At 37.1% G+C, this 144,179-nt stretch overlaps 7 protein-coding genes across 15 annotated transcripts in view; 5 read left to right on the top strand and 2 right to left on the bottom strand.

Annotated features, from left to right (window-relative positions):
* Positions 1-972: 972 nt before the first annotated feature.
* On the bottom strand, positions 973-4,481 carry LOC103029272 (aurora kinase A and ninein-interacting protein). The gene is made up of 3 exons (XM_007245748.4): positions 4,020-4,481; positions 2,624-2,789; positions 973-2,520 (listed from the first exon to the last, which is right to left on the bottom strand). Exons 1-3 carry the CDS (start codon positions 4,119-4,121, stop codon positions 1,508-1,510), a joined length of 1,281 nt encoding a protein of 426 aa, XP_007245810.3. The 5' UTR covers positions 4,122-4,481; the 3' UTR covers positions 973-1,507.
* A 718-nt stretch (positions 4,482-5,199) lies between these two features.
* Positions 5,200-13,039, top strand: vps28 (VPS28 subunit of ESCRT-I). Of its 2 annotated transcripts, none has more exons than XM_007245747.4 (10): positions 5,200-5,354; positions 7,262-7,330; positions 7,445-7,473; positions 7,567-7,604; positions 7,730-7,819; positions 7,899-8,004; positions 8,291-8,392; positions 10,472-10,525; positions 10,627-10,718; positions 11,363-13,039. In XM_007245747.4, the coding sequence occupies exons 2-10, from the start codon at positions 7,291-7,293 to the stop codon at positions 11,481-11,483; spliced, it is 672 nt and encodes a 223-aa protein (XP_007245809.1). In that variant the 5' UTR covers positions 5,200-5,354; positions 7,262-7,290; the 3' UTR covers positions 11,484-13,039. The 2 variants fall into 2 exon arrangements, with proteins under 2 accessions (XP_007245809.1, XP_049331433.1); XM_049475476.1 differs by having other exon boundaries at positions 5,213-5,238.
* A 1,368-nt stretch (positions 13,040-14,407) lies between these two features.
* mapk15 (mitogen-activated protein kinase 15) lies at positions 14,408-26,986 on the top strand. 2 transcript variants are annotated; one of them, XM_007245746.4, is made up of 14 exons: positions 14,408-14,893; positions 17,223-17,321; positions 17,419-17,448; positions 18,315-18,405; positions 18,929-19,059; positions 19,156-19,319; positions 19,394-19,533; positions 20,469-20,526; positions 21,220-21,357; positions 21,554-21,659; positions 23,420-23,753; positions 24,360-24,493; positions 24,923-25,075; positions 26,534-26,986. In XM_007245746.4, exons 1-14 carry the CDS (start codon positions 14,825-14,827, stop codon positions 26,723-26,725), a joined length of 1,839 nt encoding a protein of 612 aa, XP_007245808.2. In that variant the 5' UTR covers positions 14,408-14,824; the 3' UTR covers positions 26,726-26,986. The 2 variants fall into 2 exon arrangements, with proteins under 2 accessions (XP_007245808.2, XP_022539048.1); XM_022683327.2 differs by lacking the exon at positions 24,923-25,075.
* Positions 26,987-28,785: 1,799 nt separating this feature from the next.
* On the top strand, positions 28,786-62,044 carry grinaa (glutamate receptor, ionotropic, N-methyl D-aspartate-associated protein 1a (glutamate binding)). Of its 2 annotated transcripts, none has more exons than XM_007245745.3 (7): positions 28,786-28,934; positions 52,477-52,820; positions 54,341-54,459; positions 55,455-55,655; positions 56,656-56,784; positions 57,021-57,164; positions 59,180-62,044. In XM_007245745.3, exons 2-7 carry the CDS (start codon positions 52,502-52,504, stop codon positions 59,327-59,329), a joined length of 1,062 nt encoding a protein of 353 aa, XP_007245807.3. In that variant the 5' UTR covers positions 28,786-28,934; positions 52,477-52,501; the 3' UTR covers positions 59,330-62,044. The 2 variants fall into 2 exon arrangements, with proteins under 2 accessions (XP_007245807.3, XP_007245806.3); XM_007245744.3 differs by having other exon boundaries at positions 28,787-28,934; positions 52,480-52,820.
* Positions 62,045-65,546: 3,502 nt separating this feature from the next.
* On the top strand, positions 65,547-94,247 carry slc30a8 (solute carrier family 30 member 8). Of its 3 annotated transcripts, XM_049475475.1 has the most exons (14): positions 65,547-65,855; positions 72,911-73,040; positions 73,163-73,269; positions 73,773-73,867; positions 73,969-74,095; positions 74,791-74,966; positions 78,114-78,264; positions 86,038-86,193; positions 86,332-86,478; positions 88,622-88,775; positions 89,124-89,400; positions 89,512-89,617; positions 91,027-91,161; positions 93,021-94,247. In XM_049475475.1, the coding sequence occupies exons 1-14, from the start codon at positions 65,705-65,707 to the stop codon at positions 93,164-93,166; spliced, it is 2,058 nt and encodes a 685-aa protein (XP_049331432.1). In that variant the 5' UTR covers positions 65,547-65,704; the 3' UTR covers positions 93,167-94,247. The 3 variants fall into 3 exon arrangements, with proteins under 3 accessions (XP_049331432.1, XP_049331431.1, XP_049331430.1); XM_049475473.1 differs by lacking the exons at positions 65,547-65,855; positions 72,911-73,040; positions 73,163-73,269; ... (2 more) ...; positions 74,791-74,966; positions 78,114-78,264 and adding an exon at positions 82,538-83,132 and having other exon boundaries at positions 86,039-86,193; XM_049475474.1 differs by lacking the exons at positions 78,114-78,264; positions 86,038-86,193; positions 86,332-86,478; ... (3 more) ...; positions 91,027-91,161; positions 93,021-94,247 and adding an exon at positions 75,914-76,024.
* A 4,852-nt stretch (positions 94,248-99,099) lies between these two features.
* med30 (mediator complex subunit 30) lies at positions 99,100-134,966 on the top strand. Of its 4 annotated transcripts, none has more exons than XM_007245754.3 (5): positions 99,100-99,194; positions 101,467-101,695; positions 102,054-102,212; positions 111,576-111,683; positions 134,243-134,966. In XM_007245754.3, the coding sequence occupies exons 2-5, from the start codon at positions 101,543-101,545 to the stop codon at positions 134,336-134,338; spliced, it is 516 nt and encodes a 171-aa protein (XP_007245816.1). In that variant the 5' UTR covers positions 99,100-99,194; positions 101,467-101,542; the 3' UTR covers positions 134,339-134,966. The 4 variants fall into 4 exon arrangements, with proteins under 4 accessions (XP_007245816.1, XP_007245815.1, XP_049331434.1 ...); XM_007245753.4 differs by having other exon boundaries at positions 99,100-99,188; XM_049475477.1 differs by lacking the exon at positions 134,243-134,966 and adding an exon at positions 130,317-131,255 and having other exon boundaries at positions 99,100-99,188.
* Positions 134,967-136,926: 1,960 nt separating this feature from the next.
* Positions 136,927-144,179, bottom strand: part of ext1b (exostosin glycosyltransferase 1b) — a 133,214-nt gene continuing 125,961 nt past the window's right edge. The window contains exons 9-11 of the mRNA XM_022683328.2: positions 143,258-143,418; positions 142,383-142,554; positions 136,927-140,916 (exon numbers count right to left, since the gene is read on the bottom strand). Coding sequence (XP_022539049.2) covers positions 140,731-140,916; positions 142,383-142,554; positions 143,258-143,418 — 519 coding nt within the window. The 3' untranslated portion in view covers positions 136,927-140,730. The remainder of the gene's footprint in view (positions 140,917-142,382; positions 142,555-143,257; positions 143,419-144,179) is intronic.

Genomic DNA, 144,179 nt, shown 5'->3' on the forward strand with positions numbered 1-144,179 from the left:
AAAATATATAATAAATATAAAATAGGTCATTCCAATTCAAATGACGTTGGAAAAACTCTGATATGTGCACTGGGGTAATTAGTTAATAAGAGAAAAATTCTACTTTACAACCATAATCAATAATCAGAAGCCTGTCATGGTGAGAATGTGACAAAACTAAATTTAGTTGCAGCTTTTTGTAAACATAGATCTTACCATATACTGCAGTTCAATTGTATACATGTACTAAGAAATCCGATTACTGGGTCCATCTGTCCAGCTCTCTTTTTCAGAATTCTTAATTGTATTCCTAGGTCTTAATCTGGTCTAACAAATTAGAACCTGATGTTTGTTTACACAAGCATCTAAATAGACAGGTGACTGGATGTAAACACACACTTAGGTACCTAAGAGTACAAACATAGTGCTGAATGTTTCTTTAAAAAAATAATTAATTATTATATAGGTCATTTCACCAAATGAGTGCAATTTTCTTCTTGTAAATCTTTCAAATTAAACCTTTTTTTTAACTTAAGGTTTTTAAGCCATAAATGGTTACAAAACTCATGTGACATTCAAAAAGCATGTTTAAAAGCAAGTCCACTAATTCATTAGATTTTCTCCCAAGACAGTACTTAATTTATCTTCCTGTTGTAGACGTGACTGTTGTAGAATGTTCCATGTTTTTAAAGATGGAAAAATGTTTTACAGTAACAGGAATGAGTGTAACCCAGGGACACAACTAAAATGTGTATTTTATTTTAAATATTATCGATTTATTATGATAAAAATATAGATGGGATTTGGAGTCACATAATGCAAAAAATTGTATTAATAAAGGATTTTAATAATTATATTTTATGGTAAAGTTTAGTTATAGAGTGGGGACAGGTAACAAATGCTATTTTTGTCACTGTTCAAAGTAGTTTTTATTAATGTTTTTCATTGCATATCTCACTTTTGCAATAAGATCAATGCACAAGACACTTAAAATTTTTCTTTACAACTTTTTTATTGGATTTAAATGCTTTTGGACATGGCGCCATCTGGTGGTTTGTAAAGCAGGTCTAACACTTTGATTTATCCCCGGCAGAGTTTCTGAGCTACTACAATCAAAGAAGTATAGAATTGAAGTAATGCACAGACATAGACAATTACAAATACTGTGCATTTCATTTAAAAACAGAAACATAAGTGTTGTCTTGTGTATGTATAAATTTGATTCATTAGATCTCAGTACTAGAAATTGGTCAGCAGTTTAATAAAAACAGAATCTTTTCTTTACAGAAATTAAGAAATTATTGTAAGGTTTAATATTTCTGTTTCATTACCTTAGAGAATTTGTTTTGAGATTTCTGTTTATTTAGATGTCTTTGCTCTTCTTGAAGTTAAAGTAAAATAAAATAAAGCAGCTTTTTAGTACTTTTTTTTTTTTTTTTTTTTTTTACTAAAAATGAACAAATTTATTATTTTATTTTCATAATACACTTGCCCACATTACTCCAGTCCAGTCCAACATTTACAATCTTTAGTGCTTGATGACCATGTTTCCCTGAGAGTCCTGAGTAAAGAGCATCTCTGGCTCTGAATCTGAGTCCTCGGTTTCCAGAGACTTTCCAGACGGCAGGTTCCAGTTCTCTCTGTTTTCAGTTGAGTTGGTTCGGTCCTTCAGTGGGCACCTAGTCTGTTTACTGCGGTTGGCAATCACTCGAAAACCTTCCGAGTCTTGAGTGAACAACATGGCAATCGAGTCTTGCTCACTCTCTAATGACTCCTTGATTGACTTCTTAGGAGACTGATTACGCCTCGCCTTCTGAAAAATGCTCTTGGCTGGGCTGGAAGTTGTTAGAATCTTAAGAGGTGAACATGCAGTGGTGTGTTTGGGGGAAGTGGGCCTGCAATTTTCTTTATCTTTTCTCTTTACAGGTGACCACTGGGTATGATGATGATGATTATGATGCTGATGTTTCTGCTTGGGAAGCTCGAGTGCTTTATGAGGATGTTTCACTATGTATTCTCCAAAGTTATCCGTCACTGATCTTGTGGTCAAAACAGGCTTTTGACTAGAAATGTTCTTGTCCTTTATTTGTTGTTGGGCCCTTATGCTGTTCTTATAATCCTCATGAGAATCTATATGAACCTGTTCTGAATGAAGTTCTGAGTGAAGTAAAGTCTCAGGGATGTCCTGAATCCCATGAAATACGGCTTTCTTGCGTGTTTGCATTTCTGCTTCACTTTCAGTATAATCATCTTCAGTGGGCCTCCTCTTCTCAGCTGGCTCAAGCTCCTCAGACTCATATCCCCAAATTAAATGGAAAAAGTCCTGCTCTTTTGTCTGGTCTGTGACGTTTTCATCTGACTCGCTTTGTAAATCTTCCTCGCAGTCCTGTGGGCGTACCTGAGAGGTGTGACTGGTTTCCTTATTATCTGGTTCCAAAGGTGATTCTGTGATCACCACACGCTTACGTTTATTCCCCATATGCACCTCAGGATATAGAATAGAAGAACTCTCTGAAGGATAAGGACTACACTCTTCTGTGTCTGTGAGAAAGAAAGAGCTCATTAAAAAACAAGAAACAAATTAAAATTAATAAAATTGCTGAAATAAAATGTACCATAAGAGAAAACCACAGAACTATCTTACCTTTAGTCATTTTACTACGAGGTTGAAAGAATGCTGATATGGTGCTCTGTTTTGTAGCAGGCATTTCCATCTTGGTCTGGGTAAAGTTCAGCGCTACTGCCATACTGTAACCACCTGACCGGGCCAGCGGATTCAGCAGCTTGGATATTGGTTTAGACAAACGTTTCTGTGATTTGAGAAATTATTTTAAATAATTAGACCTACATGACATCTTTTAGACACTTAAAAGAAAACATAATAATAGATGCCTGATTCATATACCACCAACTTATTTTTACTTAAATATTAGGGTTGATTTTAGCGGTGTAAGAAAATATTAGTATTGATATTGTATTGTATTGTAATATATATTTTTTTTGCAATACTGTATCGATTTTCCAAAACACTATTTTTTTTATTATTTTTTTTTTATTATTTGTTTAGATGCAAAGATAGTCATTGGCCCATTTAGTATTTAATCCCTGCCCACTAGATAGCAGCATTGTACTTTGTCGTTAGATCTCACTGATCTGATTGCATAAACGAAAATTCCCTTTTACTCAGACTTTTTAAAAATATGAGTGTTTAATACTATGACAGATGATGTCAAATTAACTGAACAAAACATATAGCAATAATAACCTAATAAATTAAGTAAGAATTGAATAGTTACTAGGGCTTGGCAAAAATCTATGTCACAGTATATTTCTTAATTTATGTTGATACGATACAATTAGAGCTGGGAGACATTGGTAAAATATTATAAAACTATATTTAAAAATCATATTTTGATCTGCAGACAAAATGCATCAGCAGTGGTAGATTTTGCTATTCACATGCTCCTTCATTTATAGTACAGTGATTCTTAATCAATATGTTTTGCACATCATCCACTTAAACTGGATTTTATACACTCTGGGTTAGAACATTACTCAAATAGGGCTATTCACTATATACAAACTCTGCCTCTTCACAACTTTACAACTGATGCTCTCAAACACATTAAGAGGACAAGAAATTCAAGTAATTAACTCTTAACGTGACACAGCTGTTAACTGAAAGCCATTCCAGGTGACTCTACCTCATAAAGCTGACTGAAAAAAATGCCAGATTGTGCAAAGAGGTGCTACTTTGAAGAATTTAACACTTTTTTGTTTACTAAATAATTAAATATGCTTTTCTTCAGAGTTTGGATGACTAGTAATAATTTACAATAAAATTATACATACATATATATGTAGTACCAGTTAAAGTATGGACACTTTGGAAACTAAGTGAAAAATGTGCTATAAGTGAAGGTGTTATTCACAATACAGGAGCTAATAAACAGTAACAACAAGTGATTTAACCTTCAAGTCTTCTTCAAGTTGTCATAAACATGAAAAAGATAGCATGTATTTTCACCAGTGAAACTCACCTTCTGCTTCTTTGTCCTTAATTCAGCTGCATCCAGCCACACTCCACACTCCTCCTCTGGAGCTGCTGCTGCAGGGAATTTACCAGCCTTACTGCCTTTCATTTTTACAGCCAAACAAACAGATTTAACCTCTCAGCTTTAACTAGATAACCTCTATTACAGCATTTAAACCAGCAGAGCTACCTTTACCAAACCTGCTACAGCGACTGCACTACAGTACAGTACAGTACACTGGACTACACTAAACTACACCAGAGCAGCGTCATATACCCGAGCCTGGACCAAAGAGCTGATTCTCTAATATCTAATAGATGATATTGAGGTTAAAGAATGTGTAGAAGAGCAGATGAGCTGTAAATTAGTGTCTTGTTCAGATGTAATGTAATGTAGCTGCTCCTCTCCAGCACTGTTTGTTTTCCCGCGCAGGGTTTTGTTTCTTGGTCCTCAGGTTGCCAAGTATTGCAGAACACCCTACCATGCAGACGTCAGTAATCTGTAGAGCTGCACAAAATAAAAGTACTGATTCAAGATTATTTGAATTCAAGATAATTGTTTGTATATAAAAAAAAAATATTAAAATCATATTGAATGACTATGTGTACACATTATAAGCATTAAATGTACATTATTTTCAAATTATATGAATTCCTTTCCAAAAATATTTTTAAAATATTTATTTTTGATACTTGGCTTTGGTGCCAACCCAGAATCTGAAACCTCTCTACTCTTTTAAAATACACAGAAAGAATAATTTACATGTATATTTATCCAAAGTTTTGTCATTTTTGGAACAATATTTTGATCCTTAGTATCACAATTACAAACAATTAGGTTTAGGTCAGGGGATTGTGGAGGGCACTTTTGTTAACTGTTTACTACATAATTACAAATGTGTCCCTTAATTGTTTGGATGCCTTTCATATTAACTTACAATGTAGAAAAATAATTAAATAAGAAAAACAAAGAATCACTGAATGAGAGTGTGTGTTCAACATTTTGACTAGTACTATTAATATTTTTATTATTGGTAGAAAATATTAATAGGATTTAGTTGAAAGGCTGTCCTGAGTCCATTCCCTCAATAAATTAAGATAAATAAGGTAAATGTAGGTAAATGTGTAAGTATTGAGGAAAAGACATGGCAACCAAAGAGCCCGCTCCTCCCCTGTGGTGGGTGATGAAACACTGTGCGACGGGCACTGACGTAAACACGGCCGGGGTGAGGAGGAGCTCCGGGTTCGGGCTTTTATTCGCTTTTCTCTCTGTTTATATAATATTTTCTGCTCCGACACCCGGATTATTCTTCTCTACAGCTGATTAAACAGCGGGATAACCGTGAGTGATGGGTTTTAGGGTGTTTTCTGGTTGGTAAGCTGAGTTAGAGTTGGTGAATCGACTGAAAGCTAACCGCTAAACTAACTTAGCTAACATTAGCTAAACAAAGCTAGCGCTTTCAGTTTAATATAGATTAATTAAACCAGATGAAACCCCCCAGATAAGTTAGACGAGTTAGAAATCTGGCTGAAGCTACACAATCATTTTTTTGTTTGTTTGGTTTCCTGTTAATCAGCTCAGCACGGTGTATCTGCCTCACAAACAATGTATTTCCGTAATCCAGAGTCTGTGGGTGATGTATATACACCACTTAAAAACCACAAGTTTCTCTGATTTAACTATTTATATATATATATATATATATATATATATATATATATATATATATATATATATATATATATAATTTCACTAAAATGAACATTGTGGTTTTATTCTATAAACCACTGACAACTTTTCTCCCAAATTACAAATACATATATTGTCAATTAGAGCATTTATTTGCAGAAAATATGAAATGGTCACAATAATGAAAAATGTACAGTGCTTTCAAACCTTAAATATGTTGAAGTGGTCTCTTAATTTTTTCCAGAGCTGTATACAGTGTGTGTACTGTAGCTAATATTAAGTTTACTGATTTCCAGGCCTGTCCTAACATTATTTACACATTCACTTTATTTATCTACACATATTACATATAGATAGATAGATAGATAGATAGATAGATAGATAGATAGATAGATAGATAGATAGATATTAATCCCTGACTGAGATTTGACAGTTGCAGTAGCCCAATATATTAAAAATAGCATAGTTATTAGAGTCCAGACCTTAACCTCATTGAGAATCTTTGGGATGTGCTGGAGAAGGCTTTGTGCAGAGGTCAGACTCTACCATCATCAATGCTGCTGCAAGATCTTGGTGAAAAATTAATGCAACACTGGATTGAAATAAATCTTGTGACATTGCAGATGTTTATTGAAACAATGCCACAGTTAATGTGTGCCACAATCAAAAATAAAGATGGTCCAACTAAATTTTAGTGTTTATTTGTGGGCCAGCCAGTGTACGTGTATGTATGTATTTTTATTAGTATGTCAAAATATAAGTCGTAAAATCAGATGTACCAAATGTACCAAAATAACAGAACTAATCCGAGTGACACACAATATTGCCATATTCATGGTTTGTACAGTCATGAAAAATCTGGGAAAGTAATGGAATATAAACATAGCCATTTCCAGGCCTGGATAAGTTTTGGAAAAATAAAAATACCCAGAAAGTTTTGTTAATGTCATGGAAAATGTGGTCTATAAATGTGTGTTTCCATTTATTGACTGAGAAAAGTTGTTTTGATCTAACATATATATCAGCTCAGAATTTGTTCAGTAATGTAGCCCTAAACAAAAGAGCTCTCAGGATCTGACACGCATTTTATTATTGAAGACTGTGTCAACATTGCTTAAAGGAAAGTTTTGTTATAATTATAGTTTTAGTTGATTTTTGGTTTCATTGTTCACATCTGCATTGGTTTTTAAAGATTGTATGGTCATAAAAAATAGCCTTAAAGACATGGAAAAGTTATGAAAAAGTAATGGCAATTTATTGGTAAAAAAAGTATATGAACCCTGCTATTGACAAGCTCTAGAATCTTTCTTCCTTACACATTTTGAGCAATCTGTGAAGACTACTGTCCAATTGGAAGGACACTCTCATAACAGTAAACTAGCTAATTCATAAAATGATCACATGAAGACTTTATTATAATTAATAGTTAATTCATATAATTAATAATATAATATAATAAAATATATAATAATATAATAATTTATATATAATTAATAATGGATATAGGAAACAGGTGTGTGTGTGTGGCGTTTCCTGAACCAACCTCTTGTTGTTTCTAGGGTTGGATAATTAACTTGGGGTTGGCACGATGTTCCACGGAATACCAGCGTCTGGAGGGATGGGAGGAGGTAAGTGGAAAGGCCAGACAAAGTTCAGATATGTGAAAGTTCTTGTCTGACTCTTATCGTGCTCATCATTTTGTTGATTTTTGTTTATCTCCTCCTTCTTATTAAAATGTCCAGCTCCTGCCAATAAGCCAGAATTATATGAGGTAAGGATGAATCTATAAAATATGTTTGATTGATTTATTTGATAACAGACCCTTAGGATTTCCTTTAACTTGCCTTTGTGTGCTACATTGTAGGAGGTGAAGCTGTATAAAAATGCAAGAGAAAGAGAAAAGTGAGTAGCTTTTTTTTTATATATGTATATTTTAGATCATATAACAAAGTTTATTCTTGGATTCCATTAATTAAAAGCTGCTGCAGATTTTGCTAATAATTCTCTCCTGTTGGCTGTTCTGAAAGGTACGACAACATGGCAGAACTGTTTGCTGTGGTAAAGACACTCCAAGCCTTAGAGAAAGCGTACATCAAGGACTGTGTTACCCCTAATGAGTAAGTACTGTCTACCATTTGATGTTCAATCACATTAAGTTGGCAAAATCATCCAAATTGATATCTCATTTTTTTCCAGATACACAGGTGCCTGCTCAAGATTGCTTGTCCAGTATAAAGCAGCTTTCAAGCAGGTCCAAGGGTCAGACGTTGGTTCCATTGATGACTTCTGTAGGAAATACAGGGTAACGATTGAAACAATATAGTAGAAAACTGACTTTATTTGCACTGTTGTGTGAAAACATTTTTACATGTAATAATTAAAATGGGATATCCACCTTACATTAATTTTATCACAACTTAATATTAATATGACTCGTATGCCAATAGCAATCTGGTTACTATTATGTCAAACTACCGGTATGTAGAAAAAGTACATCAGTCCAAAAGGTTATGATTAAAATGATATATAATCTTTAATATTCATGTGAACAAAGCTTCCTCTAACTATAATTCTTCCTCATTTTACAGCTCGACTGTCCCCTGGCAATGGAGAGAATCAAAGAAGACCGGCCAATTACTATAAAGGATGACAAAGGCAACCTGAATCGCTGCATTGCGGATATCGTATCTGTAGGTATCTTTAACTTAATATGGCTTAGGCTTATATCCAGCACTCGATGGTTCTGCTTGGATAAATGCCATAGAGTGAATGCTGTCCAGCAGTTCCATTAAGGATTTTTTTTTACTCTAAATGTTTGCTTCTTTTATTGCCCAAAGTATAATTTATCAGTGGTCCCTGTTTCTAGACGATGCACCGTGTTAAGCCCAGCACATATTAGGCTTTGCTAAAGTGTAGCTGACCATCAGAGACAGTATTAACAATGTTATAGATTTATAATCTTTCTTTTTTTTCTGCATACAGGTGCTGGTCAACGAATTAGAATAATTTGAAATAGTGCAATCATGAAATTCTTTGAATGCATTTTTTGTGCAGAAAGCAAATCAGGTGTTCACCGCACCTGTCCTACTCGTTAGACTAATCACAGAACTCGTTACCTGGAAAAAATTTGCTCAGCTGAGCTTTCCAAAAGGCCCATTTAGGCCATTTAACTGTGACACTGTTGTTTTATTGAATTAGAATAATGGAGAAACCGTTTCATTGAATTAGAATAAATGCACGATTTTTTGTTTTCTGTGAAGAGTTTTCACTGTGCAGTATAAAGTCAGGGTTGAGTAGAATTTCTAAGTTGTAAAATCAATCATGGGTAAGCAGCGCGACCTCTCAACCGGAATAGTGGCTCAAATTCAAGCCCTTCGCCAACAAGGCTTGACCCAAACTAAAATTGCTGAGCAGCTCGGCATCAGCCAGTCTTCCGTCTGCAAAGCTCTCAAGAAAAACTGCAGCAAGCGCACCAACTGTTCCGGCGTCCGAAAAACTTCTGCTCGCGACAACAAGCAGCTGAGAAAGATCGCAGTCAGCAACCGGTTCAAGTCCACTTCCGAGCTCACCGACTTGTGGAACAAACAGACCGGCGCTGACGTCTCCAGATCAACCACTTACCATCGTCTGCGCGAACTCGGCTTCAAATCTCACGTTCCAGCAGTAAAACCGATGCTGAACAAGAAACAAATGGAGAAACGGCTGAAGTGGGCCAAAGAACACGGCGAGTGGACTGCTGAAGACTGGCAGAAAGTGGTCTTCAGTGACGAATCACGCTTCTGCATCTCCTTCGGTGACCAAGGTCCTCGTGTCTGGCGTCGTGGTGGCGAAACCTACAACCACGAGTGCGTGAAAAGATCCGTCAAGTTTCCCCAGAGCGTTATGGTCTGGGGATGCATGTCCGCTCGAGGTGTAGGGAAACTCTGCTTCCTCAAGAAGACTATCAATTCTGCCGTATATCAAGATGTTCTGGAAACGTTCCTGATTCCGACTGTAGAGGAACAGTTCGGCGAAGAAGACTTCATATTTCAACAGGATCTTGCACCGGCTCATGTGGCAAAGTCGACCAAAGATTGGTTCACTAAAAAACAGCTTGAAGTTTTGGCATGGCCGGCCAACTCGCCTGACCTCAATGTCATTGAAAACCTTTGGGCCATCGTGAAGCGGAAAATTCGCGACAGAAAGCCTACTATGCTGGACCAACTGAAGCAGAACATCGCCACTGCCTGGGAAGCTGTGAGTGCGGAAACTTGCGACAAGCTGGTCAAATCGATGCCGCGGAGACTTCAGGCAGTCATACAAGCCAAGGGGGCAGCCACAAAATACTGAGAAAGTGATGATTGTAATTATAATAAAAATTATTCTAATTCAATGAAACGGTTTCTCCATTATTCTAATTCAATAAAACAACAGTGTCACAGTTAAATGGCCTAAATGGGCCTTTTGGAAAGCTCAGCTGAGCAAATTTTTTTCCAGGTAACGAGTTCTGTGATTAGTCTAACGAGTAGGACAGGTGCGGTGAACACCTGATTTGCTTTCTGCACAAAAAATGCATTCAAAGAATTTCATGATTGCACTATTTCAAATTATTCTAATTCGTTGACCAGCACCTGTACTGTCTGCTCTCAAAATCCTTTTTTTTATATTAAATTATACCATGTATGTTGTGCATTTCTACTTTTATAAAAGTATTTTATTCAGGATTAAATGTTTAAATCAATGTTAATACCGTATTTTTATTTTGCCCTTCTGCTTTCTTTCTATTCTAGCTCTTCATCACAGTGATGGACAAACTGAGACTGGAGATTCGAGCCATGGATGAGGTATTTACAGTTTTGCTATTTATGAATTTAGACTTAAGTTAAAAAGAAATGCATTGAAATAGTTTGATGTGAGTTTGATTATTGATGTGCCTCTACCTCAGATCCAGCCAGACCTTAGGGAGCTGATGGAGACCATGAACAGGATGAGCAACATGCCACCAGATTCAGAGGCTAAGGACAAAGTCAATCTCTGGTAAGGAGGGAATGTGGTTGTTTTTATTTAATTTAGCTTTTTTCGTTCTAAACAAATAAATCACTGTTACTCAAATGTTTACATTTTCCACAGAGTTTTACGTTTTAGGTTTGTCTAATAAAAAAAAAAAAAAAACTTTTTTTATTTTTTACATCTAAGAATCAATGTTTTTTGTTACATTGCTTGCGTTTTGGTTAATTTTGGTTCTGACCAAAATGTCTAAGGTTTAGGACGAAACAAGGTGAAAAGCATTGTGTCTTTACATTATTAGGCTGACATGCCCCAAATCTTGACTCATTTGGCCACCAAGTTTTCAGCACCACCATACAGTTATTTTTCTACCATATATATTTGATGAAGAAATTGCTGTTTTCAGCAAATTTTAAATTGCTGATAAAACAAAAAGGGACCTTTACCTCAATCACTTTAACCTGCCTCAACCAAGCTGATTGTCTCTTTTTGTTAAAGGGTGGGACTTTATCTTTAAACAGATACCATGTTAAATGCTATGAACAGTCACATTTTAAGCAGTGTCTGGTTTCCTCTGTTGTAGCATCTTTGTGGTGGGGACATGCCTATTCTGACTTAATATCTTTATACTTAATTCCCCTCTTGTTGCTTTCTCTGTCGGTCTCCACCCTCAGGTTGACCACTCTGAGCAGCATGTCTGCCTCTGACGAGCTGGATGACTCCCAAGTGCGTCAGATGCTGTTTGATCTGGAGTCTGCCTACAACGCCTTCAACCGGTTCTTGCACTCCTCCTAAACTATGGACCATGAGAACTGTTCTACTCCACTCTGGCCAGCTTTCTCCCTCTGTCACCCAGTTCCTGATCCCCGTGCTCTCAGCGGGAAGCCTCGTCTTCAATACAGAACTCTAATGTTTGGGAATCTGATGTAGACACTTTAAGATCCAGCTGGGCTTTAGTGTGGAGTATCTCTGTCTATTAACCTTTAACCTTTGTCACCTACATAGCATTGCTAACTATAATTTCAGATATTTGTTATACTGTGACTTTGCTTAAATCTGTTTGAAACTGCTGCAGAGAGAAACCTTGTGCGTTTTTTTCCCCCAGAAGGAACAGTGCTTGCTTAGGCCATAGAATCAAATCAGCAGACAGTGGATGGTTTTAAGTCTCACTAAAATTATTTGGTTACATTTTTGGATTTGTCATTATTGAATGATGTCAGATTAAGAATTAGATTTTAAAGAACACATCAAAATTGATATGGTATCAATCCTGTTTTTTTTCTGCCTACATGTAAAATGTTTTAGATATATATTTTTAAAAGGGGATTACAATACATATGTATGATTTAGATCATTACATGAAGAAAAAAAGATGTGAATGAGTTGTTTCGAGTGATTTGGTGTGAAATGTTACTGGAGATAAGCCTACTGCCACGGATTTGTTTACAGCGGTGGTGATTTCAAAATAAAAATAAATATTTTGCCTTAACACACTACATGTACTGTGTGAAATGCATTTTAGGCCACAAACATTTCCTTCTTACTGTTAAACAATGTCTCTGGCATAATTTAGATGCATGACATTAGCCTACTGTTCTTATTGAGAGTGACATACATTTGAATCATGTCACAAGTAGCAGTCTCGCCCGATATATAAACACTTTAATGGGTGAAGTGTATTGGGCTTGCCTGACCAGGAAATCAAACCCTGGTCCACCACTGGAAAGTTACCAACCTCTGCTTCAGGCATCATGTATATGTAACATTAATCACACCAAATCACTGCATCAACTGTTTTACATCTTTTAATTCTTTAATTATGCAAAACATTCAAGAAATCGGTGCATTTTCCCTTTAATCAACATGATTCTCAAACGCCTGCACACTTGCTATGCAGGCGTATTTAGAAAAGCCGCAAATACGCACTCCATATTTTTGGTTTGCCTGAATCTTGCATTATCTGTAGCAATTTCAGGTGCTCTTTAAATATTAGCCATGTTTATACTTAAGTTTTAGCACCCAAATTTTAACTGGCTCTTTGCAGAGAAGGGGGAAAAATCATAGGGAGGGATTTTATTTTATTTTTTTTAAGAAATGTTGGTGAAATTTGATTTTACTATGATTTATCTTTTCTTAGTTCTGGAAATCAGTTTATTAGCTAGATTACATTTGTTATTATCATTATACTTTAATCTTACTGCTTATTGTTCGGGGAAATTGTTTCACTTTATTGTCAGAGAATTCATATTTATTACAGGACCACTGTTGAAACAATAATTTGAAGTAAAGCATGTAAATCTTTTAGAAATAATAAAAGTCATTAAAAAAAAATTAAACTTGTGTTTACTTTACCATTTAAAGCAAAGTGTATTATTTTGATTGTTTAGGGACAGTTCTTATTGAAGACAGTCCAAAAGTATGAAGATCAGGTAAATTGGATACTCTAACAAAACATTTAATAATCTAAATTGATCTGTATGTAAAGTGTGTGGTATGTATTCAGGTTTGTGTATGTGTAAATGTGTGTATGAATTTGCCCTAGTATTAACTGGCATTCTGTCCTGGGTGCTGTAGTGCCCGATGTAATCCTCCAGGTGGACGGTTATTTCCGGTTGAGAGTACGCTGTGCACTATTGGCTGCCACTTCTCACAGGTGTGCGGATGAGAGCTGAGTATAAATGGTTGTGTGTAAAACGTGTAAATTGTAAAGCGTCCTTAGGTTTCTAGAAAGGCGCTATATAGGTTGAACTTAATACAATCCAGAAGATTGTAAAATTAAATTAAGAAATAAAGAAAAGCACTAAATAAAAACAATATCTCCGCATGACAAGTGTGAACTTTAAGGATTCAAGGATTCATGGAGACTTTATTGTGATTCGCATCACATGTGGTACATGAGGTGGAAAGAAATTGTAATCTCATGATCCAGTTTACACCCAAGTGCTGTTGTTAAAATAGACAATATAGATAAAATAAGATAAACAAACTAAAAGAACACATTTAAAATAGAATATAACAAAATAGATAAAGATAAATGCACAAAAAAATAAATAGGGAGAGTAGGCAGGTAATAAAATAATAATAATATAATAATAATTGTTTGAAGAAAATACTTTTATTTGATTGAAGTCATTGTTTGCCACAATTGTTTAACATTGTTTATCACAATTATCACTGTGGTGCTTGCCCATAAGAGGCGTGGACCTGTTTTTCTCTGTAATGCTGCTCTGTGACAAATTTTGTAGTAAAAACTATATAAATAAAATAGAATTGAATTGTATTCATATTTATATCTTAGGCTATATTCGGTTATATCTACCTTATATCTACCTTGTAATGTCGTATGTCTATAGTGTGAGTTATTGTGTATATTGTTAAAGTTTATTTGATATTTTCTATTTTATTTTACTTATTCTTCTCTGTTGTACTTAAATATTGTTTTCTGCATACTAGTGGGAACTTGCACCCAGGTTTTTCACTCACCTGTACACTTGCACACCTGCGCACCTTTACACGCAGCTGTAATTTGTGATGTGACAATAAATCTGATTTGATTTGATTTATAATTTGTTGACAAAGAAAAGGAAAAAGGTAAGAGTCTGTAAAAATACAGCATTAAATAAATGTAATAAATGTAATAAACTATTAATAAATGATAATGGTGGCGGCTCCTTTAAGCAGCGCGAGCCGGCTGGGTCTCCAATGGCAACCGTTACAAAACGAAGCGGTGCTCGACTTTGCACCGGGCTGCCATTAGCGGGGAGCGAGTCAACAGGCGGCGGAATAAACCTGTATTCTGGCGTTAATCTGCGCCTGTATGTCGCTGTAAAGACTGGGATACTGGTCAGGAGGTTCGGTAATAGCGGTCAGATACAATAACACAGTAATAACCTACAGAACCGCCGCGGAAACCCGCTATACCAGCAGCAGGAGAGCTAACAGGCTAACTAGCCTAACAGGCTAACGGCTACACAACACAACACAACACAGCGGCGGTATCAGGGTTAAAGCTGCGTTCACTGCACTGTGATTTACCCTCAGCTAATGTTCATCAGACTCTCCGCTTTAAATGATCTCAGGAAGACTGTTCTACAGATTAAACTGAAAAAAAAAACTGAACTAAGGAGAGCGCAGAGATGAACCTGACGGAGCTGGAGGAGCACATCACCCTGAAATATGAGATCAAGAGGAGACTGGGGAAAGGGGTGAGTTCACTACCACTGACTGCACTCTCTGCTTTATTAATTAATTAGGTTAACTACATTTAATAGAGGGGGCAAGTTTTCACCAGTCACTCCATGTTCAAGCACTTATAGTAAACATAAGTATACAGTTAAATCTATGGAGTTCATTTTGTGCCAAAAGTGTTTGTTGCAAATTCAAACCAGAAATAATACATCAACTATACGAGTGCATCTCAAAAACTTAGAATATCATTGAAATGTTACTTCTCAGTATCTCAGTAATTCAGTTCAAAATTTGAAACTCATATTATATAGAGGTATTACACACAGAGTGATCTATTTGGAGTGTTTATTTATCCTGTTGTTTGTGATTGTGGCTTACAGCCAATTAAAAAAAAAATCAGTGTCGCAAAAAAATTTAATATTATATGAGACAAATTGCTACTCTTGGCAGTGTGCCAAGTCCTGCTGGAAAATGAAATCCACCTATCCATAAAAGTTGTCAACAGAGGGAAGCATGAAGTGCTGTAAGATTTTGTGAGAAAACACTGCACTGACTTTGGACTTGATAAAACACAGTGGATCAACACCAGCAGATGACATGGTTCTTCAAACCATCACTGACTATCAGTAAATTTTGCATTTCATGTGGAAATCAAGGGACCAGAGTCAGCAGAAAGATTGGAGAGCCATGTCATATGCTGGTGTATTAAGGACAGACAATAGTTAATGACATTTATTTACAATTAATTGATCCCTTCCAGTGAATAACCATATATCAACCATTTCTCCCTTTTAAAGACATGTACATATATTTTAATTATTACTTTAAAAATGTAAATAAAACTAAAATAAAATAACATACAATAGTAGAAAACAATATTTCTTCAGAAAGAAAGAAATGGTTCCTATATGTTTATTTATTGGAAGACCTTAGTTGTTATTATATTGTTACATTAATTACAGTACAGTTTGTTCTACAATTTGTTCAAAATACCCTGAAATATTGTAATCTTATTATAGGGACATATTGCCCATTCTTAGTCAATACTGTGTACTGTGAACTCCTGTAACAAAGAACAAGTTCCTTGTATATGCAAGCAAACTTGGGCAATGAAGCTTGATTCTGATTCTGATTAATATTTGTTTTCCTTTTTAATGTATACATTAAAATTCATGGTTCACTTACTTTAATATCTACAATAAATTGTTATGAACAATATTTATGGCTGTTTTTGATTTCAGATAATGATTTACTCTCTAAATAGATAGACATAAAATTGACTGTATTTTTAACATAATCAACCCATATTATATCTCAAGCCCATGTGTTTATAAATAACTAGCAGGACAGTTTGAACTCTAGCTTTAGTGTACCAGGTGGCAACCTGTACCTGTTGAGTACTGTACACAGAGACCAGCTCTTGACTGTACCCTGGGGACCAGGAGGGGCCACAGCTCCTGTGTCACATGGTCTCAGTGTAAAGGATGGAGAGGAGAACACTCGCTAATTAAATACTAAGCAAATATCAGAAGAGCACACGTGACTGAACCGTTTCCTCCCATGGCTCTTCACTGTTTTGTGAGTGGCCATGTGATTAGGACAGAGTGTTGTGAATACAAACATGGATTTAAACATGAAAACTAAATTGCTGCTGTTCTAAACAGGGTTGCCTAGTTGAATAATAGGAGACTGGTACGTGGAAGTGTTTTCCTACTTCACTGAAAATAAAGTCAAGCAGAACCAAAACAGAGCTGTAAAACGGGTCAATTACAAAGCCCCAAAATGTTTACATCACCAGTTATAACTCATTATATATATACTCCCCAAAAATGTGCATACACCCAGGGTTGAGTGTTATATCAACATTTTTAACATCCTTATAATACACAATATTTATTGCAATAATTTGACATGCAGACAAAATGCATCAGCAATGCCATTTTTTAAAACTACTATTTAAGTGCTCTTTCATGCATAGTACAGTGATTTCCAACATTTGGCAAGTTGGCAACAGGCTTAGTACTTAGCTACTTCTGGGATGAGATTTGCAGATGAGCTGGAGTGGTAATCATCATCAACATCTTCACCTCACTAGTGTTTGTTGTCGCTGAAATCAATCAAATCTTCTCAGAAATGCTCCAAAATCTAGGAGAAAGCATTTTCTGTACAGTGGAGACAGTGGAGAATCCCTCCTAACAAAAGCAGGATAAACTCTTTTAAAACCCCTACTATGTGGAAGAAACAATAAATTAACAGGTGTCCCAATACGTTTGTCTATATGATGTATCGTGTAGCTTATTGTGTAAAACTAATCACTGCAGTATTTTTGTCTCCTTCATTTAACAGGCATATGGAATTGTGTGGAAGGCTGTGGACAGGAAGACTGGAGAGACGGTGGCTGTGAAAAAAATATTTGATGCTTTCAGAAACCGGACTGATGCTCAAGTAAGAAAAAGTGTCAATTTCTAATATTTCATGCCACTTTTGTATTTATTATCTATTTTTTATTGACTGTTCATTTTGTTTTCTTTTTTTTATTTAGAGAACGTTCAGAGAAATCATGTTTCTCCAGGTAAGAAACTCTAAACACAGACAGGCTGTAAAACTGAGCACACACTCTACTCCAGCATGCATCTACAGTAGCAGTGAGAGTTACTCGATATTCTCAGTGTGTCTACGTGATATATTACACACACCAGATGGTTCTCCTTCCCCTGGAAACATTATGGATGCATCCATTTGGTCACAGCAGGCTTTTATCTTGGGTTTGGTTCAGATGTGATACTGCACTCTACACAGTATTTTGTGTTCTGCTAATGCTCTTCTCCTCAAATAATTTGATTCCCAGCTTACAATTATAACACTTAAAGCATTCCTAAATGTTTTGTCTTTTAAATTGTAAAGCGATAGTATTCCCAATTTAGGAAGGGTAAAAATATCCTAATGAACAGTATCAGTGTCCTGACATACCAGTGCTTGCAATGTCTGAGATATTCATTCTAAAAACAGTGGCCTGGTAGGTTTGTTGGATTTAATAACAAATTAATATATTTAAAAACACAGTATATCATATCACAATGTTTATAAATGTCCTGCATTAAACATACTCTTCAACATGCTCTGTGCAATTACAAATTCTTACCAGAGAGATCACTAAATCACAATTACTCCTAGGGCTGCATGACATTAATATTAACTTTTTTTTCTGTGATATATATTACATATACAATATACAGTATGTTCTGCAGTGTACCTGTTGTGCATGTTCATGTTTGGATGGCCACGGTATATATAGAATGTCAGAAATGCTATGCCTTTAAAGTATTTATTCCTGACAATGTTATCATGATCACTTATTTATTTATTTATTTATTTTAAAGGATTACTTTAGAATGCCCAATTGTCTAATCTTTGATTGCTTTGATTCTTTTCCTTCAGGAATTTGGAGATCATGCCAATATCATCAAATTGCTGAACGTCATCCGTGCCCAGAATGACAAAGATATTTACTTAGTGTTCGAGTACATGGGTAATATTATGACTTCTTTCTTTTTAAGGAGCATCTACTTCCCTTTTTTCTTGTTCACCATCATATTCTTCTGTGTTTTTGTCTCTTTGTTTTATCACATTAACAGTATTTGGTTTCTCTGAGCTGATATAAAAGATCCATTTAGATAATTTAGAGGATATAAGATTCAGTAGAAATATGCTCACCAGCACATAGTGATAAATGTATACATTTTATAATGTAATGCTATATATTAGTTATTTGCACAATTGTTGTTGATTAGTCCACCTTAACAATTAGTCGTCAACACGGGTCACAATTCAATACATCACAATGTATTGTGATAACAAATTAAAATCGATGTTGTGATTTTGAAAATCGATACAGTATTGCAAAACAAAATATCTCAATATTTCAATATATATATCGATTACACTGTTAGTGCTGGTAGATTTAGAATGTGCTAATCACTGCTGTTTTTTGAGTACAACTGAAATTACTTTTGTTTCTATATTTTTGGTTTATTGAATGTTTGTATCTTCAGATACTGACCTGCATGCAGTAATAAAGAAAGGCAACCTTCTGAAGGACATTCATAAGCAATACATCATGTACCAGCTGCTCAAAGCTACCAAATACCTACACTCAGGAAATGTTATCCACAGAGACCAGAAGGTATGTTCTTATCTATAAATTGTTTAAAGTCTTATTTTTCTGAGTCTACAAACAGTAGATAAAAGCCTTCCATGTTTCCTTATTTCTCCCATGCAGCCTTCCAATATACTGCTCGATGCAGACTGCTTTATAAAACTGTGTGACTTTGGCCTGGCACGCTCCCTCTACCAGATGCAGGAAGATGTTGCGAACCCTGCCCTGACAGAATATGTAGCAACACGGTGGTACCGTGCCCCTGAAATTCTTCTTGGCTCCACAAGGTAACATTCACTGTTTTTATCATTCTTTTTATAACAGTAGAAAATATTAAGTTATGGTACTCTGTAATATACAGGTACACAAAAGGGGTGGACATGTGGAGCATCGGCTGCATTCTGGGGGAGATGTTGCTCGGCAGACCACTTTTTCCTGGAACCTCAACCATCAATCAGATAGAGAAAATCATGGGTGCCATTCCTCACCCTACTGCAGAGGGTGAGATAACGAGTCATTTCTTAGGAATGCTTACAAATCATTCAACCCGTCATATTTAAAAGTGTTGTGTGGTTGAAGGTCTTGGCCACTATAATGCAATTGCTGTAATAAAAATATGTGTATTTGATAATGTCATTTTTTAATGTTAAATTATGTTAACTAATATTTCGAGCTGGATTACACATTGAGCTTGACAGGCTTTACCTAAAATTTAAATAAATAATTTAAAAATTATATTAAATTGATCAAACCATTATGTTTATAGAGGGAGAGATGACTGGGTTGGGTGCAATTTTAAAATAATTCCTATATATAAATATATAGGAAAACAGAAAATGCTGCAGTATTTGTACATACATTTTACACAAATTGACATTGGATAATATTTATCAGGAAACACAATGTTTAATTTTTTTTTTCATAATTTCAATAATTACATGCTAAAAACCTGTTGATGTAATATATAATGTAAGAAAGTTACATCTTTGTGAAAATTAATTTCAATTATTCTACTTTCAGATCTGACATAATCTTGCCCATTAGTTTATTTTTTTACTCTCAGTACTTTATGAAAAAAATGTTGTTAACACTTTTTCACTGTGTGTTTTCAATGTGACTGCTTATCTGCAACAGAAGCCATATTGGTTTATTAATCTTAATCAAGGTAAAATAATCGTGATGCTGGTTATTACTGCAATGCACTTTTAAGGGACTTATAGGACACCAAACCCTGAGTGTCTTTGATGTATCTTAGATATTACTTTTAGATGTACATGTATATCAAAAAAAGCTGCTAAAACCATCAAAACTAGAAAAAAACTTTAAAAGTAGAAAAATAGGATGTAGTTCCTTTCAGATTTATAATAACCTGCATGAAGTGTTTGGGAAAGAAAATAAAGGTCTGATCTCTGTAAAATGCCTTTCTTTAATTTCAGATGTATTTGCTATCAGATCAGAGTATGGAGCATCTGTAATCCAGAGAATGCTGCTAAGGTATGTGTCCAAAAATAAACAATTGTTATTTGTAGTACACTCTAAAAAACAGAGGTACGATATGAGTACTTTTTTGTACTCAAAGGTACACGCTTCATAATTGTACCCTCAAAGGTACAATACTGGTCTTTACAGGGTCAGATTTGTTCCCTCTGAAGTACAAAGTAATTTCTAACAGCAATAAGTACAAATTTGTACCATTTCACCAGCCAAAGGGTACATTCAGTATTCTGTATCACTGTACTAATAAACTATATATATTGTAATTGCACATTTTTTTATTTAAAAGCCAGACAATTTTGCATCATGAAGTTCTTGACACATATTTCGTTGATGATAATATTTATAATATTTATAATCTATACTGGCATTAAAAACATGGGTACAAAAAAGGACTTTCACTGAAAGGTACTTTTTTGTACCTCAATATAAGGTACAGCCCCAGCGACAAGCTTTGTACTCTTTTAAGTACAAATCTGTACTTACTTTTCTTAGTGTGTATTAGCCGTTTGAAAACCAGAGATGTTTGTGTTTTGTGTTTGTGTTTTACATTACTGAATTTGCGCATCTTAGTTCTTTCATACAACCATTTTTCAATCTCATCATCTCATCATGACTTGACTTCAGCACATGTCCTTGTCGGTTCAGCTAACTTGAGCATTGTTTTGCAATTGTGTGTGTGTGTGTGTCCAGGCCCCAGGTTCCGTTAGGTGACTTACTCCAGCCATCAGTGCCACCTGATGCTCTTGATCTGCTACAGCATCTGCTGGTCTTCAACCCGTATAAAAGGCTAACAGCAGAACAGGCCCTCCAGCATCCTTATGTGGCCAAGTAAATGAAATCTGTTCAGTTATGCACAGTTTCCACAGTGTGTGGAAAGCAGTAAGACAAGTGTCATTTTGCAGCATGGAAAATGGTTGTAAAAGTGCTTAAGAGTATATAAAATAATCATTTATGAATGTAGTAAAACCTGTACTGTTTTTAGATGATAATGATTCTAATGTTTTTTCCTGGTTTTCCATTTCAGGTTTCACAACCCAGCCAGAGAACCCAGTCTGGATTATGATGTTATTCTCCCAGTGGATGATGATGTCCAGCTTTCCGTCGCTCAGTACAGAAACAAACTCTATGAGGTGAAGTGGTGAAGTCACGACACTCATCAATACAGGCTCAAATTTGTTTGCATTTTATACTCATAAGAGTGTTTTCATAATCTTCCATGTGGTATCATTCATGTGATCTGTGAGCTATGACAACAGAACTGCTGTATAAAGGCAGTAGGAGTAGACTAATTTTAGTAATTTTAGTCTTTTTGTAGCCAGATTGAGCTTTTTCCTCTAAAAATGTATTAATAACAGCATCTTTAACACTACACGGTAGCTACAGTGTATGTACAAATGTTTTTGAACACTGCTTCTGATAAAGGCATTTAGGTATTTTAAGTTGTACATGTTGCAGTTGTTACAGCTGTGCAAATGCACTCACATTTGTCACATTGTCACTGCTTGGTAGTAGGAAAGCGTAGCTACTCAGTTTTGATACATCAGCTCACAGATGCTATGTGCTGATTGACATCACCCTTTGGAGTGATGAGGGTAAGGCGTGCCATCTACCCACCCAGAGAGAGCGAAGCCAATTGTGCTCTCTCAGGGCTCCGTCAGCTGATGGCAAGCTACATGACCGGGATTCAAACCAGTGATCTCCCTAACATATTGGCAGCGCTTTAGACCATTAGACCAGCGTTTCTCAACCTTTTTTCTATCACGACACCCTTTAAAAGTATGCAAAATCTCAAGGCACCCCAGTTTACAAATGGGGGGCGGGGGGGGGGGGGTGGGATTGCTGGCGCAATACTTCAGGTGAGAACGAGGAGAGTTGCTGGCGGAATATTTTATTTCAGGTGAGAAGGGGGGGTGGGGGGGTTATTTACAATTAGCGCGAAACCTGCTGACTTTTCAAACGAGTGAAATACTCTGCTACACTCACTGCTGAACTACCACTGGATGAAGAAGTTAATGGCTCCGATTCAGAGTTATCTGAACCTGCAGTCTTCTTTTAAAAAAACGTTCCATGCGAGCTTGAGCGCTTCACACTACTCTCGCAGTGCATCGCGTGGGGGAAAAACTTTACAGTGTGTCCCAATTTAGGGGCCGCATCCTTCGGAGGCTGTATTCGAAGACAGATTGCGTCACAGCTGCGCAGTAATACACCGCCTATCTCTGTGGGTCGCATCCTCCAGAGTATGCTGCCTGTGAATTGGGACACACCCCGACACGCGCTGACTCTGGAAAGGAAATATGCAGGTGATGCGCAATATTTTGACGGCACCCCCGATGAAGCCAGACGGCACCCCAGGGTGCCGCGGCACCCTGGTTGAGAAACACTGCATTAGACCACTCAGCGCCCCTTCTCACTAGCATTTTTATAGCTGATGCAATGATATCTTAACAGCAGTTCTCAAAGATCTAGAATAAATCCTTCCCTGGACAGTAGTTATTCCAACAAAATCAGGATAAATTATTTTGAATTTCTTTTGATTTTGGATGAAACAAATGAATGAGCAGGTGTCCCAACACATTTGTCCATATAGTCTTACAAAATATAGGTGCTCATATGGCTTCTTTTAGTTAAGCCATTAAATAACTATTTTCTTTAAAAAAGGAAGAACCTATAAATTGACTTATATGAAGCTTCCAAAGGTTTTTCAGACTGGTTTCTCAGAACTGGTCTTTGTGGACAAAATGGTCCTGCTGTGGCATTGCTCAAAGTATCTTTTGTCTTCTGTATCCTTTGTTGTTGAGATTGTTCTGTACAGTTTCAGGTCTTTCCCACTAGCTTATTAGATACAAAATAACAGAACATTAACCCTTTATTTTATTGATTTTCTGAACAGATGATTCTGGAGAAGAGGGCCACTCGTCAAATAGAAAGAAGAGTCCATTTGAAGAAGCAGACTGAGGAGAAGACTGGAGGAGACAGCAGCAACAACAAACTGGATAAGGTTAATAGAAAAGATGAAGAGAGTAGAAACGATGAACAAGAGGAGGAGGAAGTGGATGGTAAAAAGGAATCATTCTATACCAAAACAGACCATTCTGGAACCCAGCCAGCTGTAGCCAAGTCTGTACCCTCTCAAGAGCAAACTCAACCAGCTATTGGGAGAAGCAGTCCAGCTACCAGTCCCAGAATGGCCAAGACATCATACAACCCTATCACACACGTGTCCAGTGAGTGTTACTACTTATGTGTGTTTGTTTGTTAAAACATTTGATTTATCCAACAAAAAAAATTTACACCCATAAATTACACTTAACATTAGTTTCAATTAATGATTAAATAAGAGTATTATGTAGCAGTAGGTAGCAAACTTGCAAATATTGACACTAACAATATAAGCATAGTAGCCTCTGATTGGCTGCTCTCTGCCCTTTACACGCCTCACTTAAGCCCCTTCTTTGCACACTCATTATCGACCTTTCTATCGTGCATTTTTTAATGTGCTGAGAGGGCTGGAGTAAAGGTTTAGACCAGTGGGCTGCGAAAGTCCAGTGTACCACAGTAATACTGCTTAGGAGCAATCAGTTTGTTTCTTTGCTGGTTGTTTGTTTAGATTTAAAAAGTCAATTACAATTTTGTGTGGGCTGTGAACAGTTTGTGGTGGGTTATGTGGACTTTGAGTTACAAAAGTTGTGAATCACTAAAACTGACTAAAATTGAAGTTCAAACCTGAGATCTCAGTTTCCTCTAAGCCTCTAGAGACGTATTCCTCTACCTCAGTTATTTTGATGCAGTGTGGATATACTTATCTGTGACAGTATCTCATTTTTTACCAGGTAATGTGGAAAAGCCATCCAATCATCTCTCAGGTTCGCCTCAACATCCACCTCATCGGTTTGGCAGAAAGATGGTGCAGCCTCCTCAGAACCACGAGACCAGTAGTATCTTACCTGTAGAGAGCTATAACAAGGTAAGATATGACCCCAATCTACTTTCTTCTTTCCTGACCAAAGCAAGATTCCACTATAAATAAATGGTTTAAAACGTAGAATTCATTAAATTCATAATTATATAGATATTCCACTGCATTGATTTTCCAATGCTAGAAGACATTAAAATTAGTCAAAGTCATAAAATATGTTCTCTTGTGGCCAAAATTAGATTTTCATGCCATTTTGAAATGTATGCACTTGAAAAGTCAGATATTTGAACAAACTATGGTCAACATTATTAAATTTTAATTTAGGTTCATTTGAGATTTAATGGAATTTCTTAAACTATGGTAATTGGATTATTATAAGCTCTGGGATTGACGCACCTAGTTTGCACATATTGCTGAGCCAGGTCTTGGTGTATCTGATTGGACTGTGCTCTTGTTTGTTCACTGTTTGTTTATTAGGCTGTAGAGCAGAGTCAGCAGCGTGGTCACTCAGCCCCAGTAGCACGCACCCGCTCTTTCTCACTCACACTCACGCAGCCCCAGAATAACCCTCTGCTGCGCAAAGACGAGCCCACTCTGTCTCCTGGCCTGTGTGTCTCCTCTGCTCGCCTGGTGAGTGGACCACATGCGCTGGCCTTTTCCAAATCAGTGTCTTAATAATCAATGATTAATGAATACACATGATGATGAACTAATACAGATAATTACAGGCTCATAAATTAAAAGCACATCATACTGTACTGTTTATGCAGAGCATTTTACCATTACATAACATCATGATATAAACTTAAGCATTGTTTTAAGAAATATGTTTTTTGTAAACCATAGAATACTCATAATAGCATCACTCACATCCCTTTAGACTGTCCTCATGTCTATTTTAGCATCCCTCCCACTTCCACCTGCCCAGATCTGCAGTGAAATGTTTATCGCTAGAATACCATCACACCCAGTAGGAAACAAGGGGGCTGACATATTGAGACGCCCCCCCCATGTTTATGTCACATATCAGAAGGAGGCCTTCTTGCCACCTGTTACTACTGCTCTGTCTTGCTTAGGCCCCATATTAATGCCTCGAGGCTTGAGTGTTGTGCATTTAATTTTTGTATTGGATTAGATAAAAAGCCCTGTGTCCGGTTCCATGTTTTAGTAAAATTATTAGATTAATTAGGTACACCCCCCAGCCCCGGGAGCCCTCTCTGAAAGTCTACTACTCTGCTTTTACATCTGGTATCACTCATTTCATATAAAATTCTTCCTTTTGTTCAAGGCTTATGTATTTCTTTATTTTTTAGATTGTAGATTAATATTAAAGAAATTAAAATTATGAATAAACACATATAGAAAAAAAACAGAATATATGTTATACTTTATACAAACAAACAAGCTACTCTGCCAGAAATTACATCAGCATTCAATACAGATCAATGAGACCACACTAACACACACATATCCCACAGGTTAGTGCAGTGTTCTTAGCCTCCATGGAATATAGCAAAAGTCATGGGACATGAGACAAGTTACTGTATGGGATGTCAGTGTGTAGGTAGCTTTACCTTGTTGCCTTAGCTGTCAGAAACCTTGTATCTTCAAACTGGAGATTTTTAGTGAAATAATTTTAAAGTATTTTTATTGGTACATTCATCAAAGAACTAACTACATAATTTGAACACTCAAACTGTCCCTTCCTCTGGGGCAATCTCTTAACGAATGGACCGATAGAAATTCTCCAAAATGACCTGGTATTAACTTTTTTTACATTGATTTGCCTTAAACAATAGTAACATTAACTCTCTCCTGTGAAGTACTAAACATTTAAATAAGTTTAAATCAACATATGTAAGTATTTAACAAAACAGTGATTCCCAAAACCTTCTTATCACAATAATCATTTTTGGGTGGTTGCGCAAACATTACACTGAGCACCTAATGCTAAGATCCTTTTGGGAAACAAGATCTAATTCTGTAAAAGGTGTTTCTTGCAGAATTTTTTTTATTAATTTATGAATGGCACTTTACTCTAATAGAACCTTATATTGGTCCCCTCTTTCTGTCTTTTTGTCTGTGCAGAACCAGCGTTCACCCTCTCAGACACGAGATGCAAAACCTCCTCCCAGGTTTAGCAAGAAAGTCTTCCAGAGCAACTCCAACGTTTCAGCGACTGGAGATCCTCGGGCCAAACTGGGCAGCTACTCTCAGGCCTATGGGACCATCAGCAAGACAGGGCTGGACAAACTGCTCAGAAACTGCCAGCAGTTATAGAGTCTGTTGGAGAAACACTGACTGAGCATCTGCAGCTCTGTAACGGGTCTGCAGCTCTTTTCTGGAATGAGGTCAGGATGATTTGGTAAAAAGACACTCTTCTTGGTGGACTTGCTGCAGAATCTCGGAGTGAAGATGGGTGCTAGTGTTTCCATTCTAAGTACTGTACAAAAAAAGATAAATCTGTGCAATGTCAAGTTGATGCAATAAATAAACAATACATTTGTAAAATACCAAACAATAAAGGTGAATACAACCCCATGTTAATGTTGACTCATACTTGGGATTCACTACAATGTAGGAAAGATCATAATTGGCTGATAATTGCTTATTTTATCATCAGCATTAGCTGATATGGCAAATATTACAAACTGATACTTGCTCATGTATATTATTGTTTGCTGGAAGAGGTCGACACTGGCCATGCTACTTTTTAAATCATTGATTTAACCTATATTTATTTAGTTGTATTAGTTTATAAGTTATACCTGCGTGTCTGTAAGTTATAAATGTGAATATTGTCACTGGCATCTGCATCAACACATGTACATGTGTAATACTGGATATTGAACTCGGCCCAGAAATTCCACATTGGTGTATCCCTAAATCATACATTTAATAATTTAGTCGGTGCATTTCCATCTGTGCAGTATTGCTTGACTCTTTTTTATCAACATGTCTGGATCCACAGCAACACCATAACAACCACTAAATAACCATACAAAACATTTGTGATCCCATAGTCACCAATTAGCAACAGCATAACAACCAGTAAGCAGCACCATATCCCATCTAAGATAACCATAACAACCACCTGTAATACCATACAATCAACTTGTGACAATAATCTATCATCAGCATAGCAACCATTAAGCAAGATCTTTACCTTGTAGCATCATAGCAACCACCTGTGATTCCATAACAACCGTCCAGCCATTCTGTGGCAAACATTATGCAACACTAAAAACACCTTGGATAAAAACATCAACCACTTGTGATACCATACCGCTGGGATGTTAGTTATGATTAAGTCCTGCTTTAATTGTGTCTATTATTATTATTATTATTATTATTATTATTATTATTATTATTGCTACGATTGTTAGAACTATTATTGTCATTATCATTGCTATTATTGTTGTTATTTTTTATTGATTTCCAAAAACATCTTAATACAAACTAGGACATCCAAGATAATTAAAACATACAACCAAAATGTTTTACAAGCAAACAAAACATTTATAAGGACAACACATTCATCAACCAGCCAATGTATCTCCTTTATGTACTTTATAGTGGACATAGCTTTTTTGTTGTTAAGGCAGTTTAGACACTTCCTGAAGAGGATTATCAGATTCAAAGTAAAGTTGGCAGTAGAGACCTTACAGTTAAAAGATAAAAACAACATCTTTGCATTTTGTATCTACCCTGTAATTCATCGCTTTATTAGAAAAATATTTAGCTAGAGAATTCCAAAAATAAACGTTCTATTATCTTCTGGATGTTTGGAGCAAAATTAGCAGTTCTGTCCTTTATATATCTATAACAAGAGTATATGTTTTCTATAAAATATCAGATATAACTTATCTTAGGGTTATCTAAGCATTTCTTAAAGACATTTTAAACGTGTAGTTTAGATAAGACAAATCTGTTCTTCTGTTCTTGGTCCTAAAAGAATGTGTGTTTTTTTAAGCTGGTGTTGCTTATTCTTCAGGACGAATAGAACAAATTAATAATTGATAAACTTACATAAAGAGATGCCTTCTGCTTTTGTCAAAAGATCCCTCTCTTATATTGAAAGATGTGTTTGAGGATAGTTATTATAAATAAGTTTAGCTTTAGTTAACCTAGGAAAAAAGTTTAAATTCCCTCTATCATTATTATTATTATTATTATTGTTGTTGTTATTATTATTGATGTTATTATAGGTGCTGAGTGGGTATTACCCGCTGGGTGATGATGGTGATGATGGTGAGGAGGATGATGATGGTGATGTAATGTGTGATGCTCCGAGAGAGTTCTGGACGCGTCTCCGTGGTGTCAGCTGACCGCCGGTGTGACGTCAGACGCTGGTGTTCAGAGACAGTAGCGGGGGGGGCGCCATCAGATCCACAGCTCAGACCCGCAGATCAGATCCTCCAGCAGCTACAGGAGCCTTATAGCCGCTGCGTGACTGAAGACCTGGTGCTGGATCGGCGGTGTGTGTGAGGTAAGGCTGCGGTATTCTGTGCGGTACTGTGCGGTGCTGTAATGTGTCTCAGTGCTGGGGGAGGGGGGGGTTTAATGCTCTGCTTGGTGAGATAGAGCTCCAGCAGCGCCTCTGCGCAGTAACGTTAAAGTGCGTCGCTATTTATTTTATCCTCAGCGCGCTGAAACACGCGGTGTGATCAGTCTCATTACTCGGGATTATGATACAGCGCTGCTGGGCTGGAGTTCTGGAGCCGGGGGGTCGGTTCGGTCCAGGCTGGGCTCTGATGCTGAACGTGGCGCAGACCCGTTACATACAGTGAGCCTCAACAGCCTGGATCTCCTCCCTCTGCTCAGCTGCTGATGCAGCCTGATGACAGGCAGGCAGGCTTAGCCATGAGGACAGCAGGCAAGACTCCCTCCTCCCTGCTCTAACAGATTAACCCTGATCTGCACACCTCTATACAAACAGAGCACCCTGTCCGATCACAGATACATCAGCAAATTCAACCTTCATTTATTACTGTGAGATTTATTGCATAGATACACACACAAAAAAACAGAGGTATGATATTTGAGTGCTTTCTTGTACTCAAAGGGACAGTTTTCATAATTGTACCCTCAGAGGTATAGGACAGGGTCAGATTTGTTCCCTCTGACGTACAAAGTCTTTCCTAAAAGCAGAAAGTACAGATCTGCACCCTTTTTTCAGCCAAAAGGTACATAAAAAATTCTGTATCACTGTATTTATAAACAATTTATATTTTAGATATACATGTTTAATTTAAAAGCCAGACACTTTTGTATCTTCAAGTTCTTGACACATATTCTGTTGATGATAATGTTTAGAAAAAACATGGGTACAAAAAAAGGCATTCACAGAAAGGTACTCTATTGTACCTCAAAATAAGGTACAGCCCCAGCGACAAGATTTGTATTTATTTAAGTACAAATCTTCCATCTACACACTAAGAAAAATAAGTACAAGTTATCTTGAGGTACAGTAGAGTACCTTTCAGTGAATTTTTGTTTTTATAACAAAGATAACATATGTGTGAATATGTGTGAAAAACATTATATAATGTATAATATATATACACAAATTAATGTATAATTAAAATATATATTGTTTACTAGTACAGTGATACATTATACTGATTGTACCTTTTGCTGGATAAATGGAACAAATCTGTACTTTCTGCTGTTAGGAAAGACTTTGTACTTCAGAGGGAACACATCTGACCCTCTAAAGACCAATATTAAACCTTTGAGGGTACACTTATTAAAAGTGTACCTTTGAGTACAAGAAAGTACTCAAATATTTTACGTCTGTTTTTTATTGTGTAGATAGTCAGTTGTCAGCATGTCAGAGCATCCATGCTTTGAAATGCCTGTGGCGAGGCTCAGGTAAACAGTCTATAGACCTCCCAGACCAGGCCGATAATTTTAAGCGTACACAAAATATACAGAAAGAAGTCACATCTCACATCTAAAGAAATATCTATGTTTTACAAATATAGTAGGCAAAAGATAAATAAACTGTAAAGACATAAAAACAGAAAATATGCAGTGTGTGCAAAGTAGTACACGTAGATGTCAGGACTTTAATGTGTTTAAATGCTTGTGGTGCAGGTAAACACTGTAAGGAAGAATGGCACTATATATGTATATATACGTTTAAAATACGTTTAAAATACGTTTTATTATTAAACATATTGTCTTGTATTTTTACCTAATTGCAAAAGTAAGATCGGTAATAAAAACATTTATAAAAAAACTACTTAGAACACTGAAAAAGTAGCATTTGTTACCGGTTCCCACTCTCTAACTATAAACTTTAACATAAAATATCATTATTAAAATCCTGAAGATGTAAAGATGTTTTTTTTTTGCATTGTTGTGTGAGCCCAAATCTCATTTATGCTTTAAATATATATTTTATGACAAATCAATAATTTTTAAAATACACATTTTAGTTGTGTCCCAGTCCTGTTTCACTCAGTCCTGTTACTGTAACACATTACCCGATCTGAAACATCTGGAACATTCTATAAGTCACCTCTACAACAGGAAGTGACATCAGTTGGTTCTTCTGAAGATCACGAAAAAGACCAAAATAAAGTTCCCTCATTAGTTTTTTCTGTATATTTGATCTCATATATACACTAAATAAATACAAAATCTGGAGAAACATAGGACTCACATATAATTATTTATCTAGAATGTATGTATGTAACACAAAAATACTGTGTTTATAACATGGTGCAGCCCTAATTTGTATATATTTAAGTCAACGTTTGAGTCAAACGTTGCCTGATACTCTTTTATTTCCTGAAGACAAAACAAAAGGAAAAGTGACATATCTGAAGTCTGAATACACCAGCAAGTAATGGGTGAGAGGAGCTTATCTTTTAGACCATGTCCTAAACTTGGGCACCATTTTGAAAACTGCCATATTTCATGTCTGAAATAAAAGGGTGTCCTGATACTCACCCTGTAGAATTGTTTGTAGATAAGGCAGTAGTTGCAGGGGACTGCAGAGAGGAAAACTGCAGTTATGCAATTTAAATTATATATAACAGACATGCATCTCTGCATTTAATATATATAAAATTAAAATATAAAACAGAATATCTTAATAGCGATTGTAAAATTACACACTGAAAGGAGACAGACAGAGCATGCTGCTTATCATCAGCAGTCCAAAAGAGAACAACTGTTGGCAATTGATGTCTGATGGCATTTCCTCTTCACATCTCTCCTAGCACAGGAATCATAATTAAAATCATTGATAAAAAAAAAACTATAACAATAAAAGACATATGTTTATGCATAGATAAAATGTAATTATTTATTTATTTATTTTTAGTTTTATATTACTGTTTGTCACTCTTGTTTGTTTGTTTGTTAAATGTTTCAGATCATCAAACAAATTTAAATATTAGCCAAAGACAACACAAGTAAACACAACATTCAGTTTTTGAATTAAGGTTTTTTATTATTAAGGAAGAAAAATTTTAAACCTACAGGGCCTTTTGTGAAAAAGTGTTTGCACCCCAGGTTTATCACACCTGAGCTTAATTTCTCTAGCCACACCCAGGCCTGATTGCTGCCACACCTGTTTTTAATCAATAAATCACTTAGATATTGCCTGCCTAATGAAGCTAAGTAGAACAAAAGATACATAAAAGCTAGACATCATGCAAAAAGCCTCCCTAGGAGTCGCCGGTCGACCAAAATTACCAAAAGAACGCTGCAACAACTCATCCAAGAGGTCACAAAGGTCCCACAACAACATCAAAAGAACTGCAGGCCTCACTTCTCTCTTTTACGGTTCTGCAGCAGGACAATGATCCAAAAATAAACACTAGGAAGTCCACCTTTAAGTAGATGAACAACAAAGTAAAGACTTTGGAGTGGCCTAGTCAAAATCCTGACCTGAATCCTATTGAGATGTTCCAATGTGGCAGAATTACAACAATTCTGCAAAGAAGAGTAGAGTAGACTGCTGTAAACCCCCTATATTGCACCTGCATTTTTAGCATAAAATACTGTCTATACTGGTACCGGGCTTAAGAGATTTGGTCATTATAAATATATTATCCAGTCAGTAAGTTGTTTATTTATCCTGTCACTCCCAAACACGTCCAAACATATTACCCATCTGCTCTGAGTCTGGATTGTATGTCATTTTTTATGTCAGATGACATCCTGGTGGACAGTTGTAACAGAAAATAGTGATGAATTCCCCCAAATTGCCAAGTCACCAGCAGCAGCACCTCCCCTGCTTGATAACATTTAGGCCAACTCATCAGGCCTTATACCCCATCTCAGCACGTACTGCTGCATCATAGTTCTGTTAACAGTTACTCTGCCAGGAAATGAAAGTAAGATCTGTGTCTATGAGGCATTGCTAGCTTACATTATGTCTGTCACCTTAATTAATGTATTTAAGGTATTGCAAACAAAAACTATGCAATATATCGTTGCAGTATCAAATGTAAAGAATAATGCTATTATAAAGGTAATACATGGGGCAGACTGTAAAATTATTATTGAGAAAAACATGATTTGAAGCAGGTTTACTCTATATTCCAGGTAGGTGGAACTGTAGAGGGTGCAGTTGTACAGACTAAAACACTATCCTGTTACAAGGATAGACTAAATTGACTAAAATCCGATATTTTTAAATTGGAAATTATCCACTTTCATATGGTAGTCCTAGATCAGATACTTCAAATCGTATGTTGTTGACGTTATTGTGAGTGTTAACTTTGGATTTCTTGTCTTTTTACCTGTCTATAATAATATTAACAGATCTGTGTCACATTAAGGATTACGATCAGATTTGAGTGACTTCAGCCTGGTAGTGTGAATGTAGTCAATGGATTACATAACACTGTAAAACACACTACAGTGGAAACTGCTACTAATTTGCATTTTAGCTGCCATGCCATGTTTTTACATGATTATCTCATATAGTCAGTAAATCAAGGGATTATACCAGGATAAATACAGGCCTGCATGAAATTAACCCAACTTTTAGCCAACAATTATGAAACAAATCTCACAATAAGTAATATAGCCAATCATTAACATCATTAAACAGTGTGTCTAAACCCCTGTATTGTAGTAAGGATATCCAAGCACACTAATGGTCTCAAATTATCCCTGCTAGTCACAGAAAGAGCCAGAAGAGCCAGAAAGTAGTGAACATTGTCAGAAGATACAGGAGTAGCCTGCAGTGACATGGGATCCCCTGCTGCTCACGGAAAAGGATAGTGACACTAATTTAATTGGCTTGACAAAGGATTACAAAATGATCTTTAAAGGAGAACCTCTCCATCACCCGAAACACACACCCTGCTCCTTTTACAGTGAGAGTGCTGCAGTCATTTTTGCAAGTCATTTAAATGCAGGGCCATTTGGATGTAGGATGGAACCAGTGGCTTTGCATGTTTTCATTATGTTCAGGCTGCTTAAGTGTTTTTGTTGATGCTGCCTGTATATCTGCCTGAGCTGGACCAGAAATTTGCTTTGCCTGCCATTAGAAAGCTGCATATGCTTTACAAATGTGTTGTTTTATGGTTTACAAATGTGTTAAACTCTCTTCTAAAGAATACATGATGGGTTTTCCTGAAGAGTATAACTATTGGCTGATGATCTGTATAACTGAACTAAACTTGCCCTGACTCAGGTTAGGCATACAGGGTTACCACAGTGATGTGTTTCTGTAACGTTGATACACCACAGTAAGAAATTCCAAGGTTAGATCAAATTAAGAATTATTTATACAGTGTGACTGCATACTATATGGAATGCATATGCAATGATTCCAGTCAGTTTTTCTGCTTTGCTTTCAGACTGTTCTCTGATTCACCTGTGGATTATAGCTACTGTAGCTGAGGAGAATGTCACATGCTTTATTGCTCCTTTATTTTTATCTCTCAATAAATTAGATGGATTTCATTAATTATTCTTTTTTTTATTAATGTATTAATTCAATGGATCTTTGGTCTTGGCTTTTCTTTTCTCATCAGTTTGTGTCAATAGTTTATTTCTTTAAAGCCTAACTGTGCTCTTGGGATATTAGGACCCACATGTTTGTCACAAGGTCCCTTCTCTCAACACAGAGTTAGTGACACTGATATGATAGTGTAGCGGGCTCAGTGGTTTAATACCTGGTGCTAATTGAGATGTTGAAATATTTTTAATTGGGCGCCAGTTATTAAATTAATTTAATTAGATTAATTAATAAATTAATTAATCAAATTAATTAATAACACAAGACATCTCAGGGTGTGGTTTCTACAGGTGACAGAAATTTTCATAACCAAGTTATTCAGAAAAACACACTGAAATGACAGGTTTTGTAAAATAAAAGTATTTATTAAATCACACAGATATGAGTAAATAATTCATTAAAAAGTCATAAATGTAGCCATTAGATATCAAATCATAGTGTAGAATGATAAATGAGAAGTAAAACAACAAACACGTTATAATGCTGATATGAAAGGAATAAAGATTAATAGAACTATTAAGTGAATATTTCTAAATAAGGGTCTAAGGCATTTTGAGTCTACGAAACCAATTCTTATTTCCACCCAAGACACTCAAAATGAGTCATCTATACTAAAGACGCTCTATTAAAGACCCGACCCAAACCATGACCAACAGAACACCATCTGCCGAAAGATTAAAACCCAGCTCTGCCTTACTCTGAGGTGTTGAAATGGGCCTCGGTGACGTCCGTCTGTGTTGGTCGTCTGCTGCTTCACCCCGAAAAAGGATCACGTGAGCCTGTCTGCAGGGTGGTTTGACTTCCTGTGTCAGCACGGAGCCCCATTAGAACCCACAGGGTAAATCCCCACTCTCAGCTGGCTTGCTGGTGGCCTCCGGACCGCAGGTTTCTGGGTTGGATCTGGCGGATCTCCTTTTCAGCTGTACTTTAGCTAAACTTAGATGGAATAATGCTTGGCTTCGTAGATTGTAAAATAACCTTAGATATTTTAACTAGGATAGCTAATATTAATATACTTGAAGATTAAATGCACTAGTCTAAGAAAACTAACTTAAGATGACTAAACTAACAGTCTATCCTTTCTCCATCTCTGGGCTCCCTAACCTCTCTCCTCTAACTGTTTTCCTCAACTCATCTTCTCCAACTCCTTCTCCCACTCCTTCTCTAACTGCTTCTCCTCCAACTGCTCTGACCTGAACTACCAAAACTCAACTGGAAACTCTAAACTGTGTCTGCCCAGTTTAACTATTAGACTCTGTGGCCTGTTTGGCCCTTGAGCTATGATTGGCTCTGTGGCCCAAGTGTCTGTGTTTTGATTGGTCTAGGAGCAATTTCAAACTTTGGTGGGGAAGATGATCTTATTCACAAAGGGCCATAAACCCCCCCTCACATGGTCAGCATGCATCAGCTAGTGGTCTATTTTTCTAATAGACCCAACCAAAAGAAAACTCAACTAAACAGTGGATCAAAATACATTTTTCAGCATATCAGTTTGTGATGATAAATTCAGGAAACACAATCTTACAATTGAATCACAATAAATGTAATATATATATATTGCCCACAAACAGTTTTGTAATACTCAAGATAATCTTAGAAATACAATGATGGATGGTACTCTGTCAGAAAGAGATCAAGAGTCATGATATTATTTAAACCCAATTAAATCACTTAAAAGAAAATACATGGTTAAACCACTGATAACCAAATAAAGCTAAATTATCAAATGCTAGTTAAACCTTGTTGATTCAGACTTGAATGTGTAGGAAAATTTAAATCAGGACACATCCAGACACATATACCATATACCAGACACATATACCATTATTTAGTAAACATTCTATAAAACACCTTTTTATATAGTCAATTTATATGTATTTTCAGCAAAATCTTCTTAGTGAGAAATTTCTCCCCCCTCTGCTGTGTTTAGATAAGCGGCTGGTCCTTGCCTGTCTGAATTTACGACGGTGGGGGAAGGAGTTCTTTCTGCACCCCACAGAATTTGAGCCTGCAATGTTGAAAATGGAATCCCAAGCTTAGAACATTTCTCTTAATTTCATTAATCTTATTTCTAAGTGATTGCAGAAATAACTAGGCACAAACCCCTAAATTGGTACAACATTTGGTGAATTAACAATTTCCAAGGCATTAATTAAGTTTTGACACTCTCTTAAGTCCGCAGTCCCGTCCTAGTGATGGTGTTGCAAATGTTCCAAATGTTTACATTAACTCCGAGGTTTATGACTTGGAGGAATGTAAACAGAATTTTACCCTAAACTCGCATTTAGGGCTCTCGAGCGAGGCTGAGTGAAGAAATAGTCAGTAAATGTCATTTTGAAATTTAAGGTTGTTTGAAAAAGATTACTCCAAGGTTTTAGAGTGTTCTTCTGGGGTGATTGTAAAGTTAGAACATTCCTTTTAGACCATAAGATGGGGGTAGTGTGTGTGTGTGTCCAAGCCATGAAGAAATCCTCTGGTTAATCCACTACATTCCCCCCCCATCGATCGATGGGCCACTGGACGTTGGGTCATCGGTCGATGTCAACGTGGATTTCTGTAGACAGAGCATGTTAGGGTACATCTTTCATGCAATTGGTGTCTTGTTGGTCATGCTTTCTTAAGACAATCTACTACAAGGTCGCTGACAGAGTTTTTGGTCTAAGGGATATACAATTTCTCTGATGATCAGTTTTTTGTTGTAGCTATTGGCTTTTGGTTCTGAATAAAATAGTTAATTTAATGTGATAGTGTGGCAACAAGCATATGAAAGGGTCACAAATAGTTTGCTAGCTATTTGTTCCTTTATAACTTTATCAAGACAACCTACCCATAAGGTATGCTTCAATAATTAGCCACTACTTAGTCAACAATTGAGAACAATATAGCGGAGCAAACGTAGTCAGAAGGGAAACAAAATATGTTTTGGGCACCTGAAGAGAGGAGAAAGAAAAAAAAAAAATTGGCACCCCCCCTCTCCACGTATTTATTATACTGCTATGCTAATGGTTTGAAATGGTGATTCAAACACTAGGTTTAACAAAATATCCAATTTGTTGTGAGTTATGCTACTTGGATAGGTGAGTTCCAGACAGTGAATGTGTGGTACTTTCTCAATTTAACAATTGCGTCAGGTCAGAATATGGTGGACAATGAACACTCAGTGTGTCTAAGTATTTGGCCCAGTATTATGATTTAACCTAGGGCATTATCGGTCCCGACTTGTCCCATGGGGCTTTTGCATAGTTTGATTGGGTTACAGTGAACTTGTTTGAGAATCGGTTTAATAAAACACTGACGATGCGGGATCTGGTTCCAGATGCGAGGCAGATTGTCTGCCTCTGCATGAGGACCAAACCAATGAGACCTGAGCTCGCGAATTGTTTTGCCAGTGCTGTGCTGGGACCTCACCAGTAGCTTGTCAGCAGTGTAACACAATGGTTGGTAGCCAAGCGTGCTTTTTCCCAGTTTTGGGTGTTTCCGCAGTTCACCCCTAGAATGGTGAGATATACCAACACCTGAGAGAGTGTGGTTCAGCGAAAAAGTTGTGGCCTGGGCCATTTCAATAGGGTCTGGGGGACGTCCCCTCCATCTGGCAAATGCACCTGCCACAGTGATGAGATGTTTGTTCCTTCGAACAAATTTCATGAGTCTTTCGACCCAATCCATTTGTGGAATTGGCCATATACCACACAGATCTTCTGAAGATTGGGGATGAAAACACACTAGCCTTTTTCCAACAAGTGGCAGATATGTCAATTGTGGGAATGCTTGGTGTGTTTCCCCCATCATTTTGTGGTCCACCCATGGGTGATCGAGGGCCTGGGCCAGGCTCTCCCCCCCATGGCGCTGAGGCACCACGAATGAAGATGAAGCGTGTGTATCTGGGGCATAAACAAACAGGCCCTTGAGCATCCTGAAAGACGCACAGTAAGTGGCAAGTGGATCAAGTTGAAATGCCAGTGTTCTGAAAGAAGTGTTGCCACATGCACCAATTGTCATGTTAACTTTCCATTTGATCTGAGCATTCCGAAAAGCACATCCATCTGTGTAGATGGTGGGAATGTTTTTACATTCATAAGAATCCAAGGGACTGTGTTTGTCTGGAACCACTGGTGCAGGAACACGAAGAGAACAATCCTTTTGGTGCACGAACAGAGGATCACAGTTAGTCCGTGGCAAGGAACCTGCAGGTGGTCTGTGAACAGCTGACTTGTCAGCCCATGGAACAAAGATTTCACCGTTGACCGTTGTGTTAAGAGTGAATGACTTTCCAGCTTTTGGGTTGTACTCATCTACAGCCATAGAGGGAGTCAATGCCCATGAACAGGTGTTTTGTTTTAGAGTCATGCTAGGGGACTCTGAAGATGGTGGTTTCAGAATCCTGACTGTGAGCTTCTCATTGATTTCCGTGGAATTTGAAGGCTCAATGAGCTTGTGTGGCTCAATGTTGCTAGCAACATGATAGCATTGAACTCTATCCTGTGCCTTAGGACAGGGCAGGGGTTCGCAAACCTGTGCCCAGATTCTACGATGCTGAAAGTCAATCAATGGTTTGAACCGGTCAAGGAGGTCTTTGCCAAAGAGCAATGGGACGTTCTCCAATGGAGAAATGTGAATTGGATGGGTGAGGCTCATTGGACCGATGGCAACGTGCGCCAGGGCTGCAGAATGCAGAGTGATACCAGTGTGCGAATATGGTTGAAGGTGAAGAGCACACTTTTTCAGAGGTATCTCTTTGTTGTTTCGGCGGGCTGTCGCCCTCACCTGGTCAAAAAGTGAATTTGACATTAAAGAAATGTCTGACCCAGTGTCCAAAAGTGCTTCATACCCGAACACATTTTCCAGCCAGGTGGCTAGGTAGAATTTTGGTGTTGAACCTTTCTCGGTTAAGAAACCCAAGAATTGTTTAGGTGGTGGATCCTCCAGGCTGAGGGAAGAAGCTTCCTCAGTGTGGTTGTTTTCAGCGTCTGGCTGTACAACCAAGGCTGCATTGGGGTGGATGGATTTCGCACCCCCCCAAGCAGGTTGATCTGGAGCATGGACAATTGGCAAGAATTCAGATTCAGCATTGTCCTGCTTGCATATTTCATTACGAAATTGTCTGAGCAGACTGCCGTCTTTAGTGCTCAGGTTAGTTGGATATCTCTCATGCTTGTGCCCTTTAGGTGGACACCAACGTTTGTGGTGCTTTGGGCTCTTTCTCCTGAGCGGAGATTGAAGTTTGCTGGAGCTCTGTGCTCGAGCATGGTGCTGTGAGTGTTTGCCATTCCAACTGCGTTTTATCCTACCTTTCCTTCGATAGGAGGGCTTTTGGTCACTTTGCTTGGCCCAATGTAGGGACGAGCGACGCCAAGAGTGGAACACTCTCTGGTTTTTGTGGTTTAACTGGGTCTTAGGTGGCATTGGAGCCTTGTGTGCCCCTTTTTGCTTGACGTGGGAGGACTGCTCATTAATTATCAGGACGTCATTTGACTCTGATTTTTTCTTAATGTTTTGTTGGAACTTAGCAAATCCTCTGAGAGCCAAATCACGCAGCTGCCGGCTTGTTAGCGTACGAGGGCAGGCTGCGACTCCAAAAGAGTGACTGGTGGAGGGATGGAGGTTTCTCACGAACAAGGTTTTGAAAACTTCCTCTTCCTCCATTCCAGGCTCATTTCTATAGCCGAAATAAGCGTGCCTGAGGCGGTGATAGTACTGTAGGGGTGTTTCCTGGCGACTCTGCTTTATTGCAAGAGCCGCAGCAAGGCCGGTTTGAACAAGGTGGTTGGAGAACTCATTCTCCAAAGCCTTGCAAAGAGCAGGATAGTCTCTCTTAACCTGGGGTGGTTGGCGCTCAATGAAACGTCCAACTTCCCGGCTAGAGGACACCTTAATGAGGTAGATTTTATCATCTACCGTGGCCTTGGGGAAACGGCGTAAGAAGAAGTCAATGTCGCGAAGATACTGGTGGACATCATTAGAACCGTCCGGTTCTGGTTCAAAGCGTGGGATGTTACGCGCAATTTTGTCCAAATCTCTATCAGAGGGTGCCTGAGGTTGCACAGAGGTCCCATGTGGCTGGGAAAGCTGAGTGAACCTTGGTTCTACTGGCGCTTCAGCACCTTTAGGGGAGACTAGAGGGAATGTATTTGTGGATGGTTGTTGCTTAAGGTCCGGAACCCCAGGGGTTCCTGATTTACCAGCTGGATTAATGGGGGAGTCTCCCTCCATCATCAGCTCAAATGTTAACTCTGTTTGGTCTCGAGTTAATTTGACTGCATTGTTAGCATGTGCTAATTCAGTTTGTAGCTCAACCTGTCTTGCAATAGCATGTTTTAGTTTTTCCTGTGACTGAGCTGCAAGTTGGGTAGCTATGTTGGCTTCCTTTTGAAGCAGCTGCACTTCGGTTTTGAGGTCTCTTTGGTTCATTTCAGACTGTACAGTTTTGTTCTCTAGGTCTGCAACTCTATCATTTAAAGTCACAATCTCTGCTTGGAGATTTTGAATGGTTTTGGAGGAAGCAGCAAGTTGATCCTGTGACAACAGCAGTTGTTTCCACAGTATTAGGGAAATCGGATCCACTTGTTGCTTGCCCTCAAGGATTTTAGATACACACTCATTGAGGCTTTTGGCAATTAGTGCATGGAGACCCCCACTGTCCGTTTGTTGGACTGGGACGGTAAGTCCTGGGGGTAAACCAGCTGTAAGCTCTAAAAGAGCTTTTTCAGTGACACACATTTTGATTTACGTAAAGCACGTGGAATCAAACAATTTTGATGACAAACAAGTTTATTTTATGTTCGAGTCAATTAGCATTGTGCCTTTTATAAGAAGAACATCTGTTAAAAGGGGGCGACCTAAGGTTACAATTAGTAGATTAATTTTAAAAGAATAGTTAGATTTGTTGTCAGTGGTGCTAGTGAACAGTTTAATAACTGTAGGCCACTATATGCAGCAGGTCTAAATATGGGTATAGTTATTAACTATGTACAGGATGGGAGAATTTAACTATGTATTAAGCACAGGTGTGCTGGGTATATGGTTGAGTAACTGATAACTGGATACGTTTTTTTTTTTTTTTTTTTTTTTTAATGGTTAATTAATTAATTAATTTCAATTAGTTATTAATAATTGATCTTAATCAATCAATAATTAATCTTAATTTATTTGAAGATGGTTGAATTAAATTGAAAATAATTAATTAACAAAAATTTAATTAACTTTACTTAATCAAATTGATTAAAATGACCAGTTAATTATTTTATGTTGTGATTAGTTACTCAATGGAGATAGCTATTTAGCTTGGTTCAATGTAACATAAAGAGTAATGTTTGAGAGAGCAGACCTGAAACTTAAATTTAACTATTTAATATAAACCGATTAAATTAATGCAGTTATTTGTTTACTTATTTACAAACCATTTAACCCAACCACAATGCAAATTCCCTTTATTAACTTAACAAAAAGTTTGTTTGAAATTGGCACCCTCTGGCGACAGAAACTCTAAATGCACTCTACAGGATGATAGCAATTACACAAGTACAACACCAGGTGGCGACACAGCTATGTGGCTAAGTGGCTCCCTCTGGTGGTCAAACAAATGAGATGCACCTTTCTGCACTGTATGCAGTTACCCAAATCAAACACCAGATGGCGATGTGGCCGTGTACCCCCCCTAGTGGTGAGGGGTAGTAAAACACCCTTTGAGTTTGAGTGTAAATAGTCAGGCTGTCCACCAGATGGTGGCAGAGGCCGACTAGTGGGCGTGGTCACGCCCACTGATGATGCCACGTTAAGGACCGCCCCTTGGGTCTGGGACCTGGTCAGCAGATTTGACTGACTCAGTCGACTGTGAATAGCAGAGGAGAAGGACTCGGCTGTCCGAAAGTTTAACACAGCAGCAACACACTTCACAAGATGAGCAAAGAGGATTTACATCCTGGCGTGGTTAGTTTAATCACGCACACAATAAACTTCCTGCCACTCAGGGTGGTGTTACGTAAAAGTTAGCTACTCTTTTACGCACGTGGAAGTGTCCAGTACTGCAGGATTTTACGGATTTCGCGCAAAAACCGGCAGTTTTAACTGGAGCGCGGAGTCAATGAGCCGGAGATCCGCGACTCAGAGCTGCGCGAAGGCCTTATCAGATCAACACTGGCAAAATATGTCTATTTTACCGGAAACAGTTCGAACTTTATTTAAGTACACACGTATATACACGTATATACACCCGGGTTTAAGGTTACCCACACACGGCGGTGTGTCAACCAAGCTTATTTTACAAATAAGCGTAATGTTTTCAAGAGCGCTCGCATACCACACACACAACTGTACACGTTATACAGACACACAGGGGACCGTGCGCGTGACACGCACACACACAGGGGACTGGCCAGTCCTGAATTGTAAACAAAAACACGTGTAGAACATGTGCGTGTGTTTCTAACACGCTGGGTTTATGCAGGTAACTCCAGCTAGGCCAGCTAGCCAGCAGCTAACGCATTTAGCAATAAAAACAAAATACACTTTATTCTGCAACTTACAGCGCTATTTCCTGGAACTGGTTATGAAATGTGTATACTCTGGTCCCGCGGCGGAGAGCCAATAAGAATATAATCCTGCCCCACGTTGGGCGCCAAATTATGTAGCGGGCTCAGTGGTTTAATACCTGGTGCTAATTGAGATGTTGAAATATTTTTAATTGGGCGCCAGTTATTAAATTAATTTAATTAGATTAATTAATAAATTAATTAATCAAATTAATTAATAACACAAGACATCTCAGGGTGTGGTTTCTACAGGTGACAGAAATTTTCATAACCAAGTTATTCAGAAAAACACACTGAAATGACAGGTTTTGTAAAATAAAAGTATTTATTAAATCACACAGATATGAGTAAATAATTCATTAAAAAGTCATAAATGTAGCCATTAGATATCAAATCATAGTGTAGAATGATAAATGAGAAGTAAAACAACAAACACGTTATAATGCTGATATGAAAGGAATAAAGATTAATAGAACTATTAAGTGAATATTTCTAAATAAGGGTCTAAGGCATTTTGAGTCTACGAAACCAATTCTTATTTCCACCCAAGACACTCAAAATGAGTCATCTATACTAAAGACGCTCTATTAAAGACCCGACCCAAACCATGACCAACAGAACACCATCTGCCGAAAGATTAAAACCCAGCTCTGCCTTACTCTGAGGTGTTGAAATGGGCCTCGGTGACGTCCGTCTGTGTTGGTCGTCTGCTGCTTCACCCCGAAAAAGGATCACGTGAGCCTGTCTGCAGGGTGGTTTGACTTCCTGTGTCAGCACGGAGCCCCATTAGAACCCACAGGGTAAATCCCCACTCTCAGCTGGCTTGCTGGTGGCCTCCGGACCGCAGGTTTCTGGGTTGGATCTGGCGGATCTCCTTTTCAGCTGTACTTTAGCTAAACTTAGATGGAATAATGCTTGGCTTCGTAGATTGTAAAATAACCTTAGATATTTTAACTAGGATAGCTAATATTAATATACTTGAAGATTAAATGCACTAGTCTAAGAAAACTAACTTAAGATGACTAAACTAACAGTCTATCCTTTCTCCATCTCTGGGCTCCCTAACCTCTCTCCTCTAACTGTTTTCCTCAACTCATCTTCTCCAACTCCTTCTCCCACTCCTTCTCTAACTGCTTCTCCTCCAACTGCTCTGACCTGAACTACCAAAACTCAACTGGAAACTCTAAACTGTGTCTGCCCAGTTTAACTATTAGACTCTGTGGCCTGTTTGGCCCTTGAGCTATGATTGGCTCTGTGGCCCAAGTGTCTGTGTTTTGATTGGTCTAGGAGCAATTTCAAACTTTGGTGGGGAAGATGATCTTATTCACAAAGGGCCATAAACCCCCCCTCACATGGTCAGCATGCATCAGCTAGTGGTCTATTTTTCTAATAGACCCAACCAAAAGAAAACTCAACTAAACAGTGGATCAAAATACATTTTTCAGCATATCAGTTTGTGATGATAAATTCAGGAAACACAATCTTACAATTGAATCACAATAAATGTAATATATATATATTGCCCACAAACAGTTTTGTAATACTCAAGATAATCTTAGAAATACAATGATGGATGGTACTCTGTCAGAAAGAGATCAAGAGTCATGATATTATTTAAACCCAATTAAATCACTTAAAAGAAAATACATGGTTAAACCACTGATAACCAAATAAAGCTAAATTATCAAATGCTAGTTAAACCTTGTTGATTCAGACTTGAATGTGTAGGAAAATTTAAATCAGGACACATCCAGACACATATACCATATACCAGACACATATACCATTATTTAGTAAACATTCTATAAAACACCTTTTTATATAGTCAATTTATATGTATTTTCAGCAAAATCTTCTTAGTGAGAAATTTCTCCCCCCTCTGCTGTGTTTAGATAAGCGGCTGGTCCTTGCCTGTCTGAATTTACGACGGTGGGGGAAGGAGTTCTTTCTGCACCCCACAGAATTTGAGCCTGCAATGTTGAAAATGGAATCCCAAGCTTAGAACATTTCTCTTAATTTCATTAATCTTATTTCTAAGTGATTGCAGAAATAACTAGGCACAAACCCCTAAATTGGTACAACATTTGGTGAATTAACAATTTCCAAGGCATTAATTAAGTTTTGACACTCTCTTAAGTCCGCAGTCCCGTCCTAGTGATGGTGTTGCAAATGTTCCAAATGTTTACATTAACTCCGAGGTTTATGACTTGGAGGAATGTAAACAGAATTTTACCCTAAACTCGCATTTAGGGCTCTCGAGCGAGGCTGAGTGAAGAAATAGTCAGTAAATGTCATTTTGAAATTTAAGGTTGTTTGAAAAAGATTACTCCAAGGTTTTTTTAGAGTGTTCTTCTGGGGTGATTGTAAAGTTAGAACATTCCTTTTAGACCATAAGATGGGGGTAGTGTGTGTGTGTGTCCAAGCCATGAAGAAATCCTCTGGTTAATCCACTACAATAGAATGTTGGTTTTTAATATCTACAGCCAAGTTAAACAATTAACAGACTAAAAACATTTGCCTTTTTAACATTTTTAAACATTTGACCATTTAATCTTTATTTGAAAAAAGTGTATAGTAACTAAACACATAAAGCTGAATGAAGAAATGCAATTAATAAAAAGTATAGTTTTCATGTGAGTAAAAATGTAATGGCTATTTTGTGATCCTATTGTTTTCCTATTGATAACCACTGGTGGCCAAGCTGGAGAGGTTGACTCAAACATCCAAGTAAATAGGGTCCAGATAAATGTTGTCCAAAAATATTGAGAGATTTAATGAAAGTAAAATATGATACAAAACTCTGAAGTTACATAAAGTCCATATAAAGCAGGATTGCTAAGATAAATAAAGATTCTTTGGCTTGGTAGTATGGCTCGGTTGTTAGGTCAAAGACCATCACTTCCTGCTCTGGCCACACCTTCTCAGGTAACATCACCTGTAGATAAAGGATAGATGAGTGGCCCCTTTGGCCACAAGAGGGAGACAGAAATGGGCTTGCACAACACAAAAGAAAAAGAAAAGAGATATCAGAAAAAAACTCAAATGTGGGTTTTGGCTCCTACAAAAATGTTAGCACAACTTTTGCCCTAATTGCTGTTTTGTTTCCCCTTTTCTTCCAGTTTCCTGTAACCATCTTTAACAATAGAGCAAACCAGGCTAAAGCTGTGCATTGTGGGCACAGTTTTACACACTCCCTAAATGTCTTTTAATAAGTCAGGCTCTCAGTTGTATTCAAATTAAGCTCAAACACTGTTAAATATGTTCAAAAAGACAAAAGAGGTTTAAAAGAATGTCTGCATACTGTTTAGCAAAAAGCTTTGTTAACTACCCTATTTTATTGCTGATAAAAAATATAGTAAACAAAATTGTTTGGAAATTATCTAGACATAGAACTGCATCAGTATCAAAAGCATGTTGTGAATTAGACATGATTATATAATAAAGACAAAGAGCAGTGTCTTCCTCTCTAAGGTGTGTAAAATAAAGATGCCACAAATATTTAATGCCAATAATTTATACAGAACAATGACAAATGATTGTAGGTCTTACAGCAGCAGCTGCTCTTTACTGGATTACACGGCACAAAACGACACAGAAACTTCAGTGTGTCATCAACTCGCTGAGTAATCCAGCTTGAAGAAACAGTTTTTTCAGAGCACCATCATCCATCCACCTTATTTCAAATTAGAAGTCCTCTGCAAAATGTAGTACACTTTAGTTTTTGTAATTGACTTTTAAAATGCAAAATAAATAACATATAGGCTTTTTAACTTTATGCAATGGTGAAAAAGTGCCAAAATAATCTGTGAACAACTCTATACCACTTCCATTGAAATATAATTTTGTTGCATTCCTAGAAAGAATCGTGTTATCACACTCCAAAGGCCTGTTCCCCATCCGTTAGGAGAAACAACTGTATGTATTTGAGTACTATTTTCCAATCACCTGGCCTGAACGAATTACAGATGCTGTGTCTGATCTCATCACCATAGTGTGAGTGTTTGACAGGGTGAAAGAGAGGTAACAAGGTGTAAAGCTTGTGCTGTCAGCAAAGACTCAGTTCTGAACAGGCTGAGGTAGCACAGACGGCCTGTGATGGGAACTGCAGATAACCTTATTTGTCCAAAGTTCAAATCCATTTCCACACTCCACTGAACACGACTGACTGTGGAGTTACACTGCCACAAAAACGAGGCACTAATACACTCGAGTTCCCGAGCCGGCCTCTACAAGTCTAGATAAACTTTAACCTGACTGAGGCTGATGAAAATGTGATGTTTAGGTTGCGGTTCATGATTTGGACAGTGTAATATGGAACAAATTCACCCCAGTTTGTCTCAGGTGACAGAAAACACATAGACTTACTCACAGTAGGACTGATGGGGCATCCACACAGATTATGTATCTCTTTGGCTAGTGATAAACACTTCTTCACTAGAGCATTTGCAGCCCTATCTGGAGGGGATTTGTTTTTCAGGAGGTCCTGTGGTAATTCTGTGATTTTATTCCTGACTGGAATGACCATGTATGTGTTTTTCTCAGCCGTCCTCTGAGAAAATCACAGGTAAATTACCTGCTGTTTTTTCGCTAAATGTTACGCACCGTAATTACATTTTGGGTACGCGTTTCCACAGAGATCCATGTAAAAACAACAGCGAGTGGAAATGGAGGAGCTACTGAACGCGATGTCATGTGACTGAGAAAGCCAAAAAAACTTTTTCAATTGCAGTCTGGATGCAAGAGTTTTGTCACTGAGTAGAAGTGTGAAATATTTTTCACAGACGTCCCCCTGAAAAACAAATCCCATTGGGTGATTTCACAGTGGTCTCTACTCGACTGTGACAATATAGAAAACAATTTTTGTCTAAATTCTGTTGAACAGGTGGAATAGAACCATATTGTTCAAGCTTTTCAACAGTGATTTAAAGCAGCTGAAAATGTACAAGTATTTCTCAGAGATCAGCACTAATATGAATACTTAAACTCGCCCTTCTGACACCAACAATAGTCAAAAATCAAAATCACTGATTTCACATTTTTCCTTTTTATAGTGGTTGATATTAACATTATAACAAGATGTTACTGTCTGTGTCTGCATGATTTTATACAATACAATTGGGTGATAACATAATTGCAAGGAAAAGTCGGTATGCAGGTTTTCGGAAGATCTTTGCTTCTTTGAGTTTTCACAGGATCTAGTGATCTTCATGGAGAAAGAAATGCATACAGAAAGCCATTCATTTTTTTATTGAGACAAATTGCAGAGTTTCTAATACAGGGATAAGTCCACCTACAGAATGTCCAACTTTTATAAAAAGTCCAATATGGAGGAGTAGAACTGAAGTAGGCCACCCAGGATTTGATATCCAGTGGAAATAGGGCAGTGTTGCATAATCCTGCCATTATCCAATGCAGTATGTGATGGAGAGGCATACACTATATCTGAAACTATATATTCAGCTGCTTAAAGTTGCACCCATTGCTGACACTGATGTGCAAAACACACACACTGCTTGAGTAGTCTTTCTAGAGAAGTACCCACAATAGAAATGGACTCTCTGGAGCAGATAAACTCAACAATTAATTGGCATCATGCTAAATTCAGGGCGTGGGCTAGGTGAAACTGTGTTCTCTAAAATTATGGAGCTCCATACCATACTACTGAGATTAGTACGAGTTTTTAAGTTGAGGATGAGGTGGGTGGTGATCAATCATTCAACATCCTCACACTAACCTCTGCTGAATGCAGTCAATCCTCACAGCATTTCTTTAGAATCTTGTAGAAAGCCTTCACTGGATAGTAGAGACAGTTGCTACATCAAACATAAGAGAAACTCTTTTTAATACTCTTGATTTTAAAAGAAACAATGAATGAGAAGGTGTCCCAATACTTTTGTCCATATAGTGTACTTGTGAGACTGTGTAAAGCAACTGAGAATGCCTAATACATTAAATTTCTCTGATGTGTCACAGAATTTCTGTCACAAAGTAAGAGTATTTTGAACTAAGCTATTCTCTAATTTAAAATAGAACAAAAAACGGTTTTGCTTTAAATTACACAACTATTATAACAGGTGCCAGGCTGGTTAGAAACAGTATAGTCCCTCTGATAGCAGCTTTGTACAGAGGGTCTCTGTGAAACTGCACTCAGTCCCTAAGGTAGCAGTGTCCATGTTGACTTTTCCCCATTCCAGCCTCATGTTTTATTAAGTGCACACTGTAATCAGTGAAGCAGAGCACAGAAATGTGTAACCCAGAGCACTGTAGAGTAAAGGTGAAGAAAAACCGAAATAAATCAAATGAACATGATTGATCACTTTGCCCAGATGAAGTTGATCAGCTGGACAATATCTGGTGTCTGACATACAGTGTGCTTATTTAATATTTAACTGGATATATAAGGCTAACAAACTCTGGAATTAGACTGTCAACAGACTTATCTCGTTAAAAATACGTCAAAATCTTTAAAAAAAAAATTTTAAAGTCAAAATTTTGCTTTAAAAAGGGGAAAACAGGTTAAAATATTTATTACAAAGAATAGATACATTCTTGTTAATATATGAATTAAGGTGATTATATGTCAGTGGACACTGCAGACAAGTGAATATAATAGTTAGGACTTTTTTTTAGCTGAGGGGTTTTAAACTGTTCTAAATTGTAGGACTGTTAAAATGTTTGTGTGAGGGTTGAAGGGTGTTAAATGCCAACTCGTGTCACATTTTGTAATGCAAATAAATTATATATATCTAGGTATAGGTGCACTCTAAGTGCTCTGACTGTGAGACTGACGCTGTCTACTGCTCTCACTGAGGCGGCTCAGGGATTATGTCACACGCAGCACCGTGCGCAGTGTCCTAGCGCCTGTAAATTTAATGGTCCAATGAAGGTAATTTAAAAACCAGGACATTTCCTCACTTTTTGAAAAAAACCTGGGACGCCCGGGACAGGACGTGAAATACGGACATGTCCCAGTAAATACGGATGTTTGGTCACCCTAAATAAAGCTCTGTTTTGCCCATCCACACGACAATGTTCTATGAAGAAGTCTATGTTTATAGGCTGAAGTAAGTCTGTAAGTACTGAAGATTTGTGCTGTGTTTTGTGTTGAGTGGGTGACCCTCTTAACTCTAGTGTTTATTAGCAGTGTTAGCCTGCTGTGTTTGCTATGTTTAGCCTGCTGTGTTTAGTCTGCTATATTTACTACATTTAGCCTGGCTCACAACATGGCTCTTCAGTATATTTATCTGCTGGAGGCCTAATTCTGATTTGGGTACCTTGGATACAATTAGCCAAAAAAAGCCCACAAACAGCAAGTTTTCCAGTTCCCTGAGAGTAAATGGACATTCTATAGCTAAATATTGGATAATACATTGTATATGACCAAATGTTTGTGGACATCCCTTATAATGAATGTGTTTAGGTGTTTAGGTTGCACCTGTTGAAGACAGATGTGCAAATGCACACTTCGCTGGTCTGGCCCTTTAGAAAAGTGTTGCCAATAGAATAGGACTGTCTACCCCCAGTATTGAGTTTTGTGGAGCGGTGGAACTGTGTTTCATGAATGATTGTTCTCCATCCAGTAGTAATAGGATAAATTGGGGATGAGGTGGAGTGATCATTCAAAAAAAACAAGACCTCTTAAAATAACGTCCTCAGCTGTCAGTTAGTAGTCAGTATTATTGATCATATACTATATTATAACTTGTTATTAAAGCTAGTTATTACATGTAATGTAAGGCTTTGCTTTGTCAGCTCTTCTACCATTCATTACGTGTCTCTGTTGGTTGTGTAGTAAAGTGATTAGAGTGTGCTACACAGTTAAAGCTAACCCTGTTATGCAAACATTTATAGGTCTAAGCTTTGGTGAATTGCCAAGCTAATTAAGTAGCAAGCTGTATAGATAGTGTGCTCATTGTTGACTGGGAGAAGTTTTTTGTCCTTAAATGCCTGCTTACTGCACTTACAAAATATTATATTAATCATACAGCAAGTTTTTTAAATATATTTTATTTAACAATTGATTTTACACACGTAAATGTAAGTCATTTAGGGGCACTTACCAGTTTCCAGTTAAGTCTAGTGTTATGCCCAGTCATCATATTTATTGTTTTATTGTTATATTGAAAGATGACGGAGAGATAGATAAGTAAAACAAAAAAGAATAATGATTCTTTTTAATTAGGCAAATTTACTACATACAATTGCTTAAAACAAGTAAAGGAAATGTCTAGAAAATGCTAATTAAATGTATAATATACAGCAGTCTTACAGTTATTTGTATTGTACATTTGGTGAATGTTTTTCATGTTCTTGTAGCATTATTACATTATTTTACATAATTACAACATTTACGACTTTATATCTAAAGAAATACAAAAAAGAAAGGTGTCACATGTTGCATGAATGATGAATGAATGTGTACAGTTTACAGGCTACAGCTTTGAATGAGCTACCAGCCACCAGCTGTCTGTCTCTAGTAGTTGAATGGCAAAGCTGTCTTTTATTGTATTGTTGAGAATTCTGCTCTTTGAGTACCTGCATACCTTTGTCTGCACACAGTGTGAGGTTTTACTCTTCTTTACTCCCTGTTTTTTCAACCTATATTTATAATATAAGTCATAAAACTATAACATCTACAAATACAACTTTAACATTTACAAATATATAACGCTCTGTTTAGATTTAGAATCCTTAATTTTATGGCTTTTGACTTAAGCTTAATATACTACATAGTGAATAGTGTGTAGTTTACGATATATTTGTGATACCTGTGTTTCCTCCTTTTTTGTGGTGTGGTGATGTCTCTCTTTATGATGTCTGTCTATCACCTCATATAGGGCCAAACTGCTCATACAAGTATTTTTATCTCAGAGTTGGCGGACACCTTTTCAAAATATGTTTCCTTAAATAGCAGGACGACTGATTGGAGATTTGTTAATCTCACCTTTTATGGTATGAATAAAGCCACAGAACTGACCATAGCCAGTTTATGCCAATGTATCAGCAGAATGCTGTTATCACAAATATCAGCACAGTTAGTTCAGATTGGAGGTTGGCACTAACTGTTGTATTACTGTCTCAATATATCTTAAAATAATATGCATCCAGTCACGCTAAGAATTTTTTGTGGGCGATATATTGTCCCAAAAATTATTGCCACTGCACATATTTTTGTAATTTTAAGACAATTAAATTCCACTATTAAATTCCATAAACATAACAGAATAGCATAAAAACAATTACAACACAATTTGAATTATTAGTGCACACTGTGTGTATTGGAGTCACAATCATTGAAGCATGAATGCCTAAAATACTGTTCACTTATATATGTGAACAAACATAAAAATAAACACAATAGACGATATCACGATTATCAAAAATGATTAAAGTCATGTTCTTTTATTGTTCAATAAATCAATGTTGCAGTTACTGTGACAGGTCTATATGCATTATTGTGAAAACTGTCAATGAAACGTTGCCTATTCCTAAATCTCTCTTTATCCGTCCAGCAGGATCATTCTGAGGAAAGAAGACATGTCCTCGGACAAGACTGGCTACCCCATAATGGGGGAGAACAAACCCCAGAACGTCTACGGACCACCTCAGCCTGATGCTTTCGGGATGCCACCACCCAACTACACCCAGGCCCCAGGCGGGCCCCCATATGGAGCGCCAGGACCGTACGGCCAGCCTGGTTATCCCCAGGGAGCCCCGGGATTTGGACCTGGATCCTATCCCCAAATGCCATACCCCCAAGGTCCATATCCTCAAGGCCCTTACCCCCAGGGACCATACCCACAGGGCCCCTATCAGCAGGGTCCTGGACAGCCTGGATTTGGTATGGATCCAAATGGTAAGTAGTTAATGTACGTGATAAACTATCAAAGTAAATTATTAAAGGATTTTTTTATTCTCTTTTGTAGGGTTTACCCCATTCAAACAATTAGGTCTGTACACTACAATCTACTGAATGAAATTAGTCAGAAAAAAGCATTTCAGTTTGACTTAAAGCTGCATTTTTTAAAAATATTTTTCGCTCATTGGCTCCCCCTAATTGAGAACTCCAATTTACTATTACATCACTGATGTAAACAGCGGCAAGCTAATGCACACATGCACATGCAAGTGGAGGTGCGTGAATCATGTGAACTGGTGTGGAAGTATTGCAGAATTTTAGTATCCTTGCTTGTTCTTGGGAAAGAAGCTGGGTCTACCAAATGAGTAAGTGAGTCTGGCTCCACCTCTGCTCTCTGGTTGCAAATTTGCAAATATGGTGGACATTGTGCTTTTACTTTTATAGAACAGAAAAGAAGGGAATGAAACATCATTATGAAAATTATGTTATCATCTATAGTAATCCTTTTGATATTAGATTTCAAATGAGCATTTGAGCTGGTTTATCTAATGTCATAATTAATATATTATTTGGTACATATCTGGCTTCATTACCTGACTTTTAAAAGCCTTTAAAAAGACTAGCTTTGTCACAAGTCAGAGACAAATAAGTAAAAACTGTAGTTGGAAAAAATCTTTAAATAAAAAATACAAAAATTGTATTTTGTGAAATATTGCATTTCTCCTCGCTATATTTCTTTTTATAAAAATAATATTTCTTGACTGCACGCATTGCTAGTAGACCATTAATCTTTAGCTGTAGGAAAAGGACCTTTAGTTGAATCTGGTCTGTGTGGAATTACATTAAGATGAGGGTGTGGCACTCGGCAGGGAATTCATTTTAAAGTTACTCTATTCTGAAATGTTTACAAGCTACTTGACCATTTCAGATTTAATATTTATTTTCTAATATTTCAATGGGAATACTTCACTGTATGGTTGTGAAAAGGAATATGCATGTCCTTTATAATACAGTGCCTTTTTAAGGCAGAATGCCTCTGCAAGGTCATTTTAACAAGGTCTCTCTGGCTACACTCTGTGAAAGATACATCATTGCTTTCCTCTTGCACCATTTTCATTCACTATTGCAGCACTTATGAATCTCCTTAATAATACAGATTCCTGTCTGGAATAAGTAATAAAACATGTACTTTTTCATTTCACCCTAGACATTCTTTCATATTGGCTCTATCCTCGGGTTTCCCCAGGTTTTGAATAGTTTTGAAATTGAAATTATGTTCCACTTCAGCAGAGAGTGAATAGAGTATGTTGATATATTCTTGGAGAGTCTATTTTAAATGATAAACTGTTTCCAGAGAGAGACTGAATTAATAAAGTCCCCAGAGTCATGAATGTTTTTAATGCATTCCACATAAATGTGAGTAATTTCAGCTGCAGTCTTTTATGCTGAATTGCTGTAAATATTTCTAAAAGGTGAGGGATATGATTTTATCAGTAACCCACTCTTTGCTATTGTAGCTCCCATGGGCAGCCCGGGCTACCACGGTGGAGATGGCCCCCCTTCTTACTATGACAATGAGGAGTTTGCCAACTCTGGATGGGAGGATAAGAGTATCCGACAGGCCTTCATCAGAAAGGTGAGATGATGGGTCCGATCTTGCAGAGATGAACACAATGAGCATCTCATGTTAATGTCATCATAACATATCATCAGGACCTCACAGGACCACCACAGAGCAGCTGTTATGTGGGTGTTATGTGGTGGCTCATTCTCAGCACTGCAGTGACACTGACATGATGGTGTGTTGGTGTTAGTGTGTGTTGCTGTGGAATGAGCGGATCAGACACAGCAGGATTTACCAGCCAGAAATATCTAGCCAACAGGGTCCTGTGGGCAAAAACTGACATTGCAGTAGTATTTACTTTGCAATATAAATTGAGATATTAAAAATATACAGCTCTGTAAAAAATTAAGAGACTAGTTCAGTTTCTGAATCAGTTTCTCTGATTTTGCTATTTATAGGTTTATGTTTGAGTAAAATGAAAATTGTTGTTTTATTCTATAAACTACAGACTAAATTTCTCCCAAATTCCAAATAAAAATATTGTCATTTAGAGCATTTATTAGCAGAAAATGAGAAATGGCTGAAATAACAATAAAGATGCAGAGCTTTCAGACCTCAAATAATGCAAAGAAAACATATTCATAAAGTTTTAAGATTTCAGAAATCAATATTTGGTGGAATAATCCTGGTTTCAAATCACATTTTGTTCATGCATCTTGGCATGTTCTCCTCCACCAGTCTTACACACTGCTTTTGGATAACTTTATGCCACTCCTGGTGCAAAAAAAAACAAGCAGTTCAGTTTGGTTTGATGGCTTATAGTCATCCATCTTCCTCTTGATTATATTCCAGAGGTTTTCAATTTGGTCAAATCTAAGAAACTCGTCATATAAGTGGTCTCTTATTTTTTATCAGAGCTGTCTGCAGTCTGCATTTATAAAATAGAGTACTCTTAAAAAGGGACAGTGAGTGCAGAAACAAAGAGGTCATGTTATTGATTTGACTGTACTCAGGCTAACTGTAGGTAATCTCAGGCTCTTACGTGTGTGTTCTGTTTCTTTTCTCAGGTCTTCATGGTCTTAACAGTACAGTTGATGGTGACGTTCTCCTTCGTTGCTGTTTTCACATTTTCCAATGATGTCAAACTGTTTGTGCGGCAAAACCGGTGGACATACTACGTGTCCTATGTAGTCTTTTTTGTGTCCCTTATAGCGCTCAGCTGCTGTGGAGAGTTTCGTCGCAAACACCCATGGAACCTGGTGGCACTGGTAAGGGTTTGCCATAAGCTGTACATTTTGTGCTCCGTGTTTCATTCATAAGGCCCTATCGCACACCCTGCGAGAGGCGTGTCGCAATGCTTGTTGCTATAATAGACTATTACAGGCCCTGTCAACAGTATATTTTTATGACTTGCACACGTGTTGTTAATATAGCATTGAAGTTTAGGAATATATTAACGCTGATGGGTGTGGTGGTCTGGAAGTGACATGCATTCGGGTAAATTTCTGCCGTGTTTCTATCTTGGCGGCGGGAAATACAGGTGCTCCAGTGACTGATTAAAACCAGCCGCGCAATCATGTCTGAATCATTGTGCGCACTGCTCAACCCAAGCACAATACCACATACCATCACTTCTTTACCACAGAAGAAAAACACTTCACCCAGAGCCTTCAGGAATCAACTATAAAATAAAATATACCTAAAATGTGCACAGTACTTATAAGTTATTATTAGTTATATTTGTTCCCATCACAACTACTTAGCAACTTTATAAGAACACCATAGTAGTCACCAAGCAATGCCATAGTAACCACCTGGGATACCATAGCAACCATTCAGCTACAACTTCAATTTCATAAGGTTACCATAGTAATTACCAAGATGCAAATACTCAGTAGCAGCATAGCAACCACTTAGGGTACTATAGCACTATAGCACACCATATAAACAGCTTTATGCCACATCAAGCAGGAATCATGTTTGCAGTTAAACCATTTTGTTTCCGTAAGATAATTCATTTTTTTGTCTATTTATTTGTATTAAATATAGTTTTTTGTTTCATATGCTGTGCATTTTTTATATTTTAAATATTGTATACTTTATATTTAATTTTTCTTTTTTTTACTCTCCAGTGTTTGTGGATTATGCTATTATTCAGGGCCTAATCTATAATTAACATTACTGTGCTAAGTGTTAATAAAATTTGTGAACGACTGATTATACACCTCTCTCTCTCTCTCTCTCTCTCTCTCTCTTTCTCACGTACAGTCCATTCTAACACTAAGTCTGTCCTACATGGTGGGGATGATTGCCAGCTTCTATAACACAGACTCAGTCATCATAGCTGTGGGCATCACTTCAGTGGTGTGTTTCTCTGTGGTGATCTTCTCCCTGCAGGTCAGTTTTCTGTCTACAAGCTTCTCTTTACTGCTCATGCAACAGTTCAGATTTCTGAAGATGTCTTCAGTTAGTATATTATCACTATAAGTATTTAATACTTAGTGTATTTAGAGGATAACAGTTATTTCAGTATTATGATTTGGTTGATTTTCTGTTTATTCAGATCATTTTAAAAGTGACATCTATTTACTTATGTTTGTTTCTGATTATCTCTTTTATCTCTCCCAAACCAGAGCAAATATGACTTCACTTCCTGCCGTGGTGTCCTCTTTGTCTGCTTAATAGTGCTGATCCTCTTCTCATTCCTTTGCATGGTAATCCGTCACAAGATCCTGCACATCGTCTATGCCTCTTTGGGGGCTCTGCTCTTTACCTGCGTGAGTAGCCTCTTTATTTAAGCAGTCTACATGTTGCTGTTAAATTATTTTTTTATTTATAACAGTGTCCCATATGTTGATAAAGTAATATGAGCTTCTTACTGTACGTGCAGTGCTCTTCCATAGAATCATTAGATGATTAGATAATTTATGGATTTGTGGTTATTAATAATGGAAATGAACAAGTGAAATAATGGCAATGCAGCAAATTTGTCTCACATTCTAGTTTAAAATGTTCACTTTTTATCTCTCTTGCATTGTGCATCTGTACAAAGTACAGGTTCAGTTTATTTTCTACTGAACCTCATGTGTAAGTGCTGTTTGACAGCGTCTATAAGATGCAAAATGCTTAAAAACCCAGCAGATTTGTTTGCATTAGATTTTTTCTGTATTTTATTTTGTGAATTTAAAAAATCAAGGAAGTTTCAGGCAGACTGAGGTTTAAAATGTGTTTTGGAGAGCAGTGCTGGAAATTCAGATAATAAAGATCAGGTTGCTTTGGTGAAGACTTGATGGAAACAACGGGAGTCTGTAAGAGAAAAACAATCCTCCCCTTTTCTCTTCCTCTTTCTCTCTCTCTCTATTTTTCCTACATTGTAAATTAATACTGAAGTCATCCAGACTATAGAGGAACACAGAAGGAATCATGTAGTTACTTAAAAGTGTTAAACAAACCAAAATACTCTGTTTTAGCTTGCAGTTTCTGAGGCTGGTAACTCTGATGAATTTATCTTGTACAACAGAGGTAACTTTTGTCCTTCCTTTTCTGAAACGGTCCTGATGAGAGCCAGTTCCATCATTCCATTTTTGATGTTTTTTGCGACTGCACAAGATACTTTCCAAGTTCTTGAATTTTTTTGGATTATCTGACCCTAATTTTATAAAGTGATATTTTTCTTTTCTTGAGTTACTTGAGTCGTTGAGTTGTTCCCACCATAATATGGATTAGAACAAATAATTCAAAATATAAATCAGAAACCAAAATTCAAGCTAAAAAACTTTTTGTAAATGTATGTTACATTGGAATTTGCATTGCAAGAATAAATCAGCCAGGTTCCAATGAGTATGCACTGTTATGAAGTGTTATGAAGGATAGACTGTGTTCTTACATTGTCTTAAAACGTATTTGATAGAGAGGTTTGGAAATTATTGGAATTTGCATAGTTATCATACAGCTCTGGAAAAAAATAAGAAACCTCTTAATAATGTTTTTCCTTGATTTTACCAAATCAAAAATCTCTGGAATATAATTACAAGGAAGATGGATGATCACAAGCCATCAAACCAAGCTGAACTGCTTTATTTTTTGCACCAGGAGTAAAGGCATAAAGTTATCCAAAAGCAGTGTGTAAGACTGGTGGAGGAGAACATGCCAAAATGCATGAAAATTGTGATCAAAATCCAGGGTTATTCCACCAAATATTGATTTCTGAACTCTTAAAAGTGAATATGAATTATTTGAGGTCTGAAAGCTCTGCATCTTTTTTGTTATTTCAACCATTTCTTATTTTCTGCAAGTAAATGCTCTAAATGACAATATTTTTACTTGGAATTTGGGAGAAATGTTGTCCGTAGTTTATAGAATAAAACAGCAATGTTCATTTTACTTAAACATATACCTATAAATAGCGAAATCAGAGAAACTGATTCAGAAACTGAAGTGGTCACTTAATTTTTTCCAGAGCTGTATATTGTGGAATTAATAATCCCACAGAGGTCACCCCTGTTTATTCACAAAGGCTCCTCCTAGGATTGATGTTTCCATTACAGCCGTTACCAGGTCTTTTCCGAGTGTTTCCAAGTGTTTAGATATACAGATATTAGCTAAACTCAAACTTTTTTAGCACACAATGAAGGCTTATCGTACTACAAGTATTATGTAACACTGCACTGGTTTGTTAGATTCTTCAATGTTCCTGAAAAAGACGAGAGTCTGTAGAGACGTGAAGTGTTAGGAGATGTGTGCATGTGCATGAACAGATCTGGTGCTAAACATTGTGTGTGTCTTCCTCCAGTTCTTGGCCGTGGACACTCAGCTTCTGCTAGGCAACAAGAAGCTGGCCCTCAGCCCAGAAGAGTACATCTTTGCTGCTCTGAACCTCTACACTGACATCATCAACATCTTCATGTACATCCTGGCTATCGTGGGCCGCTCCCGGGAGTGAGGGCTCCCTCTGGCGAAGAGGAAACGAGGTGCATCCAACTACACACGGAATGAAAGCGTTGCACTGTTTTTATCATCTCATCTCGCTGTCCCTGTAGTCTGTCCTCCCCATAACTCCTCCTTTCTCAAGGTTTACTCTCTTTAGCAGATGTACAGGGTGGTAAGCTGTATAGCTTTATGCATCCAGAAGGGCATATTTTTAACTTATTTATTTAGACAGAAGAAGAGTTCTGTTAAATTTTGCATTTTGTCTTCTCCGTGCTCAGCCCCTCATGTTGAAACTGAAGCTTTGTGCATTTGGAAATGGTAGAGTGTAGTAGAATGCCTCACCAATTGCATCCAAACAGCATGAGCACAACCTGTGTCTTTTGTTTTCCACCCTCCTGATGTCTGAGCTTGGCACTCTGCCTGGTAATGTTAGCACTGCAGTAACTGAGAGAGAGAGAGAGAGAGAGAGAGAGAGAGAGAGAGAGAGAGAGAGAAAGGATGGCAGGAAGTTGACAGAGAGAACAGAGATATGCTGATTAAGGAGACAAAGCTCCAGAATGGGATGGGATGATGATCGATCGAATCGACCCTTGTCTTCGTGTCCCTTTCTATTCATCCTCACCAGTCTGTGAACTGGTGTTCTGCATGCTAAGCTAAAACAGCAAAGAATAAATAAATGACAAATCTGAAAACGATCAGAGATACAGTACCTGTCCAAATGCCTGCTTCAATGTAGCTGTAAATATTTGTACGAAGCTCAAGCCCCTCCCCCTTTGGCTCGAGGCATGTCTGTATGTATAAATAGCCGTGGTGCTCTGCGGGGAAACATGAAATCACCTCTTTTAGGAAGCAAAGACCAAAAATAGGAAAAATAGTCCTCCAAGTATGGGAGGCTTCAAGTTAATTGAAGTGGACTTACTTCTCTTACTAACCGAACACTAATTTAAAGCTAACACACGAGCTGTGTATATATTTATGCAATATATACCATGTTTTGGTGAGTTTCGTAATTATTATATGTTATATTATGCCATACTTACACCACTGGGCTGCTTTATTACCACCACCTCCTGGATTTTACTTCTTATTGACCATTTTATTAGCTCTACTTATAGGAACATATTGAAAGTCTTTGTAGTTCTTTGATTATCGACTGCAGTCCTTCTGTTTCTCTAAAAAAAGTGTTAGTGTGTGTTGTTCTGGTACAAGTAGATTAGACACAGCAGTGCCGTTGGAGTTTTTAAACACAGTTTTTAAGCACAGTTTATGTTGGTGATTATTTAGCCATGGATCAGAGCTCACAAAAAGCTGCACACAGGATGCTTTTGACTGGATATTTCTGATCGGTGGACTCACTGACATTGACGTGTTTAAAAACTCCAGCAGCACTGTCGTGTGTGGTCAAATTGTACCAATATAACACACACTAACACAACAACAGCATGTCCGTGCAGTCCCTGCACCCTGCAGAGTCCTGGCCATTGAAGAACAGGTGAAAGGAGGGTAATAATAAAGTATACAGAGAAACAGATACAGGACTACAGTCTTTTATTATAGAGCCACACAGTGTCCTCCTATATGCTCAGTGGAGCTTATCAAATTGTGAATACTGAGCGTAGAAGCAAGGAGGTGGTTTTAATGAAGTGGCTTGTTGGTGTATACATTGATATTTCTTTTTTGATTGAAGGGAAGTGTGATTTGTGCAGTTTGTGCTTTTTGTTTTGTTTCAAAAACGCAGTATTTGAAGTTTCATGAAGGCCATTTGATATGATTTTTTCTCCTTTCCTCCTTTATTCTTTATTAGTTTTTGAACTTCTTATTACTTTGTTTTGTATTTATGTAGCATCCTGTGTCTGTTTTCTTTATTTCACCTGATGTGAAATATTTTTTCTTACAGTTCTGTAAAGCTACTAATAATGTGCTAATTATTATAAAGCAAGGGGGCCATTTATAGTGTTGCGTTATTTATTATCTATTTATTACACATTACTATAGCGCTCAGGACTGGAGAAGAAGGATTAGACAGCTACGATGGTTGTGTTTCTTCTTCCAGGAATAATTAATTGAGTTAAGGGAAATGCTCCTCACTTGTGTAGGCCTTTTCAGCACAGATTGGTATGATAGATTAGAAAAAGCATTGATCCAGCAGGAAAACCCTGTTCCTGGATCATTTCCAGCTCATCCACAATCCATCTAACCACATTTGCTATTGTGGTAGGTCTAGATTAGCACTTTACTCTGAGAAGCTTGATGAGTGCCACCACACAGGTCTCCCCACATCAGCATAGAATGGTCTCGATAAGCTGAATTTTAATTCACATGGGCTGAAAAACAGCAAATGAGCTGGCAAATATATGTAAATCTGTAAAGTAAACTTGTACACAGACTCACTTATTAATCTACTATTTCTTGGCTGGAATGTGATTAGACAGTGTCTTCTCTCTTGTCACTATTTCATGTTACCCCAGTTGCACAGTTCTTCTCTATCTTGCATGCGGAGACATCACACACTGGACTAGATGTTAAGAGACATGTTTGAAGATAATATTGAATTTTACTAACGTGGTGCAGCTCTGTTTTAAACAGCTGATGAACAGTTTTTGTGTATGTAACTAACTCCTGTTTAAATGATAGTGGAACGAGGTGTGTAAAGTACATTTTATTGCTTTGTAGTTTTCTTTGCACTGTAAATATGCATTAAAATGAAGTTGGATTGTATTCACCTACATTGCTGTGTGCTTTTCATTGTGCAGTAAAATAAAGTAAGATCGCTGATAATAATAAATGCAGCTATAACATGCCTGCAGAGCATTTCACTGATGTATCATGATTATTTCTACAGAGAAAAGTTAGTGTTCAACATAAGCATTGACAAAACTATGATATGACAACTGTAGTGCTACCAGGGATAAACTCCTAGGGGGAAATATTCTTATCACATTTAAGAAACTGCCTGATGCTCTTATGCAGAGTGACTTTATTGGGAATAATTTTAAAAGGTAAGATAATGTAGCATTAATAGTCCTTAATAGTCCTTACTTTCTCACCTTCTGTATTGTGAAAAGCTTTGTAATATCTTGTTCATTCATGGTGAGATGAGCAGAAGTGAAAAAGCCAGGGGGTGCAAATTGTCATTTGCACAATGCAATCCTGCAGCTGTATTCAGGTTGTTGGTGAGCTGATGGTCGTTCAGTATAGAGGAATTTGTTCTCTGTGATAAATAACCCAGTGCTCAAAACTATGGAAGCCCATTCCCACCACCTAAAATGAAAAGTACATTTTTACACATTATTATGAAATTCTAAATCCTTATTTTGAGATACAAAGTCTTTAAATAACCACTTAAAATGACTTTTTTAATGACTTAGTATGCCAGAATAATTACTTAATATCTCAGAATAATGATAATCTTTTGTTTTAGGTGGGGCCTTCCATTGTAAACCTTAAGCCACCACTGCCCAAAAATATTTTTTTTCAGGGCTGTGGTGGGGCTGGGTTACTAAGGGTGCTCAGCATTGTCTTTCATGTACTTTGATGTGTCCAATTACTGGTATGTTTAATATGAAATGTGGATCTAAACATTATTGTTAGTTCAATTAATTATTATTAATACTAATATAACAAATATCTATTTCTTAATTCTTTATTTCATGTCATCCAAATCCTGCATTACAGTTGTCTAGTTAATGTCTATTTTCATGCAATCAAAATTTCGGGTTGATTTTTCTTATTGATCAGAAATTATTAAGTAGAGATTAGAGTGAACAGGCAGCTCAAAAAAATCGGAATAGTAACAACGTATTTTACTGCAAAGAATTTTTTTTTAACCTAATAATGTTATATCTTAAACCTTTTTTTCAGAACATATTTTCCGATACGATAAAAGTTAAATAATAATTTTCTTTGTCATCCCTTCTGAACTAAAATAGCACCTGCATTTTTATTGTCATTATTGAACAAAATAACCAAACAAATTATTAATTCATGTTAATTTTGATTGTGTGTTTTTACAGTTAGAATCCACTAAACTGAATAAATGCTCTCAGTGTATAAAGGGAAAACTACAGAGCTCCTATGGTAAGATCATGGGGGGGGGGGGGGGGGGATAATGCATGGCCACAACTTATTAAGGTGTAGGAATGACTTATATGGCCAGGACTTAATTCCTACGCCTTAATAAGTCATCCCCAAGTTTAAAGAATCTCACTCCCATGCCTTAACCATTTCAAATCCTGCATCCATTTCAATGGACATATTTTTTTAAATGTTTTTCGCACATAGCACTCGTTTAGAGGTGTTGTTACTCAGATAATGACCCAGCCAATGAACAAGTTTATAAACCAATGAAACCGTAACTTGGCCTCGCCCACTGCACTGGAAAAGCAGTAGTACTAGCAAAGTAACAGCTAATTTGTTACTGATTTAATGGTATTTAGGACCTGACATGTTCTTGTGATGTTAATATATAGGAATGCTATTTTCTGTCTGTAACACACTCAAAAACAGGATTCAGTAAAAAAAAAAAAAAAAAAATATATATATATATATATATATATATATACACATAACTTAATAATTGTATTTTGTCTGTTTATTGCAGTAGAGTAAATTGTTTACATTTTCACAAATTATTTCTAATCAGTAAAAAAATAAAAACATGATGGGAAAGAGTATTTACTCTGGTATGCTACCCTGCTTTACGTCCGTGTGCAGATTTTTAGTTTTCCAATGCAGTGGGCAGGGCTAATCTGCTGTTTGATTGGCTAATAAATGTCTGTTCTGCTGAATATTAGGTCTCAATATGTGTGAAGTGAGAGAATACACAAGAAACAGGAAGGGTTAAGGATGATTTATAGAATAAAAAGGTCAATATAAGATATACAATATTACACACATGCTCCCAATGCAATGTAAATAAAAATATATAAATATTTTATATTAAATATTTTTGATAATTGGATTTATTTGCTATACAGATTTTATATTAGAATGTTGGTCTTCTTTTCTTTGGATTACAGACAGAAAACAGCATTCTTACATTTCTTTTCAGGTCTGAAAGGGTGGTGGCCAATAAGTCGGCCACGCATTTGTTTTTACATGATGTCACCTTAGGGGCTCCTTATAAAACAAACCCATGCCTCTTTAAATTACAGTGGAGGACTGCGCATGCTCTGTTGAACCTCTGAGGAGGCTGTGAGACAGAGTTGCCAGGTTTGCAGTTTTTCCGCCAAATTGGGCTTGTTTAAAAAATCCAGTCGCGGGTGAAATTTAGGGGTGGCTGGGTGCGTTTTTTTAGCTACTTTTAAAAATTACCGCGGCCGCCAAAAAACAAAAAAGTAACAAAAAAAAACCAACAACAACAATGTAACCAAAAATCACAAGGCGATGAAGTTAAAGAAGAGAGAAGAGAGTTCAGGAGGGGCAAGAACAGAAAAGAGTAAGAAATTCAGTTCTTTTTTGCTAATTATGTTATTATTAAATGTTCTTTACTGGGATATAAAATAACTAATAAAACACTAATGTTACAATATGATTAATGATATATAGCATTACTGATAATAAATCCCTCATAAACAAAATACTAAGCCGTACACTCATAGTTGTTTTCGCATTTTACTTGAGACAGACATACAGCCCTAAAAATATTAAGAGACCACTTTAGTTTCTGAATCAGATTCTCTGATTTTGCTATTCATAGGTTTATGTTTGAGGTAAATGATCATTGTTGTTTTATTCTATAAACTATGGACAAAATGTGTCCCAAATTCCAAATAAAAATATTGCCATTTAGAGCATTTATTTGCTGAAAGTGTAAAATGTTTGAAGTAACTAAAAAGATACAGAGCTTTCAGACCTCAAATAATGCAAAGAAAATAAGTTCATATTAGTTTTAAAAGTTCAGAAATCAATATTTGGTGGAATAACCCTGGTTTTTAGAGTTTTCATGCATCTTGGCATGATCTCCTCCACCAGTCTTACACACTGCTTTTGGTTAATTTTATGCCACTCCGGGTGCAAAAATTCAAGCAGTTCAGCTTGGTTTGATGGCTTGTGATCATCCATCTTCTTTTTGATTATATTCCAGAGGTTTTTAATTTTTGTTAAAATCAAAGAAACTCATACATTTTAAGTGTTTTTTTTCCAGTGCTGTATATTTGGGCTAATTTAAGCTTCTAAAGGGCGGGTTTTAGGCTGACTTTGGGCTGAATATGTTTGTTGGACCTGGCAACCCTGCTGTGAGAGGGGAATGGGCTGCCAGCTATAGCAGGAGCTGCAGGAGCTGTGTGGGTTTTTTTCCGAGGGTTTCTGTGTGGTAGGTGAAGAGCTGGGTGTTTGCTGTGGGGAGCAGCATTCAGTAATATTTTAGATAAGGTAATTTAGGAGGAAAATGTCAGCTTTCTCCGAGTCAGCTTTGGAGAAAAAATTGTCAGAACTTAGCAATTCTCAGCAGAGCGTCCAGACCCTGTCTCTGTGGTTAATCCACCACAGAAAACACTCCAAAACCATCGTCAGAGTTTGGTTTAGCGAGCTGAGGAAAGGTAAGAAGACCACCTTAATACCCCACACACACACTTAGACACAGAGCTGAGTTTTTATTAATTGTGTGCAGGTTGTTTAAACCTGGAAAATCTGGTTAGTTAGCTTAGCTAACATAAAAAAGCCATAAACTAGCTAAACTAGCTAGTTAGCTAACTAGCTAAACAACTAGCAGGAGCATAGCCTTAATTTTTTGTTTGGTAGCTAGTTAAGTAGTTAGGTGTATAAACTGAACGTTAGCGCTATTTGTCTACGTTAAAACACTGTATTTATGTGTTTGTTTATTTAGTAGTTAGCTTGTTAGCTTAACTAACTTAGGTTAGCTAATTTAGCTAATCTAAAAAAGCCATAAACTAGCTAACGTAGCTAACCAACTAAACAACTAGCAGGGGCATAGGTTCATGCTTTCGTTGTTAACTAGTCAATGTAGTTAAATGGGGGTATAAACCTTATCAAAGTGTCTACGTTAAATCAGTGTATTTATGTGTTAGCTAGTTAGGTTTTTGTTTTTAGGTTGTTTGAACCCTGTTAGCTTACCCTAAGCTAAGCTAAAATGCAGCCTAACATGGGTCTTGGTTTGGTTTAGCTAATTTAATTAAATTAGTTTAAATGACTTTTTAGAATAAAGTTACATGCATTTATGCTTATTGTGTATTTTTCAATTTATGTTTAGCTGTTAAACTGGCATGTGTGTCCCATATTAGCCTATATTAGCCCATATATTAGCTCACACCAGCCTGCTGAACATGTTTACACAGCTGTCTGCCTTTAATGTATAGATTAACGGCATATTAGACAGACAGACACACTTATTAGATAGATGGCTGGTTAATAAACACTTCTTTTGATTAGGTTTTTTTTGCATTTCTAATTTCTAAAATAAGCTTAGCTCTCATACTTCAGCTAACATGGAAGCCATTTTGGATCTTCTCATGGCAGCCCCTCTCTCTTAAACATCAGATCTAATGTATGCACTCAGACTCTGATGGGGGAATGTTTGCAAAAAGCATAGTACTACCCATCACACCTATAACTATACACCAATATTTAATTTTTTGTGTTTGTCTGCATGTTGCTATATATTTGTACACCAGCAGACAGCACCAAGGCTTTCTTACCTGAGCTGAAATGGCTTAGCCACTGTAAAACTATAAGAAGATAAAACCAGTGACTGTAGCTATATACATAATCATGGGGGTGAACAGCTGGGACTGCTCAAAACAGTTTCTATTCCTGGTGATCATAATTAATTATTAATGAGGGTTAAGTTAGGTAAGATTGTAGGACTCCCAAATGGTCATGTACAGCACAGATTTACATGTTATCAAAAAGTAAAAAAAAGTGGTAATAAAAGTTTTTGTTAGATGTCAATGATTTACAGCTCTGGAAAAAAGAGACCACTTCAGTTTCTGAATCATTTTTGTTTTATTATTTAAACCACAGACAACATTTCTCCCAAATTCCAAGTCAGAATAGTCATTTATTTGTAGAAAATGAGAAATGGTTGAAATAACAAAAAGATGCAGAGCTGTCAGACCTCAAATAATGCAAAGACAAAAGTTCATATTCATAAAGTTTTAAGAGTTTGGAAATCAATATTTGGTGAAATAACCCTGTTTTTAATCACAGTTTTCATGCATCTTGGCATGTTCTCCTCCACCAGTCTTACACACTGCTTTTGGATAACTTTATGCCATTCCTGGTGCACAAATTTAAGCAGTTCAGCTTGGTTTGATTGCTTGTGATCATCCATCATCCTCTTGATTATATTCCAGAGATTTTCAATTTGGTAAAATCAAAGAAACTCATACTTTTTAAGTGGTCTATTTTTTTTTCCAGAGCTATACATGCATAGTTATATGTATATTGTCACAACATGCAGGAGAATAAAAAGTATCTTAACTTTCAACATACTTTCAAAGTCAGTATAAGATTTTATTCTGAGCTATTTAATAGTTTAAGGCAATTATTATAAAATTTCACACAATGAAAAGAACAGCAGGTCAAAAATGGAGCGAGAGTGGATGTTTGTATTAGAGTGCTGCAATATTTTACGTAATATTTACATGATGAGCCCCAGGTTGTATTTGACTGAATTGCAGGTAGTTTAACTGAATTATTTATATAATTTTTTTTTTTTTTTTGCTAAATATTATTTGTCCAATACGTTTCTTTATAAGTCACGGCAGATCACTTCTTCACATGCTGCATGAATTTGATGTTTGCAGCTATTTATGTTAAAAAAATATATATTATTGTTCTTCATTACAGTCCCCAAATGCAGATACATTTTTTCACAAATATTTTTAAAAATCTTATTAATAATGTGTTTTTACAACAACAAATGAATTGTTTTCTGTTTCAGTGATATTGTAATAAATTAATAATGGCAGAAGTTTTTTTTATTTATTCAAATGTATATATTTTTTTATTTCGCTATTCAACACTACAGAATACCCTATATACCCTATACATATATGTATATGAGCAACTGTTTGCTGTGAGAACTGAGGATGTTTATTGAAGATGATAGAAATCAAATCTGTCCACCTTTCAGTAAAATTCAAGGTAAAAACTATTTGAACTGGTTAGACTCTGGTAAATAAATATATTTTTAATAGTATTAAGTCTTCTTTTTTAACCCTTCATTTTGTTTAAATGAGTTCAATGGGTTTAAAAATGTCCATGTTTTCATAAAAATATATGTAATTCACAAAAACAAATGTCTATCAATATATCAATAAATATATATATATATATATATATATATATATATATATATATATATATATATACACACACACTACATTTACTCTGCAGATAAAAGTGTCACAAATCCTTATTTTCACCAAATCTGATATTTATTTAAGCCTGTTCACAGTGAAATGTTAGTGATCTATGTCTGAACAGACACATGCAAAAAGAGCTATGCTTCACATGAGGTTTCGGCTTCATTTTAGCCTGCAACTATCAACCGGTTCCAGTGGCAGTGACGGTTATCATATGTGCTTGAGCTCATTGGAAGAAGCACACCTCGGCCACTTCCTTTTTTGAGTTCTTGGTTTTTACATTTTTATTTATGTATTATTATTATTTAATAGTTTAAGGCAATTATTATAAAATTTCACACAATGAAAAGAACAGCAGGTCAAAAATGGAGCGAGAGTGGATGTTTGTATTAGAGTGCTGCAATATTTTACATAATATTTACATGATGAGCCCCAGGTTGTATTTGACTGAATTGCAGGTAGTTTAACTGAATTATTTATATAATTTTTTTTTTTTTTTGCTAAATATTATTTGTCCAATACGTTTCTTTATAAGTCACGGCAGATCACTTCTTCACATGCTGCATGAATTTGATGTTTGCAGCTATTTATGTAAAAAAAATATATATATTATTGTTCTTCATTACAGTCCCCAAATGCAGATACATTTTTTAACAAATATTTTTAAAAATCTTATTAATAATGTGTTTTTACAACAACAAATGAATTGTTTTCTGTTTCAGTGATATTGGAATAAATTAAAATAATGGCAGAAGTTTTTTTTATTTATTCAAATGTATATATTTTTTTAATAGTCTTTTATATTATTTCCACTTTGCACATTGCACTTTTTCATTTTTGTTTGTAAGTGGAGCGTGTCTGCCTGGGCAATAGCTGGTACATCACTAAGGTTTCTGCCACTGATTTTCATGACTGGCATGTTTATAACATCAGTCATAGAATGTTTCTCTCATCTACCAGATGTGTCAGGAAGAATTACATTACTGGTACCAGGCTGATATTAGCTCATTAGCCAAAAGCTAATTAGAGACAAGCACTTATACATAATCAGTTGGAGCATAGCAAAGATATTTTAAATTATTTTAATAATATTGTCTACCTCTAATTTGTCTCACTCTTGACACAACCTTTTAAACTTCAACTCTGTTTTTCACTTTGACATCTTTTGAATCTGATGTTCTTTGTGTTGTTTCAGAATTGCTCCAAAAATGCTCCTAAATGACATTACTTGGAATAAATAAATAAACTGAAAGCTTAGAAGTTTTTTTTTCTTTTCTGTAAAGTTACAGAGTTTGAGATGCTTGTTTTTTTTGCATATTTGCAACAATATTTTGTATGCTATGTTAGTTGTGGGTCTTGCTTTATTTTTGCTTTTTAACACACACATACTTATGTGGTACTGTAAGTATTTTTCCTGAGAAAATTAGAATAATGCAGAGCTCCTTATTTGGCAGTAAGTGGGTATTTACTCAGTGAAATAATAGTTATTTTACATCTGACCTCTCCTCATATGAGTCTACTACTTTTTTATTATTATCATCAGATCAACAGCTGGTTTGGTAAATCAGAGCTTAATAATGGTAAATTGGGTGAGCTGATGATGGAATTGAACACAGCCTCTGGGGCGCTGGCTGGTGATGTCCAGGATAAATCTGGAATCAAGCTTTGTTCTACAGATGAGCTCACACGATCCTAACTATTTTCCCTAAAATATGAAATTGTTAGTTGTTCTCATAGACTGTATATAGCTGGACAGAGCATCGTCTCTCAGAAGTGAAGCCACCACAGGTCGGGCGCCCCCTGCTGTTCGGTTTCAGAAAGCTGTGTAACCCCACTCATCCCCATAGGTTTCAATGGCAAAACAGACAACATTTCAATCATGTTTTTTTCTAATATACTGTAATTCTACCTCCATTATTTAAATGCAACAGCTAGTGTAACCTCTGCTTATATTGTCAAATTTTTATATTTTATATAAATGAGTAGGCTGTCTCTCCACAGTCTTTCTCCCTACTCTGGTCTCTACTGCGCAGAATCGGGTGTCAGGATCGCCAACATGGCGGAAGATTTTGGCTTCATTTTTATTGAATGAATGGGAACGGCGACACGGCGTCCATCTTTTTTTACAGTCTCTGGTTATTCTGTATTGTTCATTATACTTTTTGTCTTCATGTAAATTTAATATGAACATTTTACAGTAACAACTCTATTATTTATATATTTTTATATATATATATATATATATATATATATATATATATATATATATATATATATATATATAATATAATATAATATAATATAATATAATATAGAGCATTGTATTAATCTAGCGTTCTCCTGAAATAAATAAACAAATAAATCCAGTCGGTCATGAAATAATCTAAAATTCAGCTATACATAATATCAGTATAGCGGTATATCCTCATTTTTAAACAGCCTTGTTCCAGGTTGTAGTGGGTGAAGGTGACACTAGTGAAGTATGTAGCAGTGATGTGGAGCAGTGAGACAAACTTTTCAACGTAGTGTAGAGGGTGAAAAACTTATTATATATGCCAGTAAAGAGCTCATCGTTAATGCCAAGCCATGAAAGATAATGGAGTTGGCAATAGAAGTATTGACTACTGCAAAACAATACATCAGACAAGATTATTAAAACCGAACAAAAGCTATAATAAAGCCCTGTGAGTGAAAAACACAGGAGGGATTAGCCTGGGGAAGCGATGTCTGAATATGGCCTTAAGCGTTACAAAGGGATCAGCAAAGGCTCTTTCATAGGGAGTCTCATATACAGCAGTAGCTTAGTTTTCCTGGTTACTTATACACACTGGCCTCTCCTGAGGTTTAATCAACAAAGGCAGAATACACACTCACTATGACAACAGTGACCCTGTCTCCAAGGGAAAGGGTCGAAGAAGTACTGGGTCTTTAACAATATAATTTCGCTATTCAACACTACAGAATACCCTATATACCCTATACATATATGTATATGAGCAACTGTTTGCTGTGAGAACTGAGGATGTTTATTGAAGATGATAGAAATGAAATCTGTCCACCTTTCAGTAAAATTCAAGGTAAAAACTATTTGAACTGGTTAGACTCTGGTAAATAAATATATTTTTAATAGTATTAAGTCTTCTTTTTTAACCCTTCATTTTGTTTAAATGAGTTCAATGGGTTTAAAAATGTCCATGTTTTCATAAGAATATATGTAATTCACAAAAACCAATGTCTATCAATATATCAATAAATAAATAAATATATATATATATATATATATATATATATATATATATATATATATACACTACATTTACTCTGCAGATAAAAGTGTCACAAATCCTTATTTTCACCAAATCTGATATTTATTTAAGCCTGTTCACAGTGAAATGTTAGTGATCTATGTCTGAACAGACACATGCAAAAAGAGCTATGCTTCACATGAGGTTTCGGTTTCATTTTAGCCCGCAACTATCAACCGGTTCCAGTGGCAGTGACGGTTGGGCTTATCACATGTGCTTGAGCTCATTGGAAGAAGCACACCTCGGCCACTTCCATTTTTGAGTTCTTGGTTTTTACATTTTTATTTATGTATTATTATTTTTTTTTTTTTACATTTCATATTGCAGTGACACTGCAGACATTTCCTGCTGTCTGTAAGTTCAGTCATTTCTTTAGAAACACAGAGCAGTTGTGATATAAAGGTGTTCTAATTATTTTGAAGAGAGACCTCACCCCAAATATTTAAGAGCTTTGTTACCTTGATGTTCTGCCACTGAAAACCTCTTTCATTGTCATTCTTTTTTCTCTTTTTCCACATGCCTTTTTCCATCTCATTAATGTAAAAAAAATAGGGCATGACTTTTGATAGGGCTGTTTAAACTGATTCACATTTCTGTGTATTGTATATATGTGTTGGACTACCCCATAAAAGTGGGCCAAATCAAAATTTCTGATTTAGTGTGTGTTGCTGGTCCCATATGATTCTTCTAGTTCACGTATAATGAGAGAGATCAGATTTGGGCCACTTTTACCTGGCCTTACATAGTCTTAGCTAGACTTTTAGTTAAGTACCTTAATTTAGATTGGGAACTGCTAGGAAGGAGCATCTTCTAAGATCATGGCCACTATGGTAAACTATGGTTCTATCTCTTACAGCCTTGCACTTTGCACTGTTGATGTTACTTTAATTAATGTTATAGTTTCTGTTGTTGTTATCTGTGTGTATAGGTCTTTAAAACTTTTTTCTTTCTTGTTTTTTTCAGCCCAGGTTCCTCGCAAACTGACCTTCCTTTATCTTGCAAACGATGTCATCCAGAACAGTAAGAGGAAAGGACCAGAGTTTACAGATGACTTTGCCCCAGTCATTATTGATGCCTTTAAACATGTTTCTAGGTGAGGCCTCACAGTTCATACTCCTTTTGCAGAGGGGTTGTTCATTTTGTCGATATAAATACATGTTTAAGTCTGTTTGAAGTCCTGTTTCTAAATTGTGATTTTGTGTACGTTGTCTGCAGTGAAGGAGAAGATGGCTGTAAGAAGCAGTTGGATCGGGTTCTGTCCATCTGGCAAGAGAGAGCAGTGTATGAGAATGACGTGCTGGAAAAACTCACAGAGGTGTTACGTAAGTACATCTGACTTATCACTAAAACTGTTAAATCCATAGTTTTCATGGTGTTTTTCAAGGTTTTCCCACCCTTTAGCTGCTACTCAGCTGTATATCCCCCATCACTGGTGAAGCCACAACACGAGAAGGGTAAAGATTAGCACATGCCTCCTCTGACTCATGTGAAATCAGCCATGGCAGCTACTGACAAGCTGCATGACTGGGATTCAGACGAGTGATCATCTGATTATAGTAGCAGCGCTTTAGACCGCTATGCTTCCATTATTAGACAAATACCCAGTGACTGAAAACTGCTAGAACAGATGACGTTGAATAACCTGCAGAGTTAAACGATGGTTATTTCTAAGCATTTTGACTGACAGTTAAATGTTTTGGACAATGGTGTAGATAAGCCATATTTAGCTGTGAACTGTTAAGGAGATATTGTAAGTTATTGTTAAAAGAAACATAACAGGGAAAAGGACTTAATACTGAACATATGTCTTTTTTACATGTCCTAGATGGAGAAAAGAAGGCCAAGAAGCGGCCATATGAGCAGATTAAAGCACGCGATGAAGACTTTGCCTCTCGAAGCTCCCCAGCAGAACCTCCACAGGTAGTAAAGAATTGCCTTTATTGGGGACTGTTTTGTACTCTTGTTGTATACCAACTGTCTGTCCATTTTGTACCAAATTGTAATCACCCTGTCTGTCTCAGACAGCAGATTTGATCCGGGCATTGCAGGAGCTGGAGAATGCTGCGTCGAGCGACTCGGCTCTGCGTCAGAGGATTTCTGCCTTACCCCCTGAGGTGCAGGACTCCTCCCTGCTGCACAGAGTCACAGGTGTGTGTCCGCATATGTGCTATCTGATGCCTTAGAACTGTGTTGATGTTATTAATTTTAAAGCATGTAAAGATACACAGTCACATCTGAAACCAAAAGTGCTGCACTGACAAAAGCATTGGGACACACTTCTTAATCATTGAATTTAGGTGTTTCATTCAGTCCTTCTGAAACGAGGGTATCATCAGCATTGGCCGATATTTCACACCAATACTTGCTGATTGTATTTTTTGTATGAGGGAAAAGGACCAAGCAACGCTAGCTGCACTACTACAATTGTCCTACACTTTTTAAAGTTGCAAAGCTATCCTCGGGTATCTTGTCTCTCGGTAAGTTATAATTGTATCAGCAGATGTGTACACATGTAATCTCTGATATTGACATCCCAGAACTCCCACATTGGTGCATCCTTACTTATAGGAATGCCACCTTCAGCTGGTGCCTGGGTGTCTTTCAGGCTGACAGTTTAGTCTTCACCCTATCTTGGTAGAACAGTTGGAAATGGGTCTAGACAAATAGGAGCGTAGACCACTTATATTCCTACATCTTGATAAATGTTCTCAGTTCATGGCACACCCTGGTCTGTATGAATTTTTGGTTTTAAGTGTTTGGTTGGTGTTCTGCTTGTTTATAGTTGCTGTTCTGGGCCTGGTTAAGTTAATGTTTTCTGGGCCTGGCCTGTGTGTGTCTTACAGATAAGGAGTCTGGAGAACGGCTGTCCAGGCTGGTGGAGGAGGCTTGCATGATGCTAGCGGACTACAGCGGGCGTCTGGCGGCCGAGATCGATGACCGGCGACAGCTCACACGACTACTGAGTCTCTTTCTACAGAGCCAGCGGGATGGCCTAGCCAAGAACGAACAGAAACTAGAAGTGCGTATACCTCCTCTATTTTATTATCCACTCATAATTTTTACTAACCTTCACACCTGGCTAACCTTCTTTTATCATTTCTGGTGCATTTTCTTATGACTGTCTGTGGGTGTGCTTTTGTCCACTAGAGGGTAGTACAGACTTGTGTGTGTGAAAAGGCAGTGGTATGCAGAATTTAAGGCACCCCTGGTCAAGACAGGTACCGGTAAATAATTAAGCAAGTGAATTTCTATTTATGCCCTTTTTTAAATGCAAAAAAAATAAATATATATATATATATATATATATATATATATATATATATATATATATATATATATATATATATATTTCACAGTTTTTTATTAATTTCTTGCTTTGGTTTCTTTTGGTTTACAAAAAGTTTTTAGTTCTGTGATATCGTTCGTCCTTTATGTGCTGACTTTTTTTTTAAAGGCCTATCTAAAGATTTTAGAAAGGCTAGATCGGTGGAATGTAGGGGACATGGCCAAACATTTAGTTTGTACCTAGTAGTATTTTGTAGTTTATGTGGAATTTTAAGTGTGTTTATGATAATTATCCTGCTTGAGAAGCCATCTTCTTTTCATCCATTCAGCTTTTTTCCCGATTAAATCTGACTATAACTGGAAACAAGCCATAACAGCAACTAGTTCTGAATGCTATTCTAGAGCTCAAATCTATACTGTTGCACTAATAATCCACTAATCTCGCATAAAAATGTTGCTAACTATTTTTTACTTTATGCTTTTTATGATCAGTTTCACTTCACTTGTTTGTCAATTGCTCGAAATACTTTTGAACAGGGGTGCACAAACTTTTGCATGCCACTGTATCATTGCTGTAGAAATTGTGATAATTCATTTAATGTGTTTAAAGGTAAGTATGACTGTAGTTCATATGTATATTTTTATATATGGATTGATTAACTCTTCAGCCTTTGTCAACAGGTCTCAGCAGGCGGCAGTGTACCATGTCTTCTTTATTCTTACAAACCAAATAAAAATGAAAGCAAATACCCAATTCTTGACTGTGTTATTTTTTAAGATGATGGTTTCACATGTACATGTTACCAATTTACCAAAATTCATGTTTGGTTACTTTAATTCAGTTGCACCCATTTGGCTGTTTTACCTACATTCAATATCCAGTTCCGTCTACTTCTACTATATAGCCACACATACTGACTGTAGTATACAATCACACAATGGTAGACAAAGGAGTTGCTATTTTCAACAGTTAAACCCTATGTAGCTGTATACTTCTCAGTCATTATCTAGACCTTCATTAGTAGTTTCTTAGTTTAACCAATTTGGTTGGTTTTTAAAACAGCAGCGACACTGAGGTGTTAAACCAGCAATGCTGCTGTTTCCAATTAAAAATAATACAAATACCTGTCTATCCACTCAACATTTTGTCACTGGTTGTTCCATAACGGCTCTAATATCTCTCTTATGTGGGTCACTTAAGATTCCCACTCAATTTTTATGTAATCTAAACTCTTTAGCCCTAAAAATGTATCATTCATGGGGATTATTTTCACCCCATCTACTCTCTGTATGTTGTTGTCGTCACAAAAAACTCTCCAAAAAAGAGTTGTATATACATTTTCTTAACTTTCAATGGACATCTGTGTGAAAAGATGCATAGCATTTTGGGGCATTTCTTTTGGTGTATATATACTTGGCAAAATGTAAAAAAGAATTACATGGTGTGTGCAGAACAGTAATTATATATAATTACCAAAATTAAAAAATGACAAAGCATTTTAAACCAATAGGTTCTCGTAATAACATGAACATGGTTTTTAAGTTTTTCTTAAAAGATAAAAAACATCTATATAGTTTAATGTTTAACCCTACTTTAGTATGCCATTGGGGTCATAAAAAGTAGCAAAATAATTAATTAAATAGTTTTTTATTTAGCCAAAATGTATAAGCAAATCTGTTCACGTCTTAAAATCTGCAGTCATTAGTGGTTTTCTGGCTTCCCCCAACTGAAATAATTTGGCAAAAACTGAGCCAGTTTGTATTGCCTTGCATGTATACTGATTTATATACTGATCCATAGGATCTAATAAAAGTCATAGCACAAGGAAGTTAATAACGCAAAAAAAACATATATGTCTTATAATTAGACATACATTCAACCTGGACATTTAATGTTCCTTGATAAATAGACTAATAGAAATTTAATTCCAATTTAAATTTAAATAAAAGTAAAATTTCCTTTGAAATATCTCCCTTGGAGATATGAGGTTTTAAATGACTGCAACAATAGGTTTGTTGCTTTAGTGATAATTGAATGAATCTCATCCTTAAAATGAACATTAACAGAAAGTACATTCTGTCTTTAATGCTCTTATTTGAAAACTATAAATCTGATTATTTTCCGTGAAATACTATGTTTACTACCCAAGGAATGCTTCTCTTTACTGCTGTGCATCCTGAGTAAACTCAAACTTCAACAAAACATTTTACCTATTTTTCAGATTTTCAATCCAACTACTTTTGGAAATGTAAAAAGAAGCCTTTTTAAAGTGTACTTGCAGTTGTTTCCTGCTTGCATTTCACACCTCAGTGTGATTTAGGCATTTAGTAAATGTGTTAAAGCAACAGTCTGTAGGTTTTGGGGATTTAAAGACACCTCTGGTCAGAATGTGTTATTGCACAGAGTGTGTGAAAGAGCACTTTAATGCAGTATAATATAAATAAATTGCTGTGTGATTTTTTTTATATTGTTTAGTTTGTTTTTTTTTTATTTAAAATATTGTCAAAATTTAAAGAGTTATTACATTTTAAAAATGTACCAGACTGCTTTGTTTTTAAAATGAATATATTGGATGATGCGGGGGTGCTTGTCAGGTCACTGATGCCATTTATTTAAATACTTTTTCAACTCAGTAATACTACTGCTTTCAAAGTAAAAGAAAAATCTTTTAAGCAGTAAATTAATTTACTGTGCATATCCTCTATTTGAGCCTGTCATACCAGGACCAACTAGATTGTGTGTGTGTGGCCCTGTTGGTCTGGGGGAAAAAAACAATGAAATACTTAATTTTCACCAATTCTTATATTTAATATTGTTTGATTTGTTATGCATGTATTCCTAAGAACTGATCTTAATATTTGTATTTTTTGTGCCTTTCAGGAGTACAAACGGAAACTGGCACAGGTGTCGCAGGTGCGCAAGGAGCTCCGATCTCGCCTCAGTAGCCTTCCGGACCTTTCCCGGCTTCCCAGTGTAACGGGGGGCCATGTCCACCTGCCCTCTTCTGGTGATCTCTACAGCCCATCTGACTGAGTTCAACACTTTTCCCTCCCATAAGACTCAAGCTTCAGCTTTCACTCCGTACCCGTACCCTAGTCTAGAGGACTGACCCTGACCTTTACTTGTGCTTTCTCTTGACTCATCATACTATCAGTATGCTGATGTGTCCTGGACAGTATAAGGCCATGTGCTGGGAAGCCTGTGTAAAATCTGTGTGAAGGGTTGTTACATGTTTTTGACCCCTGAATATGATTTTTTTCTTTACATATGCCATGTCTCATAAGCTCACTAGTAACGTTTTTAAGAATTTAGCCTGACTGTCTGAATATACACTAATTGACAAAAAAAACAATAGTGCGTAAATAAGGAGTTGTTTAAATGGATTGAAGCGTAAATATAATGTTTAAATAATTACAATATGAGAGTGAAAACTACTAGTACCCTGTAAGGGCTTTAGCATGGATACAACATGGAATATGGTTCAGCATGTAGGCATACTATGGAATTTTATGGCCTATAGATCCCGTACAATTGTTGGTTGCTGAAGCTGGCGTCCCAGCTGGTCTTATAAATGCTCAGTTGCCGATAAATTGGCAACCAGGCAGGCCTAGAAAGAGTTGCAGTCTGGTAGAGCATCATCACACAAGCAGATTGGGCAGTGTATCAATCTACAGCAAAGGCTGGATTGAAGCTCTCACCATGAGGTCTCCATACTCAAGCCTGACCGTTATCGGATTCCTACAAGAATCTTGACTCAGCACTAACATACCTGCCTGAGAAATAACTGCATGCAAAGTTTTGCAGCAATCAAAAGTGTGTTATTCTTTTTTTGTCAATGAGTGTATATTTAACTTGAAATAATCCGAAATGAAGAAAGGAAGGAAAGCGAGCAAAGTTCTTGTGACTCCAGAGATCGTGTCTAGCTGTCATTCAGATTCATTAGCCTGTATGACCAGCCCTGGAACAGAATCTAGAGAGTCTATGCACATAAACTACTCTTCACTTTTGACTGTGACATATTTATAAGCAAAACTTTTTCGCATTGTGGCACCAGTACATACACTTTAACTTAATTCAAGCTCTGTTATCAACACTGCACCTCACAAAGACCTCGCAAAGAGAGAGATGACCTTTGATCACACAAATGCTATTGGTGTAAAGCTGCACGCAGTCCTAAACCAATGTAATCATGTCACAGTCAGAGGTTACAGTGCTTTGATTTGATAAGGCACTATCAAATCAAGCAGCTCACCGGTAAAAAAATAATAGATCTCTCTCTCTCGCTCTCTCATGCTGTTGGGATCGCCACCTCCCTGGTAGAACTGCCTGATAGTGGTTGAGATTTGCTGTGATACTATTTTTGTATTTATGTAGTGCATTTTGGGGAATTCACTAGAGTTTAGAAGTAGTTAAAGTAGGCGAGTTGTGAAAAAAATCATCATTGCAGTATCCTAAGCAGCTGCAGTATTTTAATACTGAAACTATTTCAGCATATTGCTTGTTGTTTGTGTCCAAGTACTATGGAGTTCCCAGATGCTGCAAGGAGATGGTTGCTTATTTTAGGTTGCTCAACGCTCCATTATTGCTCCAATGGTAGAAGTGCAAACAATATATGTTTATGGTTATTTTTTAACCATTTGCTTTCATCATGGTCATGGTACATGTGACACCGAATTGATGTTAATAGAAAGTCTATATGTTTTATTGTCTGTCTACCAAAGGTAGATGCCTCCCTCTCAGTTCATTTTATGTTTAGGAATATTTGATTTAAAACATTGAGCCTCATTCTCCAATAACTCTTACATTTGTGTTTGAGAGATTGCCTGGGAAAAAAAATCTACATCAGATTCATGATGTGTTTTTAGACAGCAAAAAATGTTCTTAACGGTGCTCTTACAGTGGCATGCCAAAATTCATGGGACATGTACGTGTGAGGCCTCCTGCATTCAATGTGGATCATTACCACCCACTGCACTGTCCACCATATACCTTACACTGTGAATTGAGAAAAGTTAAATTACAGCACCACTTCAGAATCAGGCCTCTCTTAAACTCCAATAAGTCACGTTACCTTGCCAGGAGCATTCTGGGACTTTAGTGGTTACAAGGTAACATCTCAAAATTACACAGGTGTGGGCAATACCAAACTGTTACCTTACCCTGTTACCTATTAGCATAATCAATTTGCACATAGATATTCCATGACTTTTGGCATGTCATTGTATAAGCATGGATCCCATCGTAGTCGTAAAAAAATATATAAAATTTGTGATTGTCAGAATCTTCATTCTAATGTAAGTGTGTTTTATGAAGATTTTTTTTCTGTAGAATGGTTGGCGAATAAGGCCCAATGTTTTAATTGTCCATAAAAAGTGTATAGCCTTTTTTCAGGAGCATTGTGGTAATTTTTCTGTTACAGATTTATTTCCAAAGAAGTTTAACTGAATTAAAATGGGTCTAAAATGTTTCTCATAAGGAATTTGTTGGTTAAAGCCTTCATCTGATGTGCGTGTTTACTGTATCACTGCTCCAATGTCTGCAAGTCGTACAACTGATAATCCTTTTCTTTGTGAAGTTTGAAGGAGCCTGTCATTGCCAATGAAAAAACATCTTGTAACTTATTTGCGACCGTGTATTTTAACATCAAACCTTTGTAAAACATTTGGTTATCTGAACCAAATAAACATGAAATTTAGAAAATGTGTGTGGGTAGGACTGTTGGCGTTTTATTTACTAATTTCATAACGTTCATTTTTGAACATCCAGAGTTCAGATCCCTTTGTTCCTGTTTTTTCTGTTAATTTGTCTTTTAATCTGTCGCATCCTCCTGGTATAAAGTCATTGATCATCACTGCCTCTCATCAAAGGTTTCATCAAAGTCTTTTGCTAAATTTGCTTTAATGTGACACAGATCTGATTTTTTCAGGCTGTGTGGACATGTTAAATTCTATCTTTTCAAGCTAGATTTAGGAATCAAAGTGAATTAAATCTGGGTTTTTTTTAACCTAAATGCAACAGGGATCTGATTTTTTCAGGGCTGTGAATGGAGTCAGTTCCATATGCGTATTTATTATAAATGTGTATTAATTAAATGTTTCTTATTTATACTTTAGAATTTTTCCCTAAAATGTCATAATTACATACAGTACCAGTCAGAAATTCGGATTTATTTACTACACTGTAGATTAGTATTAAAGAAATAAAAACAATTAAGGGCCACATATGGAATTTTGTAGTAAACAGTAAAAAAAGTGTTTGTCCTCCACAACCTCCTAACCTAAACCTGATTAACTGAGATGGTGATTTGGGATGAGCTGGAGCTTCACAGCGTGAAGGAAAAGCAGCAACTACAGTTCAGCACCTTGAGGAACTCCTTCAAGACACTGAGAAAAGTATTCCAGGTGACTCTCCCTCATGAAGACACTGATATTTTAACATCTTGGCATTTTCTCAGTCAGCTTCATGAGGTTGAGTCACCTGGAATGGCTTTTATAGCACAGCCACATCAATATCCATTATTAGGGCAGAATCTATTCAAGAAAATTATCACTTTAATAAATAAAGGTCAGTTAATCCAAAACGGCTAAGGCCGTAAAAATGTTATGATGAAACTGGCTCTCATCAGGACCGCCCCAGGAAAGAAAGAGCAAGAATTAGTTGCACAGTTCATCAGAGTTACCAGCTTAAATGCTTCACAGAGTATTTTGGTTTGTTTAACACTTTTATGTTACTACATGATTACTTATGTGATCCTTTATAGTCTGGATGACTTCAGTATTCATTTACAATGTAGGAAAAAATACTGATTGAGAAGATGTGTTCAAATTAACTGGTACTGTACATAATCATACATTATTTTACTTACTTGGTGTTATTGATGGTACATGGCATATTAGGATTTAATATAGTAGAAAATTATGAAAGGTAAAACAATATGTTGAGTGGTTTGTACTGATCTGTATCCGTTTTTCCTTCAAAGAAATAGTATAAAATGTGTTAAATGGTGTTAAAAATAACGGATATAACAAGGATACAGATACAGAAGTATTTTTTTAAACTTAACATATTTTTACACCCTTCATCATCATTCTAATACGGTATTAAATCATACTAATGAAAAACCATTACACAGATAAATAAATTATATTAATTTTGAATTCTAATAAAATGTAGCATTCCTAAATGTGTTAACTTGGTATAGTCTTCTTTTTTGTTAAGTATTTCCACATTGTTATACAAAGTTAATTAAAATAGACAAAGTAAAGTTTGACTTCGGATTCGGGTCGGAGAAGGCACGGGTCTAACTGGATGTGGCCCAAATAAGGTTTAAGGACTTCACTAACATCAGGTCCAGAGCTGGGCCAGTGTTGGTCCAGGATCACAAACCGGATCCGTTCCGGTATTGGCACGTTGTGCCGTTCGACATTTTACTAAACGTATTTGACGTTTCAGACCTATATTTACCTCATGCTCTCCAGTCTCTGCTGGCAGGGTTCGTGCTGTTGACTTGGCCCGAGGTGCTGCGAGCAGAGCAGCCTCAGCATTTGCACACGGTTCCGAGTCACAAGGCTTCAAAAAGCTCCTGAGCAGATCCTAGAAGATTCTTCAGGATGCTGAGAGCGGCGAGCTGAGACCCACAGTCCTCAACATCAGCAGAGATTTATTCATTTAAAATTTAATAGACTATAATAATTATCTAAAAAAAAAAAACAGAAGGAAATACGCTTTTACAGTCATTTCTTTATTTCATATCAGTTTTTTTAATACTTTACTTACTACTTTAAGAGTTTTAATAGCAGGCAGAAGTTAGAAAACTGCGAATATGTTTAAAAGCGACCCGGAGAAGGCTCTGCTGGTGAAGGACAAAGCTGCCAACATGTACACCATCACCATGGAAAGGTAAAGTAGATTATTATGCCAATTTTACAGTGAATAATTTAAAAATAAGTAAAAGTACTTTTAAAATGTGTAAAATAACTACCTTACTGTGTTTCGTTGGTTTTTCCCAGTCTGTTTGATATTTGTCTGATGCATTTTTCACTTTTTTGTCTTAATTTAAAATAATAATCTGTGTTGTGTGGGTGGGGGCTGGTGGGGCTTTTACACACGGTGCGCAACCTCTGCGCAGCGCCCTCATCCTCAGCAGCAGCGACTGGAGGGAAAGGGGCGGGGCAGGGGGCGGGGCAGATAGTTTTACGAGCCGGGCAGAGAGTTTTAGGAGCCGTGCTGAGAGTTAGGCTGCGTCTCAAATCCACATAATCTTACTACAGTAGTATTGATGCTATTCTGTTTTTTTTTTTTTGTTTTGCTATTGGAAATCATTTGTTAATTTATTAAGTAGAAATGTTGGTTATCTTTACTTTACTGGAGTTATTATTATTTTTCAGACAACCTTTTACTTCTACTCCTTACATTTTCACACAACCCAGATTATTATTTTAAAATGTGTCTGTATTATTCTACAGCCCTGGAAAAAAATAAGAGACCCTTTCAGTTTCTAAATCAGTTTCTTGTATTTTGCTATTTATAGGTATATGTTTGAGAAAAATTAAAAATTAACATTGTTGTGTATTCTATAAACCACGGACAGCATTTCTCCCTAATTCCAAATAAAAATATGGTCATTTAGAGCATTTATTTGCAGAAAATCAGAAATGGCTGAAATAACAAAAAGATGCAGAGCTTTCAGAGCTCAAATAATGCAAAGAAAACAAGTTCATATTCATAAAGTTTTAAGAAATCAATATTTCAGAAATGAATATTTTGTGGAATAACCCTGGTTTTTAATCACAGTTTTCATGCATCTTGGTATGTTCTCTTTAGCTTTTGTCACTTTACCAGCCTTAAGTTTTTATACCTCCATATTTGCTCTACTATTCATACAGTTCTTTATATACTGGTACTGTGATTCCCTCTTAATCCCACCCTAACATACCTAACATAACTGCTACACACTTACTCTTGTATTGCACTATTTGTCTTGTGTCTCTTGTATCCTGTATGTCTATATCTGTGACCTTGTTGTATTTACGTTTAGTGTCTCTCCTTTTTTAAATTATTTTTTGCTGTTACTTTGGGAAGGAATGTAATTTTAATCCTCTATATTTTCTGTATATATGCAGTACTGAGAATAAAACTACTTGCATTGTATTTTAATGTATTAATAGCATTTTCCCCTTTACATTACTTTTAGTTTTGAAAGCAGTACTTTTATTGAAGTAAAAAGCTTGAGTTGATATTTCAACTTATACAAAAGTATTTTTATACCTTAGTATTTATACCAGCAATTAAGTGTATGAATCAAGTAGGCAAGCTAGTACACTTGGACTAACACTGATATTACTGATATTGGAGCGCAGCCTTAAAGCTAAAACTCACTTCCACATGAGACGATGCAATCAGCACTGATCAAACAGTGCTAATCAGTGAGGTATAAAACACTGTGTACGCTGTTTAAATGTTATTTAAACGTTTGGATTGTTTTAAAATGTTGATAAAATCATTCTGACGTATTTTGACGTCACTTCTCACTAACTGAGTCATTACAGGGTCGCGTGAGCAGCAGATCAGTGTGATTAGTGTGAAACTGGCCGCCTAATCTCCTCCTGACCGCATACCACAGCCCTGCTACTATGGCGTCCAGTAGAATAAACCACAGACTTATAACATTTTTATTTATACGTAAATAAAATAATTATTATAAATAGTAAAGTAGCATCCGCATATTTTAAGTAGCTGTATTTTGTAAATTCTGTAAATTCCAAACACCTCTACAATCTGTAATTAAAAGTCCCCAAAGTTTCAAGCAAGATAAATAATATTTGAAGACGTAATCTGTTCTCTCCATTTGATAAATAATTCCTAATGATAAATAATAATTAATTCCCTGACCTTTAATCAAAGCTCTAAACTGAGGGAATAATGTATTTCCAACTTTGGAACTCCTTAGAGGTTCTGAAACTCAATATTTTAATAGTTTTAACTTAAATTCAAGATTTTTGTCTTTTTTTGTATAGTAGAAATTCCACTTTCTGTTGCTGATTTAGCTTTCAAGTACTTATTTTCAATATTTTATTTCACACTAATTATTTCCCTGCTAAAAAAGGCACAAGACCAGCTGGTCACCCGAAAAACATACCCTTTGCTAGTTAACCAGATAGCCTTCCAGCATAGGGTATGTTTTTTTCTGGTTCACCAGCTGGTCTTGAACTGAATTTCAAAATATATCTTATCTTTACTAGTAAATTTTAAAACTTGCTATATAATAATATGGTATCACTAATATAAACACGATTCCCGTTATTTTATTTTAGTTTTTGCTAAGGGAATTTTTACATGTAAGAATTAATTTTATAGGCTACTTGTTACTGAATTTTATTTTTCTAATATTAAGTTTCTGAAAAAGATCATAATAGTATTGTTTGCAACCCATTTTCATATTTTTTTTCTGTTATTTTCTGTTATTTTTTACTTATATGAACAATTTACCTTAAAAATGCCACCAGCATTACAAGCTAATGTTACATTTTTACTAATAACATCTTTTTGTTATTATATCAGGCTATATCAAATTAAAGAGGTTTGACAATGAATGAATGTATGTTGCCATTGATTGACATGGACTCTCCCTCTCCTATTGTATAATTACATTTTAACCAGTCAAATTACTTGTTGAAATTTAGCTACAGCTTGTATTACATGTCATATTTTATACCCAAAAAATCGTTATTGTGCAATATCCATTATCTATACGTTATCTATATCCATTATCTATATGTTTCATTGTTTTCCTTCCTCATTTCCAGTGTGTCTTCAGGGGACATGGTGCTGAAGGACAGTAAGCACTGTCATGACAGCAGTCGTGCCTTTGAGGACAGAGAGAAGGAGAAGAAAGTGGCCAGGAAGCGTCTCTACATCGTCTCGGTGGTCTGTCTGGTCTTCATGGTGGGAGAGATCTTAGGTACGCGTGCTGCAAATTTCCTCTCTGCCATAAAGCTGTGGCAAAAATACTCCAAACACTGTATTTGCTGTAGCTGTGTGAGGTTGACCTACTTTAGCTTGCTCCTGTATCTGTGTGTATGCATGGCTGTGTGAACAGGTGGGTACTTTGCTGGTAGTCTGGCTGTGATGACGGATGCTGCCCACCTGCTGGTGGACTTTACCAGTTTCATCATCAGCCTGTGCTCCCTGTGGCTGTCATCCAGGCCTGCTACACACACACTCAACTACGGCTGGCATCGAGCAGGTGAGACAGCACAGTCATTGTTTTTGAATAAATTTGCATAAATAAAGTTAATGAATCCATATTGCTACTCTTTACTATAAGAAGGTTGTAAAAATATAAAACTATCATCATTTGAGTTATTTAGGCCATTGATATTTAGGCTAGTAAAAATTAAATACAGATTTTCTGGCAACCAGAACTACTACTAGTACTGTACTTTTCTAATTCATTAAAAATAATAAGTAAATGAATATAGATTTAGACATAAATGCACTATGGGGCACTTTTCCAAACAGGGATTAAAAAGAAAGTATAGTTTAGATAGCAAAAAGTTAAGTGTTAAATTAACTCCCGCAGAGTTGATTTCAACACTTTTCCAGTGTTTATAATAGCTCCACACTCTTTGGAATTAAATCAACAATTTAAATAAAGTAGTTAAACATTTAACACCTTGTCAGAGTTCCTTTTTAACTCACATTTGTTTTTGTTTAACTCCATAATTTTTTTACGCTAACACTAAAAAATAGTTAAAAAATAATTAGAAGAAGATTGGTCAATTGATATGACTATTTATAATTGAATTATTATTCAGGGGAGGTTAGCTTGTATTTTTGGTTCCTAATACAGAATAAAACTTTCCTGCTTACGTCCTGCCAGTGCATTTTTCCATTACATGGGGGCTTCAATCCTGCATTGCAGTTCTCAGTGCATTGCCTACAATTCTGTCACACAAGTTACAGTACAGAAATTGTAACTTGCTCTTATAGCCTACAACCCGTTGGCTAGGAAAACAATAATTATATAAAATATGTTGGAATACCCAATGGAAGGTAGCCCTGGTAGGCAAGACTACACACTGATGGTTAGTTAGGATTGAGGGAACACACCAATTATACAAATAATGAGTTTAATTGGGTGGGGTTTAATTAGATCTCTGTGGAGTTGGGCAGTATTTATTGGGTGTATTTGAGTTAACACTTAAATATTCAATTATGTCAAATAACTCCAACACTGAACACCATTTAAATCTGAATGAGTTAAAATTACACTTTGAGAGTGAAAATCAACTCTCAGCTGTTTAACTCTGAAATTTCAACTCTCCAGTTTTCGCTGTGCAGGGCAAGGCTTAATCCCTGTCCAGGAGTTAAACCCCATAAGTCCGACTTTTTGTGCATGCAGCCATACCAATTGCTGATTCGTATCCAAATCCATTCAAATGCACACACAGCTTGTCTAGTTCCTGTAGAGAAGTAAACAAGTAAACATGAATCGTTTGGCACCATCCGTCATGACAGGCAATAATCAAACATATTACTAATATCATCACTTTTATTCAGTTTAAATCAGTGTTATGTGAGAATTGGTATTTTGTGCACCTGGGCTCTCCCTAAAGTTGATGAGTAGAATTTATGTTTCCTCCACTACAGTTAATACAAATCAAGCTCTGGGTCCCATAATGGACAGCTGTACAAATGCATTTGTTGACAAGCTGAAGTGAAAAAAGGATGTGGACTAAGGCGGTAGAGCAATGACACACAATTTTACACAAATATGACTCAGGTTATGCAGCATTGCATGGTCCTGGAGGGTGATTTTGTTTAATTTCACCAAAGTTACAAAGTGCAGTAGCAGAATTCCAGCCTGAACCGGGAATGACTGACACATTATTATTTCTATTACAGTCAGTGGAGCATCAACATGGATTTAAAGCTGTTAATGTTGCTTTTTAATGTTGCTTATTAATATTTCAACAAAGAGAAAGCAAGGGGACATAGGGTACAATGAATATGCATATCGTCGCTGTCCAATGGAAAACACTTATCTTCAAAACAGCAACTTTACAGGAGAGAGAAAAAAGCCTTGTAAACTTTCAATGGAAGTCAATGTAAAAAGAGTTTATTTCAGCTTATTTTGAATAGCTTCTATTGGTCTGCTCATTTAGAAAGTTTTGCACAGTGTAAGGGACAGTTTATCTGTTCAAATTATGTAGTAAACTAAAAATCGACAAAAATGGAGATAAATGTTTTTCATAGGACAGCGATGATATACACGTGACTAAATGAAGGGAAAACATATAAAGACATATGTAAATATACATTGAACATGGCTAGTCCATAATGTTGCTTTTAGCATCTTAGCATTCTTGTACTCTTTATATTCTCAGAGATCCTGGGCGCTCTCCTTTCCGTCTTCACCATCTGGTTGGTGACTGGTGTGCTGGTGTACTTGGCAGTAGAGCGTCTTATCAGTGATGATTATGAAATCGAGGGCACTGTCATGCTCATCACCTCTGGCTGCGCTGTGCTGGCCAACATCATGTGAGTGAAATGTGCTTCATCTGTTGTCAGCAGGCGTTCATTATGAGCCATTATTCAGTGTTTACTCGCTGCCTGAAATCCTTGTAATGCACTGTAGTTTAGAGCACAGCAGTAAGGAATATACAGTGACCCCTTGGGCTTGTAGTGCTGATATTTTGGCCCAGATTTTTTCTTTTTTTTGCCTTAGGCTAAACTACAATTGGCTCCTAGTATTTACAGTAGACCCATTCACTTAAAACAACAATGCGCCCATTGTAAAAACCTCATCTGAAACAATAGAGTCCTTTTATTGGGAGTGTTTGCCTTTAGGAGGCCATAATGTTCTTCCCCCTTGCTCTTTGCTTGCAGAATGGCTCTCACTTTGCACCAGTCAGGACATGCCCACAGTCATGGTGGCCTCAGCTCTCAAGGACATGGTCACAGCCATAGTGGTGCCCACAGCCATGAGAAGAAGAATGGTCACTCCCATGCATATGCTAATGGTGACTCCCACAATCCGGAAAACAAAACGACTGGAAAGAAGACTCAGGAGAATGCCAGTGTGAGGGCAGCCTTCGTGCATGTGATCGGTGACCTTCTGCAGAGCATCAGTGTACTCGTTAGCGCCCTCATCATCTTCTTCAGGGTAAGAGATAATGTGAAAAGTGCTGCACCAACATTGCTCTCTATAATTACTTTACTTCAGTCCAAGACAGTGTAGCTATCTGACTGACTATTATTGTACTATTTTATACAGCCTGAGTACAAGATGGCAGATCCAATCTGCACCTTCCTGTTCTCACTGTTCGTCCTGGGCACCACCTTCACCATCATGAGGGACATCCTGGTGGTCCTAATGGAAGGTATTGGCAACTTCATCCCTCCTAAGCAGCTTCAAGTTTCAAGTTTGCTTCAAAAACATTAATACTAATGTTGAATAGGGTTTTCTTGTGTACAGCTCTGGACAAAATCAAAAGAGTAATCAATATTTGGTGGAATAATGCAGTTTTCATGCATCTTGGCATGTTCTCCTCAACCAGTCTTACACACTGCTTTTGGATAACTTAATGCCTTTACTCCTGGTGCAAAAATTCAAGCAGTTCAGCTTAGTTTGATGGCTTTTATTAAAAAAGGGTTTCTCCTGCTTTTGTAACTGTCTCTAATTTCCAGGAATACCTTTCTACTAGATTCATGAGCACTAGTGAGAGGATTTGATTGTATTCAGCTACATCACCAAATTCCTAACTCATTCCAAAAATACTGGGTGAAGCATCATCATTCCCCAGCTTAATCCACTGATTAGCTCAATCCCGACAAACAGAGAATGTTATGAGAACATCTAACAATGTTTTGAAAAGGTTTCCGGAAGGTTAGCCTGTAATTCTACAGAAAAAAGTTCCATGAACATTCTGAAAATGTGTGACATAGTAATGATTTTCATCATGTTAGTAGAACTTTCTCAGGTAACATTCCTATCTAGATTAATTCTACCATTATTGAAACATTAAAAAGTAACATTCCCAGAACTAAAAATTAAAACACTGACACAATTGACATTGCATTGATGTTACCAGAACATTCTAAGAACAATACAATTTTAAAGAACATTTATTGTTATTTATTGATGTTCTTCTGCTCCTTAAAGTCCTATTCAATAAGCAATACTTCTTTAACGGGAACAGACAAGCTGTGTGTGTGTATTTGCCATTCTGTATCAGAAATAAGTGCAACTTAAAGTAGCTGAATGGCAACATTTGAACATATATTGTGGATATGTTGTCGCAGGCACATCACAGTCTTTGCAGACAAAACAGATATTGCCAGAAAGGAGAAAGATATATAGCCTTCAATAATATCAAGTACCATTTTTCAGTTTCTGTGTAAAAAAAGGTATAGTGTTGCTTCAGCTGGAGTGTATTCTACTTAAATATGCACTCGAGCACACAGCTCGATGACTGAGGCATGAAGATCGATTAGCAAAGATATACAGTCTCACTTTGCACCTGCATCTTAGGAGTTAGCTCATAGCAGAATACAAAACAGACTGTGCTCTTGCCTGGTCTATTTTGAGGATTTCTGATTAATAGTGTTTGTATTTGTATTTTACAGTTAAATAAAGTAAAAATGAAATTATATCATTCTACATTAAGTATTTTGTATTATGAGCCATAACATAAGCACCACCTCTTTGTTCCTACACTCTTTGTCTATCTTATCAGCTTCACTGACCATATTTAACCCTGTGTTTTATGTCTTTTTATTTTCTTTAAAGGAACTCCAGCAGGTGTGGACTATAGGGAGGTGAGAGAGCGACTGCTCTCTGTGAAGGGAGTAAAAGCAGTCCACAACCTGCACATCTGGGCCTTGACCATGAACCAGGCTGTTCTCTCTGCCCATGTGGCTATAGGTGAGGGCGATTTTTCTCTGTGGTTGGGTAACTATGGATATGTTCACATTACCAGGCTGAAGTGACTCAAATCTGTTTTTTTGCTCAATGTGGCTTAGATCCAATTTTTCATTGCTATGTAAACGTGCCAAATCTAATTTTTTTTTTTCAGATCAGATCTGAGCCACTTTCATATGTGGTTTTAAATCGGATACGTACCCAATCTATGGACATGCGACATAAATGTGAACGGTCAAATCGCAATTCATGCATCTTTTTGCTTTTACGCTGCGCTACTTGCTTCTCTCTCATACAAACACTACATCTCTTGGTGCAGCTGTGCAGCTATGGCTATAAAAACAGCAAAAGCAAACCACCTGACCTTTTTTCACCTCCTCGACCTGAGCATGTACTTCAGATCAGCTGTTTACTCTCCACTCCAGCAAAAGATGCTCCACATATGAGCTGCTAACTCATCCATTTCCCTTTATAAAGCTACAAGTCGACTCTCTAATACGAGTTTTTTTTTGTTGTTGGTGAAGAAGGCGAAAGATTTACTCGTATCAATGTGCGCATGTGAGGCGTTTCAGGGACAGATTGTTCACATTACACAAAGATACAGATCACTTACATTTGTGAATGTGAACCATTAATCTGAGCAAAAAATCGTATTTGAGCAATGTGGCTTGTAATGTGAATTTAGCCTCTGAAACAGAGGTGGGCAACTCTGGTACAGAAGGGCCCTACTCCAGCATATTTTGGAGTAGGGATGTTCCGATTGGACACCAGTATATGTCTCAATATTGGGGCCAAAACAGGCATATTTGAATGGATATAAATTTGGGTTTTGACTATTTTAAACCCAATCCAGTTCTGAGTTTTCATTTTAACCACAGTGTTACCAGTCATTATTGCCCAGCCAACAACAGAAGATAAATGAATCAATTTAGATTAAGTCTGCAGTGTGTATCACTATTTTACAGTGGAGCAAAAAACAATATAATATCTGAAACTATAATATCTATAGTATTTAAACCAGTAAACTGAATGCATGCTCATAACCGTGTGAAGTCTAATGCTAATGCTTATACACACACGATACAGAAACACCAAATCATAGTTTAACTGTTGTTAAAAATAAAGTGATTTGGGGGGCGACGGTATAAAGCGCTGCCACTATGATCAGGAGATTGCTGGTTCGATTCCTGGTCATGCAGCTTGGCATCAACTGCCAGGGCCCAGTGAAAGCACAACTGGTCTTGCTCTCTCTCTGGGTGGATAGATGGTGCTCTTCACCCTCCTTGTGTTGTTGCATCACCAGGGGATATACAGCTGAGTAGCAGCTGAATGGGTGAGACATTTGGCCTAGCTAAAATGGGGAAAAAAGAGATTTTACCTTAGTATTAATCAGCAGCAAATTTGATGTAAACTGTTGTTGAATTATTTATACAAACAAAAAGATTGGACTAATATCTGCTGATACTGATACATTCAGAGACCCAATTCCCTAGATTTTTAGTTATTTACTAGGTTTGGAGGATTAAAAACAAAAACCCACGATAATAAAAATTGCTTATCCATCACTTATAAAGTTCTGGTTATTACTGTTCCACACTGCAAATCAGTGATGTCCAAACAGCTAATCAAACAGAATGTAAACAAAACTGTCTCAACTAAGATTTGTAACCCTGTGATCAGAAGCAGTAGCCCAGCATGACTATTAAATCAAAACATCATCAGTGTCAACCCGTATGATTCAGAGATCTGCTGGGAGAAGACTGCTAGTCTAGGCTAAATAAGGTTTTTGAAATTCTGCTCTGCTCTGCTGGTCTGACCACTAATGAGACACTAATGCTGTTTCCCCATGTCTGTCCATTCAGACGACGCCACAGAGCCGCAGGTTGTGCTGAGAGAGATCACCCAGTCCTGCTTCACCACTTACAGCTTCCACTCCGTCACCATCCAGCTGGAGCAACAGGAGGACCAGAGGCCTGACTGCACCCTCTGTCAGGACCCCAAAAACTGAAGCCCCCCTGCTCAAATTCACCCTCCCCCAACCCTCGAGCCAAGAAAGACAAGAAACCAGTGCAGCACAGTTAGGATCTTATGCAATGCATGCTTCACTTTACATGTTTGCCAGTCAGACCAGAGACTCAGTGGGCTGCTCAGTCTTGGACCTTGGACCACTCTGTTTCTTGCTTGAGTTTATCAGTGGGAGATTTATGCCAAAGTCTTATGATTACCAGGTTACAAAACAGGAGATTAGGGAGGTTGTGCCTTATCCTACTTGGAAAATAACACATACACAAAATTACAGAAACATTGTACTGTATTACCATATGTATTATTTACTGTATGTATTTTTATTGAAATATGTAATATTGTCCCTCACTAGAGGGGATCATTTGTTTTAGAAGAGTATTTTGAGTTTAAATGCATTTACACTCATTGCCAAAAATATAATGCACCAAGAAGGAGTTGTTGGAATAAAGTGAAACTTTTTATGTTTGAAAGTTGGGATGATGGTTGGGCATAAAGGCATACAGGTTCCATATGGTATCCTGATCTACAGGGCCTGTAGATTCTACAATTTCCTGGCAGTGTAATTACAGTGCGTGGCAGTGGATAAAATAGCTATTTTATTAAACGCAAGGTGATGAAACTCAGAGATGTGAGTCCAAACAGGACTAAAATTACTGGACAACCACAAAGTTCAGCAAAAAACAGTAGGTAATTCAGCCTTTAATTTTCTCAGATGATGTCTGAGAAAAACACATACATGGTCAATCCGGACGGGATTAAAAAGAGAAAAATTTCCCAGGATCCCCTGAGAAAATAATGCTATCCAGATGCATGTCTAGTAGTTACTGATCTCTCACCAAGAGGGACACACCTGTATTCCTTTGCATATCTGCATATCAGAGACATAACTACCAAATGCCAAATCTGACATTCTATTTTTGATAATGAGTGTATTTACATGAAAGTATACAAATTATGTATCTGAATTTTTGTAAAGAAAAACACAATCTGTATTTGCGATATCTGTCACATGATGCCTCCTTATGTAAGTCAGTTTCTATTAAAAGCAGCAGAGTTGTACAAAAGGTTTTAGTATCTTTCCAGCCATCAATGTCTCTCGCCCACTCCTGAAGACTAAGTGTTGCCGGGCAACAGAAACACCGTCAGTCATTGTCTTGTTGCTCACGTTGGCCCTGGTTTAATGCTAGCACTTCTCCCTGACCTTGAGAGACCCGATGTGTGATAGAGGGTTTGGCACTGTGATAGATTGGCTTTATTAGGTCTCAGGGGCTCTTGTGACATTGACCCTTCAGTTCTGACACCTCTGCAGTGTCGACCTTTCATTCCAGGGTTTTCAGGTGACGCAGGATGTCAGGACACAGAATGCTCTACAGATTATTAATTAAGATTCATAGATTATGATTAGATTATGTTAGAGGTGATAGTGTGGTGCACTAGTGGGAATCTCAAGACACCTTATGATTCAGTTTTGATTTAGGTGTTGAGATGTGACTATTAAATGGTTTTGTAGCTTATATATATTTTTGTGTGTGTGTGTGTGTGTGTGTGTGTGTGTTCATCATTTTTAACAAGTAGTGTTGCTGTAATTTGAATTCTTCTACACACTCCACATTTTGTATGTCGGCCAGTGTCTATGTGTTTCATCATCTACCAGGTTTAATCCCCATTAGTGCACCCTGCTAGTATATCCTAGATGTGAGGTTGAAGCACAATTTATAGCCATTGAACTGTAGCAGTACAAGATTTGAGTTTAGCCTCGACATTTAATGCAACAGCTTCAATATGGAATTGATTCTACAGTGACATTCCCAATTCAGGCTGAGACACTGCAACTGCACTATATAACTTATATACAGTGGAGCTGAATGAGCCTAGTTGCATTCGTGTAAAATCCTGTAACATTACTCTATTACCGCCTTAGTCATGATTCTTTCAGAAGCCATTTTTGAGTCTCTCAGCTTGTTAACAAATGCATGTGTATGACTGTCCCTGCAGATAGAGGTGTATGGACAAAATAAACTGCACTGGCAATCTGTAGGGAAGCCCAGGAGCAATACCAATATGAATTAATTACAATGCTTCCAGCCATGCCAGTGGACACAAACACTAATCCAACCTGTTGCTCATCTCGCTCCAAGTTCCTCTCTTGTGGGTGTGTTGGAGGCCAGTTACACTGTCAAGTGTGGGCATGTATCAGTGTGGCTAGCATGGCCAATCGATGAGCTTAACCTAATTATGTTAAATATATTTTTTGCAAATATATTACATAATACATATTAAAATGTATTTATAGCACCAGTCAAAAGTTTGGACACACCTTCTCATTTAATGTTTTTATTCATTTTTTCCTACACTGTAAACTAATACTAATGTCACCCAGACTATGAAGGAACATATAGGGAATCATGTAGTAAACTAATAAAGTGTTAAATCAACCATAATACTCTGATTAACTTATCCTGTGCAACAGATGTAACTCTTGGTCTTCTCTTCCTGGGGCAGTCCTGATGAGAACCAGTTTCATCACAGCATTTTTAATGGTCTATGCCACTGCACTTGAGGGCACTTTCAAAGTTCTTGACATTTTTCAAATTGACTGATCTTCATTTCTTTTTTTTTCTTTAAGTAGTTGAGTAGTTCTTACCATAATATGGATTATAACAATTTAATATAACATTTTCTTCATTTGTTTCATGCTTTTGAATTGTTTAAACCACTTCCCCCTAACAGTACCACTGAAAGAAAAAACACTGAAAGAAAATACAGTACAAGTCAAAAATGTACCTTAAATTCAGTTGGTTTTTTGTCATTATTTCTTTTTTGTATTATAGATTAATGCTAAAGCCACCCAAATGAAGAACATGTTATTTTTATTTCAGTAATACTCAAGTCCATATTATGGCAAGAGCTACCTAACTTAGTAAAAAAAAATACTTTAAGGAATAAAGGTCAATCAATAAAAAAAAAGTATCCAATAACTTTGATAGTATCCTTAAGTGCAGTTCCATAGATCATCAAAAATGCTGTGATGAAACTGGCTCTTATCAGGACCGCCCCAGGAAGAGAAAACCAAGAGTAATGGCCCACAGGCTAAAAACCAGTGGACTACTACCTACACTAGTAAATAAGAATAAGACTAGACAATAAGAATAAGCACATACCCAAGGCAAACAATGAGCATACTCAATGGAAGCCTACTGAAACACCTGTACTCTACCTCCAACCAGGTGTTTTAATACTAGCTGACATAATAAATGTGGCCAGTGATTGCACTGTTGCACTGGGCTCACTATCATATGCTATCATATGAACATCATGAATATTGCAGCAGCCATGACCTAAAGGATAGAGAGGTGGTCTCAGGACTGCAAAGTAACAAGTTTTATGCCTTGGATTATCAGTAAGAATAGAAGAGGAGTGAAAAAACTGCACATTATCCACCTCCCAACATTCAAAACATACTAACTTGTCCCTCCCTAGAGCCAGAGTGTTGCAAATGGACATTATAATTGACAAAACAACCCTGGAATATGTTTTGAACCTCACACTGTTCTGCATATCTGACAGCCTTTCTCAGACTCTCTCGCTTTTAAACACTCACTCAAAGGTAAGCTCTCCTATCTCCTAGCCCCTGACACTGCCTTATTAAAATACTCAAAGGAATCACCATCAGGGCTGAGCGAATGTAACCCCAGAGTTCTTAACCCCCTCCTCCTCTTTCAGAAACATGCTATATCTCAGTCTGCGCCTCTGTGTAACTCTCTTGTTGGGTTAATCCGCTTATAGTGCGCAGGATGAGGCTGATCAAGTAAACACAAACAAGGCCTTGCCGGGGTGGGAGCCCCACTGCAGCTTAATGGACTTCGGAGGATCACTAACAGCAGCCTATTGTGCATAGGATAATTGCACTTTCCCCTGATCTAGCGTTCCCTGAAGACAGCAGCAGCACTTTAAAAATAAAAACACTGTAGCTCACATTCTCACACGAGGGCCATTTTCCCCTCATTAACTGAAGGTAGTTTGGGCCAATATGAGCTGACAGTGCAGAATTTCTCAAGTCAAGTCAAGAGGCTTTTATTGTCATTACATCTGAGTGCTGATACAAAGTGTATCGAAATTACATTCCTCCGGAATCATGGTGCAACATGGAACAACAATATAATAGACAAACATAAAGTACGAAAGTGTAATGAAGTGCAATATAAGACATTAAATAACATTAAAATAAATACAGCAGATGAGACAGATACAGATACGATACAATGAAATGTGCATAGTGAGGATAATGTGCAGAGATATGTATCATACTGTAACATGTTTTTTATGTGTGAATGTGTTGGGTGTGTGGTGGTGGGGGTCTCTGTGAGTTGAGCAGTGTGACTGCCTTGTGGAAGAAGCCATTGCAGAGTCTGGTAGTGGAGGCTCGGATGCTCCTGTATCTTCTGCTGCGAAGAAGAGTCCTTGTGAAGGATTTTTGGGGTCGTCCACGTTGCTGATAGCTTTGCAGATGCAGTGTGTGGTGTAGATGTCGGTGATGGAGGGTAGAGAGACTCCGATGATCTTCTCAGCTGTCCTCACTATCTGCTGTAGGGTCTTGCGGTCTGAATTGTTGCAGTTCCCAAACCCTAACCCCACCTAATGCAGGTGCTCAAGATGCTTTCTACAGTCCCTCTGTAGAACATGGTGAGGATGAGAGGTGGAAGATGTGCTTTCCTTAGTCTCCTCTCACACTCCTCTCACATTAGAAGAGTTTGTCACATGGTGCTGTGATCCACAGGCCTTTTCTGTGGAATGGAATCCTCTTGCTTTAACCAATGGCATCTGGCAAGTTGCTGTGCAGGATGAAGTTATCTGAAGTGTTAAGAAGTGACATCATACAGATACATAAAGTTTTAAGTGCCCTTTGTTACTCAAAGTAGCTAAAAATAGATTGTAAGAGGCAAATGTCAACTTAAAAAAGGTCTTTTGTTATGATAATGATGTACAGACACACATATCACACGGCTTCTGTGATTTTCCACGCTATTGCTGTCAGAAGTGAACTTCCTCTCAGGCTTCTTCTTGTCAAACGTGGATTCCAGTCCTTTGCTGTTTGCTATATGCATTTGTCTTAGGTTTGGATGTATTCACAGTCCACTTAATCAGCCTTACAGAACATTATTTATATGCTTGACACAAAGAATAATACTATTCTCTATAGGCTGACAAAATATTTTTACCTAACATCATAATAATTAGCATGTTTGTGTCTTACATTCAATTGACTGTATTATCAATGCAGACATTCTTGCACTTTGCATTACAAGAAAGAAAAAATCCATGAACACTAGATGGCGCACTGGACTCTATCTACACAGTCAGAATGAAAAAACAATGGCTCTGCTGATCTACTGAACACATAGATATTAGGAACATTTATGTTAAAAAAAAGACATAGATTTTGGGAAAGACTATTTTTTTAACTGGAAAAAATAAACTAATTGAATATTATATTATATTATATTATATTGTATTATATATAAAAAAACACATTTCTTAGACACATTTCTTAGATTTATTTTTAAACAAATTTATTTTGCGGAAGACCCTCTTTTTAATAAAAAACAAAAACAAATAAAGAATGCTCTTCTTAATTAACTAATTTTATAATATATTATATTATATTATATTATATTATAAACAATAAAAAAGCACATAGCACATTCCTGAATAAATTAATATTTGGTATGGTTGGTCTTTTTAACTGGAAAAGAATAATGATAAAAAATGATAAAGAAAATTATATTATATTATATTATATTTTTGGATTTTTTTTTAACTAATAAACATTAATTATAAAGGATAATGTTTTAAGAGGAAACTAGATGCGCGTTTATTCAGGGTTTTACAGTAAAACCTCTCAAACTCTCGCGATTCCTGACGGGAGCGGGGAGTCAGTCGTAGCTAAGTGAGGAATGACATCTTGTCAACAACATAAACAGCAGCGGCAGCAGCGCGAGTTACAGGTAAAGGTGTGTGTGTTATAGTGTTATACAGTATCTGAGTGTGTGCAGTAACCTGGGGTTATGTGCTTATACGGAGTGTGAGTGTGTCCCGGGCTCAGAGCTCCAGGTGAGAGGGAGGTTAGCAGGTGTGCTACACTGATTAGCCCGGTGTTCCATCGAGTTATGCTGTCCATCGATACGTGCTTCCTAAAGACACTGCGCATGCGCTAACCTGCACGTTTAGACTATTCCTCGTCTGCTTTTTTTGTTGTTTTTTTGTGCATTAAACGACCTGGACTCTCTGTCATTGCACAAAAGCATACATGGAAATTACTAATAAGAGTAATAAATACATTCATTATTATTTAACAAAATACAAAAGCAATTTGTAATAATGGCATTGTCATGAATTTACCATGATATAGTGATTTATGCTGTTCAAATATAGTAACTCTACATCTACTAAGATTTCTGCTGGTAACATGCTCTAATATGGTGCTTCTTTTGTATTTTTACAGTTAAATATACACTAGGGTAGCACGGTTTGACTAGGTAGCACATCTCGACAGAACACCGGATCTCTGTAAAGTCTCTGAGCTCAGCTCATACTGTCAGATTTACTACAGTGTGATCTGTATCACTCTTATAATTCACCATTAATAACATTAAACACCACCACAAACTCACAGAGATAAACATAAACTAAACACACCTGCTGCTGCTGTCTTAATGCTGCCTGATCTTATTATTGTACTGTACAGCTAAACTAAAATAGACTAGGGGAATACCTGATTAAAACACCTGCTGATTACTCTCAGCATTAACATCATAAAGACTATATCCAGTAGTAGTAGTAGTAATAATAATAATAGTAATAATAATACTAATAATAATAATTTATAATAATATTAATTTATTAATAATAAATTAGCTTTGTGCTGCAAATAAAAACACTATAGTAACCCATAAGAGACCAGATCCATTTTAGATTACATTACATTACATTAATTTTGGCAGATGCTTTTGTCCAAACCGACTTACAATAATGATGTACATATGGTATATATAGTATTTAAGACTGGGCCTAAAGGAGGCCAAATAGGAATAGAGGTATAGAGGAGCAAGGAAGTGAAGAAGGAAATGAGGTTGGACCTTGTTTGTTTGTTAGAGTGTTACAAGTGTTATTTCTGGATATTGATACCAAATTCAAAATCGAATCAGATAAATCCAGCCAGCATTTTATTCATTTTTTTTTGTTACTGTGGGCTTGGGCTGGGAGGTAAATCAAATTCCTCCTTGTGGCATGTGTTTTTTGGTATTAAAATATCCTTTTAATGTTTGTTATATTATTTTGTTTATCAAAAAACATAATGTTTATTTACTTTTTTGTTTCCTAACTAAAACAGTGTTTATTTTGTTTTTTGTTAAATTTTGTAATGCCTCAGGGCAACATGAGAATAATATTGCCAAAAGTTCATGCCATTGTTTTTATGGCCCTCTTTATTCTCATGTAGACAGTCACCAGATATTTTCAGCAACAGCTTGAATTCCTGCATTTGCACTGAATTTATTTTGCAAATATGTTCTCCTATCCTGTTATTGGTGTAAAAGAAGCCCCTATCACTTGCATTGTAAGCTTGTTGGGACCATTGGCTATTAAAGCGCTGTATTTTTTAACGCTTGGGCAAACAAAGGTGGGCTATTTAACGGAAGTTTATATTCATGTTCATGTTTCACTACACCCCAAATCCATTTCACACAGAATGTCTGATTTAAATGCACACGTGAATGAAATATCATAACCTTATGCCTCCCACTATGAAGCCTCAATTGAACTCATACTGGTAATTAATGTCACCTTGCCATGAGCACACTGTGGTCAATCTCAATCACAAGATAACACCTTCCAATATATGTGTGTATGTGTTGGTCTTCCTAAGTCGTTCCATGGGGTAACACTTCATGATTAATTTACATACTGATATCCCATGAGTTTTGAGTCAAAGGTGTTAAAAGCAAGTACTGTAGTAACAGGCTCTACTTTTAAAGAACGTTTTTACATTAGATGTTAGAAGATTGTGATAAAAATAAGTGGGCTTTAAGACCCTGTAGCTGATGCTTGGCATTGGGCATGTTGACTTTAGGTTAATTGTATGTATGGCTACTCCAAAGCACCTCAGATTGTCTGATTCTGCTAGCAGTGCTTTTAAATATACAGAGACTATACTATACAAGCTCATGACCACACATGTCCATTCTAACCCACTTCTTTAACCCTCTCCCATGACTATAATCTCAGGTTGGCTGTGGCCAAGGCATGCCATCGTGTGACGCTGAGTAGCCACCTGCCACTGTGCCCCCTCCCCTCTGTCCCCATGACAACCCCTCCGCTTGCCCAGTTCCCTGGGCAGCAGGCGCAGGCAGTGCGGGATGTGAACACGGCGTCGCTGTGCCGCATCGGGCAGGAGACCGTGCAGGACATCGTCTTAAGAACCATGGAGATCTTTCAGCTACTGAGAAACATGCAGGTAGGCACAGTGTGTCAGTATGGGAATGGAGGAAATGACATGAATGATGAGTACTGAGCAGATGTGAAGGTCAGCTTTTGTTTTACTTGGATCTGAACATTCCTGCCTGTACCCAGATGACTGTGCAGATATAAAAATAACTGCACCTTGGGCCTAACCTGAACCCACTTGATAAAAATACACTTTAAAGCAACCAAGAACATTTTTTAAGGAACATTTTATTAAATGCGCTGCTTTCCCTTTGGGTACACTTGTTCCTGACCCTGCCCATCACTGAGCAAAATCACATCACTGTGAAAGAGTATGGCTTGTAGTTCTATTATTTGTCTCTAATCATCTTTCTTGCCCACATTCCCAGCTGCCAAACGGGGTCACATACCATCCTAATACTCACCAGGACCGCCTGGGAAAGCTGCAGGAGCACTTGAGGATGCTGTCAGTTCTCTTCCGCAAACTGCGCCTGGTCTACGACAAATGCAATGAAAACTGCGCCGGCCTGGACCCCATCCCTCCTGAGGTTAGCATTCAATTTCATACTGTATCAGATCATAGCAGAAAAGATAACTGTTGACAGTTCTTTAAACGGACTGTCACTGTGATCGGAGGATCGCCGGTTCAAATCCCAGATCATGCTACTGTACCTGATGACCACTGTTAAAAGCTTATGGCTTAGTGGATGATTAGTTTATTTGTGAAGGTTATTTGTAAGGTTATATGTTTTGTTTTTGGCCGAATCCCATTTCACCTCTTGGCCCTACTACTACATGTTTGGGTCAAACGTTGCTGAACAGATTGAAAGATTATTATCTGCTCTGAATATCTTCGTGTAACACTTTATAAAAGAAAAAAAATGAGTCCCTGTCCAAAAATAGCTTTGCCAGTTTATTCAAAGATAATAATAAAATTTTTTGGTCAGCAATGGATAAGAAACCCCTCTCAGGGTTGCCAGCACATACACTCTGACTCCCTGCTTTGAGGAGTCTTGCCCCTAAGACCATTTCCTGCTTCTTGGCGTCTTTGGCCAACATCTGGCGTCAGCCAGCACTCTGTCACCAACACTTCAAAATGCAACAAAAATACTGAAAGAGTTCGGGAACACAATGATTTTGAAGAAAAACCCAAGTCCAAGGTTTACACTCGCGCACTAAAAGAGTCTACCACAGGTTACATTTGAAAATATCTCAATCATGTGGACTCAGAGACTGTAAAAAAGATGGACGCTGTGTTGCTGTTTCCATTCATTCGATAAAAATGAAGCCAAAATCTTCTGCCATGTTGGTGATCCTGAAACCTGAGTCTGCGCAGTAGAGACCAGAGGAGGGAGAAAGACTGTGGATAGCAGCCTACTCATTTAAATAACCCCGCCCCTGAGGGCTGCCTCCACAGAGCTCACACAGTCTATGGTCCCTCCCATACAGTCATTGGTCCCAGCCCTTTTACAATAACCACACCTTTTTGAATAGAGCTGGAAAACGTTTTAAAAAATTAATTCTGTGGGGATATAAAAATTTGACAATATAAGCAGAGGTTACACTAGCTGTTGCTTTTAAATAACGGAGGTAGAATTACAGTATATTGGAAAAAAATGTGATTAAAAGTTGTCAGTTTTGCCATTGAAACCTATGGGGGTTGGGTTACACAGCTTTCTGCAGCCAAACAGCAGGGGGCGCCCGACCTGTGGTGGCTTTACTTTTGAGAGACGATGCTCTGTCCAGCTATACACAGTCTATGTGTTAACTAAATACTATATTGACTTCACATCTACGACAAATGCAATGAAAACTGCGCTGGCCTGGACCCCATTCCTCCTGAGGTTAGCATTCAATTTCATTGTGCCAAATGTTGATTAGGATAAAATACAGAATTATTCATTTAACTGATAATAACATAATATACTATAAGGCAAAACTCCTCCCTATTCTTCATAAACGGCCACAGCAATTTAAGCTAGTAGGTGGAGGAGGTGAAATGCCATCAGCAGCCTGAGTCTAAGAGAGCACAGTTGAACTTAATCTCTCAGTGGTGGGCAGATGACGTTTCCTCCCCTCGTCACTTTCAGTGTGTTGCTAGTCTGCACAGGCATCTGTTTTCTGATGTATCAGAGCCATGTTGCTGCTCTTTCCTCCTAGAGCACTGGCTACCCAGTGGTGCTGCATCAGAGACAGTGTGAAATAAGATGATGGCAGACTTCACATGTATCAGAGGAAGCATTTGCTGGTCTTCACCCTCCCAGTGTTATTATTAGTGTTAGAGGAAGTTAATACCAACAGGGATCTCTTTACTGCTCATTTACTCTTTACTGCTTATTTATTCTCTACCTCAGGGGTGATAAACTGAACAAGCACCACTAACTATTACACTTGTGTCTTTATATTAAATGAAAAGAAAACTGGGTTAGATTTAGATTTTCTTTTCATTGTACTGGACTTATACCAAACGGTGGTGCAAACTGAACCTAGAATGTTGTGTAATGTTAAAGGCATAGTAGCCGTTAAAACAGTTACTGTATCTTGAAGTGGTAAAGAGATGTGCTATACATATTCATATATAATGTTAAGCTCAAAGTAGGTGAGAAGAATTGGTTTTAATTCACTTTATTCTTTAGGGACTTTTGCTGAATGCGCTACTGCATGTGTGCCAGCTTGTGATTAGTGTACCTGGTGATCACTTGGGAGAAGACTTTTTTTTTTGTTTAATGTTTTTTTTGTCCCACTTGTGTCCTTGGATATTGTGTTTTTCTCAGATTGATCAATTTATGGCTTTTTTTCTTGTCTGTTCCAGACATTCTTTTTCAGAAATTGTTCCAGACATTGTGTCATTTAAAAATTATGCACTAATCTCAAATGCATTACAGATATTCCTCACAGATAACATTTTACTGGATTAATATTAATAATAATTAGCATTCTGGATTCTTCTGAGTTATGTGTGAATATGAAAACCTGCTGAATACTGCAGTATTTAAATGTTTGGAAAATATGCCACAATTAAAAATGCAATATTCACCACAATTCCCTACATATTACCATTTTTATTATTATAATGGAAATTCTTGCAATGGCATGTTTTAGACTCTTCCACAAAATTATGTCCAAAAGTAAATGAAAAGAAATATAAAGAAGGTCTGCACATCTATATGTTCATGCGATTATTTAATCAACCAATCCTGTGTTAGCAGTGCAGTGCATACTGTAATGCAAATATGGCTCAGCAGCTTTATGTATTTTCACATCAACCTCACCATGGAGAACAAATGTGTGTTGGTGGCATGATGATGCCAGATAGGTTGGTTTGAGAATTTCTAGAGCTGCTAGTCTTCTGATTTTTTTAGCACAATACTCTTTAGAGTTTACACAGAATCATATAACAAAGATCACAAATCATGCAGTGAGCTTCAGTTCTGCAGATGAAAACACATTATGAATAAACAGAGGTCTAAAGAGAATGTCCAGACTGGTTGGAGCTGACAGAAAGGCTACAGTCGCCCACTTTGTACCATTGTGTAGAGCAGAACAGGACTTTAGAACAACACGTCCAACTTTAAATTAAATGGACTACTGCAGTATAAGACTACATTTGATTCCACTAGTGTTCCTACAAATTGGATTAGCAGAGTAGGTATAAACAACACTACAGCAATAAGAGTCTTTGGACAAGTCACCTAACTGTACATTCTCCACAATCTGTGTAACATGACTCAAATGTCGGTCGCTCTAGATAAGAGCCTCAGCCAATGATTCTACATTCACTCAGCCTTTTACAGGGCTCCATCATTTTCCTGTTTGCTGCTCAGAGGGAAGATAATGCTGGCTGGATCCCTGCTGTTTGACTTCAGGTGCTCCATCAATTCAGCAGGAGCTGTCTCTCCAAACAGGAAGTGGGATAACGGAGGCAGCAGCATTACCTCATCACGGCTTTAATTAGCCGCAGCTCTCTCTACCGAACAGCTGGCGAAGCCGCTTGCATCAGCGCTTTCCACCACGAGCAGTCACCGGCTCCTCAGCGCTCTGGAATTTCGTTTTTTTTTTCTTTCTTCATCCATTTTCTCTCCCTCAGAGTAAAGAAACTGGGCAGACCTCATTGAGTCATTCTTTTCTGTCAGGCAGCAAACCACATCCATCCCTCAGTGTCCAAACTATGAGTAACGTGCTGTCGCTTTGCTCCTTTTACCACAGCCTGCCAGCGCACGGCCCCTACCTTCAGAACACTATATGTGTTTGGCTGGAAACTCGCTTGTTTTCCTGTCTTTGGCTCGAATTTGTCATCCCTAACAAGCGCGAAGTTCATTCGATCTCGGGCTCTTGCCTTTGTCCCTTCTCTGTCAGCTGCGCCAGTCAGCCGGTTCGACTCGATAAACCTTCCAGAGGCTTTTGGCTATTTTTTTTCCCTTCTTCTTGGGTTTTTTCTTTGCTCATATGATCTGATTTTTCCCCTCTCGGCTGCTCGGCTGGCATGTGACAGCATGAAAGCTGGAGAAGTCTGGCCTCAAAACTGCAGACCCACCAAAAAATGAGTGATTATGCTGACAGGGAAATGTCTGAATTCTTGGTCATGTTAATTTATATGGTAAAGCTCTATTTACTAAGTCCTGGATTGTAAAATGATATTTTTGAAAAAAAAAAATAAATCTAAATATTATGGGCACATGCATTAATAGTTATTCTTAAGAAGATTTATTTGTTTAGCCAAATTAGATGGCTTGGCTTGTTTAAACAATACTTATTGTTTTGCTCAGGCTGTTAGGAACTCTATGTTAAGATAACTATAAAATCATTTTTCAGCAATTGATTGTTTTTGTATTTAACAAAACAAAAATGCACAGTATAATTTGTTCCAGTGCAAGAGGGAATGCTGCAGTACACAGACAGCTAAGTCATGCTTAGTAGCACAGAATAGGAAAAGTTGGTCTTAGGGCCTACAGCACTGAGGTCAGAAAGTCAACCATTTCTTAAAACACAACCTAAAACATATCTAAAAAAAAATGCAGCACAGGGGAATGACTACACACTGACGACAAGGGAAGTGGGGCAGAGATAATAGCCCCAGAGACAATAGCCTGAGTAGCCTTGTTGTGTTTGTATGTGTGTCTTAGTACACAGATGTGAATGCTTTATCTGCCATATAATTACTTTTTCAATCTATTGTACAATAAGTAGACATCATCTGAATTATTATTATTATTGTTATTATTATTATTTTCCTGACCCCATTGAAAATATTTAAGGATTTAAACATTTTTTGCAATACTTCTCTATATTGACTAGACCAGCTGTGTGTGCATCTCACCGTAAATGTTGGCCGTTAGCTCGTCTGACAGTTGTAAATGATGCTTTGTTTTAGGTGATTTCATATATACAGTTGTGGTCAAAAGTTTACATACACTTGTAAAAAAACATAATGTTATGGCTGTCTTGAGTTTTCAATAAGTTCTACAACTCTTATTTTTCTGTGATAGAGTGATCGGAACACATACATGTTTGTCACAAAAAACAGTCATAAAATTTGGTTCTTTCATAAATTTATTATGGGTCTGCTGAAAATGTCACCAAATCTGCTGGGTCAAAAATATACATACAGCAACACAATTTGTCAATTTTGGTGATGTAGCGAGTTGTGTCAATCAAATTAGCTTCATGTCATGGCCTCTTCACTTCTTGTAAGTGATTCTGATTGACTACAGCTGTTGACTTCTCATGAGCCCATTTAAATAGGGCTCATTTGACCCAGTGATTAGACTCAGCTACAAAAGCTACAATGGGAAAGTCAAAGGAACTCAGTGTGGATCTGAAAAAGCGAATTATTGACTTGAACAAGTCAGGGAAGTCACTTGGAGCCATTTCAAAGCAGCTACAGGTCCCAAGAGCAACTGTGCAGACAATTATACGCAAGTATAAAGTGCATGGAACAGTTGTGTCACTGCCACGATCAGGAAGAAAACGCAAGCTATCACATGCTGCCGAGAGGAGATTGGTCAGGATGGTTAAGAGTCAACCAAGAATCACCAAGAAGCAGGTCTGCAAGGATTTGGAAGCTGATGGAACACAGGTGTCAGTCTCCACAGTCAAGCGTGTTTTACATCGCCATGGACTGAGAGGCTGCCGTGCAAGAAAGAAGCCCTTGCTCCAGAAAAGGCACCTTAAGACTCGGCTGAAGTTTGCTGCTGATCACATGGACAAAGATAAAACCTTCTGGAGGAAAGTTCTCTGGTCAGACGAAACAAAAATTGAGCTGTTTGGCCACAACACCCAGCAATATGTTTGGAGGAGAAAAGGTGAGGCCTTTAATCCCAGGAACACCATGCCTACTGTCAAGCATGGTGGTGGTAGTATTATGCTCTGGGGATGTTTTGCTGCCAGTGGAACTGGTTCTTTGCAGAAAGTAAATGGGATAATGAAGAAGGAGGATTACCTCCAAATTCTGCAGGAAAACTTAAAACCATCAGCCCGAAGGTTGGGTCTTGGGCGCAGTTGGGTGTTCCAACAAGACAATGACCCCAAACACACATCAAAAGTGGTAAAGGAATGGCTAAACCAGGCTAGAATTAAGGTTTTAGAATGGCCTTCCCAAAGTCCTGACTTAAACCCCATTGAGAACACGTGGACAGTGCTAAAGAAACGGGTTCATGCAAGAAAACCATCACATTTAGCTGAACTGCACCAATTCTGTCAAGAAGAGTGGTCAAACATTCGACCTGAAGCTTGCCAGGAGCTTGTGGATGGCTACCAAAAGCGCCTAGTTGCCGTGAAAATGGCCAAGGGACATGTAACCAAATACTAATGTTGCTGTATGTATATTTTTGACCCAGCAGATTTGGTGACATTTTCAGCAGACCCATAATAAATTTATGAAAGAACCAAATTTTATGACTGTTTTTTGTGACAAACATGTATGTGTTCCGATCACTCTATCACAGAAAAATAAGAGTTGTAGAACTTATTGAAAACTCAAGACAGCCATAACATTATGTTTTTTTACAAGTGTATGTAAACTTTTGACCACAACTGTATATATATATATATATATATATATATATATATATATATATATATATATATATATATATATATATATATATATATATATATATATATATATACCATTTCAGCAGTGCATCATACCTGGACAAATCTGCTAGTCCTGGAAGAGAGCAGCTTTCATGCCCTGCATGATACGGTCATGGATCCCTCTTTCTCTCTCTCTCTCTTTCCCGAGTGCTGGAGTGTAGCATCCTTGAATCTTTGCACCAGCAGGTGTCAGTGTGATTTCAGCAGAGGTGACACTCTGCACTACTAATATTGAGCGTTTGTCAAGGTCGTTTCAGGATGGGACTGTTTACAACATAAATTGCTTGTTAGAAGACTGGAGTGAAACTGGCTGAATGGAATGGGAACTATTAGGACAGATGAATGCTGTAAGGACAGTGAGGACAGGCTGCGGCTGAACCCAAGGCTATTTCACAGCTAAATCCAAGCAGTAATATAGTTGGGAACTGATAACCGGAGTAGATTAAATAGGAAAGCCATATTTCTCTAGAAAAAATTCCAAATTTTAAGAGTTTCAAAGCAATTCTTCACTGTCACAAAAATCATGTATCACAAGTTTTACTGTTTTTCCATGCATAACATAATGTGAATTCGGTAGTTGTGCCAATTTGTCATAAATGTCAGACTGGACCAGTAAAAATGCTCCAAAATGACTAAATAATTTCCATTGAAAGTTATGAAGTTTTTTTTTCTTTCCTGCAAAATGTACCTTTTCTACATACAGCTCTGGGAAAAAAATTAAGAAACTGAATCAGTTTTTGCTATTTATAGGTATATGTTTGAGTAAAAGGAACATTGTTGTTTTATTCTATAAACTACAGACAACATTTCTCCCAAATTCCAAATAAAAATATTGTCATTTAGAGCAATTATTTGCAGAAAATGAGAAATGGCTGAAATAACAAAAAAGATGCAGAGCTTTCAGACCTCAAATAATGCAAAGAAAACAAATTCATATTCATATTCAAGTTTTAAGAGTTCAGAAATCAATATTTGTTTTGGAATAACTCTGGTTTTAATCACAGTTTCATGCATCTTGGCATGTTCTCCTCCACCAGTCTTACACACTGCTTTTGAGTAGCTTTATGCCACTCCTGGTGCAAAAATGCAAGCAGTTCAGCTTGGTTTGATGGCTTGTGATCGTCCACCCTCTTGATTATATTCCAAAAGTTTTACATTTTGTAAAATTCACTTGTCTGCTTGAATGGGCAATTCTAGCCAGATGCCACCGGTCACAATCTTTACCAAACAATGCACTGTTTACTTGCACAACTTGAAATGGAATGTCCCATCCATCTGGCACATATTATTAGGCCTTGTCTAACCACTGCTAATGAATGTCACCTTGCTGTGAGCACACATGCCAGTTTTTAACCCTAACTTTATGTATAGAGGTGTGGGTGTTCCCAAGCCGTCCCCTGAGAAAACAGTTTATACACAATTTACATACAGCTCTCCCAGGACTTAAAGTTACACAGCAAAATACATTTCAGAAGCAATGCTTTATTTGTTTTTAAGTAATCTCAGACAGATTGAAGTCATATGAGTGGTGAATGCTGAGTTCTCAGGTTTTGTAGAAACAGGAAAAAATGCGACATATCAAGACGAACACTGTGTATGACAGCTTGTTTTAAACAAACTGCCTCAGGAAGGATGATACAAACTGACAGAGATGCACGCGCACTTTAAAAAACATATAGCGGCTTAAAAACAACCAAAAATACCGCATGCTGCAGCAAAGAATGGAACTTAAACCTGAATCATCTGTCTTTTCTGAAAATGTGCCTTTAGTTTCCTTAATATCTGTTTATTTATAGATAGATTTTTGTTAGGGCTGTCAATCAAGAATGTTCTGTAAAAATAGTCTATTAGGAAAATGAAGAAAATATTATTATAATTATTAATAATAATATATGTTATTAAAAATAATTATTATATTTATAAAACACCTGTAATGCAAGGCCTGTTTGTGATGGTAAGGCAACTGGGTCAGAACATCTCCAAAACATCAGGTGTGTCTTGTGGTGTGTTCCTGGTGGTCAATATTTACCTACCCAGGTTGTTTAAGAAATGAATCATCTGTGAAGTGGTGACAGGTTATGGGCACCTAAGGCTCACTGTTTAGATTCATAGAGGCTCCACCTCACAACTTAAAGGAGAACTCTGGTGTAAAATGGACTTTTGTTGTAGTAAACCATGACAAAAAGTACTTACCTTTGATGAACAGCACACCTCCGCTCTCCCACAGCGTTCTGAGATCCAGACATTTTAACAGTTTATCCCCAAACACCCTTCAGACTGAAAGACACGGGGCATAATTTGCCCCAATAAATCAATTTTTCCACCGTTATCCAGCCTCAAAGTAGCTCCACACCTCCTTGCTAGAATCTGGAGAGCTTTGACATTAAAAACGAGACATTAATAACTTAAAAAGTTCACAAGAAGCTTATTAAAAACCACTGTTTACATCCTATAACGCTAACTTCAGCTCCGTGCACCGCCATCTTTGAACTGATAATGACAGATATATATACATAGACTCTGCATAGCATAGCAGCCAGCACCATTTATCAGGGCATCAAAAAAACAATTAATTTTTCTACAATAAAAGTCAATTTTATATCGCAGTTCTTCATTAATGCTGCTTACATTTGATGACACATACCCCAGGACACCTTTCTCAAATGCTCAAATCTGTTGTGGTTACACAAAAAGGTGTTCTACTCTCCATTAGGAAGGTAGTTTAATGTTATGGCTGGTCAGTGTACATTTATGCTACAAAAATATTGTTCAGTTTGTGTTAGACACTCTGTTCTCTGTTTTTCTCTCTTCTCCAGCAACTCATTCCCTATGTGGAGGACGACAGCTCAAAGCTGGACGACCGTGGAGCCAGTCAGATACGTTCATCCAGCGAGGAGAGGAGAGAAGTGCTGGAGGTCAACAAGGTCAGTACACACTCTTCGCGTTTCCTCATATTCCAAAATAAGTACAGTAGAATCTTTTCCTTTTGGTCTTTTTATGATCCATGCTCGAGTCTTGAGTCGAGACTAAATTGATAGATTTCCAGACGTTAACTTGTACCATCCTGTGAAACACCAAAGTCTGTCTCTGGAGAAATCTGACCCGGTGTTCCAGCGCAGCTTTTTCTTTCACCACAGAGAAAGACGAGTAATCCTGAGTGGTGCCATGTTCTGTCTGGACATGTTGAACCTTTACGATGGTCTCGTTTAAAATGAGCTGCATTCATGAAAGCAGGAGAAGCAGCAGGGCTCGAGCGCTGTGGGCCCTGGAGCTTTGGGCTGGCCAAACGGCCAGCTGCAAATTACATGCTGGATGAGGAGAACATGTTGGGGGAATAAGGGATGGGGAACTCAGGGGAGGTCAGCGACACAGCAGAATGTGGGGAGCAGATGTTAGTCGCTTCGCTGCATCTGCTTCTTCGGGCACAGCCAGCTACGCTTTCGAGCATGGGAGGGATGATGGATGGGTGTTTGGATGGAATATTTATATTAAGGCGTTTAAGGAGCATATTATTTATATGAACAATCCAATAAAAAGAAAACGGTAGAGAAGCAATTTCTCAAGGGTAAAATTACATTGAATCATTAGTGACTATTCATCTTTATTAGCACATTATTAGTCTGACATTGCACACAGTCACCATTACAGACATTTTAATTTACCTGGGAGGATAGGAGCCTGGCTTGAAATGAGACTTTAAAATAATCAAGCTTACACTCTGACACACTTTCAATTTATCATTTAAAGCAGTATTTATTTCTGTTTTTGTAGCAGCCACTTAACAGTACAATTAGGAGCTCCTAGTTTACCATAGAAACACCCTATCAACCACCTTCAAGGTGGTTGATAGGGTGTTTCTATGGTAATAGAAACCTTTGCAAATCCCTAGCAACCATCTAGCAACACCATAGCAGTCACATGCTATACAGAGGGGTCTACCTAGTAGCACCATTGCAACCCCCTAGCAACCACTTAGCAAAAAAAAAGGTATACAACGCCACCTAGGAATACCATATCAACCACTTAGTAACACCAAAGCAGCCCTATAGCAACACAGATGGAATATGGCCTCCACTATTAACTGATCTGTGCAGTAAACAGTGAACACTCATACATTCCAGCCACCACTGCCCCTTAGAAACACTATAACAGTCCCAGGCAACACCATATACAATAACTGTTACTCTCAATGCTTGGCAACACCTGAGCAACCACCTCATAGAGACAACTTAGTAAAAATCTTGGATACAACAGCCACACCATAGCAGTCACCTAGAAACTACATTGCAGGACATAAGCACCTACCTAAGACATAATAGCAAATAACCTTCAACAACATAGCAAAACCATAGCAACCACCTGGGATACGATATCCACCAGTGGGAATCACTTGAGTGCAATTATTCTACTTTTCAGGAAATTATTTTGGTATTGCATCTTATGACATTACACTTCTGCACAGATTAGACACATTACTATTACTGTGTAATATAAAACCTAATGAAGTCAGTAGTTTTTTTATTTAGCTTATTGTACAACAAATGTGTATTATTTAGGCTTATATTTCTTTTATTCCTGAAGTCACTTTATAACTATTGTAAAAAACAAAACTGATTTGTTCTGAAAGGGAGAAAGGGATGAGTCCTGTTTTTTTTTTTTTCCATACATGTAACTATACATTTGATTTTACGGAACATATTCTCCCTTTTTTCCTAAATGGTCAAAAAACTGTTTTGTCTGCTCCATATTTTAGAAACCTTATGCTCTTAAACATGAACAGCCATGTTTGTGGTCCTTACTGTAGATAGGGTGGAGTGGTATGTATGATAATGCCCTGCTGCTCTCTGTGGTGTTCTGGCTGTGAATAATGGTTGTGTCCTCGTTATTTGTCGATTGGGGTAATTGCTGTTTGTCAGGAGCTTGATGAAATATGGCTTTGCAGTCTGCTGAGCAGTAGAGTGGCCTTCATCCCCGTGACTGTTCTCATCACATTCACACTCACGGACAGACCGCTCCTACAGGCCAGCGAGTGAGACTTATTTAGATTATATTTTATTCATTTCCTTTTACTTTTCATCTTGATTTTCAGTTACGTAACTGTGAAAATGCACCTTTGTTATGCATAGCAGCTTTTGCATATTAAACATGTCATAATATAATACAGCTGTATGTCTGCTGTCTTTATCATAATTTATTAATAATTAAAAGTTAATTGCCCTTTAGAAAGGCATAATTGCTTTATTATACTATCATATTATGATTAGATCAGTTTCATAAAACGGTCTTAGAATGATTAAAACAATAGTAGTGTTCTGTGGAATGATGGAGCTCCAGCCAGTACAAGTGGGATGAGTTGGGGAAGTTGGTGATGAGGTGGGGTGATGAGTATTCAGCATGCTGATCTTCCTAACACCCTTATTAATAAATGCAATTACCGGTATGGTAAATCTTCACATCAGTGCTCAGAAATCTAGTAGAAACCTTTCCTGGACAGCTGAAACTGTTACTCCAACAAAGCAGTAAAAAAATAAACTCTATATTTTTGTAATACCCTTGATTTCTGAAGAAGTAAGACATTAAATTTTAAATTTGTTGAATTTGTTCCGTTAAACTAAATGGATCTAAATGTGTAGATACTCTCTGGAGGCTAGAGGCAGCCACAGGAAATGCTGAACACAAACTGTGCTGATGTTCAGCACCGGTGTGAGTGGAGTGGAATCGGTTCATTACCAGGCTTGGGATAACAATTTATAGAAGCACCTGGACGTGAAGATGACAAGCCTGTCAGGCCTTCTCGCCCATTATCCCTCTTGGGGATCTGGAGCTCCTGTGGTGTTGGGGGCGGTGCCTGTGGCCCCAGGTCCCCGGTGCAGAGGGCCGTCGTCCTTGCTGTCGCTGTGGTGGCGGGTTATGTCTCGTCAGAGCGGGCGGTTTGATTTAATACCGCTCTAAGTGTGAATAAATTCCTGTCACAGCCCATTAAGAAGGCCTTGGAGAGATCACGGCTCTTATTAATTCTCCCGCGTCTCTCTCTGCTCTGCGCTCTCCCCCTCCGTCCCTCTCCCCTCTGTCTGCTTTTTTTTTTAATACCCTGTTAATTACCGTGTCTGTCCTCTTTATTCAAATGAGAGAGTGAGATATTATGGAGGAGAATGTTTATAATCTCAAATAGCACCCTTCGAAACGGGCGGCGGGCGCATAATGAGCGGCGGTGTTGGCGGCACATTGGCTGCGGGTGTTATCGCTGGAGCAGTGCTGGGGCTGAGGGAGCCTGCAGGAGTGCTGCTGCTGATAAACAAACCAACACACACACACACACACACATCCTCGCAAACCCAGCATCATCCGTAATGAGACCCTGGCTTGTCTCGGCCCACATGCGCCTACCCATACACACGTTTGTGTACGTTGCTGGGGCTAACAGCCTGCAAGCAGGAGGTGCCCATTTCTCCACATGATTAGCCAGTTCATATGTCGCCCATTAGAGTGTGGAGGCTTCTTCAGATGGTTTGTAATGTGTGCGTGGAGAAAGTACAGCATGTTCAGGGCATGAGCGAGGGGAGGATGCCTTGGAATTGCTTCACAGTGGATTGCTTAAGGTGGAGGACATGTCTGGATCGCATTTGTCATTGTGTGCTTCATAGGCTGGGATCAGTTAAAAACAGTTGTTTATCTTCTTGCTTACTTCAGAAATGAACTGAAGCCTCTTGAGGTCTGTTTTGTTGGACTGGTGCTACACAAAAACACGACTGTTGAGAGGGATTATTAGAGAAGAGCCCTTATTATGAAACATTGAATTTTACTTACTTTATTAAAGTACGCGTTTGATGTTGAGTGTCAACATTGTTAGTTTTATCATGTTTTCTCCACACAATCATATAGACAGCTCATACAGCAGTCTATATAGCAAAACCCGAAGCAAAATTCAGTGTTTTTGTATGGTCAGGAAAAGTAGAACATGCTAGATGTCTTGGCATGGAGTTGTAGAGGTTTCTAATGATGTCTTGCCATAATCCATCCCATGTAGCTTAAATATTCATGTAGTTCCTGCAGATTTTGTTGAAGATAGTGGAGAAAGGTCTGATAAAGTGTCTGACCGTGGCAGAGTATCTGTGTCTTCAGGGGAAAACTCTTGAGATTGCAGCAGTATGTGGACAAGCATTGTCCTGTTGGAATAGCACACTGGAGTGTGCATTCAGAAAAGGTTAGGCCACTGGTTGCAGGACCTAATTAGCCTTATTAACATAGCCTTATTAGCATTGTAAAGAAGACCAAAGGTGATCCAGCTTCATAGAAAAGTTGTGACACTTGTCAACAGATTGTTCATCATGGTCTCATCACTGATCTCACCCAAGGCAAGGCAAGGGAAGTTTATTTATGTAGCACCTTTTATACACAACGCTCATTCAAAGTGCTTCACAAATTAGGAAATACAAAGAGAAGAACATGTAAGACAATAGCAATAAAAATAAAATAAGAATAAAGCATAAATAAAACATGACAAAAGCAGGATGGCATTGGATCCCACCTTTTTCTATTCACATATTTGTATGGTTTGGAATCCATCTAAAGACATTTATTTTGTTTGATCAGGACAGGTGTTGGACAGTTATTGAACTGAAAAAAAAAAAAAAGTGAACAGACCAAATAATTCATCAAATAAGTAAAATTGTGTATATAACGGTTCAGTTTTATATTTTAAACTGTTGTATTATTTGTGTTTGTTAAGCAAGACAAATACATTTAGGCCATTTAATTCTTAAAAAATATCATCATAAAAAAACTGTATTTTATTTGTTTTGGCCCAAAATTCATAATTTCTCATTTTATTGCATTTCTGATGGAAATCAGTTTAAAGAAGTGATGAAGTAGTGGACGCATCTACAGTGGGCAAACGTAAATTGGCTGCATCCCAAACCACACACTTCCATGTTTAACAAACTCCTCTAATGAATGCACTTCTAATGATGCTGCACTTTTCTACGTGCTCTTTAGTGTGGTAGTGTGTGGTTTGGGACGCAGACAGTGACTTCAGTTCTCATTAAATTGGTCCCTACCCATTCTGCCCAGTGCCTATAAACTACAAAATACTCTTTCTAATACAGCCTTCTACAGCTGACCAAGGACTCTCACAACTGCTTTAGTGAGAGCTAATAATAATAATAAAGGAGATTTTTTTTATTTGTATTTAAGGGGAAATAGTCAAATGTTTAGTATTCAAATATCAGTTCACGTTTTCTCAGAAATTCAATTAAAAAATATGTATTTTTAAATTAATAACCAGCTTGTATTTGGATCTGAAAGGCTCACTGGTGTGCAGAGATGACCACTGTTGGTACCATAAAAATCCAATGTCAGTTTCAATCCCCTGTAATACGTGAGATTTTCGCTTGTTTACCTCAGACAGTCTGTGTTCGTCTGTGGGCAGGGTGTCTGAGGCTAAGACCTACTGAAATTACAGTGCATATCTCACATCTCAGACAGCATGTGCCACCATATTAACTCCTTTAGCCAGTGGTTAGCAGTACATCTCAGCCACACAGTCTGATCTTTTATTCATCTATATTAATAACTAGTAAAAATTAGTGCACCCGCAAAAAACATGGTCTGAAAATTTGCTCAGTACGATCAGCAGATTCTCTCTTCTTATTTTTCATCCTTTTATTTCTTCTTCTTTTTCATCCTCTTCTTTTTGCCTTCCTTTATATTCTTTTTTTATCTTCTTTTTATCTTCTCTTCCTTGTCCTCCTCTTTCGTCTTTTTCTTAATCTCCTCTTTTTATTTATCTACTTTTTTCTCCTCCTTCTCCTTAACTTTCTCCTCATCCTTGTTTTTCTGTTCTTCTTTGCCTTCTTTTTCTTATCCTATCCTTCATCTTCTTTTATGTCTTCTTCTTTGTTTTTATCTCTTCCTCTCCTTCTCTTCTTTCCCCTTTACACTTCTTATTGTTCCTTTTTTTCTTCTTCTTCTTCTTTGCCTTTTTCTTATCCTTATTCTTTTTCATCTTTATCTTCTTTTACATCTTCTTCGTTTTCTTCTTCATGTACATCTTCTTCTTATTCATTTTCTTCTTCTTTGTCTTCTACTTCTTATTCCTCTTCTTATTCTTATTCTCATTCTTCTACATCCTCATCTTCTTCTTTGTTTTGATCTCTTCCTCTCCTTCTCTTCTTTCCCCTTTACACTTCTCATTGTTCCTTTTTTCTGCACATGTCTGAGTGCAGTCTTACAGAATCAAAATACAGTTTTATATCCGCATTTGTTCCAGGCTTATATTGTACCTTTTATTGGTGTAAAGCAGGATGGCTAAAATGAGTTTAAACTGGAACTACTGCTCGTCTCGCCCTCACAGATCTTCATCTTCTTTTACGTCTTCTTCTTTGTTTTCTTCTTCATCTATGTCTTCTTATTCATTTGCTTCTTCTTTGTCTTCTTTTTCATCTTCTTCATCTTCGTCTTCTTTTTCTTATTTTTCATCTTAGTCTTATTCTTCTACATCCTCATCTTCTTCTTTGTTTTTATCTCTTCCTCTCCTTCTCTTATTTCCCCTTTACACTTCTCATTGTTCCTTTTTTCTTCTTCTTCTTCTTCTTTGCTTTCTTTTTCTTATTCTTTTTCATCTTCATCTTCTTTTACGTCTTCTTCTATGCTTTCTTCTTCATCTACGTCTTCTTCTTCTTCTTCATTTTCTTCTTCTCTGTCTTCTTTTTCGTCTTCTTCTTCTTCTTCTTCTTCTTCATCTTCGTATTCTTATTCTTATTTTTCATCTTATTCTTATTCTTCTACATCCTCATCTTCTTCTTTGTTTTTATCTCTTCCTCTCCTTCTCTTCTTTCCACTTTACACTTCTCATTGTTCCTTTTTTCTTCTTTTTCTTATCCTTATTCTTTTTCATCTTCATCTTCTTTTACGTCTTCTTCTATGTTTTCTTCTTCATCTATGTCTTCTTATTCATTTTCTTCTTCTTTGTCTTCTTCTTATTCTTATTCTTATTCTCATTCTTCTACATCCTCATCTTCTTCTTTGTTTTTTATCTCTTCCTCTCCTTCTCTTCTTTCCCCTTTCCATTTCTCATTGTTCTTTTTTTCTTCTTTTTCTTCTCCTTGTTCTTTCAGTTGTAGTTGCATTAACACACATGTCTGAGTGCAGTCTTACAGAATCTGATTGGTTTCCAAAATACAGTTTTATATCCGCATTTGTTCCCGGCTTATATTGTACCTTTTATTGGTGTAAAGCAGGATGGCTAAAATGAGTTTAAACTGGAATTACTGCTCATCTCGCCCTCACAGATATCTGCTGCTCCGGTCCTCTTTCTCATGTCGGCGGTGAAGTGATCATTGGGCCCGGTAGCTGTAAGCCCCTGACAGTCAGGAGAAAGATGAAAGCGCTTTCTGCTGGAGAGATGCGAGGGCTCGACTGATTGGGACTCACTCTGCACTCCTTAAAAGAGAACCGCTGCTATTGTAGCCAGGCAGCTGCTTTCATACCGATGAACTTTCTAGCTTGTGCAGATCTTAAGCTGTGACTGGATAAACGTCCAAGTGATTTCTGGCCAGACACAACAGTGTATTTTACACATAAACACACATTTGAAAGCAGCCTAAACAGCAGGTCTGTGCTTACACTTGCTTGGGAATAACTTTGAAGGTGATTTACTTTAACTTAAAAAGAGAGCAGTCTTGTTCTTCTGTGTGTCTTTGCTGGTTCTTAACCGTTGCATCAGTTTTTCCCGCCCACCATTCCTCACAGTCTCCTCTTTACCCTGCTCGTCCTTCACCTTGATCCTACGAGCTTCCCCTCGCTGGTCTCCATCTCAGTCTGATCACAGTGGGGTGGGCTTTAGAGTCACGCTTCTTAATGCGGGCCATCGATCTCCACTCTGTCTTCTGTCTTGAACGCTTGCTTTGAAGATTTGATGAACTCTTCAGCCTGAGGATTATGTATCTATTTGAAGTGTTTTCTTCTTTATTTAAATGTAGGACTCTATTAAATACATATACATATTTTTTTCCCTTAATTATTTAAAAAAAAGTCTTTAAGGGAATATGTGCAAAATATACAATCATACAAACATAGCAATAGCAATATGCCAACATATTTAAAGGAGTTCATTTCAAAAAGAGTGCTATCCTTTAAACATACTTGTTTTTGCAAATGTATGAATGAATTTTAAAAAAGTTTATGAAATATAGTTTAATTCAGGAATTTCTCCACAAGATGGCAGATGTAGCAGTCATCACTTTGGTGCGCACCATTTGAAAATGAGTGAAATACACCTGCAGCAAATGAATGCATGTTTGCAGCCCTAATAAAAAACCTAAGAAAAGGCATACATTAGTATACCTTGTTACATATATATTTAATTGAAAGGTCAAATTTATTGAGCTTAATTATTTCCTCTTCTTAAAGTGTTTTTTTTTCTTTTCTGATTTAACGCAGTGCATGTCTTATGTTGGGCCTTGTCTATAATACATTGCAAACATTGCAGAAAACACTGCAAGTTGCCCTGTTTCATAAAAAAAATTAAAAGTGCTATTGGCGTAACCCGAAGATAATGTGTTCAGCATTTTACCCACAGTATACATTGTGATGTACCATGATGTGCTATTTTTAATGACTAAGTTCCACGATTCCACCTGTTTTCCCATGTCATGGTATTCATAGTGTATCAAATAAACACTAATGTTGCCAAGTCAGTGCTGGTTAATTAGCCATACCAAAAGAAAAATTATGTAAGAAAAATATATATATATATTTTTTTAAAGAAACTTTATTGAAAAGAGTTGAATACATATTACAACATTCCATCACATACATTAATTTCACACATTTATAACCATCATATGTAAAAAAAAGATCACATGCAGATCAACTAATTTTAAAATAATTAAAAATAAATTTTATAGTTTTAAAATTGTTCAAGGGTATTTTTTGTGGTCCTTATGTCCAGCGTTTTCAGTCTCTTTAATTCACTTATAATTTGTTTAATAACTCTGTGAGTGGGTATCTGAATTTGTTTTATTATCATTTTAAACCTAGTCTTCCACAACCTACAATTTACCATACACAATATATACCAATATTTTGTTTTTGTTTTAGGGTTCAGATTATCACTAAATACACCACAGATTATGGATTTATAATTTACTTTAATATTTATTCTTATGTCCTTAATGAAAGTCCAGGTGTCCTGAGCCCGTTGGCAGTTTTAGTTTTACAGATGCCAATCATACCATCACCTATCACCATATTTTTGCTAAGTGCTTTTTTCTACTGTGTGCTAGTATTGACTTTTCATTTGTTGGGAACACAGCACATGAGAGAGTCATGGATCTGCAGCCTGATAAATAACTACTGCAAACAAAGTAACCAAGAACAGTGCAATCAATATCACAGGCAGATGGAGGGCGAGTGGCGAAAGAGCTTGATTGAAAAATGCTCAGGAGCACAACATTGATCAATGGGGGCTCTCTGCAACATTGACACGATACACAGTGCATTCTCACCCTCTAGCTTGGTTTCCCCCTGTAGAATTACAGAGATGTGAATCTGCAGGCTTAGCAATACTCTTGTTTGTTTCTTCTTTCTGGTGTAAAACTTTCTTTGACTCTAGTTTATGCTAGCGAAGCTACTCGGTTAATGATGTGCAAAAAAAAAAGAAGCAGAAAAGAGCGCAGTGCAACCTGAAATAGATCTAGACTATATCTGCTAAAGTTCGTAGGTAACCCTTCTAATGAATGCTATTTTATCTGTTTTAAGTTGCACCCACTGCTGACACAGATGGACAAACGCATGCACACATTGTGTATAGTCCCTCTTTAATAGTACCTCTAGACTACCTCAGATAAACATGGACCTATTGCCACCATTCTTGGCCATTTAATGAGCAAGAGGGGTAGAAAGCTGCCCAGTATTGAGCTGGAATGATGGTGCTCCAACCAGTACTCTTTAGGAATGATTGGAGTGTTTGGGAAGGTGTGATCATCCCACATACTGACCTCACTAATGCTACCTGTCGCTAAATGCAGTCAAATCCTGACATCAGTTCTTCAAAAACTAGTATAAATAGTATAAACCCTTCCCTGGACAGTAGAGACAGATTCTCCAGTTTCTAAAGCAGGAAAACTATTCTTTAATCGCTTTAATTTCAGAAGAAATGATAAATGAGCACATACCACACTACTTTTGTCCACAAAATGTACATTCTTTTTCGTTGGCACAGTGCTACTATTTGCTCTTCTGGTGGATTTTTAAGTGTGTTTGGTCTTCTTGAAAGAAACACTAAAAGAAACTAGCAGTTTCACATAAAGGGTCTGACAGTGTTATTGTTCATCTCTTTGTTCAAGCCTTCAGCTATAGGGTCCTTTGTGAAGGTCCTATTGACTGTCAGATAAAGAACAGTACTGGCCATTGCAATTGATATTTTTGCCCTTTTGTGTTCCTTCTATAGAAATTGCGCTGGCAGCCAGGAACTATAGAATATGGACCATTCTGACCAGTCTGTTTCCTTACCACAGCCCTGTGTAACATAATCAAACCTCTCTGTAGTCATACCTAGCCCTAAGCAGCTAGCATTTAAAAACTAAAACACAAATACCGCAAATAAAAAAATAAAACGGTTCAGTTTTACTAAGAAAAATGAGAGCTAAATATCATCTGGGTGTCTGAGAAACATCTAAGTATGAGGATGTAGTTGAGCAAGCAACAGCACAGCTAACACACTCTCTACCAGTTACAATGATCTGTTATCCCTTAATAAGTAAGCTTAAGTAAAGTTTAAGTATATTTCCCAAGTATATGTTATGTAGTTAATATATTAGGATCAATGTACTTGTAGTACACCTTTAACTGTACTATCTTGGGACTAAATTGACCCAATTTTAGTATATAAAAGTATACTTTTAAGTATGCTCTGGGTGTACAAGTAGTAGACTTGAAGTACACAACTAGTTTACTAATAGGGGCAAAAATAAAAGATGTAAACTAGTAATGTACTCTTAAGTTTACATTGTTAGTTGTACATTTGAAGTAAACTTTTAAAAGTACTTCAGTTATACCTTTAGTAAACTTTGAGTACACAAGTAGTTTACATCTTACATCTAAGTTAAATCTTGTAATTCAAGTATACTTTGAACTATACTAAAAGTGTACTGTTAGTTTACTACTTTTAAACTTCTATTACACTTTTAAGTATACTCTCAGTAAACTACTAATAAAGTGGTTTTATGCTTAAAGCATACTTAAGTCTTTTAAATGAAGACTTATAATACTTATATTTTACCTCATTTTTGCATTGTGATTTATAACTACTAGGTATAGATGTAGGTGTTTTAACTGTTCTTTAATTGGACTTACTATTAGAGCACATAAAATAAGCTAGAAATACTCAGGATATTTGTATGGTAATGGATTATAATATGACTGAAGCCTATTCCAAAACTCTCACACCTTAAAAGAACATTTTCAATACAATCGGCCAAATGTTTATCTGTTCTTTGTTGGGTAATTACATTTTAAATGATCAGGTTCAGTTTCACTCATGTACTGTTTACTCTAAAGTATTCCACCTCAAACTACAAGCCAAGCTATAATTTACCTTGTTTTTTAAATTAAGTATATTTTAAACAAAAGCATATGTACAAGCATATGCCAAATATATACTAAGACTTTTCTGTATATTTGTCAGTATACGCTGAGAATTTTAAGTATACTTAAAATTATGTTTAGTATGTCACTGATGAGTACAAAAAGTAAACTGAAAGCATACTTGCTTAATTTTAGTTTAAAATTAAGCAAGAACACTTGAATAAACCTCTTTTTTGTAAGGATTGATATGTAGTAGATGATCTCTGCTTAATTCCTGTGCCTGGAGATTTTAAATCAGTGCTTAGCAGCAGCCAAAATGTAGCTTTCTTTCCTTTGAGAGGTGACACCTACGTGGAATGACACAGCCTAACTAAAAAGGGAGGGCCAGAAGGTAACATAGACATGAGAACAGTCTGAAACGCTGGAATCCTTCTGCTTCACCATCTACACACCTGAGTGACTGCCCCAGCATCTCAGTTTACCCCAATGTCTATGAACCCTAGGATCTGCAGGCTGTATCTAACAGGAAACCTTTAACATTTAATCTAAAAAGGACATTTGAAAGAGAGTTCTTTTTATATATACAGCTCTGGAACAAAATGAGAGACCACATAAAAAATTATGAGTTTCTTTGATTTTACAAAATTAAAAAAACTTTGGAATATAATCAAGAGGAAGTTGGATGATCACAAGCCATCAAACCAAACTGAACTGCTTACATTTTTTCACCAGGAATGGCTTAAAGTTATCCAAAAGCAGTGTGTTAGACTGGTGGAGGAGAACATGCCGAGGTGTTATTTTCTTTGCATTATTTGGGGTCTGAAAGCTCTGTTTTTTTTTTTGTTATTTTAGCCATTTATCATTTTCTGCAAATAAATGTTCTGACAGTATTTTTATTCGGAATTTGGGAGTAATGTTGTCTGTAGTTTATAAAATAAAACAAAAACATAAATTTTACTCACCTATATATACATTTTACTTACTATAAATAGCAAAATCAGAGAAAGTGATTCAGATACTGAAGTGGTCTCTTATTTTTCTTTCAGAGCTGTATATATGCCTTCGAGGTAACAGTTCTTTAATGCTTTCAATTTATAGCAGATCAGCGTAAATATGAAACTTTTATTATTGTATCTTCCCCCATCCCTCCATTTCCTGCACTAGATCAGAAGGTAGTGTGGGGTCCTGGAAGAGAATGAGGAGGCGCGGTCATGGTATTAGAGAAGCCCTTCCCTCCCTTAGCCTGTCTAATCCCTTCGCCTCACTCCCAGACACTTAGACTTGTAATTCCTCTTCCATCTGCAGGAATAAAAGCAGCGATTTGAGTTGCTGGTGACAAGGCGGATTAGCCAAGTAGAATCCAAGGTGAAACAGCGTGCATTATAAAGGCTCTTCTTTAGATTTATTATAAGGGGAGGCCTTTTATCTAGGAGCCCCTGGCTTGAGTATTATGTGTGTTCAGGATGAGGTTCGCAGGATGTGAATTCTCAAATAACACTGATATTAGGGATGAATGATGCCAGATTAGTTTTTATAATAATAGGCAAGAGTAATAGTTATTTTACCTAGGCTGTAAGGGAAACTGCAGCCTCAGCTTTCTGTTGTTGGCTTGTTTATCTATTGTTGAAGCCCAGTCGTTTTAGTGTTTAATAGACATGTAGTGCATTCTGGGATGCTTTTCTACTTACCAGCAAAGGCGGTCTTTGCATAGAGGCATTGCTAGGCAACTGGCTTGGGCCCCTCCCACTGCAGCCCACTGTAGGGGCCCCATACTTAGCTGCAAATTCCCATAGGCCTACAGCTGGTAATTGGGGCCCTTTGGACAGTAATTCACAGATAGTGACTTCATAAATGGTGATTCTTGTATGTTTAAAATGGAAACAAAGACAACACAATAAATTACAAAGAAATACAGATTCCGTCCACACCCCCTCTCTTTCGCGTTAAAATGGAATATTCCATCCATGCCATGTGGTCATGCCGGTGAACCGCGAACGCGCTGCTTGTGAAAGACGGAATTAATGTGAAATTAAGTGTACAAGTGGGATGTGAGCGAAAAAAGAAAAAAGAAGGAAGAGGCTAAACTAAAAACAGATGCTCTTCCAAAACTGATAAGCTTTTTTAGTGTGTCAACACCCATATCGTCATTTATGACCCACGCCCACTTTTTTGTTTTTCCAGAAACATGCACTGACCTTCTTTGGGTCTCCTTCACCTAAAACTTTAGCAGGGATTGTATGGAAAAATATCAAATCAGGTATATAACTTAAATGAATTAGAGTCAGGGATGAAAATTTAAATACCCTACTGCTATAAATATGCCTAATTGGCATATTATTTTATTATTTATTATTATTCTATTATTATTATTCTATTATTATTTATATCTAGGTTACAGCTGCTACAGCTGCGTTGGGAAACTTGCGCATTGTCAACCAGTGTTGGGCTTACTTTGAAAAATCATTTATATTTACTAGTTACTAACGGAGTTACCTCACTATAAATGTAACTAGTAAAAGTAATTGACTTACTTTAAATTATGTAAATTCTATTATTTTTATTTGAAAAATAACAAACGAAAAGAACCCAAAATGTTGACAAAAATATAATCTAACGAATTTCAAAACATAGAAACGAAAAACGTTAAAATGGTATTAATATAACATAATATAATATAACAGCTGGATCAAACAGTTTAGCGTCAGTCACAAGGAAAGCGCGCGCGGCATTGCATTTAAAAAAATAATAAATAAGATCTTATCAAGTGAAGTAAAATATAATGGTAGTAAAAAATAATAAATTCACATATTTATTGATATTTAAACAAGAGAAATCAGGCAAAATGCGCCGCGCCGCACTGCGCTGCCCGCGCGCTCTCTCTCTCGCTCTCTCTCTCTCTTCTGCAGCGCGGAACTGAATTCAGTAATTTTCAATAATTTGAAAACTCAGTTTAGTTAAATAAATTAAGATGAGTGAGGACCTGTAAAGTTAATCAAATATTGTCAAATATAAAGGATAGGTTGAGGTTTTGGGGAGCTGTTTCAATTATTTGAAACTGAAACTAACTGAAACTGATATTATTCTGCGCACTATTAGATAGCTTTTGATTGTGTTTTAAATGAGTTTTTATTTTATATTAATTATTTTTTATTCATTTTAAATATTTTTAGTATTTTATTGATCAATTTTTTTTTATTGATGGGCCCCCAAGTTAAATTCGCCTTGAGCCCCCAAATTGCTAAGTCAGCCACTGCTTACCAGAGTTGTACAGCATGGTTATATGAGTTACTGTAACCTTTCTGTCAGCTCCAACAAGTCTGATCTCACTCAATAACAAGAAGATTTTATCTGTTTGTTTTTTTCTTTATTACACCATGCTGAGGTAACTCCACAGACTGTTATGCAAAAAATCCCAGGAGATCACATTTATTTCCCATTCTGATGGTTACCTGAAGCTGTTGACTTGTATCTTCATAATTATATGCGCTGCAGTGCTGCTGCATGATTGGCTGATTACATAATCAAATGATTGAGAAGGTGTACAGGTCTAATAAACTGCCCAGTAAGCGTAACTCTATTACAAAGCATTCACATTCTCCTGTGGCTAATTTAATAATTCTTAAATACCCCCCTTCTTTTTGAGCGTCAAGGACACATTCAGTTTTAAAATAAAAGGATTAAGAAAACACAGTACGAAGATTTTTGTGTGACAGGCGAACTCCACTTTAGTACCACTTCAGTATTGATCCACATATCTCAAAGATCTGTTAAGATGTGAATTGTAGGATTTTATATTAAGAGTTATTTATAAATCTGTGATGTGGATGGCATGGTAACTTTGCCTGTCAGCACTTGGGTCTTGGGTTCATGTCCCTCTCTGGGTGGATAGTTTCTTCTGGAGGCTCCTGTTTCTTCTTAAAGTACAGAAACATGGGTATCTGTAGCCAGTTGCACCAGATGAATGTAAGTCTGATAGTAGCCTAATTTAAATGTGAACTACCTCTAGTTTTAAGTTTACAAGCTGCACAAATGAAATCAGTTACACCAAGCAACCTATTTTCAACAGATTTTTTATTATTTTTATTTTATCAACTCATTTAAAGCTGATGTCTGTAAGTTTTGCGATCTAGGGCCCTCTCTGGTGAGAAAGGGTAATTGCACCGAGCATGCAGAAGAATCATTTTTAACTGGGCGGGTGTGATGTGGTCTGTGACGTAAGTACGTAAAGACGCATGACGTGGCCAGAAGAACTCATGCAAAAAGCTACCCAACACCCCAGTTTTTAGAATGAATATATTAGGCTTAGCATGGATCGTTGTTCCAGCACATTGGTACCATTAAACATAATATTTTGTCCCTTCTGCCACTTTAAGTGTAATAAATAATATAAATAAGTAGTGCAGGGAAAATGCTATCCTCGTTGAACCACTCTACCGCTTGATGCCGTTTTCTAGGTTGTTTCTGGTTAAGAGTAAGCTGTACACAATTGGCTTCCACTTCTCGCTGACGTGTCTTGGTTGAGTGTTGATTGTAATAAAGTGCTTGTGGGTATTATAGGCTCTCTGTAAGTGTAACGTCTGTTCATTCATTCCTTTGTGGAGGATTGCTGAGCTCCATTATCTCACCCTGCTCTTGTTTAGCTGTTTTCCAAGCTGTTTGCCAGCGTCCAATAAGGCCGTAAACCTGGACTACCCTTATCGATTGTGTTGGATGACTGTTGGAGTCAAGCCCACGCAGCTCGAAGAGAGAGATCAAAGAGTTTAGCAAGGATAAGAGCCCTAGCTAACTGAACGGACTGAAGCCTGCCATTGAGTGTTTAATGCTACCGTGGCGCTGGAACACCTGGTTTTTATTTCTGTTCCAATAAAGTGTCAAGAGATACACCTCTCCTCATTTGGCTGCGTTTAGCGCTAATGCAGTGTGTTTAACCTGGCTGTGATTTATCGAGAGCCACTGCCCTGTAGAGGCCATCTGACTAGACATAAAGAATATCTAAAATGTTATGAGAAATGATGACTTTTTTATGGTCAAAGGAGGAATTCTGCTGTGAAAATCAGACGTGATGCTTTAAAGTGTCTCATTTAACGGTTTTGACAGCAGTCAGGGCCAAGGTGAAGCTCGACTTGGTTAAAACATACCCACACTGTCCAGTCTAGTGGAAATAATATAGAGAGCTGATTTTATGAGGGCTAATTCATGTTTCCTTTCCTGTATTAATATTGGTCCAGCACACTGTGACTTCATTAAAACTGTTCAATATTGCCTGCCACCTGAATGAGCCTGACACCGCTGCTGTGCCTGAATAGATCATGCATTTCATTTAATAGCAAATGAAAGCAGAAAGGCAGATCTTAGTATTATGAGAAATCATATCCATATTTTTTTGGATTCCTTTGATTAATGTTTTAATATGATTTCATTTCTTAAAGAAATAAAAGTGTCGTTTAGTGTTTATTAGGAGTAAACTATAATAGTATTTAGTATTAATGCAATGAACTGTAAATGTCCCCCATTACTATTAATCATATAACATCAGTAATAACTATGAGAATAATTCACATTAATTGATTGTTTTTATTAAAGGATAATTACTACAATCTTTCTACAGCTTTCTACATAGTTGATGTGGCAGAAGGGGTGGGCGATATGGCCCTAAAATAATATCGCAATATTTCATGGTATTTTCGCGATAACGATACTCTTGGTGAAATGACAACACTTAATAAAAAAAAAAATGAAGCAAAAAAAAAAACAAAATGAAAATATGAAAAATGAAATTTTATTATTGCATACGATATATGGCACACCCCTAACTAAGATATTAAAGTATTCGAGAATGTCGTAAAACTAATACTACACTTTAAATATATCCATGTATCCAGGATTAAAGTAAAATAAATGAGACTGGACAGATATAATCTCTCTCTAGTAGATATATAATGGGAAATAAGAACAGTGTGAATTATTCTTTTGCTAAAAACAGTAAAAAAAAAAAAAAAGAAAAAAAAAGAAAGTAGTATCCTGACATGTTAATTAGGGGTGGAGGATGTGTGGCACGATATTTCAGGGTATAATATTGTTCACGATATTCAAACATGTTGGCGATATTATTGCGTACAATATGATATGGCACACCCCTATGTGGCAGGAACTAATATTGTATCACACCACAATGTGTTTGGGCTCTCCTGCACTAAATGTGGATGTAATTTCTGTAGGCTTTTCTGTTTCTACGGACAATTCTAAACAGACACTGCCTCTCACAATCATTATGCCCACTGTGCTGTTCACTGTGGTGTATTCCTGGTACACACGTCACTCTGTGAATCGAGGAATGATAAATTCATGCACAACTTCAGAAATGGAATGTCCCATTTATCCGGCCTTGATTCACCTGCCATCATTTATGTCACCTTGCCATGAGCACGCTCACCAGGGTCCAGCCTCTGTCACAAGACAACACCTCACAACTTATGGCCGTTTTCAAACTTGGAACCTGCAAAAGCTCCATATTACGTTGTACAATATGTCTGGTAATGCAACAGCTAGCGAGTTGCATATGGGGATGGGCGGAGTTAAATATCATACTGTACATTTAAGAGACGTTGTGCTGTCTGCAGTGTTTTTCTACAGTCATTGATTTATTCTAATACTTATTACTATACTATATTTATATATTTTCATGCATTTTTGTAAACCAAGCTCATTCTAAAATAAATATAGGCCTGAATATGGCTTCCTCTTTCAATTAATAGTGAATAAATTGCATTAATACCCTCGTTGTTTGTAGGCAAGTGAACACTGATGAAGGTTTGTTTTTCTGGTTGTGTAATGATCTGTTGTAAGCTTTCTCCATCTGCTGTTTGTGCTGCCCATGGTGGTTTATATTTGGCAATCCCCCCAGGAGAACCAGTGCATCCTCGTTGCCTAAAAAAGAGCAAATAACCCCCTTCTTTCTTTTTCACTTCCAGAGTGGTGTCTACAACACACTGAGCCGAGTCTCAGGGGCTTAAACTCCGGTGGGCTGTCAATCACAGTCTAAAACTTGGCAGATTTGAATGAATCAGAATTTTAATAAGTCGGCATTTGATCAAAAACTCTCCTTCGCTCACACATTATCGAGGACAGCTGCTTTGATCTCCTATCAAGTTGAGGAGTAAAGAGAAGCAGATGAAGGGGGAAGCAAAATGAGACGTGGTGTTTGGTCCACCAGCAGCTTTCATGACAAAGTAGTCCAGCTGGAATATCAAAGTTTTTGCACCTTCAGATTGTCCTCACTTGAAAGAAGCTAATGACTGGCTCTGTGTTCCTGAGCGCTGAAGTTGTGCTGTCAGAAGTCTCCTCGGATAACACCGCGGCTTTTGACCGAGACCCTCTTCTGAGAGTCGTACAGTGCAGGAGTAAAACCAAAGATTCAGGCTTTAGGTTTTGGAGTTAGGACTGTCACTATAACTATTTTTGGATGATATATTCTACCAGAACTAATTTGTACCTTATAGACTGCACTTAATTATACTGCTCCACTTAAAAATGAATAGTTTCTTAAATTTTACCAAATTGAAAAGCTCTGGAATATAATCAAGAGGAAGATGGATGATCACAAACCATCAAACCAAGCTGAACTGCTTGAAAATTTGCACTAGAAGTGGCATAAAGTTATCCAAAAGCAGTGTGGAAGACTGGTGGAGGAGAACATACCAAGATGCATGAAAACTGTGATTAAAAAACACTTTATGAATATGAACTTGTTTTCTTCAAAACTTGTGCTCACTAGGGGTTTTGTATTCTGTATTCTTTATGTTTAATGTTTTGCCTGATTCTTTGTCCGGTTATAATTAATAATTCTGTAAAGCTGCTTTGTGACATCAGTTGCAGAAAGCGTTATACAAATAAATTTGATTTGATTTTGATATATTTGATTTTTCACATTACTTAAGGTCTGAAACTCTGCATTTTTTTTATTTCAGCCATTTCTCATTTTCCGCAAATAAATGCTCTAAATGACAATATTTTTATTTGGAATTAGGGAGAAATGTTGTCCATAGTTTATAGAATAAAACAACAATGTTCATTTTACTCAAACATTTACCTATAAATAGCAAAATCAGAGAAACTGATTCAGAAACTGAAGTGGTCTCTTAATTTTTTCCAGAGCTGTATATAAAGTGAATATAGGTTATTTAGGTGACCATTATGGGAGTTGGAGCTAGATATATCATTACTCAAGCCATAGTAATAATTGTGTACCAGGAATATGTAATTAAAGGCATTATCCCCCACAGTGGACAGTGCAGTGATCGTGACCAGCAGCATTTGGTTAGAATTGTCAGTGTGAACACACAGGCGAATCACATCAGCATGTTGTGATGGGATGGAACAGAAGCTAGTATCATGTCAGTGTATACATTGTTACGATAAATCAGTAAATTAATTATCGTTACAGGTCTGTTTGCCAACTAAATACACAAGCTCACATTTTCAGGAACACATACAAAACACATTTGTCTAAGGTGTTTCCTGATCATCACAGCACTATACTTGTGACAGCTGTGGATAATTTATTTTTAAAGTGTGTCCAGGATGCTACAGTTCATTGTCAGATTTGCATTCTGAAATTGAGACTTACTGAAGCTCCACTCCTTATTCAAAGGAAGATGAGTATAGAGCCAAAGCGCAGGTCTTACACCGTCATTCTCTGCAACCGATCAGAATGAATAGCACAGAAATGTAATACGCAGCTCCTTCACCTGACTTGGGCAGTTAAGTGGCACTATTTCAGCAATTGAGATTTTTCTCTGTAACATTTTGACACTTGAGCTGTGCTATATAATTTCCATTGAAGAGTGAATAAAAATACTTTAGAGTCAGTGTGAGCAGTCGGCATAATATCCTGTAAGTGCACATACACTGTACTGTTGCGACACCTGCTCAGTGCTTGTGCCTTCTGAGTCAAGCGTATTATAAAAGATTTATTCTGCTTTTGTTGGAGTAACTGTCTCTAATGTCCAGGGAAGGCTTCTACTAGATTTTAGAGCATTGCTGTGAGGATTTGATTGCATTCAGGAGACAACAGCATCAGGAAAATCAAAAACCCACCTTTGCTCAGATATACTGGATGAAGCATTATCACTCCACACACTCCAACACAGTTCCACTGCTCCACACCTCTAATCCATGCCTGGCATTAGGTGAAACCTGTAAAAATCGTCCTTTGTTCTCTACATTTGCAGAATATTTAATATCTTTTTACCACATTGAGACATTCTCTACCTAATGCATGTGTTTCTAATTCAAAAATGCTCATAAACATAAGGCTATAAAAAATTGGTCAAAATGCACATTTTTAAAAATGCTTTTTAAGGATGTTAGTCTCTTCATTGCACTGTTTTACCATGATTTTAAAGTAAAGAAAGCTGTATTTTAGGAAAAATTAAGCATTGACTGTTAGTAATAATTTTTTTTCTGCACTGATAATCTTTATTTTCTTAAATTTTGCTAAGCATTTAATGTATTTTACCACATTGAAACATTTTCTGCTTAATGTATTTTTTTCTCATAAAAAATAAGGTGAGTCAAAAATCGTAAAGCACATTTTTTTTTTATTTATGGTCTGTTCTGAGACATTTACCCATGATTAAAACGTAAAGAAAGCTTTATTTCAGAAACAAATATGCATTGACTGTCAGTAGTGATGATTTTCCTGAATTGATAAAAATATTTCTTTGTTCTAGAAATTTGCAGCATATTCAATATTTAATATTCATAAATATTTTCTAATTTGCTGTATTGTAATAGTAGGGGGCAGAATATCAAGGCAAAGGCATTGTCCCATTTGGCAGCTTTATTTGAACAAGGAGAGGAACAGAATAACAAGGATGAGCAAAAGTTCTCTTTTAAAATAGCATCCCACTGATAGACCCTTATTCACCTTATTCAAGTTTATGAATTATGGCTTATTTTCATCAAAATGCTTATGGATATAAGGCAATAGTCATACGTATTCTCATATTTTTTTTTAAATGCACAATTTTCAAAATGAGGTAATATTTTTCTGCACTAATAAAAATCTTAATTTTCTTGAATTTGCATTTAGTATTTTTTTTCAGTTTCTGCCTGGTGCATGTGTCTCCCATCTAAATTTTGATGGAAGACACATGCACTATGTAGAAAATGAAAAAAGTTATTTAAAAAAAAAAAAAAGGACAAAAATGCTCTTGAATGTAAGGCTATATACTCTTACGTATTTTGGCAAAATTTGTTTAAAAAATGCAATTTTTTTTAAATTATTTTTTTTTATATATCATTCTTTCTTTCTTTGAGACATTTCCCCATGGTTTTAAAGCAAATAAAATTGTATCCATCAAAATTTAGGCAAGTCAAAAGAATGACCAAAAAATGCGAATAAACATAAGGCTTATATAGTCTTACTTATTTTGGCAGATTTGTCAAAAATGCACCATTTTTTAAATGTTTTTTGGATGTACTATACTTCATGGTTCCTCATAGTTTAAAGGTAAAGAAAGCTCAGAATCTCAGTAAAAAATTAAGCATTAACTGTTAGTTGCTGATGTGTTTTTCTTCACCAAAAAAGTAAAAAATGGACAAAAATGTTGGGATGAACATAAGGCTATAATTTTACAATTCTGCAACAAATCTACCAAAATGCTTAAGCACACAGACTGCACAGTGAAGACCACATGCTTTCCTCCATGTGTTCTGTTTATACTTACCATTACAAAGATGCTGTTAAATCAGTTGTATTGTGCATGTGGAGTATCTCCTCCATCTGTCCGTCTGTGTGTGAGTGTTATATTAAGATATGATCTGCACTGGAGTGTGGAAGTCCTTCAGTAACAAATACACCCTTTAAAAAATGACTTGTTATTTTTTATTACAGAAACTCAAACAGAAGAACCAGCAGCTGAAGCAGATAATGGACCAGCTCAGAAACCTCATCTGGGAGATTAACTCCATGCTGGCTGTGAGGAGCTAAACACACACACACACACACACAGCCATTTGCAGAGGACTCTTGTATATGCAAGACGGACTATTGTCTACACAAGCTGCATTAATGAGATGTCTGTTTTCACTGACCATGAAGCAGAAAGACAGAGGAGACGGGAGCAGGGTGCTGAGGTGAAAAATTGAGAAATGGAAGGCGGAAGGAGGAAAGACTGAGAGAAAGGAGGTAAATTTTGCTGCTCATTCATGCAACGTGGTTGAGAAAGCATTGGGTTTAGCTGCCGCAGATTCAATTTTCAGCGTGGAAATTGGAAAGGCAGAGTGCTTCTCTTATTTGCTGTGATGAATTGCTGTCTAAATTGTATTCCAAATATTTGTGATTCTTAATTTTCCTTTTATTCAGAGTAAGTTAAATATTCCTTAACTTATAGTTTTAAACAATGTTTTAAATGTAGCATGCTTACATATGGCATTTTGCAGATATGTGTTATTTTAATGTGTTTATGCATTACAAAGCTTATGTAATGTCAGAATCATTATTTGGCAGCTACATAAACTCACATGTATAAACCCTCTAGTGCTTTTAATGTTCTGAACATTTCATATTTATATCTGTTTCGGTTTGCATAAATAAACTGAAAGTGCAAGAAAAGGAATCTTTGTTTTTGGAAGTGATGTTTTAATTTGGCCATGTATTTGAAATGTGAATAAAATCAGCAGTGAGTGACATGCTGAACAAAGAACTTAGGTCCCATAAGTCTCTAGCCCACATATCTTAGGCTGTAAATATACCTGCTGTTTTGCCAGCCTGTGTGCTGATGAGCTTTGCTCTCTCGTCAAAGCATTGTGTAAATTTATTGGTGAAAGGATAATTTGATAGGCTTAAATGACCATATCAGAAAATGCTCCCATTAGAAGTGTGTGTGTGGGGTGGAAATACACATACTTCCCCACATAGCCTAAATTACTGATTTAGTGTTTATATCACTGAGGTAAGGTAGTTAAGATGATAAAAAATGTTATTTTTGTAGTTTGAAAACTTAATTTATAGATTACAATCAAATAAATTAAGGTAAATTTATCCCAGATTGGCAAAGAGAAATATCAAGAAAAATGCGGAAAACTGGGGGGTTAGTGATGCACAATGGATATCAACGGCTTGCACAACTCACAATTTGGACATCGACTGGGTCATGTAAGTAAACAGTTCATATACTTGCCTGTGTTCCGTGTGTGTTACTGGAGGTTTCCACTAGAGGGCAGACCAGAGAACACTGACAATAAAGAACTTCCTGTGTAACATAATCTGAACATGGCTACACTGAAGGAGATTAGCTGCTGTAGCTGTGTGTTAATTTCTCACCGATGCAGCAAATATATCAGAAGCCTGAAGGTCAGAGAAGCCAGTTTGGAATCAGGAGGTCACCAGTTCCAACCCCATGGTCAGCAGGAAGTGAAGTAGGTGAGTGTTTTTTTTTTTTTTAATTTACCAAGCATTCATGGCTGAGTGTGTACACATTAGATTAACAATCACATGGTTGTGGGTTTGATACAGATGAACTATGCTTAAATGTTTGTGGGAACACCTTCTAAAGAAAGACGTATTGCCAACAGAATAGGACTCTGGAGCAAAGAAGCATGAAGTTGTGGGCACCATGGCTAATGGCCATGGCCAGGTATGGACTAGAGTAGTGTAAAGTCCACCAGCATTAAGCTGTGAAGCAGATACACTGCCTGGCCAAAAAAAGAAAAAAAGTCTCCACCTGGATTTAAGTAAGTAAATGATCTGGGGTTGATGCTGCAGTTGGTCTGCAGGTTTAGGTTCAGTAACAGTATGTGCTGAAAGAATGAGGTCAGCTGACTACCTGAATATACTGAATATAGACCAGGTTATTCCATCAATGGATTTTTTCTTCCCTGATGAACACGGGCATATTCCAAGATGACTGTCGGGATTCATGGGGCTGGAATTGTGAAAGAGTGATTCAGGGAGCATGAGATCATCATTTTCACACATGGATTGAGAGAGTTCACCACAGAGTCCAGACCTTAACCTCATTGAGAATCTTTGGGATGTGCTGGAGGAGACTTTGTGCAGTGGTCAGACTCTACCATCATCAATGCTGCTGCAAGATCTTGGTGAAAAATGAATACAACACTGGATTTAAATAAATCTTGACATTGCGGAAGCTTATTTTATTTTTAATATTATTATTATTTATTTTTTTGGCCGGACAGTGTTTATGGTGATATAGTGATTATCTAACACAAAGGCCGGCCTCAGTTATACATCTGTCACTAGATGCAATCAGATCTTCACAGAAATGCTCTTGAAATTAGTAGAAAGTCTTTTTCTGTAGAGACTGTTACTCCAACAAAAGCAGGATAAACTGTTAATATCATACCGTACCTTACTGTTGATTTCAAAAGAAACATTGAATGAGTAGGTGTCCAAGTGTATAGAATATAAAACATACAATTTAAAATATAATATTACTATACCTTTAGGCCAGGGGTTCCTCCAGGTTAGTGGGTTTAACTAGTAAGTGGGAGACATGGGTTTATAAAAATCAAAGAAATGATGATTAAAAAAAAAAAAAAAACACATTAGCCATCTTTCATCATATCCCATCAAATGACTTTTATTCATTTTCTTATAAATCATTCTTACAAAATTGTCATTATTCTATTCTCTTTATTACCTCTATAAAAAGTATTTTGTTAATTACAGGGAGAAAGGAAGAAGGTAAGGACAGGAGGGAGCAAAATTATATATTTATATATATATTTTTATATATATATATAAAAGTCGGCAGATTCTCCTAAGTACTGTAAAGTGGTCATGCAGTTCTGGGGGCCTTGATGAGTGTGTAATGGATGGTGAGAGACTCCAGTGTAAGAGTGTAAAGCTGCTATCTGGCACGTCTTCAAGGGCTGCTTACGATGCCCCTCTCCTCCATTTGAAGTGGCTTATAAAATTCTCAGATCAAATTTAGTCAAAAGGCACAATCAGAAAAACTCAGAACGTCTGCTAATGCCGGCCCTGGCGTCTGTCTGAGAGCCGTCTTCCTTATTGCTGATCACAGAAGGTTACGCAGGACTCAACACTAACGTCCCATTCATTTACAGACCATCATGCCAGTTACAGGTACAGCTTTAGAAGAGAATAGTCTCTCTCTAAGACCAGACAGACAGAATGCGGAAAGTGTATTACAGTATTACAAGAAAGCAAACCCAGTAGAAAAACAGTAAAATTCTAATAATAATAATAAAAGAACCAACAAAAATAACATATTCTTAACGCCTCCTTGTTACCACAAGTCTTTGGTGACGGAGTTTGCAGTGGCAGCAGAATTAGCATTTCAGAAGATGCCAATTAATGATGAATGCCTTCTGACAAATTGATAACACTAGTGTAACAGCACATAATCATTATCATAATTATCATCGTCATCGGCTGATTTTGCATCTACTCTCATAAATGAAATGGGCCACTGGCATAGCAAACGTGTCAATACAGCTGGACATGGTGTGTAATAATCATGCCCCTGCCCTTTTAGAAACAATGCTGGAAAACAATTAAAAGAAAAGGCAAAAAAAAGACAAAATGTACATCTTACACAAAAATACAATTTTTGATGCTGTACAGCCATCCCTCTCCAGCTCGTGTCAGATATCGTATACTATTATACACATTTGCTTGGTTTTATTCGTGTGAAAATAAATACAGTTTATGTACAGCAAGTCTACATTTCCCAAATGTCTGATTTGTCTATGAAACTGTGCAAAGCTAGAAAAAAAAACAACTCTGATATGAGATGGTCACAACTCAAAACAAGAACCTAAACAATCATAGAGAAAGGCTTGAGACATATAGAAGCAAAGACGAGGGTTTACTGAACTTAACAGTTGACCAAATGTGGGCCAGTGGTCTTATATCAGATAGATTGCAGATTGCTTTATACTTAATTTACAGCATCTGTTGAAGATGCACCGATATCGCGGATCAGAAAATAAATGCTAGAAAAATAAAGGGATTTTTTTTTGTATCTGCTCCTGTGCTTGGTATCTTGTGTTTTTGTGTCTGCAGCAGGAGACTGGTGTAAATCTCACATCAGGACAGCTGAGAGATATTGCAGACTGCAGACACAAAGACGCTTTACTTCAGGGTTCTTTATTACCCTTCTTTTCCAGTTCACTTATTTAAAAATGTCAGTTCAAATAAATTAGATTTTTTTTTAAGATCATTATGAAAAAGAAATTGGCTGGGTGGTAATGAAATGTGAGCTCTGTAGATCAGACAGAATACAAATGCCTAAAGAGTACAAAGGAGTCAAAATCAAACACGAATTGGGCTCGACTAATAAAATGTAAATTAGATTTTGGGTTAAACAAACTAAACAAAGAAAGAAATGTAGTGTATAATTTATAATTAAACGTAAGATCATCTGTAATTTGCTCATTTCAACCAAAATATATATATATATTTTTAGCACAGCAGATCTAAATGTATTCCTATTTATATTGGGGAAGTTATCTTCAGAAATTCTACTGCAGAGCAGCATATAGTTTTTTTAAGGACTCTAGAGAGGGGTGCAGGGGGGCTTTGGCTCACAGCTGGCTCACTTTAAGTCCAGTCACCTTCACAAAAGGCCACTAAAGCACGGCGCTCCTTCAAGTCATCAGACATTCAAGTACCTGTATATGCGCAGAGACTGGCAAGGAGCTCCCCTCCACTATAAAGTCCAACACTTCTGCACTGGAGACTGCAGAGAAGCACAGGGGTCTGCCGCCTCATCTTCAGCGCCATTCCCTTGATATAAAATCAATGACTGAAAGGATGCACATGTGTTATTTCATAAAAACACACCTGTAAAAACGAGGACATACGTCTCGTTGGTGCGGGTTAGTAGTGGGTGAGGAAGTCTTGTACATGGAGGCGAGGAGTCACAATAAAGAACAGAAGACTGCTAAAGGCTGAAAGATGAGGTGGTGCCATGACCCTGACAGAATGATAACTCATTCTTCATTGGGCTGGAACAGAACAAAGATGGAAGGAACTGCTTGCTGAAATTTGGCCTATAAGTCATAAGGAATCCTGCCGCAGTGTTTAGGGCTTTTTCCAAAGCTAGCACTTCGTGGACAAAAGGGATTGTGGACTATTCACACACATTTTGCTCTTTTTCACTGCATGGTACGTTGATTAATTTACTCTTTTTGTTTTTAGGTACCTGGCTAATGCCAATTTATGCTTCTTGGGTGCATACTCTATGCCATAGTGATGATAGCCTGATGTCCACCTCCCCAAAAATCTAACTATGCGTAGCGCTGCCAATCTTTCACTAGTTTTATGGTAAATCCAACCAAAATATATGTCCTTTTCACCATGTGCCAGGTTAGCACTGTTAGTTGTTTTGTACCAGGTACAATATTTGCATAGTGAAAACTAAGCAGAAAATAGAAGAGCATAAGAGAATCATTGAGACAAATAGAATATTTATGCACCATGCAGTGGAAAAGCATCAATCTTTGACTTTGTCTAAGTCGAATAATAATGTTCAGAATTGATGAAGGAAATTCAGTGCATAGATAGAAATTTTAAATAGATGTTTTTTTGTGGGAGTGATGGTCTATCAGTTAAAAGGCAACATATTTAACAAATCTTGGCACTGAAGGATTTTAGCAGTTATCTACAAAAAAAAACAAACAAAAAAAACAACTCACCCTTGATTTTGGTTGCATTCGCTACCTTTACTACAAGTGGAGATATCAGATATTGAGATATTGGCATTGAGGAGGAAATGAACAGTTCCCTTGTCAGAATAAAGCAGCAAATTCTGCTTGTCACTTTTTCAGAAATGTGTGTGTACGTACTGCTCACCTCTGAAATGATTTGAAATGAATTAAATGATACTGTAAACCAATACATACAAATACACGATGAACAAACATATAAAACCAGTCGTCCGAGATGAAGAATGAGGCAGAAGCATGGCATTATGCACTGATTGGTAGGTAGGATGTTTCTGAGACTGGGAGGAGATGTTGGTGACTGTGGACTGTGGTTCGGATCCTGATGGAGTAAGAAGTTAGTAGTGTGAAGACACATTGATGCATCCCTCCTGTCTTCTCCCGTATTCTCTCATGTGCTGGCAAAAAGATAGTCATTTACGGCATTCATTAAAAAAAAAAGTCTTTCAAAGAGTCTCGTGGTCAGTTGTGTAAGTGTGTGTATATGTGTGAGTGTGTGTGTGCTGTGGGTGCACCTTTGTGTGCGTGAGTGTCCCCAGACAGCGCTCACATTCTGCCAGCTCAGTCACTGACGGTGTACTGAGTGGACGAAACCCCTGTGGTCCTCTTTCCCTCCTCAGAATGTCTTACCACCCCCTGCTGTGCGGCCAGTAGGGGGCGCCCGTCTGGTCAAAGCCGCTCGATCTCCCTGTATTTCTTGCGAAGGATGGATACCTGGTCCTTAAACAGGACCGGGTCGAGTCTCATTTGAGAGTGGACCAGGGGCATGCCGCCAAACCAGCTGGCGAACTTGTTCATGCAGGTCTGCCGCTGGGCAAAGTGGTCCGGGTCTGCCCAGCGTGATGCTCGGGATGACTGGGGGAGAGGAGAACAGGTCAAAGTCAGGTGATGTTCAGGACGTGAGGACATATGTTTTCCTTTTTTTATGAAAATGATAATGGGTGTTGAGAGGGCATGACTGTAGCAGGCAAAGCAGGGTTTTTTTATTCACACTGTATAGAGTGCACATACATTATATGGACAATAATTGTATTTTTTTTAATCCCATTTTCTCCCAATTTACACAGCCAATTACCTAACCCACTCATTAGGACTCCCCTAATCACATCCCAATCACACCTCCTTTGATACATGTGAAGTCAGCCACTGCCTCTTTTCAAACTGCTACCGATGCAGCATGGCCGAATAGCATCACAGCGCGCTCAGAGGAAAGCACAGCAACTCGGTTCCGATTCATCAGCTCACAGACGCCTCATGCTCATCATAATCACCCTTTTAAATGATGTGGGGAGAGAGCGCCATCTACCCACCAGAGAGAGAGAGCAAGGCCAATCAGGGCTCCGGCAGCTGATGGCAAGCTATATAAACAGGATTCGAACGGCAATCTCCTAATGGGACAACTACTTATTACATCTACAGAAGCTTTTATGACATTCCAGTCTAAATTCAATAGGCATTAAAATATGGACTAGGTCTCCCTTATATATATATATATATATATATATATATATATATATATATATATATATATATATATATATATATATAATCTGATAAAAAATCTGATTTTTTGCTCAGATCAGATTCGGCTATCCTGAAGGTTCACATTCACAAATGTAAGTGAGCTGTATCTGTACCTCATATTTGAGAGATGACTCGTAGCTTTATAAAGGGAAATAGATGTGTTAGCAGCTCATATGTGGAGCATCTTTTGCTGGAGTGGAAATAAAAAAAAAAGCTGGTCTGAAGTTCATGCTCAGGTCGAGGAGGAGAAAAAGGCCAGGCGGTTCAGATCTGAGCCACATTCAGCAAAAAATCTGATTTAAATCACTTCATCCTGGTAATGTGAACGTAGCCTAGGCTGGCCCCATTTTCAGTGCAAATCCCAGATGGAGCTCATGTTTAACCCCTCTCGGTCCTATCCCTCACTCTGATTCAGTCTGATTCACTATCATTCATAGTCTGTGAAATAGTGTGTTATGTGTCAGGACTGGGTTGTGCTATCAATCTATCATGTTTTTCCCTTTAAATTTTTTATGGATCCAGTGGTATCTTGCTGGGATATCTAATGTAACCCTGCTGCTGTCATACAGGGTGCTGCATGTTTTAGTGTTGTTTCTGCTGCAGCACACCCACTTCAACTCAGGAAGGGTTTGTTTATTTGTGGAAGCGGTGCATCAAGTGTATGAGAACATGGAAAACACCAGAAATATTCCAGCAGTGCTGCTCCACAACCAGATGGAGATGGAAACTGGTGTAACCCATCAACACAAATACAGCATGCAATAAAAAAAGCAACTCTTGACATTAATTTTCCATACCTGTCCCATCATGGTCTCCTTATACTGCTTCTTCTGGGTGACCTTGATGGGCGGCAGCTTGGTCACGGCTGAGACCAGGAAATTCATAAGAATGTCCTCACAGTTTGCGAGCTGGTCCACCATGTTCCTCAGGCTGCTTGGCAGGAAGTGTGTGTACAGGTAGTGGTAATATCTGGAGAACAAAAACCAACAGAGGACAGAAATGATTACCAAATTGTTCCACAGACAGAAAGTAAATTGAATCAAATTCAGGAAAGCTTGAACAATGTCTGCCATGTATTTCTCTATATATGATCAACTGGCTCTTATGCAACTGTATGTACAATAAAGCATTGTGAGGTTATGAATATGGTCTTTAAGCAGGTATAACAGTACTAGGGGTGGGCGATATGGCCCTAAAATTCTATCACAATATTTCATGGTATTTTTGCGATAACAATACTCTTGGCGATATGACAAAGCACTTAATTAAAAAAAAAAAAAAAAATCAAGAATACACTACTGCAACAAAATGAATATAAAATTTTATTATTGCATACGATATGATATGGCACACCCCTAACTGCGATATTAAAAATGACAAAAGTTTTAACAGAAGTCAATGATCCAGAAAGTCATGATACTAATAATGCACTCCAAATATCTCCATATATCCAGGATTAAAGTAAAATCTACTTTATATAGTAGATGTATAATGGAAAATTGAGAACAGTGTGAATTTTTCTTTTGCTAAAAACAGCAAAAAGAAGTACCCTGATGTGATAAATTAGAGGTGGGTGATATGGCACGATATTTCAGGGTATAATATCGATATTTAAAAATGTTGGCGATATTATCGCGTACGATACAATATGGCACACCCCTAAAAACAGTACCTATGGTAGATGGCAGCTCCAGTCAGAACCATGGAGTAGTCGTTGGTCCACTTGGAGGTGTAGCCCCAGCGCTCCTTATTACTGTCCCAGAAATGACTGCGGGCAGGATATCCCACGAGCCTCTCTGGGAAGCTCTGCCATACTGTAAAGGCAAAATCCACCTGCAAGCAACAGACACACAGATTATAGCATAATACACCCAGCCAAAGAGTGAATTTAGGTCATATTACCTCAGGGCTCAGTGTGTTAGACATTACTGTACACCACTGTCAAAAGCCTGAATTACAAAACTACTTGCCCAGTTCTGCTGTACAAAGAGTACCTTCTTATTTACAGTACACTAACTTTACAGCCCATTCACAGTACTGCTTTTGTTCCATACCCTAGCAAATTACAGATAAAATAAATGATTTTAAAATACTGCTTAAAATACTGTTTTTTTTAGACTTGTTTATTTTACTAAATATATACTATCAGATACCGTTTAAGTTTTCTCCTCCTAAAATGAGCTGTTTTTAAACCATTTGTCCAAATGTACTTTGATTAATGTTGCCATCTAAATAACATCATGCTCAGACTGTGAAACTAATTCTACTTAAGCAATAATACAATCAAGGTTTTTGCTATAACGTGTAATATTGGCACTGCTGTGCTACGGTCAAACCTCAAGTGTATTAATGTGATTATATTACAGTTTTATTTTCACTTTTTAATAAAAAGATTTTGAGTTAAAGAGGATGAGAAAATACGATCTGTTTGGTTCTAAACATGCCACGAGTTAAAATAGTTCCATTGCTGCTCTGTTTGTAGCTGTGCTGTTTGGCTTGTAAACACTGCATCATTGCTAGGGTACCTGTATGTGATGGAGTAATACACGGAGAGCTTCGGTTACAGTGCATTACCGGCTGATAATGGCACTCAT

Source organism: Astyanax mexicanus, chromosome 3, assembly GCF_023375975.1.
Source record: "Astyanax mexicanus isolate ESR-SI-001 chromosome 3, AstMex3_surface, whole genome shotgun sequence".
NCBI classification, from domain to species: Eukaryota; Metazoa; Chordata; class Actinopteri; order Characiformes; family Acestrorhamphidae; genus Astyanax; species Astyanax mexicanus.

Bases quoted from the DNA above. Each gene is read 5' to 3' on its own strand.
- LOC103029272 (XM_007245748.4), bottom strand. From the start codon at position 4,121: ATGAAAGGCAGTAAGGCTGGTAAATTCCCTGCAGCAGCAGCTCCAGAG. The intron at 2,790-4,019 runs GTGAGTTTCACT...CTCAAATCACAG, and splicing joins TAAGGACAAAGAAGCAGAAG to AAACGTTTGTCTAAACCAAT. The intron at 2,521-2,623 runs GTAAGATAGTTC...TCTTTCTCACAG, and splicing joins TCGTAGTAAAATGACTAAAG to ACACAGAAGAGTGTAGTCCT.
- grinaa (XM_007245745.3), top strand. From the start codon at position 52,502: ATGTCCTCGGACAAGACTGGCTACCCCATAATGGGGGAGAACAAACCC. The intron at 54,460-55,454 runs GTGAGATGATGG...TTCTTTTCTCAG, and splicing joins GACAGGCCTTCATCAGAAAG to GTCTTCATGGTCTTAACAGT. The intron at 56,785-57,020 runs GTCAGTTTTCTG...CTCCCAAACCAG, and splicing joins TGGTGATCTTCTCCCTGCAG to AGCAAATATGACTTCACTTC.
- mapk15 (XM_007245746.4), top strand. From the start codon at position 14,825: ATGAACCTGACGGAGCTGGAGGAGCACATCACCCTGAAATATGAGATC. The intron at 17,322-17,418 runs GTAAGAAAAAGT...TTTTTTATTTAG, and splicing joins GAAACCGGACTGATGCTCAA to AGAACGTTCAGAGAAATCAT. The intron at 18,406-18,928 runs GTAATATTATGA...TTGTATCTTCAG, and splicing joins CTTAGTGTTCGAGTACATGG to ATACTGACCTGCATGCAGTA.
- vps28 (XM_007245747.4), top strand. From the start codon at position 7,291: ATGTTCCACGGAATACCAGCGTCTGGAGGGATGGGAGGAG. The intron at 7,820-7,898 runs GTAAGTACTGTC...ATTTTTTTCCAG, and splicing joins GACTGTGTTACCCCTAATGA to ATACACAGGTGCCTGCTCAA. The intron at 8,005-8,290 runs GTAACGATTGAA...CTCATTTTACAG, and splicing joins ACTTCTGTAGGAAATACAGG to CTCGACTGTCCCCTGGCAAT.
- slc30a8 (XM_049475475.1), top strand. From the start codon at position 65,705: ATGTCAGCTTTCTCCGAGTCAGCTTTGGAGAAAAAATTGTCAGAACTT. The intron at 78,265-86,037 runs GAGTTCAACACT...TCCTCATTTCCA, and splicing joins TCTCTACAGCCCATCTGACT to GTGTGTCTTCAGGGGACATG. The intron at 86,194-86,331 runs GTACGCGTGCTG...CTGTGTGAACAG, and splicing joins CATGGTGGGAGAGATCTTAG to GTGGGTACTTTGCTGGTAGT.
- med30 (XM_007245754.3), top strand. From the start codon at position 101,543: ATGACAACCCCTCCGCTTGCCCAGTTCCCTGGGCAGCAGGCGCAGGCA. The intron at 102,213-111,575 runs GTTAGCATTCAA...TCTCTTCTCCAG, and splicing joins TGGACCCCATCCCTCCTGAG to CAACTCATTCCCTATGTGGA. The intron at 111,684-134,242 runs GTCAGTACACAC...TTTTTATTACAG, and splicing joins AAGTGCTGGAGGTCAACAAG to AAACTCAAACAGAAGAACCA.